Here is a 144,179-nt window from a genome sequence, read left to right as displayed (position 1 = left end):
GTTATTCGATGATACTGGTAGGAACTCAGTGAGAATGAGAGTCAAAAGCCAGAAGTACATGACTCATGCCCAGTGTTTTGCACAAAGCTTACAGAGCAGCATTTAAAGAACGGACACAACATCATCTAAACGCCCCCTCTTGTGTTTGTTCTGAAAACGGCACATTTATGCTCGGCAGTGGGAGAGGAGAAATCTGCTTTTTAGTTGACAAGTCCTTTACAGCAGCGCTTAATGACACTTTAAAGACTATATTGCATATCCCAACTTTGAATATAAAGACAAAGTCGAGTATCATGTAAAAATTTCTGCAAAAAATCAACTTTCAATGTGCAAAAATGTTTTGCTGTTACAAAATCACCTCGGTAGAGGGAATCCTGAAGTTCTGACAATGCTTTTCCTTACATAGAAATCTCAGTGCTGCTCTGGAGATACAAGACACTTGCATTTTCAAGTGTATTCTATATTTTACAATAAACTTATTGTAGGAGGGTAAAGGAGACAAATGTGAAAGGATATTTTGTTGGAGAGCAAGCATAGATTACAGAATTTTAAGGGTGGTGTTCATAGAAAATCATATGTGTTAGTGAAGTTTCAGTAAAGTAGTATATATAACAGGTTCTGTTGCTGTTTAAACCTCAGCCCAGAAATTTCACATCAATAATGTCAACTTCACATTTTGCCTAGAAATCTCTCAGATTTCCAGGCACCACTCAGATTCTGGACCACTCAGAAAGTGCAGTATATTTTGCTAAAGGTTTATTGCCTGTGGCTTGAAAGCATTAATATTAAGTACCAGAATTTTAAAGCAAAAGTAAGAGCTGCTTTGGCACATGTTTTTATAGCTCGCATACTTGAGGTTTATTTAAAATCTGATCCACAAACTACTCTGATGCAAACTTGCTCATTTAGATGTTGGTGGCACTCTTGGTCATGCACTCTTCTGATTTGACAAAGTAGGTGGGTGCAACTATTTTTTGCAATAAAATATTACCTTTGCAACATTTTCTGTCACAGAAGTTACAAAATCCTTTACTTCATCATGGAAGTACATGACAGAAATAGGAGGTTGGTTGGAATGAATAGGAGACAACCGCATGTTGGAAGACTCATAACTAGACAGACAAATCTAAAGTTAAAAGAAGAAACTGCTCCATGTTATCAGTTGCAAGATGTAATTTCATTTTTCAGCTTCTAACTATTTTAAGAATATCTGCTTGTGATGAAATTCTGAGAAAAGGCATACAAGGGCAGATATGTTTCAGACAATTCCATCAGACCTTGGCAATTTTTTAATTAATCCTCCATTCATTTCAATGATTATTTCAACTAACGACTAATAAGACACATCTCAGTCTTTTGTCAAGATTATCATACCTGCCTTAGTTCTTAGAAATCCTGACTCATATGAATTCCTCTGCAAGTGTGGTCTGTCCCACTGTATCAAAAAAAAAAAAAAAACCCAACCAAAAAAACCCAACGAAAAACCTACTCCTAATAGTGGAGTTTTGGAGGACTTGAACCTGAGTTTCCCTGTTGAGGCGTATGATCACTTATGTGATTCTTCTTATCCAAAAGGCTGGGAACAGTTATAATGCAATTGGAAAGCTCGGGCATCCTTTTGCTATTTATGCTGTTATGGAATGTTTCATGTTTTTTTTGTCACTAAATGACCCCTCTGTGTCTGTACATGCAATCCCCTTCCTGCATCATTCCTAAGCACTCATGGAAGATTTCAGCTCTGAATAGACAACCATTAGCCATTTTATTACTATCTTCCCCAAAACTTTCTTTAAGAATATTCTTTAAGAAGTTCCAGCAAGAGTGAAGGCAATCATTTCTCTGTGAATTCTTTCCAAAGCTAAAGATGGGAGAAATCACATGAAATTTCCTAGAATCTGTGTGCTATTATCCCTCAGCTCTGAAGACCCAAAAATGTCTTTGGCAGATTTTCTTCTATCTCTTGTAGCCAAATGCATATTTTTCCCTTTGATGGTGATTCATATTACGAGCAATTAGGTCTTACTCAATATTATATTATCTTTCCATGTTCTTCATTGGCCTGAGGATTGAAACTCCTAACGATGGCCATCCAAAATAAGCCTCGCTGGTCTGTCTTCCATCATCCTAACCACAACTCTGCCCACTCAGGTCACTGGGATTTCACTCCGTTCAATGCATTTGGCTCTTCATGGACCTCCCACAGCCCCTTGTTCAATAGTTCTCTCAACACATCTCTCTCTCTAACTGGTCCAAACATTTATCACAGGGCTTTTTTCTCAAAGATCTGTTGTAACTGTCCTTTTTTTCTTTTTTAGTAGACTGCCTTGTTTCCCGTCCACACCTCCCAGCAGTTCTGTGCGTTGGCAGCTTGGTCTTTCTCCGCAGTTGCCTCAAGCTAAACATTATCTTCAGGGAAAAGCAACTGTTCAACGCTGTACTAACTGAACATTTTCCATCACCAAAATGTTGTTGAGTATTTCTGGAATTCACAGGTGAAATACTTGATTTGGTAACTATCTTTAGAAATGATGAGTTCAGTGGTTTTGATCAAACTCCTATATTTATCAGATTTTACTTATATCTCATTAATATCTATCATGTTGTTTTTATGACTGTTTTATTTTTCTCTGTCACTTAAACAATAGTTTCAAAGCTAAAATGTAATTTCTGACTTTGTTCCAAGTATCTAGTATGAATTATGTATGCATTATCATGTGTACTTATCTTCCCACAGCTATTGTTGTTTTTCCTGTTGCTGACCACCAAGTTACACAATTCCAATATTGCCTATTTATTGCAGATTACCATGGAGGTTTCCCATACAAACAATAGTTTTATTACATTTTACCCATATTTACATTTTTTTAAAATCAAATCCTCTAGTATTTGATTCCATGGCAGAAAGGGAACATAATATGCTATAAAATTAGCCTTAAATCATGTAAATATCCCCTAATTCCTTTAGCTCCAGGCAAAAGATGGTATCTCTGAGAGAAGAGATTTTTAAAGCTTAAGGACTTCTATTTTGCATCCAAGCAATAAAAGCCACTGAAGTATTGCTGTTACCTTTGTATTACTATTTGTAAAGAACAAAGGCCTTTTTAAGCAGTGAAAAGCATATTGGTGCAATTGAAGTCTGCTAATAACAACCAAAATTATTTTCGTAAGTCAATGCAAACTGGGGTTTTAATCTTCAGTGAAAAGTTTAAATCAGGAATTTCTGTAACACTGTAATTACTGTAAAAACTGCCAACTGGTAAGGAGTTAGAAAGAGATTTTATCTTGTGTTCATCTGTCCATATTTTTTCCATTTTATATTGCCTTGTAAGCTCACTCTTTATCCATAGCTTTAATTTCATTTTCATACTGCTTCTAATCTTTGGCAGAACTCAGTATGATCACGACTTCTGTCAAGTTTTAAAACTAGTTGGTCTGTAAGAAAATGCTATTTGGAAGTGCACTGCATTTTAAATGAAAGTGCAAAATAAAAGCATTTACCAAGAAAGAAACAAAATGAGATACATAGAGCAAAGGAAGGCTGGGCATCACTTCAGTAGGGTTTGTGGAAGCTGGCTAGGGAGGAAGTTACGCTTTCTGCTATACATTTTGCCAACAGAACAGTCCCTGACATTTGAGAAACAAACAGCATACAATAATGCCATCAGACTCAGTTAAAATAATTTATAAATACTGGTATGTATTAAGGAATTGCTTTTCTATGCAGGTGTTTGAATAGCTGCACAGCCCTCATCTTGCAACTTGCTGGGTAGGTATCAGGCAGACTATTTTTTTCCTTTACACAGGCAGCCAGAGGCTTGCCCTCAGAAAGCTTTGCCTTGCAGAAGGCATTCCCTGTGCCATTTTGGCCTAGTTTAACATTGTTAACCTGCATTTCACACCAACAGGCATGTTGAATTCATACAGGCCCTTAAGCATAAGGAAACAGGGGAGGACTGGTGGCAGAGGAATTTTGGAGGCAGCTTCCTTGTGTGAAAGGTTGATGGGAATCCTCCCTTTACCCCGCATTTTTTCTGTTCTTCTGTGTAGAACATACAACCTTTAGACAAGTGAGTGTCTCTGCTCACAGGCCTAGTCTAGAGTCCCTGAAGCAAGCAGACACTCTTTGGTGACCCTCAATTCCCTGCATTCCCTGTGTGTCCATGTGCAATAACCCTCCCAGGTCAGGGAACACTGATGCTGCTTCCACTAGAGAGACGTTACCTGTCCCCCCGTCACGAAGGCTCAGTTACTGTGAACCCAAAGCAGAGAGTGGATTACCCAGCAAATCCACCCTGTACTTATAAAACAATTTTGGAGCACAGGGTCAGTCTTTTTAAATCTCCCGGTGAATACATTTTCTTAATTTGGGCATAATTTGTTTAAAACTGGTTGGTCCAACAAGAATTTAGCATTGGTGTCAGTGTTTTCTTTGAGTCTGGTTACACATAATGGTAATCCAAACACATTAAGATTAGGGCAGTCTGGCACCTTTAACTCTGCCTTTCCCTAATCCACAAGTAGCGAAAACATAAGATTGGAGAATCTCATGCTTCTAAAAATTAAATATCATCTAATGCAGGACCACAAATATAAAATGCTTTAATTATATTCAATTAATTATCACAGAGTTAAAGATGTGTGAAAGCCCTAATCTTTGTTGAGTACCTTAATGAGCGTGTCTTTTAAGTTTAATCATGTTTTCCAGCTTTGAATTTGATGTAATTGAAACAAATCTGAAAAATATTTTTCCTTGAATTAATTGTTTCCTTGGGTCTAACACCATCTTAATTTAGTTTTTTATGAGGGCATACCAAGTAATTGATTTCTAAAATTAGTAGCTATCAGCCTACATCAATGGAAGAACTCATTTTTCAAGAGATTTATACAGCATGTTAAAAATACTTTTCTTCAATTGAATTTAATACACTAGCAGTAGGATATACAAAGAAATTTATGAACAGTAGGCATATCTTCATATATAATATGAATATTGGCTTTCAAATAAAAATCTCTTAACAGTTTTTCATATTATTTCATTTTTGTACAGGTTTCCAAGTGTTACAATGTTATTGGAGTTTGATAACAGGGTGTATTTCACTAGGCACAGTTCTTAAAGCCGAACATAGAAGTGTTCTAGCAGAACACAAAAAGTAAGTTCTAGCAGGCCACACTGCAGTTTATGTAAGTCTTTATCTTGGAATTACCTTGTCTCTGGTCTAAATAGGCTAGTTTTCCATATGTTACTACAAATTGGTCAATCAATAAATTCCTTTGATCAATATCTAGGGAGAAGCACCACCCTTTGATTTGATATCTATTTCTTCAAGCTACTCAGTAGTAAAGGGTGATAAGAACAGAGACAAAAGGTAACCAACAGCCAGAGGTTTGGAATGTAGTTGAAAGCTAAGATACCCACAAATCAGTGCAGTGCTGTTTAAAGAATGGGATCATCGACAAGGAACACTAAGAGTGTGTGTTTTGCATGTTATAGCCATGTGTGCTATCCTTGCTTGTTATCAGTGTTGAATGACTAACAACCAAGCACTACACTTTGAAAAGGCAGAAATAAAAGGTGGAACTTTTAGGACAAATCAGTGAAAGATTTATGCATAAAACTGTCATAGATAAACTTTTCTTTTTGTACCAAAAGCTGGCAATCTAGACATGTAATATCCACACATGCTGGCTCGAAGAGAAGCCCGGAGGTCTAGCCACCGAGCCTCTGATTTAGGGCAGCACACACAAAAGCATCAGAGGGGAGGTGCTCCTCACCCCAGGGAGCCGTCCCTTGAGCGGAGTGTGAGAGCACGCAGGCAGAGGCAGAGAGAGGGGACTCTTCAAATAGGTTCCACACAGAAGGTTTATTCCTGTGAAACAATGAGGGGAGGAGACAGAGAGCCAAGGATCTGCACGTGTCCAGGAACTTTATAGTGGGGATAGGAAATGCGGGGATAAGGGATACAGCCAATGGAATACTTAACAGGAGGTGGGGTTTAGGCTGAGGGAACAAATGGAAATAACACCAAGGAGGGACTTGGGGAAGGAGACAATGGGGTGTTGAGTGCAACAGAACTTTCTAGAACTTACATGTATTAAATTAATGGAAATGAATATACATAGAATTATACATAAAATAGGCAGGGGAAAACATTCACCAACCATGCAAAAGTATGCAGATAACTGAACTGGGAGGTTATGGGCTCTCACCCTAACTAGAGTGAGGCATTAAACCTCGGGGCCTGACCACCACAGCTCGTTATCAGTGTTGTCCTCAAGCACCAGGGTGGGTGCAGCCACTTGCACTGCCACATAGATATGGTGTGCTGTAGCAATACCTGCGTTTGTGCAGTCACAGTCAACTGCAGGAAAGCATAAAAACGTAAGGTTTAACTCACCCAGTGCTCCCACATCTTGCTGCAGCCAAGAGGGCTGATTGCAGTCCTGCAGTCAGACATGTGGTGTGAGCTGTGGTAGTAGTTGATACAACAGAAGCTTGCCATTGAAGAAAATGAGGATGACAATGACAGCCATTAGCAAGAACATTTATATAGATTTCCTTTTTGCCATAATCTTTTTCAATGCAGTTGGCAATTCAGTATGGTCCAGTCTGTGCCACTAAGTGATAATGGTACCTTACTCTCTGTTCTCCCATTACTGGAAAGGAGAAATTCAACCTCAATCCACTGAAATTTGGACAAATGGCACCATCTACATCGTGATACGAAGTTGATTGTGATGCCTGCTTTAATGCTTTGCTGGCTGAGGACTAAACAAAAAAGAAAGCAAAGAGGTATCTCAACATTATAGGGGGGATGGGAAAAATCTGTCAAACTCTAAATAAGGAAATAGAATTCACTGCACTATATGGGAAATACCTAATTTTGGCAGAAGCATTTTACAAACAATTGCATAATATGAAGAGCAATGACTATATGAGTAATAATTTGCTCTGTTCATGACACTCATTTTCTGTTCCCTTCAGCACTTTATGACTTATCTAAAAAATATTTGAAACCCTTCTTTTTTGATTATGTAAAATGATAATCTTTTTTGATTATGTAAAATTTTTTTTGATTATTTGATTAGTATGCTCTAAGGATATCTACAGGATATCTACATTTAAACTAAAGTTTCTGCAAGTATTCCATGTTGTGTTTATTGCTTCCTCTGACAGGACACTGGGCATCAGTTTTTGGGATATTTTGTATTGAATGCTTGCAGAGGCACACAATATAGTTGAACAAGTGATTATACCCAAAACCTGAGCCTATTCAATACTCCATGCTGTAACAAAGCCCTGTCTGAGACCAAGATTGCCCCTGCCTTCTGGCAATTTCTAGTCCATTCAGGACAATTATTCAGGCATTCATAAAAGAGTATTAAAATTAATACTTTGTTTATAAATACATGTTTTCTATGAAGCTCACTATTATTTCTAGTCACTGGGAAAGCTCTCAGGGTAATAGTATAGCTTAAAATATATATCCCTAGAAGGCAAGAATATGAAGCAGACAGCAATATGATAATTTTTCTGAAGTGGTAACTGAGCTCATTTTACTTAGTAGCTACATAGTTATTAGCTATTTTACACATATAACTATCATTTAGTTACTATGCACTAAAGACCGCAGTAGTCACTGAATAATTGTGTTTGTTTTATTTAGTTGAAGCTCATGTACTCAGAAGGTTTTCTTCTCACTTCAGAAGGGCTATGAGTTTACCCCCTACTTAGCAACCTCACTCAGCTCCCTGGAGGAAGTCAGAAACTGCAGATGGGATTTATCTTACCTAAATATAGCAGCCTTAAGGTTAGGAGTCTAGTCTGCACCACTTAGCCAGACTTCCCGTATGGCCAGTGAAAAACGACAGTCATTTTATGCAATAAATTCCATCTACCTTGGATGCTTTATTACTGTTGCAGCTACACAGATATGAAGCTATAGCTGTGCTCTCCTAAAATACGGAGTGTGTGCTGTTTCTTCCAGCTTCTTTCAGCCCGCAGAACACTTCACTCCGAGATGCTCCTGCACCACTGCGTCTCTGAGGTTAGCTCTGCATGGCCTTTCCTACCTCGCTTTTATTTTCAACAAATGCTCCGACTTCAAAGAAACCCTGTTGATGTTCTTTGTTACCAGATACAGTCTACGAGATGATTAAGCTAGAGACACACACAGGTTGCTTGAGGGGGGCAAGGAAGGGCTGCAGTCAGAATGCTGATCTCATGAGGCTGTAGTGATTGCAGTGGCAGTGGAGCAGAGTCATGACCTAGGCATTTGGGAGCCGAGATTTTGTGTGGGATCAGGGGCTAAGACCTGACTGCTGAGAGGTCATACACAACAGTTTTCTACTCCATCTCTCCACTGTAGCTATGACTGTATGGATAATTATATTCTATTTCAAGTAACAAATGGGTAAGTTCAACACGTCCTCCTTAGCAGAGATTTCAACTAGCCTCCTGTTTGATTTTGCTTAAGCAGCCTTGTAGACACCACAGAGCATGCTAAATTTCTCAGCTGAGCACCTACTATCTGAAAATCAGTGTCTTTTAAACCATTTCTCATATGAAGCTTGTATTTTCAAAGCCAAGTCAAACCTGACAGATTAAATTACTTTTAGAACTTAAGGTAATATCAGGTTAAGCAACTACTTTAAGAAGCTGTTCCTTTCTGCTTTCAGCAGTGAATTACCACTTCTCAGCTCAAACTGGGCAATGGATGCATATGTATATGAAGACTTATTTGGTAAACACCAAATGGGAAAATCAATGTGACAGGTTAGCATAATTCAGTTTGGAGATTATAGTTGATTTTTCAATACTAGTTAAAATCTTTCTCTTTATAAAGACATTCTCCCTGATAGACTGAAGTTCTTCTGCAGAAGAATTCTTCCACAGAAGACTTTTTTTTGCCAAAGCATGCTATTTTCATCTGCTCCTCATAGATCAGTAAATGGTTTTGTAGTCTCTGCACCTTCTGTGATGAAGATTCACAGCTTTTGCAAACATGTTTTGAGAAGAAGAAAAGACTTGAAAGACTGTAGTCTTAAGGGACCATATAATCAGCTGGTTTATTCAATCTTATCTTCATGGTAAACTCCATAAACTGCCTACTTATGCAGCATCTAGCCTGTTTCCTTGATTGGAGTTTCCAGTTGCTGTTGTAAAGAAAAAAATCAGGAATTCTCAGTGTTAACAGCTCTCATATTTAACAGCAATTACTGCAATATAAACTTAAGGATGGCTGGTAGAATCATCAGGGATTCATTTGAATGTGTTCTACTATTTCAAAATTATCTAGAAGAAATAATTTAAGTAAGATGTTTGTCTAAATTGGCAGGAAGCAACTACATGGGGCTGAAATTAAATTACATGCACTTATTCACTGTGAGTTGAAAGAGTTTGATTATTCTAGTGTAGTTTGAAGTTACAGCTAATGTAATGAAATTGCACTTGCAACCTTCAAATGGGGTTGTTCTACTCTTGCAGTAGTTCTTTCATATGCTCCCTGCCATGACACTTGCTTGGACCTAACAACCAAGTGACCTAAGTGTGAGTAAGTAGAGTATTAGTTAATTTGCTGTTCCAGTGGAAAAGTAATCCACCAAAAGGAAAAAAAATAATTTTCTCTTGTGACAGTTCTCTGAACCAACTCTGTTAGAGCTGTCACAAAGAAGGCAAAAAAAGCAAATGTTCAGGGAAGGGAATGTTACCAGTCATTCCACAGGATGTCTGCAGAGCTTGGAGTACAACAAACCTCAGATCCCAGTCATACAAATGCTTTCATTTCATCTGAAAGGAGATGCTGCCAAAAAGCCCTATAGCAATGTCTGTGTTGCTGGTAATATGTTCTTACATCATCCCTCATGCTGACATTGCATAAGTGTACCTGGGCCAGGCACCTCATGTACAACAAAAGTGCTTTGCAGCATCAGCAAAACCAACCACTGGATTAAAAAAAAAAAAAAAAGCTTAAATTTTTTGAATTCTTATTGGTAAATTGAAATTCAGGTATGTCAGTTCCTTGGTCTAGATCATTGGGTAGTTATCTAATTGCTAGAGCTGGCACAGGAGGAAATGTCAAGTTATGAGCAGAAGAAGGTCCCTTTGGTAGTTCATTCCTAAATTGTCTCAAAGCAAACATGAGATGTGAGACTACACTCAGGCCACAACGGATATCAGGTGTAGATCTAAAACACAAAGGATGAAATGCCATCTGTTGTAATTTTGTTACACTTTGTTGTGCATGTTGCCTGTTTTATGCTTTTAAGGTTCATGTTCTCTGCAGAAATAACTGCAACAACTGGTGTGGATACCCCACCCCTGGAAGTGTTCAAGACCGGGTTGGATGGGGCTCTGGGCAACCTGCTCTAGTGGGAAGTCTCCCTGCCCATGATCTTACAGTCTCTTCCAATCCAAACTGGTTTATGATTCTAGGATTCTGTTCCGCTAAGATAATTTTCAGCAACTGCTTTCTTTTCTACTCTGCTATAATCATTATTCTGAATATCTATAAATATTACACACCATTCTGAATATGATTTCTGGTTTTGATCTGTTGATTCAAATAAAATGTGTCTTTAATTAACTTCTTAAAGGAAATATTATATATGTTGGGTTAAAAAAAGGCCATGTTTTACTAGCCTAGACAGACTCTGTTCTGCTAAAAGAAAATGCTGTGCATAAATCCACAATACAACATAAATACTTAAGGGACTCAGCTGTACTCAAAATGTGGATTAGAGGCCAACAGCTCCATTATATATTTTTGTATATATTTTGTATAATCAGTTTTTATACCATGTATTTCTTCCTTCTTTCCATTAAACATGAGGCATAGGTATGGGAGCCCCTTAGTGTAATAGCTTTATTTCTCTTATTTTGCACCTTCTTAGGACCTTCCTGCTAGTCATCTATGGTATATCTTGCAACTTCAACCTCTTCAGGAGACAGACAGATTTCACCTTCCACTCTGCTGCACCTCCTTCACTTCAGGTTGTTGTTTGCAGATGAAACAGGTCTCTAATTTTCAGCCAAATGTCTGCTTTCCAAAACCTGCAAATTAAGTCCATCTAGTAAATACAAAGATCATCCTCAGGCATTTTAAGAGAACTTGCATACAATTCTCTTAATGCTTCTTTGTTTTTGCTTCCGGTGACATGTTGTGAAAAATGGGCATGTGCCAGTACTGAAAAAACCCTGCTTTCTTAAAAAATATAAAAATGCTTTCCAAGGGTAATGATAACAAGTACAGTAGTTGTTTCATTATATAATTGTTCAGAAAATAGAGTAGGAAAACAGTAACTGTTGTGAACTAAAAAATAAGACATAGAAATGTCTTAGTGGAAAAAAATGTCTAAGATGAAATCCTGACTCTTAAAGCATGCCTTTCCCATTGATTCCTACAAGGCATGGATTTTATCAGTAGCATTTGTACTAATTATGCTTACTATTAACTCCTTCATCCTCCCCATGAGACAGGAAACTCTGATTTTCTTTTTTCTGCCCAGCAGGGGATGTGCAGCATTCACTCTCACAGGTTTCAGCTGACTCCGGGCCAGGGGTCAGCATCATGTGAGAAATGTGGTCACATTTTAAAAAATGCTTGATCCCAAGTTATTCTGTCTATTTTCTACAGCAACTGGAGAGCAGGGTAAAATATGGCACTTGGAGGTTACCTGCAGATTTTCTACTGCACAAGCCACAGAAAGCTACTTAATGCAATGAGCTACTTTTAGCTCTAAGTATCTGAGCTCCTTCCCATTTTTTACATATGAAACAATAATGTTGTGGGGCCTTTCATCTTCATGAGCTTTCATGGTTTTCATTGTGAAACAGTTCTTGGGAAAACATGGAGCTTGAAAGTGGTTAATGAGGTTGCCCTGCTGCCATTAATTTAACAGAGAAGCACAGAAGATGACTGTCCATAGTAACCACAGAAAAGATGTGAGACACTACCCAGCCTCTTTCATCTTCTGAGAACACACCCTAAAAAGGCTCAAAAATATGAAAAGTGGAGAAAAAGTAGGAGCAACTTGGGTATTCATACCTCTTCCTCTGCAGTGCAATGTAACACCCAGAGGCTTAACATTATATTTCTTAATTTTTAAATAGTTAAATTACTATTCTCAGTTGATTCTGCTGACTCCTCAGAGTACAGAGTATTGACAAATATTTGAGTATCCATTCTTTCTACAATGAAAACTACAGAATTATATCTGTGTTTGTGAACTAAACACAAGCCCAGGCTGCAGATATATATGATCAGCCATGATGTTAAATTTTTTGCATAATCCCTAGGACAATTTTAGTCTGTTCCAAAAACCCCTCTAGTCTCCCAAACTGCACCTGGGGCAATGACCATTATCAACACAGAGCCTGGATTTGGCTTCCTGATACCAAGAGAATTCAACCATAAAGATGTGAGCTGTGTCACAGCACTAAACCATGGGGCCTGTTTTATTTCTTGCTATAGATATACTCTAAGTGTGTCAAAGAAGAGGAACTGTATTTTCTGATGCAGCTTAAGGAACCAAGAAGACTGATACTAACACATTCTTACACATGACAGCTTCAATTACACACAATTCCATAAAAATTAAGTTGTATAAAAATACACTTTAATGTATTTTAATGTTATGTTTACATTTTTTATTATTTTTGTTGTTAAAATCTTATCAAAATATAATTGTTTTTTATAAAAATATATACTGGATGTTGTTTTAAGAGCTTAAAAAAAATCTATCTTCTGACTTGCATCGTAAATAGAATCTTGTCTAGTTTGTTCATCACACTCATCAAAAATTGAAACATAGGATTTTTAAAAATTATTGTAATCAGAAACGGTGAACTTTAAAACAGGTTCTTTATTTGTGTCCATGCATTTTTAATTGCATTCAGTTCCAGGTTAAAAAGAAAAACACAACAGAACTGAGTCAAAGGAAGCAAATTTTTGCTCTTGAGCATTGGCAGCATCCTACCTCAATGGGAAAAAGGAGTCTCTGTAGACGTTCAGAAAGAGAACAAACCAGAGGATGCTGGCAGTCACATCACTTGTCATTTGGTATGATGTAAAAGTTGCAGGTTATTCCAATCCCAAAGTGGGGAGAAAACAAATCAAAAGTTATAAATAAGCCAAGATTTAATAGGACTACAGAGAAATCAAAGCAATTACCAGACACCGTGTGTTTTACATGAATTCAAGCATGTTAAAACTAATGTAATTTGCTTTTGTAAATAAAGAATAACATCCAAGCATGCACATTTATCTCTTTTGAAAAGATTAGTGTTCCATCTGCCAGTGGTCTGTGCCTACAAGGTTGGGGTTTATCTTATTGTATATTTTCCATATCTAATGATCAACAGTGGTCTTTCCCATATGGAACTGCTTTGGCATTTGGATAGTTTTAATCTTATTTTCATTTAGCACTTTAACATATGATTCATAAAAGGCAAAATTAGGTTTCCAATGTCTGGGTCTTAACCGTAATTTTTGTTATGTCTTCTTGCCTGTTCTAATGGTTCATAAATCACTGGAATGTAATACCAGTGATTACCTGTGTGTTTCCATTTTCTTACCCTTCAACTCTTAAGATGGTGGAAATTATGCTGAATTCTGCATTGCAGAAGGTGAGAGAAATCTGGCAGTAAGTTTATGCACCTATAATGCTGCTCAAGCTGGAAGCATCAATGTATGATATGCATATGTGATAACTTTTCTGAGAAGAAATGTGATCAGACAAATCGTTATGCAAGTTGTGGTTTCATTTAACCTTTTTACTCCATGAACAGATTTGATGTTTTCTTAGAGCAAATTTAATAAATTCAAACATCCCTAGACTTCCTGGCCACCACTGTCCTTTGCTGGCATGTAGATCTCTGAAACTTGAATAGCTGGAGGTAACTTACACAGTCCGTTCATGCTACCTTTGCTACTTACACTTTAATCCGGTATAAAGCAAATAAACTTTCATCTTCTAAGCACTTAAGCTAATTACATTTAGCCAGAATCTCAAGTACTGGAATCAGTTCTATATACAGCCATTACAAAGACAAACATCATAAAATCCAGATGCAAAAACCATGGCAACTTAGTCTAACAAATTTTCTTTGGCGTGAAATATAAACAAAACTGTATCAACCACTGTGGCACTTCAGATGTCAAGCTGTTAATCAGTGTTTTCAAATAAAAACTTATTTTCCTATGATGGTAATACACATGTACATTACTAAAAAGTACTTTGATTCAAATACCAGTGGATGTTAGTCTAACTAGTAGAATCTTTGAAAGTATTTTTCCAGAATAGTAATCATGAGTTATAGAATCTATTTCATTTTAATTTGATACCGTTTATTATTTTTTCCATTTAAGGATTTTCTGTTTTTCATTTCTATGCCACAAGTATTGGGGCATTAAGGGTTTTTCAAAACCTCCTAGAGTTCGTAATTTTAAAGTCCTTTTCAAATCTATCCAAGTTTCAACACAAGTTAACCCTCCAAGCTTTGTAGTGCTTGATTGTTCTCCTACACTGCTAGTGTAAAACTGTTCCATCTTCAGTGTTCTGATTCCCAAACTCACACCCTAGTTCATATTGTTGCTCATCACCTTAGGTTCATACGGCTGTTTATGTAAAAGTAAGCCCTAATTATTCTATGGAATTTAGAGGATCTGTAGTGCACCGTTTGAGATAGCTTGGCAGTTCTATATCTTATTAATTAATAGAAACTTGTTTACCATTGGGTTAATTTAGTAGAAGGTACACTGAGAATGTGTGAAGTCCAGCTCCTTTTTTGTTGCAAAAGTAATTTGAAAAATGATCATCTGGCAACATCCTGAAGGCAGCCTATGAGCTAGTTTGCTTTTGAGTCATTATGAATCCTCAGTGCCTGTGAAGTAAATGTGACAACTCGAGTTCATCAGGGATTTCGTGTCATGTCATTTTCAATCAATGTCAATCAAAACCAAAACTTCTCAGTGGGATATTTGCACCAGTTCTAATGAAGGTGCAATTCTTGTCCACATTGAGGAGGAGAGTAACCCACATTAGATTAGTCAGTATCAGGGACATGAGAGAAAAAAGTTCAGAATTTATAGCTAGTAATTTTTAAAATTTTAATCAGCTCCTATAAAAAAGACTGAGAAGATCCACCCCAAAAGAAGCAGATGGAGCCATTCATGGGGGATTTAGAAGCCTGAGGCAGGCACAGTTACAGTAGAACATGCTAAAAACGTTACTATTCCTTTTTGGCTGCAGACCACTGCTCCAGAGCTCTGCTGGAGGAAAGAGTCATATTCATGCTGCCTCAGGAGTTAAGTTAAATTAAACTGTGAGTGTAGGTGTTTTGATATTGCTTGATATGGGCTATGACTGCTTTTGTTACTCTTCCTCAGTCTTGCTGCTGGCAAAGAGAGACAAGATAATGCACAGCAGGTGTTGCTTGAGCTGGAGGACACCATCTCCACTGCTTTAGATTCCAGTCCTTTGCTTCTCAAGCAGGGCATGATGTAGGTTTCCTCATAACACAAGTTTAGATCCTAACTACAGGTTGTCTCATTTTTTTCCACTGTGAGATAGGAAATGTCTTTCCTTATCACTCTTACTGGGAACCATTACATCCCAGAAACTGACAGTGAAAGCCTTGAAGCACAGCAAGGTGAGATATTCTAGGATTCAACCCTTCCCATGGCTGCTGCATTGAAAAATTCTTGTTAACATTTGACTAAAAGCTGCCTAAGTAAAACTTATAAGGGGATTCCGTGATTTCAGCACCAAACACCAAACTAAATGACAAGCCAAATCCAATCAATCCTCTAAGCTCAGTAAAGTTCTGAAGCTCATGAAACTAACTTTCACTGTAACACATTTCTTTACACCTTTAAAAAAGGACTGATCAGGCTTTGTCATTGTTGCTGTTGTTATATTACTGCTGGCATTCCCTGAAACACGATTATTTCAAGGACAAAATAAAGCCTAATTGCTTTAAAAAGAGAGCAATAACACTCTCATTTTGAAAGGAGCCAATGCTACACAGGTTACACTCCAACTTCTTCACAGGAGATTGCCAAATCTTTTTAGTGCTTAGGGCCACTCCTTCCTTCACCTAAATGAGCAATAAAGCTGCAAAACAATGTTTATAACACAGTTCTATCTAACAACTCGTGTTACTCCTTTTCCCCAGGAATGCTACAGGCCCTGACCTTCCTCACAACCTTCCTGTGACATTAAGTTCAGATATTTGGCATAGGGAAAAGCTAAATATGCTTTATTTACACTCTGCCTTGTTAGCACATCTCACATATTAGTATACATTAAATCTAAACATTCTGTTTTGACTCTCCTTATGCTCTAATTCATACACTGTGCCTCCACAGAGGTTATACTTACAGGAAAGGTGTACATGTTTTCTACATCAGAGCAAGCCTGACTTATAAGCTTCTCCAGATATACCACCCATATGTATCTGAGGAAATCTCAATTTAAGTGGATTTGAGTAAGGATAATGCCTTACCTATATCAGAAATCTACTAAATATATTTAAATTAATTACAATCTTTACAAATTTATGTAGTCGCATTGGTGCAAACTTTTACTAAAATAAGCTTATTTATCATAAACAATTTAGGAGAGTAGGTCTGACATTTCTCAGGCCAATACAGACTTTGACACAGTGAGGGTCAGAATTAGATGAAGTATGTAGGCCAGTCCCAGAGCAAACTTTTAATAACTGATGACATCACAGATTTTCAAAATGCGTGGGTAGCTCTGGATTACTTACCTTCCACCAAAAGCCAACAGCAGTTGGATGACTGGTTTCCATGGTGTTCCCTTCCTGTGCAATTTATTTCTCAGAGCCATTGGATTTCTAACTTACAATTACATTCTAAAGCAAAATAAAAGTCATTCTTCTTTCACACACTGCTCATAAACTTACACCTTGATTTCCCCCAGGGAGAAAGGTGGCCTGCAGGGAAAGATAAGGCCTGTGACCAGTGTGCAATCACTGTAGAATTAAGAGTCTGTTTTAATCTAAGTATTTGATCATATCAGAAGTGTGGTAAGTTTTTCAGTGCTTTTATACAAAATGCTGTTGGAGCTGCAATTTGATGTTAGCATGCATTTGCCAAAATGCTTCACTAGTGTTAAAATTCAGAGGTCTTATTCTCCTCTGAAGCTGGCTCCCTGATGTAGCGAAGTCACATCTGCTTTCTGGCTTGCTGCACAAGAGGGACTGCCTGACACAGGGCATTCAAGGACATTTATAATGGATGTTCAGCCAGTGAAGGAGTACCAGGCTTGAGTCACTCAAGCTACAATTCCCATGAGGCAGCGTGGCAGCTGAAGGATTCCTAGGGCAGCAGGCCAAGGCTGGGCATTTGGGCTTGTGTTTGTAAAAATGCCTATGCTTTAATTTTCTTGGCATTAGTAACATTGCATTCCAAAGGAAGACCTACTTCTTCAGATGTCTGCCCTAATAAATGAGTTCCTTGAAAATACATTTTCCAATACAAAGCTAAAGAGAGAAATCCTGAATGTACTGTTGAGCCAGCCATGTGCTTTTCTTCTTTAACCAGAATGACAGGAAAAGTAACTGTCAGCATTTTCTTAGACACTCACACATTCAGCTTTTCCAAATGACATGGATATCCCATTGCAGTATTTGAACTCTGTTGAGAACAGCAGTTTCTCCTAAGGATGGGGGTGAACTTTCCTAAGTACTTTTCCTTTTCTTTGTTTTTCCCAAAAATACATAGTTTTAGTGAGGGTCCAGTGGGCCGTTAAGGACTGTCTTTATTTTGGCTTTCCTTTTGACTGAGCTCTTTATAAGAGATGTTGTGTGGTTTCCCTTTAGAAGAAGAGTAGTTTTGTGTGTAGTTAAGGGCAAAAAATTGAATTTGTTAGTGGTGCATTCCACACTTTTATGACTAAGCCCATAGCACATGTCTATGTAACTGGTACATAACATGATACCAAATCAGCCTGCATAACTAAATTGCAACATACCATTGATTTTAGTCACTAATAAAACACATACATGTGTTTCAAGTGGTTTTAATTATCTGTTTATTATTAAAGCATGTTTTCTTTGCTGTGTTTCTATAAAGTTTTGATGTAAGAAAGAATTTTTCTTCCAAATTTAAGCTCGACTCTTTTACTTGATACATTTTTGGACCAGGCAAACAGTGTCAAATGGCCTTTTACCAAACTTTTGTTCTTTAACTTTGACCTCCTAAAGGTGGCACAGAAATCATGCCTGAGAGCTGGTGTTCAGGGAAAGATAATTAAAGGTCTGATGGATTGCACTGATAGGACTTTGTCATTAGCTTCACAGAAATGAACCGCTTCTTGAGCTGAGGCCAGAATAATCTGTAAGCCTGACTAGCAAACTCATAGCTCTCTGCCTCACAGTCTGTTGTTCCCTTCTCTCTCTGATCTGATAACTCCTGCCTCTTTTATTCCCTGTCTTCCACTCTTCATTTTGTTTTTATCCCTTCCCTGACAGCAGAACTCTAGCTGACTCCCACTGCTCCTTTCCTTTCTTCCTGATTTTGCACAGTACAGTGTGACTTGGGGGTTTGGAAGCCTTCCTGTATCATATATGTGTTTTCTCTTCCAGTTTTGCCATTTCCCTAAGTAACACCATTCAGAGCAAATCTACTTAATTCCAGTAACTTTTTCCACATCTCTGACTTACTCCTTAAGCTCCCCATCTTCCTGTATCCACTTATCTCTCTACTCAGATGGCAGCTCATTAAAATCTTTGGAGAGGAAATCAGCAAAGGCTTCGCTTCTGCTTTGTCTTGCTCTCTCTTCTCCCCAACTTTCTTTTACCTTTGAGGCAGAGATGCTGTAGTGGCTCTCTTCTCAGAGCTCTGCTTTCTTCAGCAGTCTCATCCCTTCATCTCCCTCTTCCATTTTATCCTTTACTCTTCCTATAGCTTTTGTCACTTTCCCCTTTCAGTACAATCCTGCTTCAGTTTATCCCACAGTTACCTGCCCTTGTCTCTCCAGCAAGTGCCCTATTTAATTCTTACTTTACAGATTCATGGAATGACAAATTGAAGTGCTCTCCTCTGGTTCCATCCAAGACCAAATTCTGCCGAAACAATGATTGCCAAGGTCTTTTTAAACCTTTAGATGATGTTTCCTTATCCTGTTTGGTATCTCTCCCTCAGTTTCCATTATTGGCTCACAGATACTAACAGAAACATAAAGGTGCTCTCAGCAGCTTATGCTCACGAATTCTAAACCAAGGATTTTCATTCCTCCTCCAGCCGTGTTCATTATGCTTGGGAGGAACTATTGACAAATATTGATGGGACATGGTTTCCTTACAGTCAGAATCCTCTTTCTCTGACATCTGTGGATGATAAAACAAATGCTAGATTACTGGCCTGCAGAGACCTTTGTCACTACTTTTGATAAATTAATTTGATATTGCCTAGTTTCCTTGTACTCATTTGTCTGCATCTGTTCCTTTGTCTTATCTTTAGATGATTTTTGAGGCAGGACTGTGGGGTTTATCCAAACTTCACAGAACTCTTCTCACAGTGGAGTCTCAGTCCATGACTAAGGCACACCACTTGATTTTGTTAATAACAGCCATACCTTAAAGACTTAACTGAATTTCAGCTGTACCTAAATGCACATAATTGTTAATAAACCAGCTCTTACTTTTATTGGAATTGTTTAAATTTAAGGCCTTTTTCAGTAATTTAGTCTTCTTTGTAATTAGCAATAGTGAGAAACATATGGTTCCTCTTTTTGATCTGAGCAGCTAACCATATTTTGAGATCTCATAGGTTATTCCCACTGGATGGAGAAATTGATGGGGTAAATATTCTTTGATGTTTATTTTTCTTTATTTCTGAAAAGGTTTATTTCCAAGAAAAAAATAACTTTTTTCATGAAAATATCAGGATTCAAGCAGCCAGAAATAATGCATCCTTAAGTCAGTACCCAAGCAATAATACACTCTGAGGGCTTTTCCCAAGGGATGTGTGAGCATTAGTTCTTTTTATGTCTTCAGTTATTACTGAGCTTTGCTCCCCTTCTGAATTTGAAGTGTCTTCTGCATACATATATCTCCATGTATGTGCAAGCTAAGCAAAACTGCTTCACTATTTTTATTTGGATTTCTGTTTTGAATCTGGAAACTCCTGCTTGCCTACATGGAGGGCTTGAATGACCTCTTACAAATATTGTAAATAAGCAGCAAGTTCATCTCTATCCAAATAATGGATCAATTAAATGGATGTTTCTTTCAATTATTGTATGCAGATGCATTTACTATGGATCTTGCTTCATAGTCTGTAAAATCCTAACAGATAATAAAACTGGTTCTGTATTTTGACTTTGTAAATCTCTGGAAAAACTGTTTCACTCAAAAAGATAAAGGATTTTTCACAGATGACTGGAAATGCAACATTTACATTGAGACATTGAGATATCTCCATTTTAAAGCCGTAAGAAAAATATTTTTAATGTGGTAAGGTGGACAATAGTTGAAGAAGTCCTTGAGTGTGCTCACTGTGCACTGTGTGCACTGTGCTCCACTTCAGAACCTGTCAGAAACCCAGCCAGAACCTTTGCATGTAGCTTTAGGCTTTGCTGTTTATGTGCATTTGGAAGACTCAGTTGTGGCTGTATGGTTATGTCATGTGATTTTGTGGCGTCATGAATAAAAGGCACACCACAGACTTTATTATAAACTGTAAGTAATGTAGTGCAGCCCTTGCTAAACCGTATGTAAGAGCTCTGTTAGTTCTACTCACACTTACACATTCCATAGCTAGTGTTTTGCTGTCACTTTTTATTAGCACATTTTAACTAAAAGCTATCTTGTAAAGTCTAATATATTGTGATATGTTAAAGAATGCATAATGTATTTCTGTCAGGAAAAATCCTTTTCAATTGCCTTAGTTTTTCCTCTGCATTTTCAATTCTAAATTTGTTTGTAAATTCTTCTGTACATACCCTGTGTGCAATTACTGTCTCTCAGTAGCTGTGGGGTAAAAAAGCTAATTTGGGATTTGTATCAATACTTTGTTGTCATTTCCTTGGATCTTAGTTCATGTTGAGACACCCTTTGCTGCATTAGTAATCCTACTGGAACATTATCATTTTGGCTTTTTCATTCATCTATAAGTTTTACACCTCTGCTAGTTCTGACAAATAAGGGTCAGTTCTACCAGTGCTGAGTTCCACTGGGCAAACGAAGGTATGAATATGCCTTCACAGACCCAAGAGACAGGAGTGAGCCCTGCCCTGCTTCTGGGATGGGCTCCTCCAGGCCTGCTCTAGTCAGAGAGCTGGTTTGTGACGGTGCAATGTGGTATCTCAGCAGTCACATTTGCTGAGAGGTGTAGAGTGTTTTGGGAGTGGGGCTCCCTAATGCAGTGGTGTGGCTCCTGGATTGTGCCCAGCAAGCTCATGACAGTTTGTCTAGGCAGAATCACGGTTAACATTTTGTGGTTTATATATTGTGTTCTTCACTTGACAGCATCACTGGGGCATTGTCTTCAACCAGCCTTACACAGGGGCAAATGCAGAAAGTTGAGTGACACCTGCTACAGCTCTATATATGCATCCTCGAGTGATGTGTGCATATTTCTGCAGCCCCTTGAAAAAAGTTCTTTTTCAGCCTCATTTATAGAATAACAAAGTAGTTGTTGTAAACTGTAACCTTTCAACACTGATCTTGATGAATATGCAACAAAAAGATAAGGGTTTTGAGAAAAGCAATTGCAAAGATCTAACTATAATAATACCTAGCTCTTGTACTGTCCTTTTCATCAACTGATCTCAGAGCACTTTAGAAAGGAGATCAGTATCATTATCCCCATTTTACTCATTGGCTTCATTTTCTTACAGTGCATTGTCCTGATTTGCAAAATGTATACAAAACTCTTTATATTCATCTTTCAGATCCAATGTGAAGTGGGAGTTATACTCACTCTGGCATGAGAGGGTGCTTTTTGCCTTTCACATCCTCCAACCCCTACGCACACAGACCCTTCTATTTTTTCCTGACTGAGTGGTTTTGCAGAGCAGAGATCAAAAGAAAATTTATCAGTATCTGTCTCCCTTCAGACCATTGAAGCCAGACTTCTGACAACTGTGTAGCAGCCTTAAAGCTGAAAGAAGCATCAAGAACAGGGAAAGAAAAGAAATAAAAAGTCCCATGGCTACACTGTCATAGTCAGATTATGGAGGAGGAAATTGCAGTGTGAGAGAACCACAGATGCTTTGAAGGTAGGGAGGCAGGGGATGGGGACTGTGGCCTCACTTGATTGTTGGTTTGTCCAACCCAAAAAACCCAGGGCCCCCAGTCCCCAAAGACTCTTGAGCTCTGAAGTTGAAACAGCATCCTTGTGTGTTATAGTTGTGGTTAAAGGTGACCTAAACTGATTGAAACACATAAAATTCATCAGAAAGTACCAAGTGTGTAATTTAAACATAGTCCTTCCTTCATCTGGCTACTAAAAAGGGGGCAATAGGGTTCAGAATTTCCTCTGCTAGAAAAACTCTTGTGTATAAATCCTGAAACCTGGAGTAAAGACTTACTAGTCTGAACTTTTCCAGACTCCAAGGGATTCAGGCTAGGGGATGTCTGAAGCTCCTTGCCTAAATACTCAGCCAAGACTGCTGTGATGATATTAGACAGCACAGACTGTTCAGCTAAACCAGAGGAAAAGTCAGTGGCTCCTTTCATGTCAGATGTGCTCAGTACCCCTTTAACAGTATCCTCTATCTCTGTATTCCAAGTGACTTCACTAAAGCACTGGGGAGAGTTCTGCTTCTGCATTGCTTGAAATAATCATGTTAGTTATGTGATTCAGTGATGAAAGAGGAGCAGATAAATCCCTGAGCTCTGAACTTGGAAAGCAGAAAGAAATGATGGATGAACCTTCTGCATTGGCAATTCAATTGGGTTCAGATAATGAATCAAATGTTTAGCTGCTTACGCAGACCGTATCCCCCCCAAAACTCTCCAAACAGTTCTCTCTGACACTGGGACTTCATCCAGCTCCCTTTGAAATCAATTAACAGACTTTCACTGACTTCAGCTGGGAGGCCATCAGGCCCTAGGGCTCAAACAGGTTTGTTCTCGCGTGACTTACAGATTGTTTGGCATTGTGGCTGAGATAGGGACAAGGTTGACAGAACACTAGTCAAAAGATTAATCTCCAGTCAGAGACAAATGGGACAAGTGAAAATTCAAAGGATTTTTAAAATCCTCTAAGAAAACCTCTGGTGGCACACCATTATCATGTATTTATTTTCTTTAGAAAATAGTTGATTCAGTTTGGCTTTGTGGAAAAAGAAAACCAAAACCAAACCCAGACATTCTTATTTGGACTATTCTGGTTCACCCACATCAGTAAAATGCATTACATTTTATTGTCAATAGATAATTATTTTGAACTTGATGGCTGAGAGATGCATTCTGTTAATGAGTAAAACCTGAAAGAACCTTTTAAAAAAATACTCAGATTTACCTTTGAATTAAATAATGGCAGCATATCTAGCAATTTCTGCACCCATGGTCAGGGAAGAGTTTAGAGGTTCCATATGGCAACTTGCACCAAACAAAGAGAAGCTGGTCAAAGAGGTAAATTAATTGGGACACATCGTCTCAAAGTTTTGCACAGTGTCCTTACTACCCAGAGATACTCAACAGGATGTGGTTACATTTCATCTTCTTGGCATTTCAGAAATGTGTCTGAGTCTGCATTGTTGAACCCTTTTCAGATTTAAGAGCTGTCAGTCCCAATATTTTTGTGTGACAGTGTAAATAAGAAAAGGATAAATGTTTATAAGGAGGTTTTCAACATAGTATTCATGTATTTACAGGGGAAAAAAATCTATACGCTACTAGCAACTAGCAACAATTTTTTTTTTCAGGAAATAACATTGGAGTCTAATTTTTTTCTTTCTAAAGAAGATGGAAAACATTTCTAATTAATCTAGAAAAACCTTTAAATCAACCATTTTCTCATTAAAAAATACCAGACTGATCAACAAAATGACACTTTCTGATAAGAATAAATTTTGTGGTAAGAAAATGAGCCAGTTCTATTAATAAATCCTTGTATCTTGATAACTACTTGACAGATATTTCTGGACTCCATCTTTTTCCTTCCAAATTAACCTTATTAATTTGAAGGGGAGAAAAGAACACAGATGTGTTTTGTCTCTGTGCAGCAGTTGGGTCACAGCTGCAGATCCTTTTTATTAATCTCTTTGTCTGTAGACACCCAAAAAAAGAGTTTGAAAGGCCTCAAAGAATTAAAGCTCCAGGTGCCAATGTGGTGGTGCCATTTTAGGCCACCTCTGTGAGAGCATTGAGCTCATTTGGTACAGAAGCAGCTGTAGGGACAACCATCTACCCAGTGTGGCCATGCGCAATAATAGGAAAAGATTCTAGTATAAAAGACTCTAATATAAAAAAAAACTACATAGAGCCGAGACAAACAAGACCATACACACCCTAAAGTGCATATTTCTGGCCCTAGTCTGCTGCCTGAGAATTGTTTCATGAGCTTCTGTAGGGTGACTGCAGTCTGAAGATTTTGGGGAAGGTACAATTTAGTATATGCCTGTACAAGGAGCCCCAGATGCCAGACAGAATTGAGTCCAAAACATTTTTTAATCCAATTTTCTTATTATTACCTTCCACTTGAGTTAAAGGCAAATGGAAAACAGAGAGATCCGTGTTACTTGTTTTTATAGCTGTTTTCTGGCTGCTTCACAGTCTGGTTCTCAGGCTCTCATAGAGGGTTAGCTGGGCTCACAACACACTCTCACAAAGAGAATGTTCAAATGCAAAACATTTCCCTTTATAATGAGCAGAGATCATGCCAATATTTCCATTCCTACTGTCTTTCGAAAACCAACTTCATGAAATGTAATTTGAGGCCTTAAACCATGTGACAGTCCTGCTAATGGTAAAAAAAATCTGAAACAAAATGCTATTTTGTCAATTAGTTATTATTTCTGAAAGTTATCACATATTTTTAATTTCCACTCAGTTGTGGATTTCCTTGAGGAAAAAGGCAGACCTTATATTGGTTCTGATAAGTTGGCTTCACTGCATCTGATGCAGGAAAAAAAAATAAATCAGGACTTGAAATATGTTTCTGTGACTCTTCCTCTGTCTTTTCTGAAAGTAATTTAATATTGGTCTTATCAGTAGCAGGTTACCTCTCATGTCTGGATCTATTACTTGTGGTACAATGTACACAGTGCTGTAGAAGACAAAGCATGCCTGATGTGTCACCTCAAAACCACAGGAATGTCATAAGGCTTTTTTCCTTAGTCTACCTTTGTCTGAAGGAATTGGCCACGAATCCCAGTGCCCTGAGTGTGCTCATCCAAACGGGATCACTGTGAGGTGCAGTTTGGCAGATACTGCATCACACTGGTGTCCAAAGTTTGTTCTGCAAACATCTCCCAAAAGTGGGCATAAAGATTAAATGGTTTCTTCAGAGAGCTGAACAATGGGAAACTGAGGAAAAGGAATCCTAATTCACAGGAAAGACTAAGAGGGTTGTTTGCACTCTCAGTAGTATAATAACATAAGGCAAAGATGATAGTCTGTTCAGAACAGTTTATTATGAATGTTCAGATTCTACAAAAATCACCAAAAAAAGTCTTCATTCTCTTCTGGTGTTTGGCACAACATAATGAAAATCTCTTTAAGACTGTTTTGGGCAACAGATGAAAAAAAAAACCCTTTGTGTTGTGGGTAACCTCACAATATATTCTTCCACTGAAAGTATTGGAAAAAGTATCTTTAGATACACATCATCATACTGGAGATCAGATACAGCTCATGGAGGGAAAATCTTGTCTGTTTGTGCAGGTTATTTGGGAAGACTGTGTTGACATTGTCGTTTCAAGCCTGAAGTCACCAATCCTCAGAAACTCTACTCTTATTTGTCTAATATGTGCATATGAACCAATGACAGTGCAATTTTGCTGATGGAAGATACCTTCTGAACTGCTCACACATGTGTTTCAGAAGAAATTCAAATGTAGCACAGAAACTCGATGTTCTTTAGAGTAATTAATTATTTATTAATTTAGAGTTATTAATTAGTTATAGAAGATGCTGTTTTATAAGACAGTAGCTACAACCACTGGGATATTTCCTTGTAATGAAATGTCTCAGGTGATATAATTCTTAACATTCAGGTCAAATCACACATTTTTAGGTCTAACTGCTCCCTGGAAAGGTATCCTAAGCACAACCATGACTGAACAGCAATTAAATTGAAAACTGGAAAAGCAAAATTGGATAGAAGAATGGCAAAATTATATATTAGGCCCTTTTATTTACTGAATTTAGAAGGCCATATGCTGACTCAATCCTTACTATCCTAGCTAAGCAAAAACACCATTCAAGTTAAAAAGTAATAATTAATGATAAACCAACAAAGAAGGTAGATTTGAGGATGGAGGCAATAAATAGTAAGATTGACATTTTCACTATTGTATGCATTAGAACAGCCACATTTTTTAGGGACATGATAAAGCAAACCAAATTTTCAGAAAACTGGAATCCACACAGGAAATGGTCTTTTCTCAGTTGGAAAAATGCCTTTTTTTTTTCTTATTCTGTCCAGAACTCTCTTGTCCTTTCTTCTTTGGCATTCTTTCCTTACTACTGTATTCATCATGATTGTGATGCATTTGAAGAAAGAGTATGTGTTGATAAACCTCCTCATTCATTATGGACCCAAAATACAATTAGAGCAATTACATATAATAGTGGCAATATATTTTTAAAAGCCTCAGTGAGACAGCTGCTTTGAAAAAATAATGAACACCTTTGGTTTAAATCACTTATGTCTGAGATTAGCTCTTTTGCCTCATTTCCTAGATACGTTATGGAAAGTATTTAAGACAGAATAGCACAGACTCGTCATTGAAGTTTTGTGGCAAAACATGCAAAAAGAAAACTTAAAAACAGAGATGACAGTCACCTACTGCATTGCTCTAATTTCTTAATTGCTTATTCCTACATGCAGTATTGAGGCTCTTAGGCAGTGTTTTAGGAAGACATGAACTCTTTCTGTACCAAGATAAGTGGTTGATCTTCAATACTTCAGCACCACTTGACAGAAGAAAATCCCCCCTATAAGCTCTACTCTGGGATCTGCTGTGTGCCAAGAACATTTGAAATGTAAGTCTCACTTACCTGGTGGGTAAACTTTCCTGTCTGGGTGGGTTCTGAGTTTATCTGAAACACTGGTTGTCTGATATTCTAGTGATGAACTCTAGAAAAATGAAAAACTTACAAATATCTGTTTCCTGTGGTTTAGACTACAAAATACTTTCAGGAAAAAATCCTGGTGTTTATCTCCTAAAAACACATTTGACTCTTACTTAAGCTAAAGCACTATCTGCCAACTCCTTATTAATGTCCATCACTCAAATATGTTTTCATCTTCATTTTAGGTCAGTCGATGGACATTTTATCAGACAGACTTTTCTGTAGAGAAGAAGCATACAATCAGCATATAGCCCCAGAATCTCTGCATTTCTCTGATCCCATATTGCCTGACTCACTATATTTTTAGTAATCATCATCTCATATTTTTAGAAATTTTATAATTAGCACTTTACAATGACTGGAGACTTCTGGAAGACTTGGATGATACTAAGCTATCACAGACTGACAAAGTTTGCACATCCTTTACTCTGCCCAACTCTATGTCATGGCAGGAGGCATGTGCTTTAGATATGTATTTATTTGTGCACAGTTACAATGACTGCAGTATATGCTGATGGTGAGGTTTTTTCCATAAATAGGGAAATTGACTCCTAAAGTGGCACTCAGGTAGAATTAGCAACTTTCTGTCTCACTCATTCTTAACTTGTGATCACCAGATAATAAACTGCCTCTTTCTTCCCCCCTCATTGCATTTTTTTCTTTTAAACCCCATTCTAAGTTATTTAACTTTTGCATTGCACTGGAAGCTTTGCAGTATTCAGTTCTCCAGGTTATTTCAGAAGACAGATGACAAAATGTGAGCTACAGCACTATTTAGCATTATAACTACACATCCTATGAGACACAGCTCCTAGAGTATGGTAGGTGAAGCTTTCATAGGAACAGCAGGTAAAGCAAGAGAAAAGAACAAGGTTGAACAGTAACATTTAAATAGCAAAATTTTAGTAATGAAAAATACATTAACACGTAACAGGTGATTCATATTCCCATGCAATTAAATGCATTTGGATGCAATGAGGAGAGCATTGGAGATCAGTTGGGGATCAGTATCTTGCAAGATTAGACTCATATGACGTTGTCCTTAGAATTACCTTTTTTACTCACCACTAATCACTTCTACTGCCTTTTCTTAGTCATTTTATTTGTTTCAAGGGAACTGATAAGGTCCTTAAGGTAGTCCCATAATGATACTAATTAATTAATAATTGGTAGCAATTTGGGTGTGTTGAAGAGCTGACCTCATATAATTCATGCATTCTGACATGCTGTACTTGACAGTGCCAGCAGCAGAAACAGCAGGAGTGCCATCCTCCAGCTGCCAGAACTAATTATAAGCAGTTTGTCTTTTCCCTCAGTGGCAGATTCTGTTTGTTTCACAACAGCCAATTTAAAAGTCACTTTTAATATCATCATCAACAAAAGGATACCTGGAAAAAAATATGTTCACTTTTGACCAAGAAACTGCAGAATGAGTTGGATTTCCGTGGTCACTTTTGCTAATTCAAACAGTGAACAGAAGGTAAAAAGCAGATGGAATGTTTCTCACAGGAAAACATAAAATCTGTTCTTGCTTTTACACAATTGATGTGGTGCTGATGCATTAGTTGATACAGCAATTTAAACAACATAAAGTCCCCTCCTGAAGCTCTTCTATTATGTGATCAAGTTTATGACAAAGGACCATAGGCTACATTTTCCATGAAAACTAATTCTGAGTCTTAGCAGGGATAAGGTGCTGAGAAAGTCATGTGGTCTTATAGAACTATCCCAGTGTTAGTTGCAGGTAATTCACTGTTATGAATTCTCATCCTTCCTATTACTTCGTATGCTCACACCATTAAAATCCCATCTTAAAATTTCATCCTTCTTCTATAGTAAGGTGAAAAGGTTAATTCCCAAGGGACTAATCCTGTGAGGTGCTGGGCTCTCTCAGCTCCCACTGACTTCAAAGCTAAATATTTGCTGCACATGAAAGCCTCTTTAATTCCCCATTACTGTAAGGTATACTTGTATACAACAGTGGGAGCAGTTGTCATTATAAATCAGACAGTTTATCAGGGGAGCTATTCTCCAGGGCAGAGCAGATTCTAACACACCAGACATACTTTATTTGTTAGCCTCAGTTCCACAGGAATTTTATTCAGGCAGACACCTCAAAGCATGCATCTTTTCAAAGTGTTTAGGCAGGAAGCGAAATTCAAATTAGATACACTTACGATGCAAATGCATTATTATTTAGCTCAGAACGACTGAGGCTCAGGGGTTGTAAATCCTGCCATAAAGAGATCTTTCAATTACCTTCTGTTCAGTGAATCAGAGAAGAGGAACCCTTTCCCTGGCTTTTTCATGCAGAACAAATTTGACTCCCAAACAAATATCAATCACCATAATACTCTATATTTTGGCCTCTATACAGACCTAACTCCAAGCTGTTTTATATGGGGTTTTCTTTTAAGATGATGTCAAACCAAAACCTTGTATCTTTAGTGTGACTGAATCTGAACCCGGTCTTAAATGGCTCCTCCCTTTGTAAGCTCAGCGAAACTCCAGAGTAGAGGATGTGTGAAACCTGGAGCCAGATGTAGATCAGATTTAGGAATTTTTTCTTTCCTTTGAAATTTCATTTCTTCCTCAGCTCATCCCCATCCTTCATTCCAAACCACAGATAAAATATATTACTGCTCTCCCTCTAATATTTCGACAGCATGACTTTTTCTGTTGGCTCAAATTTCCCTTCACCTCCTCACTTGATGTTTGACTTTTCTAACATTCAGTTGATTCTCCTCCTCCTTTCCTGTCCCCATCTGATACCACCTGCCTGTTTAAAGCATGGCTGTTATAGTCTTTACCTTCCATGGACTCCTCTTGTTAGTTTCTCTCATTCCACTGCACCAAATTCACACCTTATTCCCTCAGAATGCCTTGAACTTTTCCTTTTCCTTGCCTCTCTGTGTTTGTGTTATACTGATCAATTACACCCATCTGCTCCCCAGCAGCCAAATTTCACATTTCCATCCTTGAGTTTTGTGGCACTCATTGAGAAAGTTTTATGTTTGCTTCTGCTTTGATCTTCTGAAGCGGTAAAAGAGCAGACAAGCACAACATCACTTTTCATAGATCTTTAAAAAGCGTGTGAACACCTGTGTCCAGGGACAGTGCCTTGACTGGGACTGTTCCTTTGCAATCAGCATAAGGCTTCAATCAGTATTGTTCTTGGCATGTATATCTACTCTTTAGGTTGTCTGTAGGAAAATTCATCTTTCTATTGCACATTGATGATTGTGTAAGTGGTGGTTTAAAGCTTCTGACGCAAACTAAAGGAAAGAAACAATTCCTCAGATACACAAAGCCACCCCAACACAATTTTACAAAAAGCCTGTTTCTCTGACATGGAGAATCTGCAGGCTTAAGTTTTAAGTTGCTCATATTTAAAAAAAAAATCCTTAGATCCATATTCAAATATCATTTGAGGACATATTTATAACAATACATATATTCCAGTAACATTTTTGCAAATATATATTGTATGTATGTTAGAAAAACCCTCAAATATGTCTTCTTAGCAAAACTTGCTAATGAAGCTCATATTCATCAAATGAAATACTTGTTTCATTCATCAAATTAAATATTTAGCTATACTCTAACTGTATGCATGTATTTTCTCACAGAATAAATGAATTGTTACAGTTTTCAACGTATTTTAAATGAGACCATGCCTTCCCAAAACAATCATGTGTGACTGTAGTGCTAGTGAAAACTGCCAAACGTCTTCAGAGACTGCAGTTTCGTATGGGTTTCATCTAGAGACTATTACTTTACATCAACAGTTGTAGAAGGTACAGGTCCTGTGGTTAGGGAATAGAGGCTGTGTCAGCAGGTCAGGCTTGTGTTCTCCACCCTGCAGGACCTGCTGCTTCACCTCAGGCCACTCACCTGAGCACTCTGTAACTCAGTTTGCCCATCCATGAGGGGGGCTTAATCTTTCCTACCTACTCCACAGGAAAGTTATAAAGCTTATTTTGCTAATGTTTGCTAAGTGCTTTGAAATATTTGGCTCAAAAAGCAAAGCTTTTTTCTTACGGTGGTGTTTTTCGCCATAGAACTGGTACTACCTTTATAGTCATGGTACCAGCTCTCTAACACCACTAATAAAACTGAGTCCTAATGAGAAGAATGGCCCCCATACTGTAACTTTTTTTTCTTTTCTGTTTCCTCTTGTCCTGTCAGTTCAGGTGATGCTTTCTATGGGGTTTTTTTGTTTTGCTTTTTTCAGGCTAAAGCCACAAAGACTCGAAAGCAAATAATAAACCTTTCAGACACTCTCTCTCAACCAAAAGGGAAAAAAAAGTTTGGATTGTATACATTTAAAATTATTTTTTAATTAGCCTACATGAGTACCTATAGCAGGTAAATACAAGCACAGTGCCACAGCTTCGAAGATAGTATCACTGCTCCTTGAGTTTATGCAGGCCTGCTTAGGTCTTTATCTGTGATCCCACTATCTAAACAAAAGCTTAGCTTTCTTTTGCTGTCCTTATCTTGTTTGTCAGTTGATTGTTTGCTAAGTATCTCGGTGAACAAGAGCCAAATGAAAATGACTGTTCGTGTATCATTTGTTTGGATCAGATTAAATTGGAAAGAAGGTAAAAGTGAGAAAGTAGAATGCACTTACAAATGAGTAGTGAAGGTCAAAATGAGTTACCAAACATCGTGCATGAAGCTTTCTCTTCCTCTTGTCTGACTTTTCTGTGCACTTTGTGGAAAAGGGTAGCTATAACAGCATGTCCAAAGGAAATTCTTTAGATCATGTGAATTTGAAATGTCTCTTTATTGTAACATAAGAAAGTATCTTGGGAAGAATAAAATAATCTAACACAATTAAAGCTAACATAGTCAATTCCTTTCTCCCACTGTTGCCTGCTGACAATTCTTCCAGTGCCTATTACTTTGTTATGCTCTGCATTTCTCAGCTGATTAATTTTAATTGCTGTAGCAGTGCAAGTCTTTAAAATTGATCCAAATTTTTTGCAAGAAGACTCAGAAACCTGACTGGGATGTGATTTGGAAGTGAGACACTAACCATGTTAAAGTTCTCTGGTTTTGTTCTCTTTTTGTATTGCGATAAAACCTGTTTGTGAGAGTTCGATTGTTTTTTTCAGAAGCAGCACACTTATGACTTCATTTGAAGTAGATAAGATAATCAAAGGATGCCTGGGGAATTAAAATCCTTGCAAGACATCATGACTTGCCAAAGGCACAGCAGGCCAACAGCATCAGGGCCAGGATTCCAGAGATCTGTTGTGCTTCAGCAGAATCTGCAAGCTGCTATATACACATCTTTCCACTTCCCACTCTCCTCACCTCCTCCTTACTGCACTCTCTCATAGATATAAACGCAGAGGGAAAAATACAATTATCTAGTCAATGCCCCTTTATCCTACAAGCTGGATAATTCTGTAGTGGCATTCTTCTTCCATTCCCTCTGGCCTGTTTCTTAGTTATGACAGACTTGTTGATTTAAAACCCAAACCCAAGCCACAACACCCGTATGAAACCTTGCACTCTTGTGTAACATCTTTCAGTGGTACATTTTCTAAAATGTATGATTTTCTTTTTTCTGGATTTGCCACTTTCAGTTTCCAGATGTTGATTCTTGTTAAGTATTTGTCTGAGAGATTAAAATATCTCAACTAAATGGATGATTTTTGAATGGTCTTAGGCTTCTTTTAGACAAACAAGATTTTTATTCATTCACACATCTTTAGAGCTATTTTCCGTACTTCTACCTTGCCAGTATTTTCCTTTGGCAAAATGAGTATCCAAGCTTGGTACAATATTCTTCTGCAGCAGTTTCAGAAAGATCATGTACAGTTGCAATATTTTCCTTGTGTTTGTCTAGTCCTGTGCTGACACACCTAGAGATTTTCCAGCCATACTATATTCAGTTCATTTTTTACTATGATGACAAAAAGTAGATAACCTGTGTATGCCTCTGTCCATACAGATTTGCCGGTCTCCCACTGCCACAAGTTACTGATACTGCTTGAAGATTTGACCACCCTATTTAAATGAATCCTCCATCAAGTTACCTTCCCTCCCATGCCTAACCTCACAGCTCCCTATGTCATCCTAATTCTTTCCTTGCCTGAGCCTTCACTGAACCCCACAAACACCACAGATAATTTTTCTTCCCTGCTGTGAGCATGTCCAACAAGATGTGATCAGTGCTATCTGTAGGAAATCATTTACATCAGAGACAGCTCCAAATGAGAAGCCCTAGGCATCATTGCCATGTGTCCCCAAAGTCTTACTATATTAGAAAGGAAAAGGTCAATGGGAAGTCAATAGAAGATGAAAGAAAAATGTGTAGCAGTGTTCTTTCGACAAGCTACTTCGTCTGCATTTATATGCTGTATATCCATATACTTTTAAAAATTTGCAGGGCTGTTACATTTCCCTGTTTTGCCTATCTCATGGAGACATTCTCAGGCTTATTTAGTCTGACATGTACTTTGTGGTTCTCAGTTCACAAAAAACCCATAAAGCACTACTTATGCATTGACAATTTATACAAATTAAAACAGAAGTCCCCATACTCGCAGGGTGATGAAATCAAGAGCAATAACAAAAAGCCTTCAATCCAAAAAATTGCCACACTGAAGACTCTGAAAGGACCTACTCTGGCGTTTCCAACATCCTGATCATCTCATTAGGACTTCAATATCTACCACAGGGCTCGTTTCAGTAACTGAACTCCCTCTTGTGAACTTTAAGAGTCAGTAGCTCTCTACTTAACACCTCCAGGAGAAAAATGACAGAGCATATCCTTTTCCAAAATAGTATGGGTCAAACTCGAACATTAATTGGACATTTTCTTCCTTGTTAAACATGACCCTCAAGCAGAAGATTTCAAAATTTTGCCAGGTGGGTGACTCCTACATGGAATATTGCATCATGGGACAGTATTCATGGAGAATAGTTTATCACGTTGCTGCAGAGGACCAGTGAGTGAGACCCTAGATTGCCTTGGTGTTAATCAACAGAAGGCTTGTTCTGACAGAAGGTTTGTGTCACAGTGTAAACAGGAATGTTTATAACTGTGCTGGAAAAGTGAAAAGTTTGTTAGTGGGACAACATTACATGTGAATGCCAGCCAGGGTGGATCAAGCTTTGCCAATCCATTTCTTCACGCAGGCGAGGTTGTGGCCCTTTCGTGCCAGTCTGACTTTTCCAGCGGTGGTTTCGTAAATCTGATTTATGTCCCACAACCCTGGCAGCACTGAGCCCAGCTCCAGCCCCAGCCCCAGCTCCAGCTCCAGCCCCAGCTCCAGCCCAAGCCCCAGTTCCAGCCCAAGCCCCAGTTCCAGCCCAAGCCCCAGCTCCAAACCCAGCCCCAGCCCCAGCCCCAGCTCCAGCCCCAGCCCCAGCCCCAGCCCCAGCTCCAGCTCCAAACCCAGCTCCAGCTCCAAACCCAGCCCCAGCCCCAGCCCCAGCTCCAGCCCCAGCTCCAAACCCAGCCCCAGTTCCAGCCCCAGCCCCAGCTCCAGCCCCAGCCCCAGCTCCAGCTCCAAACCCAGCCCCAGCTCCAGCCCCAGCTCCAGCTCCAAACCCAGCTCTAGCCCCAGGCCCCAGCTCCAAACCCAGCCCCAGCCCCAGCCCCAGCTCCAAACCCAGCCCCAGCCCCAGCTCCAAACCCAGCCCCAGCCCCAGCTCCAAACCCAGTTCCAGCTCCAGCTCCAAACCCAGTTCCAGCCCCAGCCCCAGCTCCAGTCCCAGCCCCAGCTCCAGCCCCAGCCCCAGCTCCAAACCCAGCCCCAGCTCCAGCCCCAGCTCCAGCTCCAAACCCAGCTCCAAACCCAGTTCCAGCCCCAGCTCCAAACCCAGTTCCAGCCCCAGCCCCAGCTCCAGCCCCAGCCCCAGCTCCAAACTCAGTTCCAGCCCCAGCCCCAGCTCCAGCCCCAGCCCCAGCCCCAGCCCCAGCTCCAAACCCAGTTCCAGCTCCAAACCCAGTTCCAGCCCCAGATCCAGCTCCAAACCCCGTTCCAGCCTCGCGGACTTGTCCCGGCCCCGGGGATCTCGAGAACCGGGGCTACAAAACGACCAATTTTCCCCTGACCCCTAAACCGATCGTTATTCACTTGAAAGGCAGGCTTGCACAAACAAATATTTTGTGTAGCTGTTATGATTATTGTCAGTATCTGTCCCCATTGTTCAGGCGCAGGAATTCCTTTGGTCTCGTAAATACTGAGCCCGGCCCTCCCCTCCCCCCTTTAACTGTCAGATAATTACACAGTTGGCTTTAGAGTTTAACTTGTCAAAGGAGTTTCATTACTTTGTTCCTTTTGGGCAGCTTCCACTATTGTGCCTTCTGAACACTAAACAGAACCTATATTAACTGTCAGTTAATTACACACCGTTTTTCTTCAGTATTTACCAGTCAAAGGGGCAGGTAGGCTGCAATCCTATCATCTCAATCACTGTCTCTGCTCACAAAAGAATCAATAAAGATGAGTCACTTAGTGTCACCCAGTGTCTGATACTCAAAGCCACCCATTCCTAATTGCCTTTAGAGATGGATGATAATACAAACTTTGAAGTGATAATCAGCCTAATGAGTGGCCTTGCTGAGAGGGTAGATCATGTGTCAGAACAGTTTGCAGATGCTTACAGGCAAACAAAGCCAGCTTTCCTTTTAGACCCGAGAGGACCATGGCAAGTCTGGTACCCAGAGCCCCGCACAATGGCAGAGACTGGAGCACAGCAGGACGCTGTAGCCTGCTGATCACAACTGACTCCATCCATCTTGCTCTTTGCCTTTAATCAGCACAGTCAGAACAAGTCCTCCAGATCTCTGCATGTTTATGCTGGATGTTTAGGCAATAACTGTGTAAAAGATAAATTCTCTCATTCTGAGTCATTGGATTTAAATAATAGCGATTGGACTTGATAGGTAATGGCCGGGGATCCCGGCTAAAACTACTGAGTAAATGTAATTAAATACAATCGGGTGCAGTCAGCCAGGCAGAGCCAGAGACCATAAAAGGCTCATTCAGACAGCAATGAAAACAAACAACGTCAGCAACAAAAACAAAACCAGTGTTTGGTTTGCTAATAAGAGCATGATCTGAGGCCTGATCTACACTCAGTTTTTGCACCCAACTACTTGACCAAATCAATAATTTGTAAAAAGCCAGCAACAAACAAACAAACAAACAAAATGACAAATTAAAATGCTATAATCCCTTAATGTGGATGCAGTTATATCATCATAAAGACATTTCCTTTTTAAAATAGTTAAGCTGTCATGAATTCAGTCAAGTGTGAACAAATAGTTTATGATTATGTTTGTGCTAATATGGCTGTCTCAATGTAAAAGGATTGCTTTGATTTAACCATCCTTTACTAATTTAGCTGAATTTTGACACGAGCTGACCATGGATATTGCTTCAAAATCAACTCACAAAGACTGGGAAGCTGTAGGATTACACCAATTTGACTTCAAAGTATAAATGAAATATATGTCAAAACATATATATGAATGGGTTAGCATGTTTAACAATTTGGATGTAACAAAATGAAACTATTTTGGGGAAAAATCTGTATTCACGTTCTTGGTGAAAGGTGGTGAAAAAGCTGAACAAATGGGTTCAGGATTTACACTGTTTTAATTAGAAGCTGTCAAGTTTTAGTATTTTGTAGTCAACTACTTCACTTGTAAAACCTGTCATGCAAATCAGTAAGTAATGCAATAAACCAAATGAGAAACAGAAATTTTCATAAAAGCAAACCTACCCTTTGAAATTAAAAGCAAGATTATTGCTGCCTTTTCAAAAACTACAGAATGAGGCCTCTTTCAGATAAAACCAATCATATTTTCATATTTTTACTAGCTTTACATCTGCCTGGCTTCCTTTCTTCAAGTCAGTGAGAAAAATGCAGTCTTTTGGATCTGAAAGTACAGAAAAAATAGCCTTTCATTTTATACAGTTTGTGTATGAATATAACAGATGTGCTTGTGGGGAGGTTTTAGAGTTTTCTGGTTTGAAGTTTTGTTTCGAGACAGCATTCTCCAGTAAGTGATGTCTGGTAATACTTGCTGCATGCTGACATGAAAACCTATGCGTTCATGCTCTCTGCTATAACTAATATCAGCAATTAGCCCAACCTAACACTATTTGAAACTGAATTCACAAGAAGGAGTTAATTTCTAGAGAATATGAGAAAGAAAATACTTCACTGAATTAGTAAGTGGGCTTTAGAGGCACGTGTCCACCAGTGCTCATAAGTTGCCCGTGATCACACAGGTTATCTAAGGTTCCTGAATTCACAAGGCTGGAAAAACATCTGACTGACTGCCAGCACCCTGCTCTCACTCTGTGGCAGTCAAACTCAGCTCTGCTGAGCTCCCTCAGTGGCAGCTGTGAATAACACAAGGGTTTTCCATGCCTTGAAGCTGTGGGGTTGTTCCCTATAGACGGACAGCCCCTTCATCTCAGTGCACAAAGCACCCCAGAGAACCAGACTTCTCTAACAATGCTGCCAGAACTTTTGGGAAGCGGTTTTGAGCTATGGGGGAACCTCATGTTCCTTCTTACCTGGTGAATCAGCTGGGAAAGACCACCCTGCCCATAGTAAAGTAATAGCCTTCTCTAAGGCAGATTCTAATCCACACTTATATTTCTCCTACAGAAAATATTCCTTTAAAATTCTCTTAACTTACACATTTATAATTCATATGATTCAAGTTAATTGTTAAGCAATAAAGTTGCTGAACATGGTTTTTAAAGCCATTGTATAAGTCCACATACACCATAGTTTCATAGTAATTTAGCTCTACACAAATGTATTCACAAGCATGGAAGCCTAAAAATACCCTGTCGAGCACAAAATATTGCTATCATTACATATCTTATCACTTGTAATCATATTCAAAATCTCAATTTGAGCTCTAAAGCATGTTGGACAAAGGGAAAACTTACCTGTAGTCAGACCTATAGAACTGAAGCTGATAATTTGTGATTAGTTAATGGAAATGTGTTGACATATGAATTACAATTGCAAGTTTAAGCATGTATGTTGCAAGCAACTGTGATTTGGAAAGGAAAGAGGACAATGAATTGAATAAATGGGTTTGGTGATGCATGGTTGTTGATATCTGCTCAAGTAATCTCAATTCAAAGTTTGGATTATAGGCAGAGACGTTAAAATTCACATGGCATGATACACTGCAAGGAATTTTCTAACTTTTTTTTTTTTAAACAAAACAAATGGGACTTTTAATGTATCTTTGAAAACCACTCAGTTGATCCTAACCTTAGAATATGAATGTAGTGTTATTTTGTTTTCTCCTATTTGTATTATAACATCTCATAGTCATACAGAAGAGGATTTTGATGCTCAGCTAAGTACAACCAAATAATCCACGTCTGAAAGATTTCCCTAGACATAAAGCCCTAAGCAAAAGAATTATAGCTAAGATTTTCAGATTTTTTTTTTTTTTTTTTTTTTTTGGTGGGTATGTGAGCTAAATTTGAGAACCTTAAAGGTTTCTAAAAAGATCTTAAATTAGATACCCAGAAACAAGGGCAGCCATAATCACTAGCCACATTTAAAATCCACAGGTATGGTTTCTCTCTCAGTTCATGTCACTCTTGCATGGGATCGTTGCTGGAAAAGGGAGTCCTAACCTCTCAGTCGCCTCTGGCTATGCACTCTCATTGCATTCAATATGCTGGCACTCGTGCTCGAGAGCAAGCCAATCTGATGGAAACATAAGCCTACAGAAAACGCAAGGCGATCTGCTTGACTGGGCAGCCACACAAGTGGTAATGACAGCACATGGGCACAGGCTGCCAGGGCCGGCCACAGGCAGGACGGGTCTGTCAGCACCAGCCCGAACCTGCATTACCTTGAGAGACGAGGTAACTGCATCCCGAGGCTGCATGCATCTGCTTCTTGTACTGTGAAAGCAATCTGCTGGGGCTTTGCCAATAAGCAGGCAAAGAAATAGAAACAGCACGATGAATATTAACCAGGAAAAGTGGAAAAAGAAACTAAGTATGCTCTTGCTTTAATCTTTTGGGTTGCATATTGAGATTTCCAGTGATTATGAATTTAAACTAGTATCTCCAAGATCTTTTTCCAACAAGTGGCTCTAAGTGTTTCACAAATACCTACAGAATTCCATAAATCTTTCCATGAGGCAGCAAAACATAGCAGCAGCCAGAGGAAGGCAAGTACATCTTGAGGAAAATGCAGCAGGGGTAGTAAAATCTAGCACCACTATAAATAATGGAAACCACAGGAAGAAATGAAGGTAGTTAAATAGCTACTGGAGATGAAATTTAGCCAAGACCTGATGGTCTACAATCCTTTTCCCAGTCTCAATCCTGTTAAAAAGCGCCATGAAACTGGTAATGACAAAAAGGAAAGGGCGACTCCTTTTAGCTCATCTGAGATGTATCTCTGGAGTAAGAAATTTGCTTTTAAAATGGTTAGCTTTGTATTTATTCCCTCTGAGCCAGTGTAAACTTTACCCATTATTTTAATTGGACCAGATCCTTAGTGTGTTACTGAATAAATTACCAAACCCACTTCCTATTTTCTTGGAAATGTCTCCATACCCCATATTCATTCAGTTCAGCTCTTCCCTGAGCTGCAGCTCTGTCCAATCTTACAAACTACTAGGACAGGAAAGAACTGTAACTCTGGAACTCTGCACCACTTTTTGGACTTTTTTAAAACAAATCCTGCTGTATGACAGCAGGATTTTGAGCAGATAAACTCTATAGCAAAAGTCACACACAGAAAATCAAATGCAGCTTTTACAAAGTATTTTCTTATTTAAAAAAAAATCAAACCAGTATATGATCACTGTTATGCTAAAATGCAGCCTGATTCGGCACTGGGCTGTATTGCCTTCCCTCCCATTGACTTCAAAATGAATAAGCTCAGCCTGGGTATTTGAGAATTCATTGCTGTGAAGACATATTCTGGCAGGTCAACACAAGCATTATTCATAGGCCTCAATTCAGTCTGTCATCTGAAATGAAAGAGAGCCTTTCTTTAAAAAGCTAAAATCCATCTTTAATTTGTTATCCTAGTAACTGTATCAAAAACTGTTATAAAACAAATATTAAAAATGAGAGCAATCTGATGAGCAGTTGAAACAGAGTAAAATAGATTTGGAAGTACTGCAGAGCCACGAAATCCTTGCTCCAGCTATTGCAGACAACCAGTTCATATAACCGTTTTCATAAACATATCAAGATCTCTCTTAAAAGCAACTAGTTTTATTTCTTCATTTATTGCTATTGTACAGTTATTTGTATTTCTTCCAGTTTGAGTTATAGATTCATAGATTATATGCCAGAGTGAACCACTGTGATCATCATTTGACCTCCATAATCTGCAGGATTGCCTTGAATTCATTTAAGCAGCCAGTGATTTTGCAGCCATGAGTTTATTAGGGAAAGGGCACAAGACCCATGGTATCAGTGTTGAGTGATGGGATTAATCAGCTCATGTTAACACACTGATTATCATATAGTAAAGGGAAATGTTTCAAAAGAATACTCCAGTCTGAAACATAAAGTAAAATCATTTGGACTTCCAGAGAGGTCATGGTTGAAATATCACAAAACTCTTTTTACTCAAAGCAGATGTTTATTAAGATTAATTTAGTGTGAAAAATGAACCGGAATGCATATAAAAGACAATGCCTTCTCAATTATGTAATAGGACACCTCCTCATTATATTGTGTTCACTGAAGATGATGGTATTTTCCTAGGGGATGTATAACTACAGTTTGCCAAAGTCCCTCTCCCTCATTTTAGATTAAGTATCAGACTGCAGAGCATGAAGCCAAGTGAACAGAAACAAGAGAACTCAAATAAACATAATTTAAATGAAAAAGAAAAGGCCTGTTAAGCATGTTTTCTAAGTAAATGTGTTCAAAATAGAAAGTTACAACGATGCCAGGATACAAATACAGAGAAAAATCACCAGAATTTAATATAAGCAAAAAACCTTCTTTCCTACATTGTACACGTATCGAAATGAAATGCAATCTGTAAGTGTAAATATTCACAGAACTTTTCACAGAACTGAAACAACTTCTCTATCTTGCCACCTTTTCTCTTCTTTTCCTGTCTCTTTCTGTGAGCTCCCTCCAGTGTTCTCAAGGAAGTATTGAATCATTTCATTTTGGTATATCCCATTTTTATCACAGGAAGCACCAGGATAAGAAAGATTATATTAATCTAATCTCCAAGGATGCCCAGTCTGAGCTAAAGGTCTGAACTAAACCTGATTGCGAAAACAGGTGCTGCAAGAAGATGCCCCTCATCCACCACAGATGTCCCTTAGAATGAATGGCACATGTGCCAAAAGGGCTGCTGGCTGTAGAGGTGACTAGAAAATGAGCTGAGACTATGTACCAATTTTGAGATTATTTAGAGTTAAGGAGTATCAAATATTTCCCCCCAGGGATTAACAAGAAGGATTGCTACTCTAAACTGGAGGTTCATCAGTTGGAAAAGACAAAATGACCAGGAAAGCCAGGTCACTGACTCTCAGTCATCAACATGAAAAAAACAAGTTGGCTCTAAGACCCTGTCAGGTAAGGTACACTCCATATTGCAATAATAATGCCTTTGTACAAGTCTAAGCTGAAAAGGGATATGGTTACACTTTGGCAGAAACCATCCAGGGCACTGAATCCAGTATGCTGTGGACATGCCAGTCTGCTTGGAGCCAACTCAGGGATCTCTATACAGAGCTGCTATGCAGGCTACAAACCTGCCAAAAGTGCTCTAACACCTATTTACATCTAGCTCAACTCCTGCGTCTACCAAGATAAACAAAAATAGAGTCAAACACTGTATTTCTATGTCTCTTCCACTGGCTTTGTGGAATTACTAAACAAATGAGAATAAAATTATTCTCTGTAAGGCTACCCTGCCTGGTTTATTTCTGCTGGTTTGTGTTTTAGTATTTGTTCACTGACAGAATAAAACAATCTGAGCTGGGGCTCTTGCAGTATATTTCTATGCTTTCTTCCACAAGCTATTTGCTCCCATCCCTTCCCTTGTACCCACAGTAGTGCTTTGGGCAACTGAGCCATGGAAAGGGTTGGGGAGCTTAGTTGTAACAAAACTAGGCAAATATTGGCAGAACATACAGAAGCTTAAAGTCAGAAGTAATAGAACTAAAGATAACTTAATTTTGAGTACTGCAATGTCAATTAATTTGGTGTCTTTACTGGTACTTTAGTTACTGTAAAAGTGGCTGTGACAAGCCACTCTCCTGCTAATCTGCATTATATCCAGCAGATAGTGAGCCATTGCCTGACCTCAGAAATGTCCGAATGTAGCTATGGAGTTACTCCAGTCCTTTGTGGGTTTGGCAAAGACTTTGTAGGATTTCTAGTGACGTGTGCTGGGCCTGACTCAAATCCCAGCAGTGGAAATTTCTTTGATTTGGCTTATTGTTATTTCTGACCCTGTAAATGTGGGAAGCACTCAAGCATTCAGAAAGACATTGTTTCCCTGACATATCAGTTGGTCACTGCTGTTTACATCAATTGAAACAGAATTAAAATTCCACTTTGATTTTTCCTCTTTTACTTTCAAAGCACTTATAATAACATCAATTCAATGCCCGTCCAACCATCATGTTGGATGGTTTGTTATGTACACAGCAGGATTTGTGTTTCTTATGTGAAAACTGAAAAAAAAAATGGTCCGGATTTCACAACTCCCTTTCTTCTATCATTGTCTGTAAATAACTCCAGAGAAGCTCTTTCCATTTTCTCCCCTCTTCTCCTTTACAATAATTCTTTAATAGGTTCTTTCTACATTTTAATTTTTCTACCCTTTTTGCATTTTTATTCTACTCGTCCTCTTGTAAGGGTCACCCTACCATCACTTTTGCATGTTGTTAACATGGAATCAATGCAAGGTCACTTCTCAATACAGTTCCTTCCTAATACAAGACATTAGTATGCTCTGTGCTGTGTTCCTGACTGAAGTTCATATTAATATTTCGTAACAGATTTTTTAATCAACTTTTATTAAAGGGTTAGAATTATAGCGAGTAGTTAGTTCGTTTTCACTCTGAAACCCATGAATCTGCAGAATAATTTTCCAGTTATAATTTTCTCCAAAAATATCTATTTTTAGACATCATATATACAGACATGTTTTAAGGCAAAAATGTATTTTACAGAAAGAGCTTCTGTTTTTTAACTATTATTGGTATAAATGTTGTTGTGATGGTCTACTTCCAAGAGGAATAACAGAATCTTGATGTTACTGCCAATCAAACTGGTTTCTAGCAGTCAGTATTTGTGGCCACAGACAATACAAGTTGCAGTTCATATCCATTCTTTCCACAAAACTGTTTCAATGAAGTGACCATACTTCCTTTGCACAGGTTGTACTGTCTTCCAGCCCTTCTTTTAAACACCAAAGAAGATTGCCTTACACATCCCCAAAGTTTTATTTACTTTGAGTGTAAGCCAATAAGCATGCACAGTATTGGCTTTAAAGTTCAAACTGTCATCAGAGTTTCTCCCTTTTTGATTTGTCTTGGTTACAAATGTGCACTGTGAGCAAATTGCCTTCCTCTTGATATTCTGTTCAGTTTGCAACACTGCCATCACATAAAGAAAGTTGCTGGGTTTATGGCAGAAAAAATATAAAACGTATAAAATGGACCACATGTAGTTTTCTATTGCCTGTGCCACATTAGGACCTTTGTAACATTGGGAGGAAGTTCAGGAGCTTTATTCCTTTTGTTTATCTCTCACACCAAAGGAAATTACAATTTGAGGAGTTACCTCTCTCTGAGACAACCCCACCAGTCTCTCTTTAATGGGAACATTGATAATCACAGGGAAACATGAACTCCTTTTCACTGGCAGGTTTTCCCAGGACATTTTACTGGAAATGCCTGTTAAGCAGGTAGGTACACCAAGACTTGATGATCAGCTTGACATCCTCACACTGCACACAAAACTGTTGTAGTTTGCAATGCCTTGATTTCTTCTCTTCAGACATGCTTCTGCTGGGGCACAACAGAGTGCACAGTGCATGTGGTCTTACCAACTTACCTGCATAGCTTGTGGTGGGACTGTAGTCCTTTGTGTGTGATTTTGGAATTTTACTCCAACCTTAAAATCTTAAATTTCAAGGTTAGTGTTTTTAGCAATTACAGGAAGCTCCAGCATGTACTATTGAAACCTATCTGCTCCAAAGTAAATTCTAAGCTTTTAAAAGAAGGTGGCTGTGGAAGTGCAAATGGCTACTGAGGAGATGCAGTTACTGTGTACAGGAAGCTCGGATCAAGTTCAAATGAAAGCTCTGGGCACCAGTTCTTAGCAACTGATTTTAAAGCAGTTGTAATCTTCAAAGCTATCTATTTATCTCTACAGCAGAGGCCCTGGGTATTATATACCTAATGAGTTAGACCATTTGAGCCACCTTCTTTCATATTAAAAAGGTACTTTAACTTTTTCTTTTGCCAGATTAACTGTTCAGTCTATTTCTGACAGATGAGGTCAGCTATATGGAATTTTAATACTCTGTTTCTTCTAAAATGTGTCTCTGTTTATTTTCTTGGGCCGGAATGGATGTTTTAATACTGTTGAGGTTCAAAATTAGTTGTGTAATATTACTATAATTGTTTTGGGGTGTTTTTCAGTACTATTGGTCACATGCATAAACCAAAAGTAAGTAAGTAAAAGTAGAAATAAAGACATGATCTTGTTCCCAAAGAATTTCCAGCTAAGGTCCTGATCTAGTAAAAGAGTTACGTGCTTAACTGTGTGTGCCTTGTGAGGTTCCATTGACCTCGGTGGGACTATTCAAAGTAGTTTAATATATGTATAAATCTTTGCAAAATTAGGAGGTAAACTATAGTATGTCTGTTAAAATTTACTCTGCTTTAATGAACTGTGGATTCCTTTTTTTTTGGTCAAAGTAAGTATAGAGTATTCCAGTTACTTTAAAGAACCTGAATCTCATTAGAGAATAAACTATTACTTGACATAGGCACCAACACATCGTTTTTTTCTAAAAGCACAAAGGGAAGGGGAAGTTCAAAATTTCAAAATAGCTTTAGTATTTCTACAGTTTAAATGTAAAAAAACCAGCACTCTAATAGAAAAAACTCTGTAGATTCTTTTCCAATGGCCACTTAAACGAGAATATTTTAACAGAGTGTAAATGTTAGCTTTATTAAATATTGGAACAAACCATATAGTTGAATGTGCACAAAACCACAGGTTAATGCTATCACCTGCACTTTTAGGAGCATACTACCACAGGCCAAGATGTGGACTTCTGATTTCTACTAGCAAAAAGATGCCTGTGCAAGTACCTGTGAAAGAACGTGTATGTGGAATGAGTTATTAGTTAAGGATGGCAGAACCACAGCACACAAAGATTACCTGAACAGGTAGCATTCATTAACATGTCTCAGAAGTGTCTTCAAGGAGTTTAAGACTGAGGATGTCAGTGTGATCAAGTCATTCCTGGAAGTTTATTAAATGTGACTGCTCTGGTTTTGGTAATGCAAGGAAAAGAAAATCCATCAATATTAGGAAACATACCTGAAAGGATCTGATTTACTATACGTGTGTTTCACATAGCTTTATTAAACATGTCCTTTGCTGAAGTAGTATTATACTGAATTTCTTAATCTTGAAAGAGCAAAGCATTTGGCTCAGGGTTCAATCAAGTACTGCTGGCATTCCTGAAGTGACAACTTCAATCTCCTTCATTGTCCACTTATTTAATACCTTAAACATATTCTCATGGTAAATCCAGCACCGAGGACAGAGACTTAAAACAGCTTATTCCTTTAATTAGAAATACGTACCTGTATCACAATAAAAACATCATTTAAAATAGAACAATAATAACAAAGTATGAATGAAAGCTAATTACAATATAACTGTGAGGGATCCACTAATATAGAGCTATGGCTGAATTGATGGGAATTGAACTGAAAGCAGAGTAGTAATCAACATGAGAAGAAAGCCTGATACCCTGGAGTAGATAGGAAAAATATTTCTGGTTGATTAAGTTTCAGGACGCTTCGGTGAGGTAGGATTTTGAAATTGTGTTCTTTGGAGATTGTGTCAGGGAATGTGCTTCTGGTCAGTGAAAGGACAGATAAAAACTACATCGTGTCTGCTGGATCCCAGTGCATTGGATGGCACATATGTATGCATAAGCATATTTATATAAACACCACCACTAGTTATTTGGTCGAAAGATTTCCCCTCTCTGCCACACAATCTCACATAGCTAGGCTATTGCATGAAACATGATAATAAACTTGCCTTGATAACAAAGGTTATTTCACAAAGCTTATTTTGGAACGAGATTACAAACATTATGATACATCTTGCAGGTACTGATGTGACATGTCCCAGTGCAGGATTGCAGCAGATCGGGGGACCTAGGAGGTCAGCTTTCTCTTCTGGAGAAAAAACCATCACTGCATGCTCCAGGTGTAACAAGGTTGCTCCACCTACACAGGTCAGGCATATGTGATCATGGTACATACACAGAATCACAGAAACACAGAATATTCTGTGTTGGAAGGGACCCACGAGGATCATCGGGTCCAACTCCTGGTCCTGCACAGGACACTCACAAGAGTCACACCACGTGCTAAGAGCAGTGTCCAAACCTTCTTGAACTCTGTCAGACTTGGTGCTGTGACCACTTCCCTGGGGAGCCTGTTCCAGTGCCCAAACACCCTCTGGGTGAAGAACCTTTTTGTAATATTCAACCTAAACCTCCCGACACAACTCCAGGCCATGCCCTGGGGTCCTGTCCCTGTCACCACGGAGAAGAGATGAGCGCCTGATCACACGTGTGGACATTTCCCAGGGGAGCCTCACACCAGCGCCTACCCCAGATCGCAGTGCAGACCTGGTTCATATCTCTTAATAAACTCTAATTAACCTGCCTTGCAACAGCACCTGGCAGGACGCCCTGCCGGGGGGTCGTTACACCATGGATGTTCCATTTTCCGTACAGCGTTTCCGTAGCGCTGGCTACACGTGCAGGCTCTGCCGGGACACGGCTCCCAGCCCATGGCAGCGGTTCCCTCCGCAGGGCGCTGGCAGCCCTGGCGCGGGCACGCTCCGCTCCGCGCCGCCCCGCGGCCTCCCCGCCCCCTCCCGCCCCGCCGCGCAGGCGGAACGCGCCGCGCGGGGCCGCGTTGCGCGGGGAAGGGCGCGCGGCGGCACCGGCGGCCGCCATGGCGGTGGACATCACCCTGCTCTTCAAGGCCAGCGTGAAGACCGTGAAGACCCGCAACAAGGCGCTGGGGGTGGCGGCGGCGGGGGACAGCCCCAGGGACGAGCTGCTCAAGCGGGGCGCCGCCCGCTCCAAGAGCGACTTCACCAGCCGGGCGCGGGAGGTGGTGAGTGCGGCCCCGGGGGGGAGGGCGGGGGGCAGCCGGGTCCGCCGGCAGCGGCTCCGCCGGCAGCGGCTCCGCCCGGGCGGGCAGCCCGCCCCTCACCGCCGCCTCGGAGCGTCCAGCGCTCCCCGGGGAGAGCGAGCGGGCCCCGGAGTCGCCCGCAAAGAGCCCCGGGGCAGCGCTTTCCCACACGGGTGTGGGCTGGGAGCGCGGCGTGAGAGCCGGGGCCCGGCGCTGCCGTGGCGGCTGGGGCCGGCTCCGAGCCCGCCTGTCGCCCGCGTTCCCCGCGGCGCGGGTTCTCCTGGGAGGCTCTGCGGGCCGCGGCCCCTCCTGCCAGGACTGCGGTTGTGTCTGTGCGGATCCGCCGCCCCTGCGGCCCGTGCCTGCCTGCGCACGGGTGTTTCCTCCTGCCGGCTGCCACGTAACAGAACGCTGCCGTAGCACATGCGTTCGTCAGCGTTCGTAACGCTGCTCCCTGCATGCTGCCTTTGGCTTGGTTGCTTCTCCTGTCACACGTTGTGGCAGTAAAGCGCCAGCCCTAGGCAGATTACATGTACAAAGGTAATCGGAACGTTTTAAGATTTGAAAAGACAAGCACTGAAAAGTTAAGGAATTACAGAGGTGAAAGCTGATGAGCATTAACAACAGTCCTCAGTCCATAGTCGTTCTTTAAAAACAGGTTTTTTGCAGATTGTTTTCCTCCATCCTGAGTCAAAGGCAGGGTTTGAATAACATATCTTTAATAAGTCACTGGACTGTATTTTGAAAAACTAAGAGGTACTCTGAGGAGACAGACTTAGAGAATGGATATGCAAGTTTGGGACTAAATGAGGAATGCACAAGTGGTTTGTAGCAGCAGAGAAAGCACAAGGAAATCTGAGGGTTTTAGGTTCCATTCTAGGTACTCTTATAGCCACAGATTTGTTTCTTCCCTCTGAACAAGCTTTTTGACCCATTGCCTCCGGTATTATCTCTGTCTGCACTTTGATTCCTCCTTCTCAGTTTCCATGTCTGTATTTCAAATAATTTACAGTCTTAGACTAGGTTCATGCCAACTTCTTCCTCCCTCCTCGTCTCTGCTCCCCCTTACCTTCCTACTGCCCGGGCTCTTTTGCGTCCTCCCAGGTTTGATTTTCTTTTTTAAAGTTCTGTGCATACTCAAGCCTACCCTCACTTCCATCTTCTCCTTGCCCCACTGTAATCCTGTGCAGTGATGGTGTGCTATAGCCATGTACTTCCCTTCCTGCCCTAGTTCTTTGGCTTCCCCCTGTTCACACCTGATATTTTCTGAAGATCCTAGTTTTCTGTCTGAACTCTTCACCCTTTCTGAGTTTCCTCACTGTCCAGACAACAGAAAGAAGGGCAAAGGTGTGGAGAAAAGTGTCTTGTTTAATTTGTAAGAATGTCAGGTGAAGTAAACAGCTAATGCCAGTGTGGATGAGCTGAACCATCTGAGGGGGACAGTGGTTTTAAATAATGGTACTTATATAAACAACTACTTTGTAGAAGAAGCAAAAGCTGAAATGTGTTGTTGAAGCATGTGTGAACACATGGTAGCTGTTGACAGCGGATCAGTGAGGAGGAACGAGATGGACTGGCCTTGCTCCATAGCTCCTGTACCTTTGCAACAGTGAGCCAACAACCCACCAGACCACAGAATGTCATTTTAATGTGTGAATAAAACATTGAAACTGCAGCTAGAAGAAATAAGCTTTATAGTAAAATAAAACTATGATTTTAACTGTTTGTTTCAGCCAAATGCAGATCAGTTTGATTATGTATGTGTCAGACCCTCTTTCAAATACTGTATTGTAGGCTTTCGATTAAAAGTTTAACTGCTTCAGCCAAGACTATGCACCTTGGCAGGGAAATGTAATCTTTGACATATGCATTAATTCTTTAATGTATTGCTTTTCTAAAAGCTGTCCAAAAGCTAGTGAATTCTTGCTAATGTACAGGTTTTTTGTTTATTTTTTAATCTGAAGAAGGTATCAAATGGTTAGCTGGTGTTTGACATAAAACTTGTAATGAAAGACACTGGTCAGAATCTGTGTAGGATAACAGTGAAGACCCTGAATAAGCTACACTTAGCCACCACCTTCTTTATGCTTTACTTGGTTGCAGAATAGTTCAGTTGCAAGGGACCTACAGCCATCATCTGTTCCAGCTGCCTGACCCCTTCAGGGCTGAGGAGAGTTAAAAGCAAGTTATTAAGAGCATCGTCCAAATGCCTCTTGAACACTGACAGGCTTGGGGCATCAACCACCTCTCTGGGAAGCCTCTTCTGGCGTTTGACCACCTGCTCATTATAAAATGCTTCCTAATGTCCAGTTTAAGCCTCCCCTGGCACGGCTTTGAACCATTCCCAGTCATCCTGCCCCTGGATATCAGAGGGAAAACATTGACACTTCCTTCTTCATGTCCTCTCCTCAGGAAAGTTCAGAGCAGTGAGGTTGCCCCCGCAGCCCCCTTTTCTCCAATCTAAAGAAGCCCATAGTCCTTAGTACAAGTTCTCCATCTGACATGCAAGTATGGAAATACTGAAATAATAGTCTACACAGAGAGCTACTCCTTTCAACATTATATTCTGGGTGGGTTTGCATAGCATCTTGCAGGTAGGGCTGTGCTGGTGGTGCTGCTTGTGCTCCAAGCTCCAGAAGCAGCTGCTTCACAGTTGCTCACAGCTGCCACACAGCTGGAGTGTGGGACTGGGCAGGTGCTCCGCTGTAGGATCAGAGACATCTCTAGCTCATCCCACAGAGGTTTTGTATCACATAATTCATGTGTTTGAGCACTTTGCTGAACAGTATTAAGCGATGTAACTATCATACATTGTATGTTGTCTTTCTCCTTTCTGCCACTGAAGGACTATGAGTTTTGCTGTAGGTTCCAAGGACCGTGGAAACCTTTTTGGGGTTTGACTTCTTTGTATACAGTCTCTAAGTGATGTTTAAGAGGGAAGATTGAAGGTGCTTAGTGTTTGGAGAAGAAGCTGACAAAATTGTAACAAGCAATCCTACGCAGATTCTGTATTTATGGTAAAGGTTCATTGCACAGGGGAGATAAAGTTATAAATTCCTGTTTTACATTCTCAAACTTAACATGATTTTTTTAGGTGGATTGAATGAGGCACAGAGAATAGAATATAAGAGTTTTGACTTGAATCGATATTGTGTGGGATAGCTGGTTTAGAGACGTGCTTGGTGTTTTGTGTTAATCACAAGAAAATATTTCAACAATCTGTATTAATTTGTGGTTTTTTTGAAGCTGGCTGTTTTATGCTCAGATATACTGTGTTGCTGCAGTCTCAGGGGAGTTGATGAAGGTTTTTGTATTTGAGACAAAGTTGTTAACACAACTTAGTGTTATGAGGTCATCTATAACCATGGTAATGCTAGTTGCAGAGACTGGTGTTGTTGGTGATGTTATTAAACTGGGATAAAACTGTTCCATTCATATAAATTGAAGATGAATGTTATGGCTCTGAACTGTTGAAAGGATTTTCTTTGCCCTGGCATTGACCCATCACTGTTTATTTGGTTTGGGATTTTTTTTGGTCTGTCAGCTGCATTGTACAACCATTGGGTTGTCTGATATGTAATGTGACTTATGCTTTTTTATGGTGAATATTTTGGCATCTCTCCATCTCTTCACCAGTTGCATATTGACTAGGACCAGGTGAGAAATGATTGTTGAGGGATTTCCTACAGGAAAGTTACAGTAACAGTGACAGACTTTCCATTAATTGCAATTTTTAAAAGATGTAGAATCCATTATGTGTATGTCAGTGCTTTTTAGTGAATGAAAACAAAACATTTTCTTCCTCTTAGACTTTACAGTGACGTGGCTATTTAAAGTGCAGTATACAGGGATTCTAAAGTTTGCATTTCTTCATACTTTTACATAGGCTTATGTAGCTGTAGCAGTTTGATCCTGACTGGATGCCACATGCCCACCAAAACTGCTCTATTACTGTCCTCCTTGTCTGAGTAGGGGAGAGAAAATAGAGGGAAAGGCTCATGGGTCAAGATAAGGACAGGGAGAGATCTCTCAGCAATGGGGTTATGGGCAAAACCTACTTGAATTGAGGAAAATTAATTTATTACCGATCAAATCAGAGTAGGATAATGAGAAATAAACCAAAATCTTAGGAACATTTTTCCCCCACTCGTCCCATCTTCCCAGGCTGAACTTCACTCCCAGTTCTCTACCTCCTCCCCACCAGTGGCACAGGGGAACAGGTAGTGGAGGCTGTGGTCCTCACGTGTTGTCTCCGCTGCTCCTTCCTCCGCAGGGGAGGACTGCTCACACTGTTCCCCTGATCCAGAGTGGGGTCCCTTCCACAGGACACACTCCTCCATGAACTGCTCCAGTGTTAGTTTGTCCTGGGACCCTGCCAGCCAAACTGCTCCAGTGTGGGCTTCTGTCTCCACAGGTCCTGCCAGGAGACTGCGAACTTCCCTTGGAGTCCCAGCTGCCTGTGGGAGCACCTTCTGCCCCTCCTCCTGCACTGACCTTGGTGTCTGCAGGGCTGATCCTCTCACATATTCTCACTCCTCTCTCCTGCTGCAATTACTGCTGTGCAGTAACACTTTTTCACCCCCTTCTTAACTCTGTTATCCCAGAGGCACAACCACTGTTGCTGCTGAGCTCGCCCTTGGCCAGTGGCAGGTCTGTCCTGGAGCCAGCTGGCATTGGCTCTGTTGGACAAAAAAAAACCTTGCCACACAAATCCAATACATTTGTTCCTTGGTATGGTGTCAGGTTTGGGATTAAGCTAAATGATTGAAGAATTTTAAGGATTAGAGCAAAAGTATTCAAGTGAAAAAATGGACTTGTAATTAGTGCTCAGTGACAAACACAAGCAATTCAGAGCTCTAGTTTATGTGACAGTGGTTCAGAGCTTTACAGTGCCTTAAATCTGTTGTTTTGGATGTTTTAGAAGATTGTAAGTTTTGGCATTTGAGCTTCTGTTTTAGGACAGTATTAGGAAATCTGACTCTTTAAGCCTTCCCTTTTACTTTTTTATGGCAAGTGTGAGCAATTGGCAATATCGTCTGTCAAATATACTTCTTAGATATTTGAAAATATTGAAGGAACAAGAACTTTTTATGATTGCTGGCTGTTCAATATGTGTTGGAGAAATGGAATCAAGGCTGATATAGCCTATTAACAGAAATAAATATAAATTATTGGTCAAGCAGAATTTCATGGTGGATTTAATTGCAGTCATGAATAAAATGCTGTTTTGCTTTGGGAGATACTCTTCTTTAAGGTTTTGTGAAAAGCTAAAAAATGAAGACTTGGAGCATGAATTATTCAAAAACAATATCAGGCATATCTGAAGACATCCTTAAGAAAGGAAAATTTGAAGGTTAAATGTTTCTGAGTCTTTAAATGCAAAATTTCAGAATGATCAAATGTCCATGTTTGAAGCTGTTGAACATGTAAGGTTGCCAGATTCATGAGGCTGCAACATCTGTTATTCATATAAATTCTGCATATGGATTCTGTAGGATGATTAACTGATTCTTCAAAAAAAAATTGGTACAATAGGCCAATATTCACACAAAAAATATGTTCAGCTGCTCTGTACAAATGTGTAATGAGGAGGAAAAATCCCCACATAAAACTTGTCTCCAAAACTAGTTCTTGTGAAAGCCAGAACAAATGACATTGCATATAAATTTTAAGCAAACCTTTTAATTACAAGGCCACCTGAGTTTTGTAGTACATTGCTTTGGCTACACATAGGGTAGTGGTGACCTTATAATTTTATTTTCTTTTTTAATTTTACATACTCTATGTAAAACAGCTTTTCATGTGTACCTGTGAAAGTCCAACTTATTTCATTGTTTGGAATGCAGCCTATAGGATAATTTAAAATAGCAGTGCTATTAGAAGAGATGGAGAGCTGGTGTTTTGTCTTTGGTGCCAGATTTGAGATATTCCTGCACATCTTAGTACAGTGTGGTATTTAGAGCATTCCCTTAGGAGAGAAAAAGGATTGGAGTGTTTATATGTGGTGTTATAGCTTATTCATTGCCACTGTCACTGCATTAAGTAAGGCCTGAAAAAGGCATGGGGAATGCCCAAACTGACTATAGAGGATCACCTTGAATACCATGATGTAATTGTTGACATAGCACAACTAAAACGGCGTGTTTTTAAACATACATACTTTCTGATCCCTTTCAGAGTATTCAGGATTCTTTGAAAAGGTACTAAGAAAAAGAACTCAGCCACTGAAATTGTGTACTGTACACAGTGCTAATAGAGAAAGAGAAGAAAGAAAAGACCCTCACTGGAAAGTTTTTAGGTGTTTACAAATAAAAAGTTTGAAAAATATTAGTAGATGAAATCAGAGGATTTCAAACAGAGGATTCCTCATGCTTAATACAATTCTAATATGGTAAGAAAAGAGTTGACTTGCAGACTGGGGGGTCCACAGGCTTTTCCACTGCCTACTGGTTTCAGATATATCACAACTTCAGTGATTGGCAGGTACCAATGTGCTGGTGCTGGGAGTAAGACTATCCCTGTTCTAAAAGTAGAAGGTACAGAAAAATAAAAATGCCCAATATTAAATGTTTTATTGGTATATACAATAATTATTATGATGCTGGTTCTGGGTGAAGTTCAGTTTGGTGACTCCAGAACGAGTCGGATTATATACGAGCTTTTTGAAAGACTGAATAATATCCAAAATAATGAAATTGTCAGTTTGCTGTATTAACTTTTATGGAATGGGACATGTATTTGCCAGGTCTAAGACAGAACTGAAAGGGCCTTAATCCTTAAAAGTTCCATATCCAAGGGTGGTACCATTAAAGTCTGTGGCAGAACACAGGCAGAGCATCAAAGACTGCATGGTCATGTAGGAAACTGCTTCTGTTGTAATTGAATAGTTGATACTTACCAGTGCTATGAGGAAAATGGCTAAAATTGTGTGCTTTAATGGTTTGGTTTTATACTCCAACTAAAAAATTATAACCTGATTTAATAAAGTTATTTAATACAATTTTTTGGCTCTACTGATTACATAAGAATAACTCCCATGAGAGAATATTTGAATGCAGGGGAAATATATCCTGCTTGTGGTGTAGCCAGTTAGAGTCTTTATTAGATGTGAATGACTGTGCCAAATTTTGGACAGTGAGTAGTATTTCAGTTCGCTTCTTAACTTTTAATGAGAGGTAAGTTCTATTCAATTGAGCCCATTGCTGAGGTCATTAGGATTAATTCTGACTTCTCCCATGAGCAGTTATGAACAGTCACTCTTTCCCCCAAAGTTCACTTATGATGCTGCATTTTGTCATTTACATGCACATAGGTTTCCCTCCCCCATGTTGTAGGCAGAAAATATAATTGTACTTAAATTGTACTTTATCAAATAGAGAGTTACAGTGTACTGCTGTCTAATATCTCAGATTTATCTCTTCCCCTATGCAAATTACAGTCAATATTAGTTTTTTATTATGAGCATTTATTGGTTTTGCTTCTCATTTTCTTCATCCTTGTTAGAGAAGTTTAGTCTGAGAGATGGAAGGGAAAGAAGATAATTTTAATTAGTAGATGAGAAACATGTAAAAAGCTGGTTAAGGAAATAGCAGAGTATAGATTTAGGAAAAAAAAAAAACAACAGAAACTTTTGGAGAATAATGAAATGATGACCTTGTTCAGTACATTAGGACTAAATGCCAAATCGCTAATGTTCCCCATGTGATACTTCTGGTTTTAGCAAAAATCACTTCAGAAGCGGTGGGGAGGGTATTGGTTGGCCTTGGGGAAAAGTTACAAACTCCTGCATTTTGGGAAATGTCTGTGCAAATGTCTGTCATTGTTTCCCCCTGCTTTGTTTGTTTGTTTTAAACTACATTCTCAACTCCATGGGAATTATTTTCTGAGTTTCACAGAACAGCAGGATTGAAAGTTGGCTTGGGAGACAACTTTCCTTAGTTGCCTGTTAATTTTGTTTTGACTAACTGGACCTCATGTGGTGCTGAGGAGTCCAAAAGTATCTAACACTGCAGTTCCCGTTTTGAGGATGTTGTCTTCGTCCTCACCTCACCTCCTTCCAGGCTGGTTGTGGGAGGCTCTTTCCTGGCTTGGAGCTGCAGGAATTGTTATATCCTGCAGCTGGTAACTATGAACTCTTTCCTGACTGTGGTGTTCCATTAAGCTGACACCTTTTGCAAGTTCTTGCTTTGTGATCCTGCCACAAATAAGGATAACATTTGTGGAAGTTTGTAGTGCATGTGGAAGAAAACAGAGGTTTATTATAGGTATCATTCTTAAACATAGTTTACATTAGCATGACCTCTGAGTGAGGGAGATGAGCTGGGGCAAGGTGGTGGGCCTTGAGGTGTCTGAAAAGCTGGAGGGATACAGTGGAAAAGATAGACAATAGAAAGTGAGCAGGCATAGCTGGAAGAAAATTGAATGATATGGGTTGGAGAAGAGACAGTCTAGCATTAGAGATAGAAATAAGAGTAAAAAAAAGAAAAAGAAAGAATATCGGGAAATGGTATGAGGTTATGATACAGTTCATCTAAATAGGAAAGAAAGGAAGGGAAATGGAAGAAGGGAGAACAAAGCTGGAAGTTGATATTTTCAGGTTAGTGAGTTAATTTATGCATTTATGCTTTTTGCTGTTTCTCTGAGTTCTTTATCAAAGATTTTGGAGCAACAGCAGCTTACTATTTTGAGTACTTTGATACACTGCCATTGCTACAAGCTTTGGGCTCTATATTTATGTATTTTGAAATATAATCTCTTGTTTGGGACAGAAATGAACATAAAAATAAGCAGACTCAAAAGAGTATCAGTGTGGTTTGTTAAGAGATGTAACTGTTGGGGTTTATTTTTCCAGATATTAATAGTGAGGCCAAAATAAAGCTAATTTTCCTGGAAGTTGGTGACTTTAAGGTGTCTGATTATTCTTCTCCTCCACTTTTTTGAAAATAGAACAAGTTTGGTGGATAGCAACCCAGAGAAGGTCTTAGGTGTGAGTCTTCCCAGCATCCTGCAGTTCTCTTTCTGTGTGCATGGTGTATCCTGCTTCTTCAGTTAGGTAGAGAGGGATGTTCTTGGATGTTGGAAAAGTAACTTCTTTTGTTATCTTCCACTAAATCAAGACTGGGCTAAGGAGTTTTCTCCTCTGTGACAATTATCAAACAGAATTTCTCAGTCATCACATATGTTAATTGGTTTGAACTCTGAAGTGTATTGAAATATTAATAAAATGGGGAGATACTGTTATTTAGGATGCAAATTGTGCTTCACCAAAAAAAAGTTTAATTCTAATCTCAGGGAACAGCTATTTCAAAACATAAGGGGTTTGCAACTTCTCACAAAAATTGGTTACATATCATTGCTTTCAATGAGTAGTACACTTGTGTTTTTGCTAATTGAAACTCATTTTGGTCATCAGGTTTAGTTACTGCTGTAATGCTGAGTTAATAGCTTGTGATTTTTTGGTAATGAGTCGATTAAGTTTTTGTGTGTTTCACCATAGACGAAAGGATACAATTTTTCAGTGAAAGATTATGTAATTATATGCTCTGTCTTTGAAACTTCAGTCCACTATACTCGAAAATATTTTTCAGACTGGCAGATATTAAAACCTGGCATGATAGCTTCAGCAGTGAGAACAATTAAAGGGTGAAAATTGGAGGTATGAATCATTTCCAGCAATTTAAGGAAAATGTTCTTTAGTGTTGAAAATATTACACTGTGGTATAATTGCATAGAATGTTAAATGATGGATACTTTCTTGAAAATGTGAGTTTCTTGACTTCAGGGTGGTGTGTCAAAACTTTCTGTCTGGCAAAAAATTACATTTTATAGTGATCAGGTGTTTGTTGTCCCTTTTTACCCTTTCATTCTGACTCTGCCTTCCCTTTTGATGGAGGCTGGTGAGACCTGTAGAAAAATGCATATGCTGCATTGACTCGAATTTGATCTATTCCATTTTTGTAGGTATTGTCCAGCATTTGAAAAACAAAACAAAAAACAGATACAATTAAATGTAATCCAGCTTCCTTTCAGTCTTTGATTTCCACTATTAATGGATTGCTTGTCATTTCCCACTGGGTATTTCCTTTTGTTTTTTGTGGTCTTTTAAACAGTTTTTAATATGGATGTAAACTTACTGATTCTAAATTGAATATTTCACAACTGACTGGTGTTTCCCACCTCTCCAGTTTTTCAGCTGGATAGGAAGTGTGAAGTGGGCTTCAGGGGAATGTTGGTGGACATTCTGTGGGGATATCCATAAGCTCTCAAATGTTATGTTGGTTAATGGTTGAAAATAAGAGAAGGGGTCTTGGTTTTACTCCTAAATTTATTTGACCTCTAATATGGAGTATTAATCTGATATTCTAACTAGAATTTTGATATGGTCATTCAGTGAATTTTTTATTTTTCTTATGGTAAAAAAACCTAAGGCCTCCGATGTTTAGTTGAGATGAAAACAAAATCTCACTATATGCAGAAGACCAGTAATAATCTTGCTGCTGGGCTTGTGGGAATTCCTGGAATGAAATGCACACCTGAGATGTGTCAGGCGAAAGAAGAGGTGAGAAGGGAGCATCAGGATGTATGGGAACCCACCATGAGTGTGCTGGGACTCCTCACTGGCTCTATGGCAGCAGCATGCCTGTGAGTGCAGAGCAGCCTGAGTCATCAGCCTCCAGAAAAGGGTAGGAAAACAGAGGAGTTCATCAGTAATGGGTTGAAACCAAGGTGTGTGGCATTTTGGGGAGGAAAACAGATTCTTGGAATTCTGAGTTGTTATAAAAGTGTTGTGTCATCTGCTGGTTTTCAGACTGATGTGTAAAATCCAGATGTAATTGCATGATGGACTTTTTTTCCTTGACTATTTTCAGGTCATTTGGATGTTTTTAAAAACAAATTTGAATTCCCAGGACTTTTGAGATTGCTCTCTCTTAAAAATTTCCAGTCTTCCTTTGAGACTTTTTGGCTGAGCTAATGGTCTCACTTTTCTCTTATCTCCAATTTAACAAGTTTGGGGGTTTTTTTCCTGCTTTTACTCTAGTTCTTTCCTGGAAAAGAAGGAAAACATTGCGTGAGCTGTAGAAGAACATACTGCTTACTCTTAGGACACTTTATGTGTAACATACGGCACATTAGACATTGTATCTGCCTTTTTTATGACTAGTTCCCTTACATTAAAATAAACACTGATAGCAAACAGGCATGAGAGACAAACATATAGTGGTGATGAAAACCATTTAATGATTAGTAGAGAAACATATTTTTTGGAAATAAAAACCATGTCTAAAGGCTCTAATGGTGACTTCTCGAAACACTGCCATGATGTGGTATTTGCAGTGCTGTATGTCCTGTACAGTAGATATTGTTTAAAATTGCTTGGGAACTGGAGCTTGCAGTTGTGAGCTTGGAATGTCCTGCAGATAATTAAGTTGTGGTCAGGCCTTACAAAAATAAAAAGTTCTCGAACTATGATTTTATAAACATGCTACAATAACATTTCTTTATATTTAACAGTTTCTTCTAGAAAGCTGATACTCTCACAAGGCATTGACTAAAGGTAAAACATCAAGAAAGAAAAAGTATTAAATTAAAACTTCACTTAGGATGTTGACAGTTGGCTTGTAATATTAAACAGATGTGTGTGTTCTTGGGATGTTCTTCTTTCAGAACCTTGTTGCATAGTAGTTTTCAAGTGACAGCTACAAATTTTTGATTAATTTAAAATTCTGCTTTCTTCAGTTGTCTTTGTTATATCTTATTTTCTTTGGGTCTATTCAGCTGGACAGTGTGATGCCAGCTGTAGTTTCTGCTGTGAGATTCAAGGGAAAGTGTTCCTTTGTGTAGGCTTAAATTGAGGCATTCCTCATTCAACTATATAGAAAAAATATTTCATATATGCAAAGATTCTTGGGCATGATATTAGCTTTGCATGTGTAAGCATGGCATTTATTGGTTCTGGTTGTGGGTGTGGTAGGGCATAATTTGGCCTTTTTGGCTCCTAGTAAATATTGCACATAGAAGCCAATACCAAAATTAATGGAACTTAACTTTTTATAAGATGTAAGTTTAATGAAACAGAGGAAATTATCAATTAAAGGGAAAGTGTATAGCACGATTAAAATGAGAAAATGTTGTGTCCAGTGCTGATGTCAACCTTTTTCAGAAGTGTGGTAGTGGTGGGATGTTGCTTTGTTGGGTTTTGGTTTGGTTTAGTTTGGTTTTTTTTAATAGAGCTACAAAAATGATCTAAAGTCTGAAAAATATACCTTGTAGTGAGAAATCCTTTAACCTTGTTAGTTACAACACATGATCACAAGAAAAAAAGTTTTTGATTTCTTCATGGATCCTATGAAGAAGCAAAATAAGATACAGTGCTGCAAGTAGTACACATTATTTGAGGTATGACTCAGCTGATCCTTGATTGGGTAGATTCTGCATCACTTGAAATCTCTTAAGTCAAGTGCATGTATTTCAAAATACGTACGGTACTCAACAGGTGATGCAGCGGTAAATGCACAGAGATGGCTCTGGAATTCCTTTTTACATACGGGACACTGCTTCATACCAGAGCAAGGAATTGGGTACTGGTTTTCCAGATCCCAGACTACTGCTTCAGTGACCTGTGACTGTGATCAGTCTGACCTCAGACTATGCAAATGTATGAATGTTCTCTCTTCATTTTTAATAATAAATTAACTTATAGGAAACAAATCATGCTAGAGTATTTCTAAAATAAAATACCTGTGTTAGACTTCACAGGGTGCTTAATCTACCCCAGAAGTTTGTTGCTGTGAAGTAAGCAACCACTTTTAATGTTTTTTTTTTTTTAATTGTCAGATTTCTTCCTCACAGATTTGAGGGCTTGAACGATGTACAAATATCGTTAATTATATATTTTCTTTTTTTTCTTTTTTTTCTTTTTTTAGGACTGAAGGAATAACTAACCAGTGTGAGGTGATTGTTGATTAAATAGTGCCACATTGTTGTAGTCTGCATATTGACTCAGTTTAATAGACATGAATTGGATATCTTTATTTTTTGTTTAAAGATTGTGTAAAGACACAATGATACAAACATAATGTGAGTGAGACTAGCTTGTAAGAATACACTTTATTTTTCTTGATGATGTTGTTTTCGGTTCTCAAAATTTTTAACTTATTGTGGAATCCATTAAAGTATAGATGGGAAATATTTATGAGAGCTCAGATACTGTTTCTTACGGGTTTGAATATCATGTAAAGGACTGTACAGCAAATACAGGAAAATACTTATTACAGATAGTGAAAATGTGAAGGAGAAGGAAAAAATATCAAAGAGCTAATTAGTTGGTCTAAGATGTGACCTAGTGTAACTTCTTATATTGCATTTATTTTCTGCCATGTTACAGCATACAGAATGTGTGGTGCTATGGTCTGGCTGTTTCGCTACTTGACCATTTCTTCACAATTTATTGTCTAAAAAAATTACAGTAGTTTGAGGAATAGTTTGTGGGTTCCCACAATACACTTGAAGTACTTCCTATAGTTTTATTTTGTAGGGAGAACAAGGCATGTGTATTTTTTGAAGGAAACTTTTTTTGTTGCTTGCAATGAAGGAGAAACCTTTTCTATATAGCTCTTAAGTAAAGACTGAGACTTTACTGAACTAAGCTTGTGAACCTCATGCAAATTCTATATACGAGTATTATTTCAATTTTAAAGAAATACGTTTAAAAGCATCCATTAGAGATCTGGGGGAGGAAGATAATGCAAATATTAATGGATTTTTATCTTTTGAGTAAAATTGCATGCTTGTTTCAAAGACCACTTTTATTTGCTTATACGTGGTTGCTACTGATGCTCTTACATTTAAAAAAGAGCTACTGTTTCAGAAACCCATCGTCTGCTTGCAGGCATTTTATGGACTAAACTGTTTTGAACAAACTGATTTGTATCAATCAGTTCCTAAAATGCAGCAGCAGAAGTTCCTTCTTTTGGTGAGACTTGTAAGTTGTGGTGGGAATTCCGCGCAGCCTGATGATGATGGGCAGGATCTTCTGTCTGAGCAGGCATACAAATAATGAATGTGTCTTTCTGCTGGGGCTTTGTGGTGGTTGGTTCTGCCTTCAGGTTTTGTCCCTTTTGTGGAGGACTTTGAAATAATATGAATAAAATATTAATCATGGAAATTACGTGAGATAACATGCTTTTTCATTAGCCCACTTGGAGACAGAGGGAGATTATATTAACATAGTTCCAATTATCCTTATTACCGGTGCTTGAATACTAAGGCTCTGGCAGAACAACTCTATAGATATCTAGATATAGATCCTACAAAGATAACTTGTTTGACTGAGACTTTTGCCAATGAGATGTTGTTGTTGATTAAACACAAATGTATGTTTTAACAAAAAAATATTTTCCTATTGGAATTTTATTAGCAAGAGGATTGTTGTAATACAAAGAAACTGAAATAGTAAGTTGAATATTAAGTTGTTTGGAATTAAGTTTCCTATCTTCTAAGACTATGAACTGAACTATTATATTGCCTTCTGATTGCATGGTGTGTTTTCTGCTTTAAATTACTATTACGGTAGCTCTCAGAATCCCTAACTGAGAGCAGAACTAGATTCCCTTTGCAGAGCATTTGAACTGTTAACTAAGCAAGACATTGAACAATGCAAGATGATATCCTGGCTGTACTGAAACAGGCAGTGGAGTTATGGTTGATTTAATTGAAGAAAGTACTCTGCAAAAAATTCTTAACAGAGTGAAAGTTTAATGCTTGCTCATTGTTTGTTCCACATTTTATCTTGAGTGAGAGTGAGGATGAAGGCTCAAATAAGAGATTATGAAAAAATAAGTCTTCTGAAGTGTTCTTTAGGATTTTTTATTAAGATTTTTTTTTTTTTCTACTTTGCAAGAAATTAACTGATTTAGTTGAGACTATTCAAATATTATTCACTTGGGTCCGAAGAGAGCATTCCCCAAATGGGAAGGCATTATGAGTAAGGACATTTCTAATTTGTGTTACTTATTTGTATTTCCAAAGATATGCTATATCCTAAAACAAAATAATTCTGAAAATATTTATGCATAACAGTTGTTGGGTAAAACTAGCAATTTTCTGAAAAAATGTAGTTTTGAAACTCTCTCTGAGTTGTAGCAATTAACCTACATGCACATTTATAATTCTAGAAAATGGACAGCATATTACATTCAAAGACTGGATCTGATAGACTCAAATTGCTTAAAACATCAGTTATTGGAGATGTCCCCCTGGGACTTTGAGAAACTATTTAACAGATGAAAGTACATTTTGAAAAGTCTGACCTTACAGGCAATCATAAAATGAATCAAAACAGTTCTTTCCTCCCCTGAAATGTACAGAGCCCATCTGTATCTAATCCAGTAATTATAGACTGAGTTCAATTACCTTTTCAAACTTGGAGCAGACTGGAGACTAGGCAGTGAACAAACATAGGGTTTTGTCTAGACCTCAATTGACCACAGTCTAAGACATGAATTTATATCTAATTTTATTTTTAGCGTCGTTTGATAGTTTTTAAAGGATTTATTTTGCTACCCAGTTGCTAGATCATGAAGGTTTTTATTTGCTGACTTAGTGTTTATGGTGACATTTTTTATTCCAGTGAAGTTAATAACATGGCACCAAGTTCTAAGAGTTTACTGTATAAATAATTTTAAATTTTTAAAAAGGGGATTAAACAGCTCTTTTGAATCTTTAATATTTAATATTGCCACAATGAAATAATTAATCTGAACAAAATTATGTAATTTAATGTCTGTGCTCATACGCGTATGTTTAATATTCAGATTAAAACACCCACCTTTGATGTTTTTTGCTCTTTTAGAAAAATGAACCCCGGATTACCTGACTGCATTATTCCTTGACTCAGTAGTTGACACAGATTAGAAACTATGCTGAAAATAGATTCTCAACTATTTTATTAATTTATTTCACTTAAGGCAAGTGAACTATCCATTCAGCCACACAGTGTTAGAGAATACATATACAGCTGCAAGTTGTAGCACTTAAAGTAAGTTATCACTTTGACCACTAAGTTGAAGCCCAGGCATCCTTTGGTATTACCCTACAAGCAGAACAGCCCACATAATATACGTCTTGCTAAGAGGAATCTTGTGCTGCGTTCACTGTTGGACATAATGTTTCCAACACGGTGGGGTTCCTCCTTACAGGACAGCAGTGAGCAGCCTTCTCTTGACAGGCGTTCTTTGCAACAAAGCTGTGTAGTTTGCAGAAGCCAGCGCAGTGTGCAGGACTGGGGTTGTTACAGCACTACGTTTCCTATCTCTTGGGTAGCAGTGAAGGAGTAATGGTTAAGGACAGAATAAACACTTTATTTTTAACTTTTAATTGTGCAGTGTGCTTTCGATAGAATGGCGTTTCTTGGCAAGTGGAGGCTATGATAGTTAGTGCACTTAGTTTAACTTACTTGTTCTTAATAGTAATCAGTATTTTGTAGCAGTTGCTGTAATTAGTTAAGAATGTGGTTCATGATGATTTCCAAGTCAACACGTATTTGATGAATAAGGCACAGTGTTCCAATAAGTAGTAAATTTGACATGACAAGTAGGAGTCTTTTGATGTTTAATTGGCTTTCCTTGTAACACTTGAGGAAAAAAATGATCTAATGAATGTTGTGTTGACTGTAAAGCTGAAGCCCAAGAGATTGCATGGACTGTACTTTTTTGTCTCCATATTTTGTAAGCATGGGAAAAACTCTTTCAGTATTTGTCTTTTGGTGGATTTTTTTTTTGGGTGGGGGGTGGTTGGTTGGTTGGTTTGTTTGGTTTGGTTTTTCAGTGTATAGTAATTTTCTGAATGAGTGATACTGTGCCGAAGAGGTAATGTGGAAAAGTATAAAATTGTTTTCATAATCATAATTTTAAAGCAAAATTTGTAATAGTATATTATCAGGAAATGTAGTAGTATATAACATCAGTCTGGTTTGTTGGTTTGGTTTTTTTCCTCTCAAAAAGGAAGGGCTGTCATAGACTCAGAATTCGGGAAATCCAATTTTCAATTTCAGTCCTTCATCAAATTCCTATTTGCAAAAGCATTTGGAAGTTCTTTTTTTCTCCCTGCCTTAACTCCACATCAGGAGCCAAGAAGACCTTTCAGCTGTTGCTAATAGCAAATGTCATCATCTGTTGTACAATTGTATTTGTATTAGTAGAATTATCATAGAGGTTATGACTGTACTCTGCTTCCAGTAAGCCCCCTAGCACTTTTTTTTCTTCCTCCTTACCATAATGACCATATGAAATAAAATTCGCCTCGAAATTCTATTAAAGTTTATGCTGCCATAGAACGTACCACCAGACTTTGCAATGGAAAGTAGGGATGGTTGATGTAAACTCCTGGATTTTTAATAATTCTATGTTACAGCTTCATAGGAAAAAGCTGCTACAACCAGGATGTGGAATCTATTTATTGTGCTCCATTTCATTTTACAGGGCTTCAGTATTGCACAGAACTTCAGAAATGAAAGCATTTAAGACAAACAGCTGAAATTAGTATGTTCCAAGAGTAAACTAAGGCAGTACCTGTAGTCTGCAGGTTACCGTAAATGAGAAGTCTAGTTGTAGCTCTGTGTTTATTCTGATCTGGGTAATTTTAATTCTAAGGGGTAGTGACACTGCTGACTCCAAATTCTAAGGCTACGAACAGTAACTTAAGAATAATGCTGGCTGCAATAGACAGAAGCTGTGTTACAGGAAAAAAGACTTTTCGTAGTCTCTGGCAAGATTTTTCATGACCACATCAAGTGTTTTTCCCAGGTGAAGGTTGCTTGGTTCAGTTCCATCTCCTTTGCTCATTAGAAAAACGACTTTGTTTTGTGGCTGTTGCAAGAAACTACTGCTAATTTTCAGTTGCTTTCTGACACTGCCTAACAGATTTTCTCCTGTGTGCACTGCATACACTATAATTGTAGTGTAAGATAAAAACAGTCAGTATTAAAAAAACAACTGTGTTTTCAGTTTAATGGAAAGAGAAATTTTAAAAGTGAAAGTGTTTGTCCTTCGTGCTTCAATGGATATTTGTGTGTTGGCTGTTTTCGAACCAGATCACTTGAGTCAGTTCCTATAATTGTACATGTCCACTGCCTCGGAGCAGGGCTCCAAACCCGGCGGAGAGAATGCATCTTTTAGCTGCCTCTGTTCAAGGAAATGCATTTAATTTCCCTTGTAAGATCATTTTTAAATCTAAAGGGAATATTAAGTATATTATAATCCCTGGTACTGATTTTGGAAAAAAATTGATGTCCTTCAGGAGTCACCCCATTTTCTCCTGTTCCACTTATTTAAAAGAAGTAACTTTCTTTTGCCTTCATTTTTCTTTCCATCTCTTATGTTTCTGACATGTGCTTTTCTTTCTGGTTCTGTGTATTGTATTTTGTCATAGGTTTTTGTTGAAAGCTGTCACAATTTTAGGGTCACTGATTTCTTATTGTTGGTGTTTTTCTTCCTCATTTGCTCTCCATTTGTTTCCTTTGTTGCGATATTTATTTCCTGATTTTTGGCTGACTTTCTATACATTACAAAATTAGTAGGCTCTCACTTACTTAAGTGGCAAGAAAATGTTAACTATAAGAAGGATAATTTGGTTGCCCACAAATACCTAGTCAGCTGTTTTACTTTCTGCAGCAGAAGGGAGGCTTGTTCCTCTTGTTGCTGTCTGATTTGTTGTATAAGACAAAGGAATTCAAAGTGCAGTCTGTGTGAACCCTTTTTTTTCCTGTCTTGTCCAGCTCTTGCTTTTTGGACTTCTTCCTTTTCTTGACTCCATTTGTGACATTAATTAGTATTAATAATGGCTACTAACTAAGCAATAAAAAAATGGTTGCAGTCATTAATGCTATGCTTTTTAAAAATTTTCTGAAGTGCAAATTCCTCAAATCATTTTAAATAATAGAAAAATCATGTTGAGTTACTTAAGCTACATAAGAAGTCACAGTACAGCTAATTTGATACAGTGCAACAAGATAGAGCTAAACAAAGTTATGTGAGCAAAACCTTCTATTTAGACAATGGGGTTTATTTTCCTTCTCCTTGTTTTTCTATCCTTACTCATTTTTGTCTCTTCCATGCTTATTGATGCTGTAGTCAGACAGACACTTGAGTTGCTTATGCAGGAATAGCATTTGAATTGCGCTGTAGGAGACTGAATAACATTCAGGACAAAAAAGATAAAATATCTTCAAACTGGTTTAGATATCCTGACTTTAAGGATGCACCACTGCTATTCACTGTGTTCAACAACATGCTTTTCCATTGGTATGACATTAGAGCTACAGGCTTTTGAAATTGTTGTGTGTTTCTGTGGGGAAAAATTGTAATTTTGGAATGCTCTGGTTCTAATGCTGATGTGCCAAAGAGTAGAACATGCTGTTAAAACATAAGGTCAGGTTAACCCTCTCCTTGCTAGCATATATATAGCTTACAGTGTTTTGTTTAGGCTATTTTAAGCACTTTCAAGGAGAATATTTTACATCCAAAGAGATTTAATAATTGGTTTGAGGGTTTGTTTCATTCCTCATTAAATGTGGGGTTTGGGGGTTTTTTGGGTTTGTTTTGGTTTATTAAAACATTCTTCCAGTACATGCTAGGCTCTTGTGTCTCTATATCCGTCTCTTATTTGCACTGAAACTAAAATTACTGCTTTAGGTTGGGTGTACCTTACTTCTCATGTTTTTTCACTCTTTACCTCAGACCATGCCTTTCTGCTTCTGTTTCTATTCCCCCTTCCATCTTCAATTCTTCCCTTCCTTCACTTTTCAATGTTTCTCTTATTTTTTCACCCTTGTACTGCAGTGAGCTTTACCAGCTCCTGTTCCATTTATTCATACAGTCAGATATCTGCTTGACATTTACCACTTCATCTTGACCAGTCTCTGTATGGTAAATTCTCTTGCTAGTGTGAAGTTTTCATGTTCTAGTTGTGATGCACAGCCTTAACATTTTCATCTTAAAGTTGCTAGTGAGATAGCTCCTCAGCAGGGACGTACTTCATGTTTACCTTTCTCTCTTCCTAAGCTCATGCCAGTGCATGAGCAGAATACTGAAAAACTGATGAAATGTGTTTCAGTAATACTGACTTGACTGTAATGCAGAGCAGAGCTGTGGAGCAGTCATGTGACATTTGTTAAATCAGGTGTTTGTAACCCAAATAGAAACTGGAAAATGTAGTATCACTTCTGTCCTTGACATGGAGACTGTTCTTTAATTCTTGTGAGAGCTGTGAAACATTGTGGCAAATTGCAGTAGCATTTCCCTCTAGCCTTAAGTGAAAATTGTGCACAAACCAGTATCCATCTTACAAGAGATACTGCAATTTCTCTGTATGCTTGTCTGCTGAAACACAAGTACTTTTCATCCAATTGTTCTGTTATTTCTGCACAATGCAGTAGTATTTAGCTACTGCAACCCAGTCTGGGCAATCTAGTTGTTATGGCAGAAGACAGAGGTAACATTGATTTTTTTTTTTTTCACTGTGTATGGGTTGGTGAGATACAGTGAAACTGCTTGATAGACACTGAGTATTAACATCTTAGTAACTCCTACAGCTTAATCTGTAAGATCCTGGGCAGTTTGTGTTTACTTGTTGACATGGTGGTGTTTTAGTTACTTGGTGGTTCCTTCTTGCCCTACATGCCACAGCAATGGCCACATGTCTATCAGCAGAAAGTTGTGAAAGGAAGATCTCTATGAAAACGGTGGCATATCTGAAATGCATATGACGCAAACTATTGAGAAACTGTGACGTTGCCTATAAAATAAAAAGGTGTATGAAGGAAAGTAGTCCCTGCTTTATTCTCTCTGTTAACAGAGTGTTTCGAGTAAAATAAGAACTCAAGTTCATTTTCCAAAATAAGTGTTTTGATAGATTTTTGTCTTCTAAAGGTCTTCTGATTCATGAGAGTTTATAGAGTAAGCACAATCTTTTTCATTGCACTGGTGGTTTCTGTGATCTTATCTCAGTGTACTTAGGTGCTGGATAGCTGATGCGGCTCCCACTGCAAAGTGCTTGTGAACAGGAATCTATCAATAAATATAATATGTCAGTGTCTGTTCCACCATCTTGTTTCCTAAGATTGTCTCACAGCTGGCTGGGCACTTAGTAATTTCAGAATGGAGGCTGTGATCCTTTCCTAAGCAGCCGTGAGGATAGTGCTGTAGTTTACAGCCCTCTCTTCTTGGAAGCCCTTTGGAGTTGACTGCTGACTGGAACCTCAGACTTAATACAGTAGTATACAGTGGTGGTATGTCTTAGTGCGGATGCTGTTTCATTTTATTTCAGCTAACTCTTTTGTTTCCTTTTCTTGTGTGTCTTGCTTTTGCCTTAGTTTTTTTTGTTTTTTGTTTTTTGTTTTTGTTTTGTTTTGTTTTGTTTCTATTTCTCTCCCTATTTATGCACTGTGTTTTCTTTTCTGTGGATGTGCGCCTTCAAAAAGCCACCTACTGTGTGAAGTTGTGGGTTCCTGTGAATTTGACTTTCTAGAGACAGATAAAATGCTTTCAGAAATTAGTAATATGTTGCAGGGAATGGGAGCCAATTACAGGATACAGGTCAGTTAACTAGGAGACAGCAACAGACTTGTATTTTGAGGTGTCTTGCATGGTCTTGCAAAGTTCACTTCAGTGAGTCTCTTCTTTGGTATTTGGATTACAAGCCAAGCTTTGTTATCTCCATGTGAGTCTTGGTTCGGCTGAGTCTCCTAGATCATTCTTTCCTGCAGACTGAGTTTAGCGGAGGAGACCAGAAGCTCTTATCTCTTGAGGCTTTCAGAGTTTGTACTCTGGCTTATGAACAGTTAATGTCTTACTAGAAACTTTCGGCTTTTAAGCAGATTAATTTTCTTTCTTTCTCTTGTTTGGTAATGTATTTGTAATTGTATAATAGATAGAATAATTGAGTTCACAGTGCAGTTGTAAATAAGGCTGAACTTTATTATGTATTTTTATTACTTTTCTGATATGGTTTGATTATTTCCTATTGTTATGGTCAAGGAAGGCTTACATGGTGGCTTATGTACAGGTAATGTAACCACAAAAAGTGCCACAGAATAGTGTATTATAATGTATACGTGAATTAGAGATATCATCTGTTAAACTGTATTTTTTGATTAAGTTTCCTTCTACTGTATACTTCAGTATTTTTCACAACTTCTGTAAAATTTATGTGGCTATTGCAGATGTTCCCACAGGAAACTTTTCCAGTTTATTGTGATGTGATATTTTTTCTAGGTTTTGGGCAATGTGTTTTGTTTTGATGTTACATTGTGAAGCATATCAGTGTTTCCTCATGTGAACTTCAAGTTCTTTTCCTTGCTTTTTGAAAAAGCAACAAATGCTGTTGCTCTTTTAACTCTTACTTAACTGACCTATAAATACTTAATTAGTTTAACCTTGAAGATCTTTATGTTGTATGATTGTTGTTGAGGGTCAGAATGCTGAAATGTTGCAGGCAAACTTGTAAATACTTAGTCTATAGGAACCACTATTTCTGAACATTTTTTTTAGCTGTGGTGACATATAAAATGCCTTCCAGTTTGTACACTTTTATTTTTCTCTGCTATTCCCAAACTTTTTATATGAGAAACTCATAAAAATTTTGGTGTTGTGTTCCTGTTGGCCTCGCAATGTCAAAGCAGTTTCTCATGATTGCTTTTATCATTGAAAATGTTTCATACATTTAATTTTAGCTTTTTAAATCTGAAAATCCTTAACTTCTTTTTTTTTTAGTGATTGGCATTTATATCAAGTAAAATTAAAACTCAGAAATCTGAATGCTTTGTTCAAATTGGTTAAATGAGTATGATTAAGTTGTAAGAAGTAGCCCATCAAGTAAAATCTTACAATTGCATACAAAACTGTCTGTTGGATTAAAAAAACAGAAACCCAACTTTCATTTCCAATAGCACCGTTCTGATTTTCATTAAATAAATGATGTTTTACTCTATTTTGTTTAAACTCTAGATTAATTTCTATGGTTACAGCGGATATAAATCTCTAGATTGCCTTTAAAAGGGATTGTTTATTCAAAACAGGACTGACAGTCTCTCCTCAAGAGAAGCTATAACTTAATTTTATTTTTCTAAGTTTAAAGGCTTAAAAAATATTTGTAATGATACCCCAAAGGCATCATAAAAATGTAAAAATAATTATACTCTAAAATTACCAAAATTACAGGAAGTGGACATTTAAAAAATCTTACTGAGATTCATGGCTGGGAAAAAGTGAGAAAGGAAAAGTGCCTTACTTCACAACTTGAAATCTTGTCAGGGATTTCTGCTTTCAGTGATTAAAAATATACTTTTGAATTGTCAGTACTACTCAGACGTGAGAGAATAGCATTGATTTCCCTTTTAATTACAGCTAAAACTTCTTCCTCACAAATTCTGCAAGCACTTTCTAGAGAGAAATTTTTATGTGACTATTTTTTCAGGTAGAAATTATTCTCCTCATGGTGGAGGCATCTATTTCATAGGAAAAACAGCTGGCAAATACCCCTAGGTAGATGAAAATGAGCATGAATAGCATTTTGTGATGAGCAAATCCTGGCGTCCAGAGATACTTTTTTGGACACTTCATACATTACCTTGGGAATGTAATGGTCATTTGGTAGTTAACTTAATGGAAATATGTAAGGGCAGTGTGCTCTAAAGGAAGAGATTCTTCTCTTGGACTTTGGCCATGTCGGAAGATTCTCGAGTGGAGACAAAATAAGCTGTCTTTGTTCTGTGATGCTTTTAGTCCCAGTTGTGCTCTGATAAACTTGTAGCCCTTGCTGTAGTTGAGAACCTGTCATGGTTTGCCTTGATAACCATTTTATAAGATACTCATATTTCTCAGAAAGGGACAGGATGAAAGAAATTGGATAATATTTGGATTTCAGACTGACAGTATTTCTGTCTGGTCCAAGAGTTATTAAAAGGATTATCCTTTTTTTGCTACTATATTTTTCCTCACCTCAGTTTGCTGTTACAAGGACTAGTGGAGAAGAGTTATTTTGCCCAAGGATGGAGGAGGTATTTTTTGGTATGGACTATTTCCTAGGTGCTCTAACAAAGGAGAAGTGGCTTGCTCAAAAAGGCAGTGAAGCAGAGCATTTGAGATGGGGCCGAGGAGGAGATGTGTGTGCCTGATGGAGAAGCTCTGTCTGGCTTTCCTGAGGATGTGAATAGCCTCTCTAAGTGCGTCACTCTGCATCAGCCATGCAAGGACTTAACGGTTGCCAGGGCCCAGGAAGTTCCTACAATTTAGAGGATCCAGCTCTTGGGGTTTCCTGTTACATGGGAAGAGGGAGCAGAAAGGGCCCTTTGTCTTAATATTTATGCTGATACCATAAAGTACTTGGATTAAAATCTCAATGTGTAAAGAATTATCTTATTTCCAGTATCTGTATTTATTGCTGTTGTGCCTGATCTAGACATGTTCTTTAGAAAAGGATTCATAAACATCTCATTTCTGACTGGGTGTTTTTCTTGTTGTTTTAATGGAGGAGAAGTTTGCTTGGTATAAGTGCTAGGGCAACCACTAAAGTGGTTCAGTCTGTATAATACAAATTAAGGTGTTGAAACATAGTAGAAGTATTTTTGCAGTAAAAACATTATTGTACCAGTGATGAAAATCCAGGAAGATACTTGTCCCTTTGAATAGTATTTGACAAGAGTTGTAGGATTTTGAGACACAGTAGGTGTTGTGTCAGTTCATGCTCTATATGAGTGTATGGGTGTATGAATATAAATACACCGAAAATGTAGAACTCTGAGCGGGAAGGGCCTGGCAGAGGGACTGCGGAGCGTGAGCGAGGCTCAGCTCTGGCCGCGGCTTCAGGGAGCACGGCGGCGGCTCAGCCCCTGCCCCGGGCGCAGCCCCTGCCCCGGGCGCAGCCCCTGCCCCGGGCGCAGCTCCTACGGTGCCATGCAATGGCTTACGCTGAAGCAGATTCAGCTTGGTCCCAAAGGGAAGCACGGGCACATGGAACTCTCTGAATTGCACTGCAAAAACTTCTCAGAAAATCAAAAGATTTCATAATAATGGTCAGAAAGAGTAACCATTTGTTGCTGAGTATATGTTAAAGGAGACTGGAAATCTCTCTTTATATCATAAAACATTTTTGAGTCAAGAAAATGTAGTACTAAAATGAGCTCAGACTGAGAGCAAGGGACAAGGAAAATATCTCTTACAGAAAGACGCAAGCAACGTTGAACGCAATTACTGAAAGGTTCTAAATGGAGCATTTTCAACAGCAATGGTAAAGGCCAATTATTGCAAGTATGCATTTTGACCAATTTCCTTGTATCTCTCAACCAAAACATTCCCCGCAATTGTTGTGGGGTATATATTTTAGTCAATGAGGTTTTGGATGATTGTGTAAAAATACAAATGTTAAAGAAAGTTATGATTAGAGTTTGACAATAAACAAGAAAAAGGAAAATAGTAAGTTTTATTAAAATCAGATGCTGTGCTCTTTCTTTTTTTTAATTGAAAGTTGTTGCCACTGAGAATAAATGAAAACTAGTTACTAAAACCCTTTAGCATGATGTTACATTGTGGGAAGCCTACTGTTAATTTTTTCAGGTCATCTCATGTTCCTATTGACTCTCTACAGACCATTTTCAGAATATCTAGATGTGCTTCTGTATGTGATGGTATCAAACCAGTGTGTTCACACAAGACCTAAGGAAACAGTGACAAAATGAACCCAGACCTCTATCTTAAAGTCTGTGTATATTGCATTTTTCTGGTTCAGAGTTGAAATTCAGTATTTGTAAGTAATTATCCTAAAAAGTCAGACTTTTTTCCCCCCTCTGTTTACAAATATCTGAAGTACAAGCATTTAAAACAGTTTTAAGATATACAATATATTTTAGGATAATTTCTTAAAAAGAAATCAGTGACTTCAAAGTAATTTTTCTATACAGTTGGGCTTTGCTGTCAGTACCATACACATCAACCTTATCCCCAAATAACATTCCAGTAAAACCTTCATCCAGTGATAATACAGGGTGCTTTCAGTCTTTATTGTGGTCAGTGGGGAACTTGAGTTTTTGAGCTCTTGGATCTTAGTTTTTTTTGCTACACTCTTACTAGAAGAGTCTTGAACAGAAAATGTTTGCAGTTGTATCACAAAATTGCAGGAATAATTTTTTCTTTATATATTTGACTGAATCTTACACTGAGTTTGGATTATTTTTATGGAAAGCATAGTAAGATGAAATATGAGGCTTTTAGGCTGATAGTGAGTTATTTACTGCCAAATTTTCCATTTTGTATAATTAACAATGAATAAAAAATAAAAATAACCAAATGCAGATCTAAAATGCACTTTAGAGGCAAAGTATTTCAGTGTAAGCTGACAGTAGCATAAATCAATGAGTCAATTTTTGAACCACAAGCAGTATATATAAAAATATGTTAAGTAAAGCAAGAACAAAAAAAAAAAAACCCAACACAAAACCAAGAAAGGTTTAGAGCCAAGTGGGTTTTTTTAGTTTTAATGTACAAGATAGTGCTTTTTTACTTCTTCCTTTTTGACGGTTTGATAGTAAGCAAAATGAAGTGTTTTCTACTCCAGACCAGGTGTCAGGAAATTTGCTTTGCTTCTTAGTGCAGTTTAAGAAACCTTTAGATTTCTTAATTGGTTTGTTAATGTGCATCAAATAATGCCTGTGGTATTCTGCAAACACAATATTCTGCAATCTCTAATGTAATTTTCTGAGATGATTCCTTAAAATTTTGCCTCCATTTTATATTTTTTAAAAATTGTGTTATTTTAAATTAGACAAATACTGATAATATTAAACTTTAAAAAAAAAAAAAAATTAAAACTTTGTACCATCTTTACCTTGAAGTTTCAAGTAGCCTCACTCTTCCTTTTCATGGCTTTTAATTCAATTAATTCAGTTTTGAATGTTCTTATTCCATGTACCACACATTTTAGTAACATGACCCCCCCCCCCCCATTTTTGGTTAATTCCTTTGCTCCAAATGCAAGGCTTCTAATAAAATGCAGTAAGAAGTGTTTCCCTGCCCGTTGCTGCTGCTGTAACATATATGCTGATGTAAAGCAGAAACTGAACAAAGTCACAATTTTCCTAGATTAGAGGTAGCCAGGCTGGCTGTCTCCTCGCCTCCTGCTCCCCACTTCCAGCTCCGGGCCACCCCCACGCCACAGTTTAGATATTATTTGCTCTTTCGGGTCTCAGATTACGAGAGCAATTGATCTGCGTGACCTATTTTAGAAACTTTCACATTTGCTGGGGAAACCTAAACCAAATGTATCCCCTCAAGAGACAAATCAGTTGCAAACTGGCCGGTTGACGTGTGGAGGCAGCCAGTGTGTCCCTGCCATCAATCCTGGGGGCACAGCTCCACCTCATGGCGTGCTGGGAACTCACCAGCAAATCTTTAAAGAACAGTCTTCACACGTTTCAATTCAAGAGTTTCGGCTCCTGATTCAAACTTTGGTTTAATTTAATTGGTTTAATCTCTGTTGGATGTCACTGTACCAGCGAATTACATAATTTCACCTTTTTAAGGTTCCAGTGTCTGAAATGTAGAATCCAAGTAGCAGTACTTTAAAATCAAAACTCTTGTCAGTTCTTAGCAAGATCCAGCAAGAGCCTGAGTTGATTCAATGGGCTGACAGTGCTTAAAATATTACCTAGATAAAATATAACCAATCTGGGACCTGGCCTTTCCCGTGTTGTGTTTTTTAAAAGTTCATATATCTAAGCAAAGGTAGTTTGTACTGGAAAAGTTCTCTATAGGAGTTCATTTCTGCATCAAAACCTTTCTACCTAGTTTTCAACTGTAATAGTTTAGGTAAGAGCCAAAGCTCTTAGTTGAAAAATTTATTTAATATAAATTGTGCTTCCATTTATAGTATCTATTCTGTTTGGGTTTTATTCCAGATAACTGAAAACACTTACCTTTGTTATATGCACTAAGTGTGGAAAATTTCCTTTTTTTTTTTCTTTTAAAATTTTTTTTAAATTATTTTTTCTAAATATGATTTAGACATTGGAAAAACAAGTTTATCTTCTTACACTAATTACTGTATCTCCTCCTAGTACTGAGACTGAACAGAAACATCCAGTTTCTGTTCTTCAGCTGATGTCTTACTGAAATTCAGAATTTCTCTTGAAATAGATAATGGCTATGTTTGGCTTGACTGTATGTTTGAAATTGAAAACTTGATAGGTGTCTAGATACTAATATTATAACAATCTTAAATTCTCTGCTTTTTGCAAAGGGGCTTGTAGAATATAGTCACCTTTTCGTGAATCTGTAGATGAAATCTATTTAGATAAGACACTAGAGGTAATGTTTTTCAAACATATTGAAAAATTAAATGTAACATTTTGTTTAGTTTGGTTTTTTTCCCCCTGTTTTTAGGGTTAATAAGGCACTATAGTCAGTAGTGCTTGTTAGTGCTGCTGAATCAACAGTAAATACCATGTCTCTCACAACTTTTACAAAAGCCTTTCTATTATGTGTTGGTTTTAAGTAATTTTTAAAGTTTCTTTTAACAAAGTACACCTTTCAAAAATTCAGAGTGGCAATACAGCGCGAAGTGTAACAGTCAATTTTATATGGTAGGAAATAGTTGTGCATTGTTCTGATGGAAGAGTAAATTTGATAAAACGCTGTATTTGTTCAATGAAAATGACTATTCAGCACGGTTGAATTCTCTCCACAATATGTCACGGGAACCTAGTCCAATCATTTTAATCGTAAACAATGCTGCTGCTTCTTGCAGTGGGTTAAATGCATGCAAATTGGAACCTACTGTTTCATGAGTGATCAATTCTTTGTTGGGAGTGGAAAGAAATGCTGTATGTATTGCTAAGAGACTGAAGGAAGCGTAGTCAGCGTCTTCGTTCTAAAGTCTGTGTGTCTCATCAAGATGCTGCTTTGGAGGCAATGCTTTCCTGTTTCTCATCTTTATAAATAACTTAGGCTGCTCTGAAATCATTAGAAAAATCTCTAAACGGGAACATCTACCATTTCCAGTGCAGGCCCCAAGTATAAATAGAGCTGTGCATGCCACCTGTGGTAGCAGATGGCAGCCATTCACAGCTTTCTTTTGTGTCAGACCTGCATTAGATGCAGTAATTGCTTTTATGTTTTAGTGTAAGAGTTGTTTAAAAAATCTATAGTGGCAACAAACCACAGATATATGTATTACAGATAGTTTACAGTGAGGATCAAGTGCAAACTGGAACCTAAAGTCACTTCTAAAATGTTACGTTACAAGCTTTAATGTGAATTTATAGTGTTTTTCACTTGCACGACGGTCATGCTTTTGTTTGTCACACAGCGGCAAACTGGTGCTGCTTCACTGTAAACCAGTTGGGTTTTCTTGATCAGAACTACACTTGGGAGTTCTTAAATTATACCTGGAGTCTCCAGATTCAGTACCTGAGCTTAGGAGGTTATCATGTTGAATTTCTTAGGTTGTAATTAAATATACCTTATTGATTCATGGCAGATGCATCCTGTAGGAAGTTCCCTACTGGTGCTGTTCAGTTCCTGCCCTCCCTTGTGCTGTTACAGGTATTTGTGGAGCTGAAATGAAAGAAACCAATTCTTTCCAGAAGAGTAATTAAAAAAAAAAAAAAAAAAAGTAATTTCAGTGTTTTGGGGTGTGGTATTGATCCTCAAGGGAGTGTCAGTGGGAATGAGAAGAGAGGAGGGAGAGCCTGGTCCTAAGTGGTCTTCACTGTTAGAAGGAAGATAACCCACTGTATTCTGGTAGTGAACAGAAGCTCAAGAAGATGCTGTTGCTATAATGATATAACTGGTGCTCACAATATTGTGAGGGAAGGTATTTTATTCCACTGATTCTCCTAGAAATGTCAGTTACCTGGAAATTCAGCAGTGTTCTTCCCTGTGAGGTAAGTGTAGGCTTTATGTAGTGCAAGAATGCTGCAGCTACAAAGGGCCTTTCGCTGAGCCCTCCTATCCTGGGGGGGGAGGGGAGGGGAGGGGAAGGAAATAATTTCTTTATTTCAGAGTTGATGGAAAGGCTTATTTCTCTGCTCCAGACTTTCAGAAAGAAAGCCAGTTTCCAGATGCAAAGAATGAGAACCATGGCGAGAGGCCAATAGTCAGATGTGTTTGTGCTTCTTCAAATTGCTTTCATCTATCCTTTTGACACCTGTGGCAACTGGTGGTATAAATGTTTTGAAAACAGGCATGTAGAGCAAATTGGAAGTTGCAGTTATGATGGATGGGTAAATGGAGTGGAAAAATGGATGTGCTGAAATGCAAGTGGGATTTAAAATTCTACTAGATCTACTTGAAAGATTAGTTGGAGAAGATACAAAAATTTATCCCAGAAGCAGTGGAAACCAGGATGAGGAAGACAAACTGGCCAAGAAAACTGTTGCAGAAGGGAAGACATTTTACAGAAATAAAGTTAGGTTTGACCAAATTCACGATGAGTTGCTAATGATACTAAAACCCTCCTAAAGTTAATATATTCCTTAGCTATTTTAATAAAATGAGCAAAAAATGTGGATTTGTCATGCAACTGGAGAATAGATGGGGAATAGTTTAGTCATGGACTCTAGAATAAATTAATAAGGAAAAAGCCATGGACCAGTGGGGTAAAAGCAAGATACATACTTGGAACTAGAAAAATAGTAGGAAAAAAAGGTGTTTCCAGCAGAAATAGTTACAAAGTAACCAACACCAGTGAATGCCTTTCTAGTGATCTGCATTGGAAATGGATGGATACAAACTGGAACAAATGCAGAGGAAAGCTCTGGGTTCAGCAACTTCAGAACTGTTGTGAGAAGGAACTAAAAGCTTGGGGTCATTTGTCTGGGCTACAAAAGATAGATACATAGATACAATTACTGACAGTAAAATCAAAAACACAGGCAGGGAAGTAGACCTTTAAGGGAAAGGTCCATTTTGAAGCAAGAACAGATGGATAGAAGTTGGTAATCAGTAAACCTGGAAATTAGCCAAGTTCTTATTTTTAATAAGAACAATAGGATTAGAATAAAACCTCTCAGTTGTAATAGGGAGAAGCTTTATTACCTTTAGGCTGGAACTTGATGACTTTCCAAAGAGTGTATGGTGGGCCTCTGATAACCTCAGAATAACTGCAAGTTGCTGACCCTGGAGATATCTTCAAGATTTATGTTTGTATGATCAGGGATATTTTGTGTCTACAGAAAATCAAGCATCATACAAAAATACCAATGAATTTTTAGAAATAAAATTAATATTCTCACCCTTTAATACTAGTGAGACCTTCTTTTTAATAAAAAGTGTTAATTTTGTTCATACGGTTGTGACAAATTGAATTCAAAGCTATGCCAGTAGTACATGGTAACAAAAGGCAAAAGAAATATCAGCAGTGCAGAATTGCAGAAGATGCTGTTAGAATTTGAGGGAAACTAGAACAAGAAGTCTCACTTCTGATGCAAATCTTGGGAACTAAGAGCTTGATGTGAGTATGGGCATAATGGTGTCATTCTAAATTCATGAAAATAGCTTTACAAATGAAGGAGAGGCAAAGTGGGGTCAGTGCAATTCAAACACATGATGACAATTTTAGCCTAAATAGAATGCTCTTTGTGACTAGATGAATTAATTACTGTAAGACAGTGTTCTTGCTTGTCATTCTGATTCTTTCTGCTTGTTAATCACTCCTAAATTGTAGCTATTGCAGCAATATTAAAATTTATTGCTTACAAAATTTTGCTTATCTGTTTTCTAGTTCAGTGTTTTCTCATACTTTAATGTAAATGTTTTGAAATGTTTCTTATTTTACATTTGTTTTGTCCTCTGTAGTACTTTCTGCCTATTAAGTATTATTGTTCCATTGGAACACTGTATAGCTGTTTTAAATGTTTTACTTTCATAGACAAGCTTGATTTACCTGTTCAGCAAATTTGATGACATACCAAGTCTGAGCTGAGAAAGAGGTTACTGTGCAAATAATAAGTTAACATGGCAATGAGAAGGAACAACTGTAGAATGGTTTAGCTTACTCTTTGGGCCTCATTGGTCTTGTAGGAATTGCCATATTTCCCTTCTTACTCTGTATAATGGTGCTAACACACTTTAGGAAACTCCTGAAGGTACTGACAGAACTCAGTTTGCTATGAATTGGATGAAATTTCCTGTGTTAATCACACAAAAAACTTGAAACATGAAAACAGGGAAAATCCTTATCCAATATGATGAATTGTAGTAAAACTGAAACAGAGCAAATAATAATAGGGAAATGGAGGCTTATTTATTTGCACAAGGAAACACCTTGAGTTGTAAAAATTACTGTGGTTTTACTAAGTACATTTTTTTCCTTGCACTTTTTTTAAAAGACCTGCTTTTGAAAAAAAATAATTGGGGGAATTAATCTTCTATTTATCCAAACTATTCCGTGTTCTTTCTCTGTGGTTTTTTTTTTTTGTTGTTTGTATAATTACAAAGATCATTTGCATGAAAATAGGATTTTAAGACTTGAACAGTTTCTGATGCTTTTTCCCAGATACATGGAGTAAACCGTATTTATTGTAAACTAAAACAACTATTGTTTTGTAAAATTCCTTGCATGCTTTTTTTACAGTGAATTATTAATTAATATTTGAGAATATAGTTTAAAAAGTTTCCTCTGCATACCTTGGACAATATATACTGCTAATGTATAGAATTATCTTCCCCCTTCCCATCATGTCTTCTCATTTCTCTGGCAAATTAAGCTACACTTGTAGTTCCTCCATTCTCTAAAATAAGCAGCATCTTATGCTACACCAAATCTTTCAAATCAGACTGAAGTTTGCAAAAGTTGTTTCAGATTTTTTTTCTTTTTTTGGCTTCCCAAAAGATCTTTGTAAAGATTTCTTAAAAAAGAAAATAAAGTGATTTATAGTAGAAGTTATCCAGAGTAAGGTGGAAATTCAGAAATGGAAATTTGATTGGGATGTATGGTCTGGCAAAACTTACTAATGATTATCAGATGGAGGAGATACTACTTTAGTTGGGCACAAACTGGTTGCTGTGTTATGGCAAAAGTAGAAGGGAGAGGGTCAGTACTTTGCCATACAAGTTTTGATGGCTGAACTGGAATATGTGTGTCTTATCAGTAAAGAGTTTAAAAATTTCTTGTGTGGTCTTCCAAAATGAATTTATTTCCAAAGTGTACATTAAATTCTGGAGTCACTAAATTCTGGATTGACAATTTAGATAATGTTTTGTGTCACCTTGTTTAATATTTTTAATGTTTAATATTATAGTTATATTTACTTTTTAGTTTATGCTTTTTGGGAAGAAAAGCTGGACCTTCATACAACAGATCTTTTTTAGATTATTTTTATGTATTGACTGCTTGGAAAATGTGAAAATTCTAGTATAAAAGAGTAAATTTTATTATTCTATTTAATTATAGAATAAAAATTTTATGAATTCACATTTGAAATGTGGAATACTGAACTTTAAATAAAATAATCAGTTATCTGAAAACTAATTATGATTTCAATTCATTTAGATTTCTCATATTGGAAAGCTGAAAGATTTTCTTCTACAACACCGAAAGGATTACATTAATGCTTACAGGTAAGTGTGTACTGTTTAAATGGATTTATATATTTATTTATTTATCTTAATGCTTATAAAGTGAACAGCTTAAAAACCTATAGGCATAATGACTGAAATCAAAACAGAGATTGTTATTAATTGGCTTACTGTAAACCACTATAAGATGAAGAATAGTGCTGTCACAAGAAAATGGTGCACCTGAATAAAATGAGACTCAGAATTTGAAAATGATCTCTGGCTCTTAGGGGTGAGTTCTGACAGAAAATAACCTGGCAGTCAAAGTCCCACACCTTTTAAGGACCTGCAGAGTAAGTTTATGAAGGGGTTCCTGAGACAGCAGGATGATCCAGATTTTCCTTTTACTCTGTCATACTAAACCTACCTGTCATCCCAAAGTATACAGTCAGTAGCATCAGCAGATCCTGGAGGGCAATGATGCAAACTCCTCAGACTCTGGAATGTGAATTCCAGATGAAGGACACCAGTGAGGAGATGGTGTCAGGGGGCAGCAGCACAAGATTAGTTTTTCTGAAACAAAAACCGTAGGCTTCAGCTCTGGTAGTTACTGTGTGAAGAAAGTTTTGATTCTCTTCAGCTACTAGGAAGCATTCAAAAGTACTGTATCTGCCTACTTGTTGGTAACTTTAATAGTAGGATTTTTAGAAGATTAATATACAAATTTACAAGGTGGTGTTTGTAGGAAAAAAATAGTATTTTTTTATTTATTCTGGTCTGCAGGTACTAAATCAAGTTATCCTTAGATCTAAATGTTACTGCAGCTTGTATTTTGGTGAACTGTGTACAAATAATTGTGGAATCTGAGAAATGTAAAACTTGGTTTTTATAGAAGTTCTGTTACATGCAAACTGAGTGAGTCACCCCTGTCTGCATTCCAGTTCTGCCACCAGCCCTAAAGCTGAGCTGTTGCTTCAATCAAGGTAGATAAAATGCAGCCTAAAATCATTTTGGGTTAAAAGCTTCATAGATACCACTTTACAGTTCTATCCAGACAGGTTTCCTTTCCCTTTTTCCTTATGGAAAAGACCAAAAGAATAGATGAGCCATCTGCTATTCCTTAGGGTCAGTCCATATTGGAGGAGCTATTTTTCTGAAAAACAACTTCTAGGCCTGAAAGGGTCTGTCACAGTAACAGCAATACTGCCTCATCAGTGGAATTGAAGTGCATTCTGTGTAAGTTACCAGAGGACTTCTGGCACTCTTTCTTGTCCCCACAAGAGTTTAAAAGGTGTATTTTGTTGTTTTGAAAATGAAACTGATGCCTTTGGTTTTAACTTGAGTATTTTTCAAATCCTGTACTGCCTAGTGTGTAACTCTGAAGTTTCTTGTAGCCTGTTAACTTCTGCTCTCTCGTGCTAGGTAGTCATAACAAAGCCTCTCCAGGCCTGCTCTTCAAGGACACCCAGACCATCCTAGGCCCAAAATGTAAACCAAAGCCTCTAAAGGGAGGGGGGCAAGTTTGGGGAAACTACATCATTAACTGAAGCTTTAATTGGAGAATTAACCCTGATATACAAATAAACCAAACTTATAAAAGTGTGAAGAACTTGTGACCTGTTGTCCATCTTGGAAGTAGCCTCTGGCTCCCCAGGGGGTACCTTTGAATGCCCTTCTAATAAATACCTACCTTTATTCCCTTTTTCTTGTCTAGTGTCTGGTTTTAGGTGGCCTCTCAAGGCATCAAAATGAAAAAAGGAAGATGGCTTATTTTATAAGTGAGAGGCCGTATTCATGGTCAGTGGTGGTGAAAATGCTGCTTGGGGTGTGCACAGTTCTGTGTGAGGTGGATGGGAGATGCTTTTCCAAGGAGCAAGCAGAAGTAGTGCACAGCTCCGTGTGATGACTGGCTCTCTGCTTTCCAATGCCTGTTGGCACTGGGCATGAACAACACTAGGTGGAGCCAGCAGTTTAATACTGGCATAACTGAGTGTACTGTGTGAAAACTTCGTATACATGCAGAGGTGGAGAAACTGCAAATAATTCCAGTAAGAGCAGTCAGTGGTGGTTAAATTTTGGGTAGTGTTTGTATTTTATTAACAGTAATGTACATAAAATGGAAGTGGTTAGATTAAAAATGTGTCCTGGTTATTTTGATTTCTAGAAGTTTTTAATGTTCTTTTTGTAAACGCTGTTGCAATGAGTTATGGTAATTCCCAGTGCTTTCCACCTTCCTCTCCCGCCACCCAGGTCTTCATTAAGGAGAGGAAAGAAGTGTCATTTCCTTTATTAAACCATAAAATAATCCTGCAGATCTCATCTGAGATTGCAGTTGATTCTGTCTTTAATAGTCAAACTTAAATTGTTTATGTTTATTTTGACATAAAAATGTCAAATTCCATATAGATTACCTGTGCTGTTCTACTTCATGGATGCAAAGAGCATCATAGCATCCATGCTGTCAGTCTTACAGTCTTAGCAAATGCCTCACTCACTCAAGACAGCAGTTTTAATAACTCTTTAATACTCAAGTAATGGGGACAGTTTTTGAACAATTTAATACTAAAAGGCTGTTCTGAAATTTATGTAGGAGATGTCAAATTTCGTGAACAAAATTACTACTGTGTATTTTGTCAGTCCTGCTGTTGGTTTTCCCAAGTATAGCACAATGTGTTGGTGAAATTGAGCTTTTGAGTTAACCAGTCGTATTATTGTATGCCTTTTAAAATTTCTTCATCATGCACTGCATCCAGGTTCTTGATTGCTTCTTTGACCTTACCTTTGAAGACTATGAATTCTTTAATAATGGAGTTTTTATTTTTGGCATACATGAAATATCCTGCTACAGAGGGTATGTCTTTAATTCATTTTTAGAGGAAAATTTTTAGCAATGAGAAAGTCAGTTGAAATAAGGGTTTTTTGAAACCAAGGCCCTGACGTATTTTATCAAACGTTAGCTATTTAACTGAAATACCTAAATTGAATTAGTAATTGCTTATTCACCTTCTTTCTTCTTGATTATGACTATTACCTACAAAATATGAAAGTGGCAAAACACATGACATTCTTGGTGTAGTGATCTAAGCTTGCTGGCTTACAGGCCACTGCACCTTTATCCTCTCCTCTTTATTAGGATTTATTTCCTTTCTCTTACATGTAGGGTTTTTGCCTATTGTGATAAGGAATTTTTGGTCATGGTTTAACCCCAGCTGGCAGCTCAGGCCTACAGAGCTCTCACTCACTGTGGGATGGGGGAGAGAATCAGAAGAGTAAAAGTGGGAAAACTCATGGTTTGAGATAAAGGCAGTTTAATAGGGAAAGAAAAAGCCACGTGCTCAAGCAAAGCAAAGCAAGGAATTCATTCACCATGGGTGGGCAGGTGTTCAGCCATCCCCAGGAAAGCAGGGCTCCATCACATGTAACAGTGAATTGGAAAGACAAATGCCAAATATTTCCACCCTTCCTCTTTTCTTCCCCCAGCTGTATATGCTGAGCATGATGCCATATGATCTGGGATATCTCTGTGGTCAGCTGTCCTGGATGTGTCCCCTCCCAATTCCTTGTGCACCCCCAGCCTCCTCACTGGTGGGGTGGGATGCAGAGCAGGAAAGGCATTGGCTCTGTGTAAGCACTGCCCAGCAATAACAAAAACATCCCTGAGTTACCAGCATTGTTTCCAACACAAAACAAAAACACAACCCTGTACTTGATGCTGTGAAGAAAATTAACCCTATCCCAAGCGAAACCAGTGCACACAAGTTGATCACTGTTTCTGGAAAGGAGAGGGCAGGGACTTGAGTCCTGAAATTGTTAACAAGATGTGGGTACTTTTTAATTTTTTCTTATTAAACAATAACTGCTTTTGGATGAGGATTTCAGATGAGGTCCCATTTTTAGTGAATTGGCTGCTATACATTCTGTATTCTTCCTCTCAGTCCATTTGCTGTAATGTGTTGCTGTGCTGCTTTTTACACTGCTAGGAGAGATCCTGTCTTCAGTCTTTGGTAACTTGTCTGATGTCTCATCTGTGAACAACTTGCACCTTTGCTTTTCATCATCAGCTCCTTCATGCTTTTGATCACTGAGCCATCAAGACAGTTCATATGTTTGTGTGAAGTATAGTTAAAGGAACTAGCTGTAGTACCCTAACACTTGGGAATTTGAAATGATCCTCTTGGGATTCTTTCACTGCCATCAGTTTCTCTGAAGGCTCTTTCAAGGTTTAAGCAGTTTAAAGACCAGTCATTATTCCTACTGTTTTAATGAGACATTGGAAATGAATTGAGAGAGTTCTAGATTCTGATCACAGAACACCTCATACTTAAAAGAAAAATATTTGAGAGGAGAGCTTTCCATCTAGGAATATTAGACATCTAGTTAAGTGTGTTTTGCAACTGCAGTGGTACTTGTGCAGTTGATCAGTGTAGTTTAGGTGACTTCTGAATAGAAATGTCACTTTTTCCACCAGAAAGCTGCATGGGTAGCTTTTGATGTATCTTCGTTACATGCTTCTGTGGTCCTTCTGTGCAATTAAGTGTTTGAACATTTGTTGTTAATTGCAAATTAATATACCTTGAAAAAATTATTTACAAATTATCTTTCTGTCTTAAAAAATAATGTTGGAGCCCAGTAATTATGCCTCCTGCCCTAGCATTTATCTATCATAAGCATTTCTCTATCTCAAGGCAATAAATCAGTTACATCATTTGCCACTTAACAGAAAATCATTGAATGTTTACACAGCATTTTGTGGAGAGTGTTTCCTTGTATTTAACAATAAAAGAAGTAGCCGTTAAAGAACTCTAAAAATAGTGTTTTACTGACTCCCATACAATGCCAGGCTGCATTCTTGTCTTGACTCACATTTTTACAGGAAGCAAGGCTTGCTTTTTTATATTGAGGTTGTAAAACATGTAGATGATCTGTAAAGACTTTCTTCCTGGAGGAGTGTATTTTTGTGTTCTTCAGGGAATTATTTTCAAATTATTTATCTTCTTCTTTTGCACTGAATTCATATATCACATTTCAGAAATAGTAATTTTTCATAGTAGCACTCTGAAATTTCTGAGCAATATTAAAAAAACCTGAGAATACCAATTTAGGTATGCTTGTATTGCCTATTCTAATACCTGAAGCTTCCACACAGAATTAAAACAACTGTGTAAAAATTGTGGAATGTTTTGTCATTTGAGTGACAATCTTTTAGCTTGAATTTATGTCAGACAGCATTTGGATGGAAGAAGGCAGTTAGTGAAAATGCACAAAACTTTGTTAAGTAAGAAATCAATCAATTTACAATATACTAGATGCCCAAAGGGAAGAATGTGACTCCTGTATTTGCCACCAAGGTTATACATACACATATGTGAACTTAACACATGGGGAGTGTTTCTGTGTGGGTTTGCAAGGCAGTATGTGCAGGTGGTAAGTTGGGCAAATCTCTATCATTTTACAACTCATTTATTTCTGCTTATTGCTTCTCTCTCTTTTGTAATACACTGCTGGAGGAAAATGAAATTTTTCTTCGTGATTTGTAATCTTTATTGGATTAGTATGCAGAAGATATTTTATGCACCAGTAGAATTACTAATTCTAAAAGCTGATTTAACATCAGCTTTGTTTCCTTGCACCTTGCCAGCAAAATAGGATCATAGAAAGGTTAGGCTGGAAGGAGCATGGCTGAAACACCCGAAAAGAGAATGATTAGTGTTTTGCTTGCTTTTAAATATTTCTTTCAGTGGAGATTTCGTATTCTCACTCTGCTTTTTCCTGTTTCCTTATCCATGTTACTAGAATAATGAATCTCATTGTAATGATGACTTTTTATGCAACAACATGTTGTTGTGTTTGGTTTATGATCCAGTATGATCCCAAATGACTTTCTGAAGAACTGTTGCCTAGTCAGTTGTTCCCCATTCTCTGTGGGTTCAGATAATTGTTCTTGCCGCAGCAAAGAGCTTCTGACCATTCCTTATTAAAATTCTTCATGTCATTTCTCCAGGCAGTGTTGTTTTGAATTGAAGTCTTGTTCTCCTGATACAGTTTTAATTTGCTTAACTTTATGCCTCTGAAAGTTTAGCAAGTATATTGTTGGGGAAGATGAAACAGGAAAGCCTTATAAATATGATTGCCTGACAAAAGATTTTGGGAATAAGAAAACTACAGGCGACATCGAAATGAAAGCCACCTTTGAGATACCAAATCTTAGTTACTGAACAACTGGAAAACAATGGTATGGCCGACTGAAGGTAATCCCCTCTTGATTGAACAATACCCTCTGCTTGCAGGCAGGTCCAAGGGTCAGAGCAGACCCTACTAGCTCAGCAGAAGGGGTCCAAAGAGTAGAAGTTAAGATGTAACACTCTATGGTAATATAAGAACTCTTATAGGCTGTGTGTAAATGCTATAGGATTTGTATCTTGTATTAGATTGGTTAGTGACAATTAGAATATTCAGTACAGAAGATGATTTATTATATTGTAACCAGGACTTCAGACACTTACTATTCTCTCATCACTCTTACTATACTCTACACACATTCTCTCTCACTACTTCTTCACCCTCATTCCTCTCACTCTCTCTCTCTCTTTACTTACCCGCTTACTCTCTTGCTCTCTTGGGCCTGCTCAGAGCTGCCAGCTGCAGCTCTAAGCAGTGCCCCTGTACCCACGCCCTTTGCAATAAACCGCATGTTCCAACATCTGACTACAGAGATCTCGCGTCTCCACCCGTCACCGTATCCGTCCATCTCCGTCTCCGTCCGAGCACCCCTCTAGCTCCCACATATATACTCCATTCTGCTGAGTTGTTAATGAAAGTATTAAATGGCATCAGATTCGGGACAAAATCCTGTGGAGCACAACTCAGTGTTTCCTTCTGTTTTGGTGTATAACTACCCCCAAGTTCAACTTTGCTTTTTCACATTCATATTTCTTCTAACTCATCTATTCACTGGTAGCTTGTGAGAATGTTACATGAGATGGTAAGAAAAGTCACGCTAAAATATAGCTGTGATTGCTTGTCATCCATCCATAAGACCTGTTACTGCATCCCAGCAGTAAATTACACTGCCTATGACATACTACTGGTACATCTTGGCTACTGGTAATCTTTTTGGTCTTTCCTAAGTGCTTAAATATTACTTATTTATTTCTGTATTTTTCTAGGCTGAGTGGTCTACAAGTCCTCTGCTTCTTTTTTGTCCCTTTAACCCTATTTTCAAAGATAGTCTTTTTATCAATCTGTCATTTGCTTATTCTCTCCTTGTTCTTGGCAGTGAGGATACATCCTGTCATTTGATGCATTTCCCATTTTATTTCAGGGCTTGGTCTCCTGTCTCTGCACACTGTATGAATGTGCATGCGCCCTGGGCTTTTTTGGAAGTTGGTTAGTTCTGTTCAAGAGCACAGCTTTGTTACACAGATAGGAGGGGTATATACTTCATCAGATTTACCTTCAGCTTTGTCCCAGGAGCCACTGCACCTTCAGGTACACTTGTGCTATGACCTGGGTCACATAGCTCTCTCCCTCATACCCTATTCACTCAGCGGCCTGTTAACTAATACATTAGCTGACACTTGCTATTGTTGATGATAATATCAACAAAGAATTATGATCTTTTTAAAATGTCAGAGGTATTAAATGTGACCCAGATGATTTAGAAGCAGTAAGCTAAAAGGAATAGTAACTGCAGCTTTTAAGTGACGTTAATGATGAAAGTTAGTGCAAAAAAGACCAAAACAAAGTAATAAACATCTAGAATTAATTCATACTCTGCATATAATTTTACTTCTCTGCTGAGTAACAAGCCAAGACCACATTCTTTGTTGTTTCTTATAGTAATGTTTGCAGAGCAATCTCTTGTTGTCACTGGCATCCCTTCCCAGTTGTCTCACCCTGCAGTTGACCCTTTTCTGAGTGTGTCCCTGCATGCTGTATTCCTTTAGACTTGTCAGTAGAAACCAGAACTAATTTGCACTTTCTATTCTGATCTTTCTGTTTGAGCTCAACAATGATCAGTTGATCTCTCACTGTATTGCCTACTCTTCCTTTTCATCAAGGGCAGAGTTGCAAATTAACATAATGTAATTTCTATGTGAAAACTACTAGTTCATCCAAATTATTTTCTGTTTCTTTTTAGGTTTGCATTTTCTCTGCAATTTAACCTACTTATTTTTCTAGACTAATAAAGTCTGCCTACTTGATGGTCACTGTCTTCATTGTACTCTTCACCCGCTGTTAAAAATCACAGATAAACCAAGTTGCCTTCCAGCCCAAGTTTCTTATGAAGTTTTCTCATATTGACAAGGATGAAAATCCAGAGGAATTTCTTTTCCTTCTTTCTTCCTTCTTTATCTGTGCATGTCTTGGCTACTTATTCTGATTGCTTCTGAAAAACCTGATTTGCTTGGCTTTTCTTGATCTAGTGGTGGATCAGTCCACTGCTGTGATACTGCCATTGCACTTCTGAGCATGCATCTGTATCTCTGACATACAAGACACAGCTGGATTTTTTTTCTGTTCTGTTGGTTTTTGTTTGATGTTTTTATGTGGTTTTGGTTTTCTTTGGCCTGTTTTATTTTAATGAACGGTTCCTCTTCTGGTAGAGGATGGTGATTAAATGGATTTTCAGTATAATCTCCATGTGCAGATTTACTGGGGAGTGCAGTGGGGACTTCAGTACCCTGTTAGTACTAGTGGATGCCATATGTGTTTTGACATAATGGGATGTGATTGTATGACTCCATTCTTGCCTTCCCAAGGAGTTTGGGTTTCAGGTATCCTTCCCTCTGAGTGGCTCGACCAGCTCATGTTCAAAAGCACTGATACCAGACTCTATTTAAGCTGTAAGCAGTTACAAAAGGAAAAGTATTCTATTTCTTGTTTACTGGATTAAGCTGTGTTTTACTAGCTTTGAAGCTGTGAAACTCCTATTTAAGAATTTGATCTACCCTGTTTTTCTATAAGCAACTAGGAAAAGTAACTGAACAACTTGTTTCCCAGTGTTAAGAAGCTGTTGCAATTATCCTCACTGTATCACTACACTGCCACTAGTTAAACTGTTAGTAAAAAGTGAAGTGTGCCTGAGGCAAGTTTTTCATATTTATTTCTAAGTCTGATTGAAAAGAAAATTCTGGTTTGCATTTTGTAATCTTTATTTTACCCTCTTATGTTGAAAAGTGCATGGAAAGTGTAGAACTCTGCAAATACCACAAAGCCGGGAAGATTACAAGAACCTAGACATATAAAGACAAGAACTTTATATCCTGTTCAGTAGCAGACCAGCCAGAATTTATTATCGTAATCTGAAATAGAAGAGTGGAGTTTTTTCTTCGTCAAGGAGCCATCATGCAGCTGTGACTCCACTCTTACTTCCCACCTGAATCTGTGTGTCCCAACATACTCAAGTAACTCTCTAGGCTGAGCTCACTGAAGGATATTATGAATTACGCCATACCAGACGATCTTAATGGTCCCCTTCTGTCTTGGCCTGTGTGGAGATGGATGTAGGAATGCATTTCCTGGCTTGAACTTGCTTATCTGACAGACTAGCAACAAAAATACTTATACAAGCTGTGCAGAGGGAGTAGTGGAGAGGTCTGCCCCAATGTATTTAACAGTATGAATTATCTTGTGTTGCATTTGTAACTGACAATATGTCATCTCAGCCAAGTTGGGGAAATCCTCTCTTATCAGGTATTTCTAAAATCAGGCAATTTCAAATCTTTCATCATTCAGAAGCTACTTTCTCAGAAAATGTGATTTAGAGTTACAGCTTAGAAAAACACTGATTACAGCTGGGATAGGGATTTTGCCACAAATTTATGAAACCGGTCTGTCCTGAACAAAGGAGAACAATTCAGGTACTCAAAGATAAATGGAAACACTACATATGGCTGGTTTTCTGTAAGGAATAAAAAATAATTTTATGACATTTAGAATAGTTTTAACCAGAGGGAGAAAAAAGACTTGATATTTAGATGTCAAATACATGGCAGTTTTGGAAACAAACATGTAAAACACAGAGTATTACTTCTAATTAGTTTGTCTTACTGTTTGCTTGCTAATCTGTGCTTGTGTACTAGCTGACCAATAAGCAGAGACTAATTTTCAAGCCAGATGAACCATGTGCTGATTTTTTATGTAAAACCAGTAATATGGGATGGGAGTGAAGAGATTTTGATATAATACTCAAGGACTTTAGAGTATTATATCTTAAAGCTTTGTGGAGGAGATCTGGACCCATGCTTCCAGTACAATGATGATGCAGGGTTTGTATAGGATGAGCTGATGAGATGGGGTTGTGTGAATTGGTGGGCATTCCTGTGGCTGGGTTTGCTGCAGACACAGGGGAGCTTTGGCATTATTGCAATGAAGTGTGTAAGAGATCTCTAAGGATATCAGGCTAAATATTGAAGATACTCTCTTTTTACTTGTATTACTGCATTTTGTAGTTGCATTACACATGAGGGAATTTTCACATATAAAAATAATAATTTCAAATGTAGGTATGAAGTAAGGTTTTCTTTCCTTTTTTAAAAAGCAGATATAATAGGCTGTGATCACTGCATCATCAGGAAACCCAAGATGATGAGGGTTTTTTGCCTTTTTTTTTTTTTTTTTTCCCCCTGTAGCAGAGTTTTATCATCCTGTCACCTCTGGCTGTGGAAACACTGTTAAACACATTTATACAGTATGCTTCTGGTGGTTACCTACAGTGAGTTAATATTTTAAGGACAGGCTTTCATTTTTATTGATTTAGCAACGAAAAGATACATTAATAACATTAGAAAATACTAAATGCATAATGTATAATTTAAAATAAACAATGGGAACAGGTTTTAATAAATATTGCAGTCAATTTGATATTAAAATTGTGCGTTATTTTCCAGTATTCTTCCTCTAGTTTAAATTCACAGATTTCATAGTACAGCTACTTTAAAAATGAAACACTGTCTTCAGGATAATGAAAACATATTTAAGTAAAATAAGTTCCCTTTTTTTTGTACTTCTTCCTGTATTTGAGCTATTCCTTTATCTTAATTGGTTTTGCGTTTTTAGGACACTTCATTGCAATAAGTACCGAGGGCAATGATATATTTTCTGATTTCTGCTTATCTGTTCCATATTAGATTATGTTCAAGATGATAGGAGATACTGCTTTTTTTTTACATACTTTACTAGTAAAAGTGTTCTAAAAAAAAGCCTCCCAGCTTTATAGGAGTGGCATTTTTATCAGTGGTAGTTACTGTACATTTTATTACTTTTTCTGTGAAAATGAGTGTTGCAGAAAAGTTTTTGCAAAGATGGTGAGTCAGAAGAAGGTCTGAGGTGTGTACTTGTGGATTTTATACTGGGGATTTAAGTGACAAATTTGTCTTGTTTCTCAGCCATATTATGTCTGAGTATGTGAGGATGACGGATACAGAGCGTGACCAGATAGATCAAGATGCCCAGGTGTTTATGAGAACGTGTGCTGATGCCATTCATCAGCTCAGAACAGAAGGTAAACTAAGCAGCTCTTACATGTTTTTTCTTAGTTCTTGATAAAGGCTAAGGTAATGCTGAGTATTACATGGTGAATCTGAAATGCTCTAGGAAAGATATTGGTGAAGTCTTACTGCCTTTTTGTTTGCATGTGTAATCCCGTTGGCTGATTAGTACTGTAATTCATTTTCTTTAATGATAGTGGAAAGAGAAGCCAGAGCATAGAATTTTATTTATTTGTTCAAATATACCAGTTAACAAGTGAAAAAAAAGTCTTTACTGCTTGAGTAGTAATATTTACTGCTTGAGTAAATATTTACTGCTTGAGTAGTAATTCAGCACTGTGGCACAGAGGCCTAAACCAAAGCTTTCTAAATTTGGTGATTGTCATTTTCTAGCTTGTCTACCTGTAAGGTATTACAGGTGTAATACTTTCAAGTTTGAGATAATTAAATAACTTTAACAGTGTCCTGGTAAATTAAAAGCTTTTTTGGCAGCTTGAATATAGGTTCACAGCTTTGCTACACTATCTTGTGAAAGTCATAGAGAGAGAATTTCTGAATTGCCATTTTCAAGTTGACTTGCTGCATCTCTGTATTTAATCAATACACGAAAGATTTTCATCAGCTTTGAAATGCCATCTAAACATAGTTGTAGCATTATTCAGAATCACTGAACATCAGTCATGCATGAGAACTACATCGTATAAAAATGAGAAATATCAAGATATTTAATTAAAAGGATGCTTGACACAATAAATCCCAAATATATCCACATAGTCTATATACCAGAGAATTTGAAAAAGTTCAATAATTTAAGCTAGTTAAATCTCTAGATCTGTTTTGCTGTGCTTAGCTAGGTGACACCTATTCCTGTTTAGAATTTAATTGACATAGTAGAACTCTCTGGCATATATAAAAATACTATAGGATACTAGTTATTTTCAGGTTTTGGTTTCTTGTAATGACTTGCTGTTTTAGAGAATCTAATTTAAATATAGCTATGTTTGAAAGAAATACTAATATGTAACGTGTATAAAATGTGAGTAGGCTTTTGGATATAACTTGCATATCAACTGAAAGTGCAAACAGCTGTGGAATTCAGTAAAAAGTTAAAAGATTGTCTTGTATCTTTCTCTTGTATTTCAGCACACAAGGGTGTCCAGTCTGCTCAGGTAAAGGAGCACAGAACAGCTGTCTTGGACTTCATTGAAGATTACTTAAAAAGTACTTAGTATTTATTGAATAGTTAAAATCAGATTATTGCATTTTCCAAGAAAGGAATCTTTCTCTTCTAACCTGAAATTTTGTTTACTGCTGTCTTGAACAGGAGTGTGCAAGCTGTATTCTGAACAAAGAGCCATCCGAGTTAAGCGAGTGATAGATAAGAAGAGATTGTGAGTAGTGTCAAAAAATAGTTAAAATGTGCCTTTTACTTGTAGGACATACAGCAAAACTATTGTCCATGTTTAGATTCTAAGGAGATTGTTTTAATAGAAATTTGTGATTGGATGAGCAACTTCTGCTGTCAGCAGGTGCATTACAGGGTTCCTTACACTTTGGGCATGTAAAGTTAAATCTGAAAATGGCTGCAATTAGTGTTGTACTTCTCATTTAGGTATAAAAGCACCAAATCAGTAAAATGTGGGTTAATAAACCTATTTGACTTCTACAAATTCACCAAAAAAATTTTTTTTGCCTTTTTTTTAAAGGTCCTATCTTTCTGCTAAAGCAAGTGACTGTGTTGTTAATAAATACTACTTGAGATGGCAGGTGTTCATGGCAAGCAGAAACATGATGAAAATAAAAAACTAGAATGTAACTTCTGAACTGAAACAAGAGCTTCCACTTCTTATAGTGGCATTTGTTAAGGCTGCTAATGTAGAGCTGAAAATGTCTTGGAGACATTAAAGGTGATGTGCTTGATGCCTTTTTGGTCTGGTGGGATTTCTTTTTCAGTCAAGTTTCAAACCCTGTATTTCTTCATTTTCTTTTCCTGCATACTCCCAATTAGGAGATAGGGAAAATGAGCAGGTTTGCAATTTATTTAATACTTGGCTTTCCATGTCTTCTCACTCTGCATTATTTGAATAGCAACCTCAAGGTCCATTATCTATATTTTAATATAAAAATATATAGTTCTTGAACATGCACATAAATAAATTCTTGAGCACTTTTCCAAGACTTGATGCTGGTTTATCAGTTTGTTGTTTGGCTTGACCAGCTACAGTTACATTGAACCTGGAGAGATGTTTTCAAAAATACATAAGTATATGTTATTCAGAATCATTCAGCATGATTAAGCACAATTAGATTCACTCACATATATCCTCATGAGACATAAATAGTAGTACAAGCCGAAACCAAGAAAACAAAATACCCCAAACCACTTCTGAAATTTGGTGAGAAGCAATGAGTGAAAAGTAAGGCGTTGGTGTTTTTGTAGCTCCTATAACTTTTCAGAAAAAAACCATACAGAAATAAATGGTGTGGTATTTTTCATGTATAGAAATACAGAACCTTATCGGTATTCTTAATGTGAAAGAGCTTCAAAGAAAGATAGCATTGTTCCTGCAGTCATAGCAGTGGCTAATGAATACTAGCTCTTCTGTTGTACTCTTATGTTACTGTTTCCATGTGAAATCCCACATTCAGAAAAAGTCTCAATTTGATGCATTATTTCAGAAGTTAGAGTACCACTTAACTAAAGAGCAGTAAGGCATTAAGAATTAACCTGGAAGATACATTCTTTTTATGCAATATTGGAGGGTCCCTCTATGCCTCTATGGATGTAAGAACTAGAAAACAGATGTTAACCAGGTGGAGTCTGTTTGCATTGCAGATGTGATGTAATGGCTAAATAGTCATTTAAATTCAAATTCAATTTAAGTAAATCACAGGACATAACCCAATCTTTATTATGACTTAAAGAAAAATAGTATAGTTGATTTGTAATTTCCCCGAGGATTTCAGCAGGTGCTTTATGTGATAAGAACGTGTTCCTTCTCTTAAAAGAACTAGGCATTCTTTAAACAATGCATCCCAGACACTTTGTTCATTTTAAATTGAAAGTTTCCTGTATTCCCATACTGTGCAAAGTAAGGACAACAAACAATAAAGGAATATGTTTCTTTAGAAATAAATTAATCGTAGTGCAGCTCTTCTTTCCTGCAGTTTAGTCAATTTAAAATATATGCATGTCAGACAATACTGAAAAGTTTGCCATAGAAATGTTTCCTTTTATATCAATAACTACCCTAAGCTCTTCAACAAATTGCCTGAGTGTTACAATTTTCTTACAGAAGTTGCCTTTATGTATTCACTCACATTTTTTGATTAAAAAGTTCTGGGAGGACTAGTTTCGCAGAAAGAAAAGCTGAGAAATAGAAACACAAGCATTTTTTTCTGTAAAGGTACTTGGTTATGATTTTCAATTTTAATGTTTATTGGTATTCAAGATTATATTTAATTTCAGTTTTAAACTTCTTTTTCCATTAGAAGTTTTTGTGAATTATATATGCAATCATTCAAATCAAGCTGATATTTTTGTTACCTGGGGAATTGGTGTTTTATTAGTATTAAAACTATTATTTGAGCTGCACAGGTATGTAGATAAGTATTTTTTTCTTATTATTAGGCAAATTTGAGAGAAAGGAGAGGAGAGAAGAAGTTCTTCTCTGTAAAATTACCAAAAGCCCAGCACTTGTAGAGGTTTTATAACTAAAAAAAGTTCCCTGCTACTGTTTTTTCTTGTTAAATAGCAATCACTCAGAGATGACACTTGCATTACATTCTATTTTTCACAGAATTTCCTAATTATGGCTTAGAATTTAGACACAATGCAAAGAAGGAACACAAAAAGCAACACCTTCTGTTAGGCACAGGGGAGAGTTGCAAATCATAATGAGATTAACTCTTGATTATATTTGAGAGGGTAGGAAGTGATAAAGGTGGCACAGCAGGTGATGCCACCTATTGCTTTTTGATTTTTTGGTTCTTTAGTTTCTCCAAAAGCATTGCTAAAATTTAACTGCTTGCTATGTAGCAGTTACAGAATTCATTGTAGACAAAAATAAACCACAGAAATTTACAGGAAAAAAATACATTGCCACTAATTTTCAACATTTTTAATGCCACACTGAAACATACTTGACAAGTACTTAATATATAATCACTAAATAAGCTTCTCATGTTTTGCATTGCCATTGTATTAAAATTATGTAATAGGGACTTAGAAGTAGTATAAAAAAGCTAATTCTATTGTATTTCCTTTGTGATAAATGAAAATATAAAAGTAAAATTATCATAATTATTTGAAAAAAATAAAGAAATAGTGCTTGGCCATTGCTACTAAAAATTTTTCAGTATGACCAAAATGTTGGCTTTTTTAAAAAATAAAATTTAATACACTGGATTTTTGAAAGAAAGTTTAATAAAGTATTTTTATGCTGTAGCATGAAAATAGGCTATAGCCTTCAATATTCTCCTCAACTCTGAGCATGTGGTGCATTTTGTCCAGGAATACGATTCCTGCTTCTTTGCCTCTGTAACAATATTTGAGTGACAGTTGCTAAGTACATTTTGTATCTTTACTGGAAAATCTTTAATGTGAAGTTTGCAAGAGTTAAAGTACTGAATTTCGTAATCTGTGATTGTTCTCATTTTAGAGAAATACATCTATGTAGTATCAGTTAAATCACAGGCTCTTGTACTTCTAGGTCCAAACTTGAACCTGAGCAGAGCAATGTGTCCAGATCACCTCTTTCCCCTGAAAAATCTTCACAGAGTCCTTTAGATGATTCTGAAGAAAAACTTTCTGTTGAGGAAAGCAAAGGTAAGAATAAAACGTAGTTAATTTAAGTGGCAAGACCTGTCCAGTCAATAGTACTTCCTTCACTTTAGAAGGGCCAGTTGCTGTGACTGGCACGTTTTCCATTTTCATCTTCCTTGAGCTGATCAGGCTTCTGTGAAGCATATTGTGAGACTGAGGAAGCAATGTCTTAAATTTTTGACATGTCAGATAAACAAGTATTATGCTTTGTTGAATTCCTCATCTTCTTGATAAACTCTACATGAACTCTTTCCTTTTTACTTATTTTTATCAATGTCATATTTTCTGAAATTTGTCTGATTTTCCCATATTGCTTTAACTGAATGAAAAGAATGAGAAAGTAGGTCAACGACTCTTGGGAACATTCTGTAGTTTTTAAGCACAGAGACCTTGAGTTGGACACTTCTACAGTAGGAACTCAAAGGTAGAATAGCCTCACAGAGAGGAGGTTATTGGCTTGCCAGATCCAGTAGTTTTGGGGCTTTCTTCCTGAGGGCATTGAGTTTCCCTGCTGGGAGGGTTGCATCTCATCTTTCAGTGGGCAGGAGATAGCCAGAAGTCCAAAGCAGAATATCTGACCCTCGGGTCATTTCAGATGGTGCAGATCTTGACAGGATTTGTGAACATTGGTTGTCATTGCTTGGTTGCCTGCTTCTCAGGCTGAGGGATAGAAACCATTTCAATTCTCTTCGCAATTTCAGCCTGTCCTGGGATGTGTATGCTGGCAGAGCTTTGGAGCAGAGTGCCTTTTGGAGTACCACCACAATGCAGAGAATTTCAGGTTTCATACCTAAAGAGAAATCTTGTTTCTGTGATTCTGGAGTTGCTTTCTCTGGTTTGAGTTCTCCCACTTGTGCTGTCTAGAAGAGACCAAGGTACCCTGTGATTTACAGCAGGAATTTTTTTCCTTCTAATTACATTATATTGGGATAATACTTCATCAGGATAGAACAAATGTAGTGGTTGGCTATATTATTCTGATAAACAGTTGTTGTTTCTTTAGTGATTTTTATTAAAAGAGTGAAGTTCCTCTGTTTGGTGATGCCAGGGCCATATGGAGGGTGGATTCATATGAAGTGGGTGCTCCACTTTTGGATGGAGCCTCAAATACTGAATTACCTCACAGTGTGTGAACAGCTTCATTTTCTGATAATGGCTTTGCTTATCTTCCTAACCAGTTTGTACTTCTGCAGCCCTATCAGTGTGCCTTTTTTTTCCCCTAACACTGAATTTATTGTAAGAAGTACAGGTTTTGATTATGTGCCGTTTCTAGTGCTTACTACCTTTTTATAGTGTGTCATAAGTGATGCAGCAGACAGGCACATAGAATGAGTTTCACCTTAACCTGTTATCACTGTTTTGCAGCTGTGAGCTGGTGTCACTGGAGAAGCAGCAGCATAGTAGCATCTTCATTGCCCTGTGCTCTTTCCTTGTTACCAAATGTCCCTGCAATCTCTGGAAGCGTGCACTACCACCACATAGTGTCATTACAATTTTTAGCTCCAAATATCTGTGCCACACCATGGAAAATACTGTTCTTTGGTTGCCTTGGACACAGCAAACCACTGCAGTAAATAGAAATACAGCTAATTTGTTGCATGTTAATTTTGATTACTCCAGTTTTCACTTTTATGAGTTTTTGCTTTAATTTTTATGAGAAAGTAGGGGTCCTGCCACACAAGTGGTGCTACTGCAGTACTTACAGAGGGGTTAGCTGACTAGACTTTGAGAAAACTATGGAACTTGTATATCATAAATAAATCTGTCTGGAACAGTATGCAAATGCACACAGCCTGCAATTCCTCACATAAGGATAAGTGCTGGTTGCTGCTGCTTATAGGAATCAGCCTTGTGACTTTGCTGGTAGGTGGTTGTTGAAGTGTGAAAATAGCATGAACAAGATGACTAGGAAACAAGAAGCTCAGTTTTAAGTCTTACAGCCTTTGATTTATATTTTTTTTCCAAGTAACTTTTCAAATTTTTAAGAAACGGGAGAAATGTTTTTGAAATAAGCTGTTTTATCCTCAGGATGTTGGTGGTTTAGAGAATGGTGATAATTTGTTTTTATGAATTAGCCATCAGCAGCATGCCTGAGTCCCTTGGGTTAAATCTCATCTGTAAAGATAGTTTTGAGAGCAGCTTGTGGTGTTGTCCTTAATTTGAACATTATGATGAACAGCTGAATGTGCTACTAAATGTGCTGAAGCACAACTTGGGTTTTGTCTGTTTTTTTGGCAGAAACCAAAGCAAAAGGATATTACTTTTGTTTTGAGGCAAAGCACCTGTTTACATTAGAATCATAGTGGACATATCTCATGGTAGGAAAATAGCCTCTCTGGAGAGTGCTTTTATATACTGGCAGTATTTATTTGCATATTACAAATTTGACATTTAGTTTATGGAAATAAATGTAAATAATGAGTAGCTTTTGAACTGGTCCACAAGCTTAGCAGCTGTCTCCTTTCAGCATGGAAAAAGGTTCAGAGGATTTGGTCATTATTTTGTATCTCTCTCATGAGTTAACTACTTCTCTTTCTGAGATAGAAATGTAGTTTGGCTTTTGCTGGCTGAATTGCAGAAAAGCATTAATGTCAGCTCCCTGAAAGCTGCAGAAAGCCCAGAACGTACCACAGTGACAGGAGGAACCCTGGGGAGATACGTATTTCTTGCTTACCTCTTATCCTAAGTATATTTGCTTATTAGCAATCACACTGGATGCAGATGCTGTTTTTTTAACAGTGCTGGCAGGGCCTGAAACTAATTGGTTCCTCTGGGATAAAATAGGATATTTTTTCTTTTTTTTTTTTCTCCATAAATGAATTATCTTATTTTGTTTGAATACGGTAAACTGTTTATTATAATTTTGATATAATGTAAATACATTGTTTATTTTAAAAAGTTAAGTTTTGTGTTTCTGTAGAATAGACTTGAAATATTGATAATACCCCATGAAAAAAATAGTTGTATGCCTTCTAAACAATCTTTGAAGATATTCTTGGGTTTATATTTTATTACTCATAAGAAAGAACTGATCTATCTTGAGGTTTGGGGGTTTTTTTAAATTTATTATATTCCTTATCCACATCCCTCATTTGTAACACTGTCACTGTTTACGCATTCTGGTTTGGTTGTTGGGAAGCCAAAAAAAAACATTTATAAAGGAGACCTACACAATACTCTTTCACAATATTAATGTTTTCAAGAGTTTGCGCAAATACTATCATGAAGGATAAAAGGGAAAACTTCTCCTTATATCTCTTTCCATAAATGTGTTTATAAATAGGACTACTCCTTTCAGAGGCTTCCCAAGATAAGTCAGTCTCTGAATGATGATGCATCACTGCTGCTTAAGCAGTTGAAAAAAAAATATGTCTAGGAAGTTATAACAAAAGAAATTAAAATACACATAAATGGCTAAAAAATTTGACTGGGATAAATAGGAAGCCTGAAATGTATGAAAAAGTAAAAACTAAATCTTTCTGTGTTTTAATTTGCAGCCTGCATCTGATACATCAAAGAGGTTGAGTGTTGATCCATTGTGGGGTGGTACAAATCTCTCTTGGGTTTTGTAAGAATGTTACAGCCAGTGGGGAGAAGAGGCTCTCTCAAGGCTGCAGTCTTAGAAGGTTTTTAAACACTCATGCTTCAGAAACAGTAGATTCCTGTAGAACAGATTATTTTCTTCCCCATTCTAACTTCTTCCTCTATAATCAGAAGTATATAATTAAGCCTAAAATTAAATCTTCTAGAAAGGAATATCCCAGAAATAGCCCTTCAAGATCTTTTATGCCCAACTCATACAAAGATTTATGCAGATGAGTAGCTTTAATCAAAGGGAAAATACTACTGAAATGAATGAAGCAGCTTTGATGTGTTATGATTAATTTGTGGGGTTGGAGCTGATTCCTGTTATATGCAGGAAGACCCCTTCCACAGTGTGATGTGGGATTTGCACTGTAATAGGAAGTTTGAACAGCATGACAAAAGCAAATTTGTCTGTGAGCTTTGCTCAAAACATCTTTGAGATTTGTTTTTAGTTTTTGAAAGGAGGAGCTGGTGTCTCAGTGGAAGATAATACTTTGCATATAGACTGTCATTTTGAAAATTGTGTGTTTTCATCTGTTAAAAGACAACTACTACAGCATTTTGTGCCCAAACAGTTTGTTAGTGCATTATGAGTTGTTTTACATCCTTGTCTGTCAGTATGTTAATGCAACTCCCTTTAGTTCACAAAATTAAACCTACACGTAGACTTTTGGCCCAGTTTGGACTTAAAAGTTACTGGTGTAATTTTGTGCTGTAAATACAGGGTGAATCTCAGTAATTGACCAAGGAGATAGAACGATTTCACCAGCAGTCTAACATGGATGAAAAATTATCTTGACTTTACTATTCAGTGCTCTGTACTATTCCATGTCTCAAGTGTTTGGTGGCTCTTTTACAGACAGGAATCTGCCTGATGCCCAAGGTAACCTTGGATTGTGGGGGGACGGCAAAGGTGAAGATGAGCTGTCGCCTGAAGAAATACAAATGGTATGTTTATCTTGTGCCTAATTGGCCATTTTATTGTATTTTCTGCTGTAGTCATGTGTGGTAAAAAAAATAGAGATTCACCTAAATTAATTTTAAACATTTTATGCAGAATAATGCCATAAGAAGATACCCCTTTTGCTTGTGACTTCCTGGTTCTTCTCATAGCAGCTAATATTTAAACATATTACAAAATGTTTACATGGAGACATGAAATTAATAAAAACTATTTTTCAACAATTGAAATTAAAATTGTTTTTTAACACTACAATTACTGATTGCTTTGTTTAGTCAGGAAACAATAGAAGTCAAGGCAATATCCAAAGAATCATTATGAAACTTCTGAAAATAAATTGTTTGCCCTTTTTTCTTGGGCAGTTTCTAGAACACAAATAGTAGTAGTATTTAACTATTACTGTGAAGTTATACTTCATATTTTTTATTTTTTTATTATCAAGATCAGATTGGTTTCCTAGAAGGAATAGCTACAAGCTGTCTATCACAACAGAATTTAATGAATTTTAACACTTTTGCATTTACCTGCTATCAGCATGTTTAGAGATTGTTTGATCCAATTCTGCTTACAGTTGAACAGATAAAATAGAACATTTTTGATATAGGTATGATTGCTGACAGCTTGTCAGATTTTTTGAAATTCCTAAAATTCATCATTTTGACCACAGCTCAAAAGTCTTAGAAAATCTCTCTACATTAGCACCCACTACCTTGGGTTTATATAGAGAAAGAAAAACTGATTTCAATCAGTTGCTGTGCAGATTTCAGAACAGTGAGCTTTATTGAGGCAAAGGGCTGCAGCAATATGAGTTTGTGAAGCTTCCTTGGCAGTGATTCGAGGTGTTCCCAGACACAGCACACATCATTCTTCCAGTCACAGATGAGTAAGTTGCACATAATTATGGTATGACTTGCTAAAGAGAAAATGTTCTTCAGAGGCTGCTCTGTATGCTCTCATATTGTTCTTCAATGCCAGTCTAAAATCTAGAGGCTTACTCCTGCTTTCTGTTTGCTTTTAAAAGAGAATTCTTTACATATTTTCATTCTCCTCCCTTTAGGCACAATACTGTTAGGCCCCTTGCTGTCAGCTTCCAGAGAAATGGGGAAACAAGAGTTGGAGATTATGGCTTTGACAGGGCCTTCTGACTGAAAGCTAAATGCAGGTTGTGTTTTGTAGGCCTAGGATCATAGGAAAAATCTCCTCTCCAAAAGGGTTGTCAAGCTTTGGAACAGACTGCTCATGGCAGTGGGGGAGTCACCATCCCTGGTGGTATTTAAAAGACATGTAGACATGGCACTTAGGGACATGGTTTAGTGCTGGCCTTGGGTTAATGGTTATCTTGATGTGTAATGTCTTTTCCATCCTAAGCAATTCTATGAAAAGGGTAGACTGCAGTCTGTAAACTGCTGTGTTGGTTTTAAATTGGGATGGTTTGTGTCAAATCATACTTAACAAATCTCAATCATGTTTTCATGATCCTTCATGTAGATAAAATAATGAATTAAAGCCCTATCATTGCTACAGCAGCAATTCCTATCAGTATTTTACCTTCAGGAGAGAGCTTGATGTTGTTCAAATGTTTGCAGGCTATTGCATGATATGCACAATAGATTTCAGTTTATAACTCTGAATACAGGTATATTAACAGTTTTTACAGTTACTGATGATGAGCAGATGTCTTGTGGTTGCATTGAGTGGGAAAAATCTGACTCTGCCGTTTGGAGTCATGAAAATACCTACTTTTCTCTGACTTTATCTTTTTTTGGTTGGCTGGTCTTGTCTTAAATTCAGGAACAGCACATCTAATGACTTCTCTCATGGGATAACAAAAAGGAGTGGTGATTATTTCTTTTATGCATTGGATTTTATATATTAAGCAGTTTGTCACTTTATGCCATGCTTTGGTAACAGAATATTTCACTGTCATAAAAGAGGCTACTTCAATAAGCCAGAAATCGCTGAGCTGTACTGATCACTAGAGCTTTGTTTTATGTTCCCATCATGTAAATCCCTTTGTGGCACACTGGTATATGATGTCTTCAGTGCCCAAACCCTTTGTTCAATTGACTGTTTTAGCATATCTTAGCTGCTGTCTGTGCAAGTGCTCCATCAGCCATGATTTCAAGTTGCAAAGATCATTTAGCAGTTTAAAAGGCAATCTGTGCCAGTGGAAGCTTTTAAATATCAAAGGGGCTTTTAAAAGAATACTTTCTCAAGTGGATTTGTGCTATTTGTAAAGGATTAAAGTAATTCACTGTTTCTTTACTGAAAATTTGTCTTCTCAATTAGTTACCATCTCAGTCTTACTAAGGCAGCAAATTTGGGAATTTCTAATGTTGAATATTTGTACAGACATACTTATCCTTACAGAAGTCAGAAAAAACAATTGCTGCTTGGTGGCCCCACATAGTCACTCAAGGACCAACCAGTGATCCCAGTGCTAGATCTCATGGCTCTATTTCATTGCTCTGTTTCTTGGCTTTGTTGTGAGGTGGCTCCACCAGAACCAGACATAAAATGGTCATGAATGTAAAGCAGTGCAGTGATGAAGCACCTTTAGCCATCTGCTGCTGTGAAGTAAATATCATGGTATTTTAGGCAATTATATTTTCAAAAATGGTCTGTTCTGTGGGTGGTGTTGCTACAGACAGCAGTGACAATGACACTTGAATGTATTACAACACTGGTATTACTTTATTTGACAAAACCATTGGATCTTTAGAGTGGAAATCAATGGGACCTCATGGAAACTGTGCAGTGTGTTGCTCTCTGTTCCCCTTCAATTCACGGGGCTGGGCACCTTTCCTGAGACCTCTGCCCCACAGTGAAGGTGACAGTGCCCTGTAACCCCCCTCTTAGTGAAATCCTTTAACCCAGGAGAGGAGGCTGTTCTTACCAGTAGACAGTGAGCCTCTAGTACAAAAAGAAATCTGGATGCTAAAAGAAATAAAACATTTTTCTTCATTCTTTATGACAGAAATTGCCCATACCAGAAGACTAAACCTTTTTCTGTGAGATTCACTGTTACCCTTCTTCAAACACATACCTGTCATTTCCGATTTACTTCTATGAAATTGAACCTAAATATTTCATGTGTCATTTCCTTCTTCCCTTTTTCCAGTTTGAACAGGAGAACCAGAGACTTATTGGTGAAATGAACAATCTCTTCGATGAAGTCAGGTACAATTTTCTGTTACTTGACAAACAGTGGCCCATGCCAGTCCCATGCCCCAGTCAGCACCTGTGTGCAGGGCATTGGCTGCAGGACACCTGCCCACACCCACTGTAGTGGTGTGGGAGGAGCTGGGACAAAACACGAGCGCCCAGGAAAGGAACTGCGTGCTGTCCCACCTTGTAAAGAATGGTTCTGAGGGACACAAACTATCCGGAATAGCACTGGTTAAGTCTGGAAGGTTTATATCCTCCCTTTTCCAAGTTTTAAAATACTAAATTTTCCATTTTATCCTGTTGTCCACTGGATATCCAGATGGCAGTAGGGGAGGTGCCACTGCTGACCCCATGCAGACAGGCAGTGGTGCAACTCACTCTCCCCAGCTGTGCAGAACACCTGAAGAACACTACTCAAGCTAGAAACTGACTTCTGTATTTCAATCCTAGGCAAGGTGAACTGCACAGGCCAGAGTAGCATATAAAAAGGGTGTGTCAAAATCAACTGCTTAGGGCCCACCATGGATTTTGTTATATGAAATGAAAGAAGGGAGACAGGTGGAACCCTGGCAGTGAGAGCTGCTCACTGAGCACTTCTGGGGGTGCCTTTCCCAGGGCTTCACTGTGGGCTGGTTGTCTTCCAACCAGGAACTGTCTGAGCCCTAGTCCCAGGCTATTGCTGCCTCACAGACAACTGACAAAACAGTGGCCTCCTGAGCAGCCACTTACTGGCTGAGAGTCTGAATGTGCAGCAGCAAGACATGTTTGCAGTAGTTTTTAATGGAGTATTTCTGTTCTTTGCCAAGACAAATTGAAGGAAAAGTGGTGGAAATCTCCAGATTACAAGAGATATTCACTGAGAAAGTCTTGCAACAGGTTAGTATAACTTAATACTACAGCAGCAAATACAGCTTGAGGATTTTCATGGGGGTAGTTTGGTCTTGGTTGCCAACTTTTGAACATAAGATTAATGAATCTGATCCAAATGTGAAGGAAAATATTTTTGTTTTTCAAATTCAAAATCAAGGTATTCACCGTTGTTACTTACTAGCATGTAGCAGGAATAGAAAATGAGCCATATGTGTTAGAATCCTCCCTCTGCCTCAGAACTGGTGTGCTGTTAAATGTGTTAAATTTAACAGGATCCTTTCTGAAAATGGTGGCACCTCTTCCAAAAGAGCTGGGAAAAATCAGACAGGTTAGATTTGACTCTAGATAAATGGGAGGCTTCCTACTGATCTTGGTGGTCTCCATTCAGATTTGTAAAACCACAGATAAAGAAATTACAACTTAATTGTATTACTCTATGCCTTTGTATTACTCTATGCCTTTGTATCAATGATACAAAGATGTAATACCAGATTTTATTTTACTTTTGAGTCTGCTTGTTCCCCAAGTCTATGGAAGAGTTTATTTCCTAACATTCATTACTATTTCTCAATTTTATTTCTTTTTTAAACAGGAAACTGATATTGACAATATCCATCAATTAGTTGTGGGTGCTACAGAGAATATAAAAGAAGGCAATGAAGACATAAGAGAGGTAATATCTTGAAGTTGTGTTTTAAACTCACTTGTTTCTCTTAACTTTCAGTTTTTTCCAGGTATGGCTTTAAACAGCATGTGTGAGCTCACCCATGGGGCCAGTACAGTGGGCACTGGGGTGTCAGGACAGGGCTTTGGGAAAACTGTACAAGGTAGCTGAGCTTCTCAATAGTTCACACTTGCTAACCATGACCTGAATAGCTACACAGGGCTGCACAAATCTACCTGGCCTCGGCAGTCTTTTAAACATAAAGGTCACCTGGCTGGCATTTAAGCACCTGTGAAGTTTTTTCAAAAAAAAGAAGGGTGGGGGGTGGCAGAAATTGCAGACTACCAATAAAAGAGAGTGCTGAAATGGTTGAAACTGGAGTTAGATGCCAAGTGTTAGCAGAAGAGACTCTTTACCACTCTGAACACTTCTTGCATGCTCTTAGTAAACAAACCTCTTCCACTTTTTTACTAATTAGAAGGAAAGGATGTTTTCTTTTGAGAACTGAGATTTCAATAAAAACTAAGTTCTAAATTAGGCTACTGAGTAAATGGCTCACTTCTTTCTCCCTTGTGAAAGCACACAGAAAAGGTATCTCAAGGATGAGTTATCCACTGCTCTGCTCTCCTGAAAAGTGCACCAAACATGGCAAGAACTGAAGCTGTATTTTGCATCACTTCTCACATTTGTAGGTAGAATGAACTTTCCTAAACCATCCTGAGAAACAGTAGCAAATGGTGCTAAAATAAAAAGCTTTGTTACTCACATTAATACTTGTATCACATAAGAAAAAAACCTTCCATATGTAAGTCTGAAAAATGAGATCAAAAAACAGGTCCCTTGCTGGTCTCAGGTTTGGAAAGGAAAATCCAAGAAAAATACTTGCTGTGAGACTGAAAGAAGTGACTGAGTCATCTCCAGAGTTGTCAGGAATTTGTTTGTTTGCTTTTGTTGTTTTTTCATTTGCTTAAGTCAGATCTTTATTAGAAAGATGGAGGCCTGATTACTTTTAATCATGGAATTTCACTTTTGGAATTTAAAACTAACTTTGAAGCATGTACTTTCTGATATAATGCCTAATGTTTGATTGCATGGGATCTTGGGATTTTAATGGTTTTTATTTTTTTCCAAATGTCCAATTTTAAGATTTTGAGTGTGACTTCAGTGTGATAAATCTAAAGAGGTACAGCCAACCTGACCTGTAGTCACCTGAAATTAAGGGGAAATTCTGTTGTTTCTCTTGTGGGAGGGAAGGGTGATGCCACTAACAGGCATTCTGGATTGCCCTTGCTGAAATTGTGTGTTTACTGGTGATGGTAACAGGGATAACCTTTTCCTCACAGGCCATCAAAAACAATGCTGGATTTAGAGTATGGATCCTGTTCTTCCTTGTGATGTGTTCATTCTCCTTGCTTTTCCTGGACTGGTATGATAATTAACTAAACATACTATTGTCTCCATGCACTGATTGTAAATGTAATCCTTTTTTCAATGGAGGGGGGTATATAGCATACCTATGTATTTTATGCATTTTTTCATACCTCTGTGATGGAAATATTTTGCAATAAATACATGTGTGCACATATCCAATAGTACATTCATTTAAAATCCCTTTATCAAACATAAAACCACACTTAATCCTCTGGAGAACATGAAACTCTTTGAAAGAGCTGTGAAGAAAGCTACAAGCTGGAGCAGAGCTACCAGGAGAAAAAACAACACTACTGGTTTGTCACAGCCACCCACCTGCGATGTGGAAAGTCCAGCTCCCATCCCAGATCAAGAGAAAACTGTTACTGTGCAAAAGCATCTACACTGTCTCAGGCGTTTATTTCATCACACCACTTCAGTACACAGTGATCACTTTGCACATAAATGACCTCTACTTCTAATCCTTTGAAAGTACTTGACTCAGAAATCAGCTTGATCTAATGGTAGTAATAATGATAAGGAGTCAACTAAAGAGCTTTACTTGTAAGTGAAAAGAGAGAATACAACATAAAGAGATTGTGCAATGAAACAGATGTTCTGGGATGCTGGAACAAAGCCAAAGGATAGACAATATTAAAGTCAAACTCTTCAAAGTACTAAAACTGGGAGCAATTTCTTAACTAAAAAAATTTTCAAAACCAAGTGTAGATAATAAAACTCCCTCCTATTAAATCAGAGGAAAAATGGTTTTGACTTCAAGAAGCACAAACAATCTGTTTCTGCTAGATCGTAAGGCTTACTAATTTTTATTGTTTATTGTTACGAGGAGAAAAATAACTTGTTTCTCATCAGTACTTGCTTGTGTATTAAAGTTTTTATTGTCCTAAATTTAAGGGGAGGAGATGTGAATCATTTCGATTTAGGACAGTCTTGGGAAACAGATCTTTCCATCCTGCAAAATCTGAATGTCCTCTACAAATAATGTTGATATGAAATGTGTGTTTTCCTATCTCTCTTCTGAAATGTATATTTCTATACATTTTATGCAACAAGCAGCATCATTCTTATTCCTTACTCTGCACAGAGTGAAAATGTCAAAAGTTACATGTGAATTAATTATATTCAATAAAGCAGTTGCCTGTTAGAAAATGAAAACATGCTATGTTTTAAAGACCTTAACATAAGCTTGATATTTTTAAATGCAAAGAAAAACTTGGCACATAGTTTATTGCTTCTCAGGCATTCCACATACCATGATGACTTAATAAAAAGCCTTTTACAGCTGCACTGTGCAATGTACATTTCCTAGCAAATCTAGAACATTGAGTCATAATGGTTATTTTTACTGTATTGGGATAACAGGCTTCTGTTGGAGAAAAACAGCAGTAGAGCTGACCATGTTTGTTCTACGACAGAACTTGAGAAACAGCCTATACTGCTCTTCTCCCTTAATTTTTGTACAGACTCTACCAAAAAAAAAAAAAAAAGGAACTTTTGACATGTCCACTCTCCCATGTCCCATTCAAGTTACATGAATAAAAAGGCAACTGGCTTGCCCAGATGCTTCACCCTCTTATTTTGTATGTTAAATTAATAAAATGTCTTTTAATAATGTATATTTAAGATTTGTAATAAAAATGAAAACATGATTTCACACAAAGAATAGGTAAGTTTGTAAGTACAATGGAACTTTAACGTGCATCCACAATACTATGTTCTTCTACGTCTTTTCCCCTCCCAAGCCATACACAAACAGTTCTACTCTTCACTCTGTTTCACATGGAGCTTCAACAGCCAGCTGTGGTATCTAGTATGCTACTGTTTCACTTGTGATGCTCTTCTGTGTTTTAAAAAGTATCGAACTGCAAACCATACATAAACAGAAAGCTCTTTCTAACTAATAAAAAGGGAAAATGTGAATGTAATACAAGAGAAAATTTAGACATTTTACTCCTTCAGCTGTATCCAACAAATGACACAGTGGACTACATGTGAATAGGCTTTCTGCCTCTTAAGAATGATCAAAAGATGTCATTTCTCAATAGAACATCCTGAACTGTATATTTTTTACACTATCCTTAACACCCACCACTTAAACTGCCTGTGTTTTTCCATAATGTCTATCTAGTTTGTGTTTCAGTGCACATCCTTACCAAGATGCTAAAGCCACAGTGGAAATGCAGTTAAATCTGCTGACAGCAATAAGAAAACATTGAGCATGCCTTGTTGCAGAGAACTTCATTATCACTTACAAAAAACAGTAAAGGAAATGTAAGGAAAAATGCAACCTGACAGTTTCTTTCTCCATACAAGTATTACATTATGCCCTGATGTCAGTGCTGACTGCCATTCTTGCTTGAGCCCAAACTAAAGATTACTTACAGCTTTCAGCTAAACAAGAGATCACTCTAGTTATGGCTGGGGTGTTTCGGTTTGCAAAATGACAAAGAATTCAAAAACTTAATAAATTAAGTATCTGTTCAGACAACAGAACACATGATTTATCTAAGGTCCAAGCCCTGAAAATCCAGTGACAAAATCCATCAGTATCCAATAAACTGCAAGAACATATCTAACATTGGGGGTTTTTTTTTTAACATTGAAAATGGTGTCAAAGCTCTACAGCAATGCTGATATGCACCTGGGGTTATGCCCATGAATGTTCTGCAGCAAGATTTGTTTTCGTTTTTTTCTCTTTTTTTTTGCAAAGCAGTATCAGCAAACAGAAGCAATTGCACCATAAACATGAGTAACCTCTAAATTATCCATAATTATATTAATGAAAAGTTCCTTGAAGTCCCTTAGTTACCTTCAAATGACATAGTTTTAATAATTAGCTTATCATACTAAGCTGATTTCTCAGCAGCTTCAGTCTCCTGTTCAGACAATTTCTCTTCTGACAGTACTGTCATCCAGGGGGACACGGAGCGTGTGATGGTTTGTTTGGCCAGGTTGTAGTGATTTATGACTGTGTAAAATTTCCCTCGAGCGCTGGAGTCTTGTTCAGAGTAGTAGTTTTCCAACCCAGCTGGAATGCACTGATTATTCTGAAAAGAAAATCCATTGCTTAGATTTCAGATACAGCCCCCCCAAACACATGAAGCAGGTTAGGGTTTTTTTCTCCTTTTCCTTTTAGCCTAAGCCAACAGTCACTTTGTATGAGTCAAGATGCAACATACAGCAATTAACTACCATGTGTTGTCCTGCTGTGTTCAAAATGTTCTTCCCTGCAATCCTCAAACTACTCATGCATTTGCCAGGAAGAACAATCTGAGTTTATATGCCAGAATTATTAACATACAAGATATGTGCTTGCCTAAAATTATTTTTAAAAGTATTCAGTCTTCAGTTCTAGCCACATTTTGCTGTTTATTCCTGCCCGCCAAATTCCAACTGTTTGGTTTACAACAACAGCTGTCTGTATCCTACTGTTAGATTAACTTCAGGCAATTTACCCTGGTGTTTGCAGTCTGAGGGGCAGAAATTAATACAGATATATTTGTGCCAAGGTATGAACAGTTTTACAGCCCAGTAGCTAACACATAGAGGCAAAACACTGTGGGTAGCCAAGTGTATGTGCAAGTGTGTACACACATGCAAAATACTTCACTCCTGATTGTCAGAAAGATATAGCCAACAGCAGGCTTTTAAAAAGCTCTCTGGAGCTGTGAGGCTACATTATTTCATTTCCCAGGAGTTTAAGAACACTAAATAGAACCTGCTAGATGCTTAGAGCTTTGGAAAGTGAAATAGGTAATTTAGAGAGTAAAATACAAAGTAGGATCCAAATTTTGCTGTCATCTTAAAAGCCAAACTAAATGTGTGTGTGCAGTGTGTTTGTCTCAAGTATCATCCAGCAACTGTTCCAGTGATGGTGCAGGAAGAGCCTATGGAGCAGCTCATTGCACCAAAGGAAAAAATGATTTGGACATGTACTGGGACCCCCCCCCCAGGTTTTGCCCCAGAAGGTTTTGGGGTCTCTATGCAGGTCCTCCTGCCACACTGGCCAGTCCAGGCAGTCTTGCCTTATACTTCAATGTGTTAGGGCAGTCACCTGAGCAATTGAATTGACTCTTTGTGAGCTAGAAGTAGCTGGAGCTTGAGGAAAAATATGTTCAGTCATTTCTACTCTGGCTATTTTAAAAAGAAATAGGATATTCAGTCTTCCTGCTTCCAGCACCAGAGGACTGAAATTTATAATACTACAGCACAGCAGCTTTGAACTGCTGGTGTTCTCCTACTCAGCAAACAAAATTTTATATTGGGAATTTCTCAGCAGAAAAACACATGCAGAAATTCCATGGGGTTTAGGACCAGATGCTGCCTTAAAAGTGCCCACATTTAATTCTGAGTTGACTTTTGTCTATGTGGAAAGAAAAAAAAAAAAAAAAAAGGCATAAATAAGCACCAGTAACAACAGTTTCAAATGGGTTTAAGTCATAAAGCAAAAGATGGGTGAAGACCCAGCAGACAGTCTTGGCTTAATACAAATTCTGCTTCCTAAAAAGGCTAGCATGAAAAAAATCATCAAAAGATATGAATGAAGAAAGGAATACTTGCAAAAACAAGAGGCCCACAGCTAGTCTTAGAACCTGCCTGCCCCTGATGAAGTCAATCATGTGGCACATGTGATAGCGCAAAGATGCCTCGCTGTCACAAAACCAACAGCCCTCCCACAGAGTCAGCACCTCACTGGCTCAAACCCACAGGTGTGACAGAAACCTCAAAGTGTGTCAGACTTACACAAGTGCCCAGAGTTACCACAGCCACCCTGGTTCCCTTTATTGGTGATGTTTTGTCAAGGCAGCAGCTGGGGCAAGTCTCCCTCACAGTTTTGTTGAAGTAGCAGCACAAAGCAGACAGGATTTAACCCTGGCTAAACAGCACCGGTGTCCGTTCAGCACTGTAAGTCAACAGAGGCTTTCCCATGCTCATAATGAATTTATTTGCCAGCTGCAAGACTGGGACCTAGATTTATAAAAGCATAATCCAGGAACATGGAATGGAGCTATTTCATATGCATATTCGTATACTTTTTCTGGAAGTATTATCCATGTTTTATCTGGGATAACTGACACTACTTCTGATGTGATAAAATGACTAAGAAGTACATAGACAGACATATTTGTAGTGATTATTTCACCCAGTCACAGGATGTAATCACAATTCTAAATATTTAAGATGGGGAAAGGAACACAATCCATTGAGCTAATGAAATCTGCCAAGGAAACTCAAGCAAATATAATTATTAGAGCTGAAGACAAGCCAAGATTACTGACAGTCTGAAAAAAAGCCACAGAATCTTGTGTTGCCTTCAGAAGCAACTTGCTTTGTAGCAGGCAAAAATGACTCAGTAACATTGGGGGAGGGGGGTTTTGGGGGGTCGAGGGTGCTTGTAGTCACAAACATGCAAAATATCTGACAGAAGAGGCTAAAGAAACACATCAGTTTCCCTCTTGACTGTGTTTTTGCTCCCAGGATTTCATCCTTCTAAAAGAGATGGGAAAACCTCTCTTTTTAGTCCTTCCCCCTTGTGTGCTGCCCAAGGACAGCCCCTTGGCTTAGTTCCAGTCAAGGCAAGCCATGCAGCACTCGGTGACTGAGTGATGGGAACTGCTGCTGAGTCTTACCCTGCCACTTGCCTGAGACTTTCAGCTATATAGAACATTTATTTCCATCCTTTTTATTTGTTTCCGTGGTTCCCATGTGAGAGAAGTAAGGAAGGCCATGAGGAGAAACTGGGATGCTCTGGAGTGACCTGCCAGTATTTTCTTTTTTACACAATCCTTCTATTTTGGAAATTAGTTACAGGTTATGGCCTTGGATACCAGAGAAAACCGTGGTTGCCAGCCTATATCTGGCTGAATTAAGATGATTCCTTTTGTTCTTTGACATGAAGACCCCAGTGGTATTCACTTATAAATAGTATCTTCTGTCACGTTAACTTTGCTGGGTCAGTAATTCCCAATTTAACATTTAATTGATGGTGCGGTCTTCAGTGCACTGCAATGACTTTGGTGTACTGTCCACAAGTCTGACAGAACACAGGTGCTTTGGCAACAAAAGCTAAAGGGTAACAGATAGGGTACAGAACATACTGAAGCCCTGGGGAAATTGCTCAGGATGTAAGTGCACTCAGGTTTTTGCAGTGAGTCTCACCAATAGGTTCTGATGAGTGCTCCAGAGAGCCAATCTGCACAGAAATAAGACTGCTGTACAAAGGAAAATGAGCACCTTTTTAAGCACACCTTCATGCCCTGGAGGCGTAGTACAGCAGAAACCTTTGGAACTGCTCCATGTATGAGAGCATCAAAGCAGAGAAGAGCGAGTCTGACTCAGAGCTGTGGTTAGCTCAGCCTTTATGCAGAGATTCCTGCAGTACCAGGCTTCCTGAGGCAGGGACACCTTTGGCCTTAAGCAGGAAATCACCTCAGCATCTGAAACCTGGGAACATCCAGGCCAGAGAATGTTGTTCAGTCCACCTGAAGCATGAAGCCAGTCCACAGAGATACTGGTCACAAGGTGACAGACTTCATGTTTCCTAGGACATCTGTGGAAAGCTATGCCATCACCTATCATGGACTCTCCCCAAGAGAGATGCAAAGTCATCTTAACAGTGGTAGTTTTCAGGCCTTGTGTCATTTGCCAACATCCTTATCCTGTAGAACTCTTTTAAAAAAGAGTTACATGATCAAAGATGCTGTGTCTCCTGGCATTATGCCATGAAGCAGCTGGAAACAAAACATCATCTCCAAGAAAACCACCAGGAGAGTAACCATGATGCAGCCCTGTGTATGTGCTGCACCTTAAAAACAGAGCATGAGCTATGGGACATTCTGCCAAACTTCTGTCCCGAACACACAACCTGAAAGAGGGAAACAACCAGACCCTGTTCACAGGGCAACTGAGTTATAGTGTTCTTTCCTTAAATACTTGTGACACTGGCAAGAAAAGCCAAAAGAAGCCAGAAAGCTTCAACTCAGAGGAGAGAACATCATGGTGTGAAAGAAGGCAGAAGCAGGAGACTTGCTAGACTTGCACAGGAACACGTAACTGGCTGTTCCTGTCAAGTCAGGATCACATCAAGACAGGCTTGAAAGGAACATACAGTCCACATTCCAAACTGCTCAATGCCAGGAGAAAGCTTAGGGGGAAAAAAAATGCCTGTTGTCCCCTGAGACATGAACACAGAGGGGTTTCAGTGCCTGAGACAACACAAAAAGCCAACAGCAGAACCAAAACTGGATCTTCTAAGTTACAGCCAAGTATTCTAACCACAGCATCTTTTGCCCTTGAACAAATGGAAAGGAGTAACCAACTGAATGCTTGAACCTAAATTAATCCAGAAGGGCTTCACTGATTATAATTTTGGACTAGATTCTTGTAAGATATTTATGTGCCTGAAGTGACAGATAAAATCCTGAACAGCATTGTTGAGGAGTCCTGAGGCAGCCATCCCTTCTTAAGTCCTTTTGAAGTTCATACTGGGTACCCATTCAATTCATTATATGACTAAATATTATTAAAAAATTAAAGAGAAGAATGCCATTATCACTGCTACTTTTCTTACCTAATTACAGCCAAGTTCAACTCTGCTAAATTTACAACTGGGAAATCAATGCTACTTTTCTGACTTTCAGCCCAGGCCATAGCAAAGGAGCCAGCACTACCATCTCACACAAATAAAGTGAGCCCAGCCTCCCTTTTGGTTAAAACCAGTATTTTTTCCAATAAATGTGTTTTCCCTTTTTTGGCATCACTTTTGGCAGTAGAGCTTGGAGGTCACTGTTCTAGAACAAGAAGTTCTTCCTACAAAAATAACCCTGAAGTAACTCTACTACTCTTAATGAGAACATCACTCTACTGTTTCTTTGACACATATTCCAGATTTTTTTTTCTCCACATTTTATCAGTTTCTTATTTTCTAAGACACAGTAATTTGGAGGAACATGCAACATTAAACCATATGACCCATAAATGAGGGCTTTGTCCAGACAACTGCAGGTGAAGTAAGTCTGAAACACACCAGTGTTTGGACTTTTGCTGTATTTTCCATGTTTAGAACATTAGCAAATAGCACTATTAATATTGTGCAATGGTACAACCTCAATTATAAATTACCAAGAAAGAGTATAGCAGGAAGCACACTAACCTATGAAAAGAAACACCCAATCTGTGCAACACAGCATGACGTAATCAAGGTTATGCCTAAAACAACACAGAATATTACATACTCTACTGTTTTTCTAGAATGGGTATGCAATTTACCTTGAAAACAAATCCTTCTGGACAGGTATGATCATACTTGTAAACCTTGTAGACTACCAGAAATACAACACATGTTAAGAATGCAAGGGCAAAAAGGACCAGCACAGTTACCTGTAAAGAAAAATAAAACATGCTTATGTTAGTAACACAGTGCTTATTCTATTGCTGCTTGTTACTGCAGGCAGCAGAAGTCAGCTGGGAATGCACTTTTACAGTAAAATCAAGGAAAGGATAAAACCAGCTGCTTAATTATTGAGGGAGAACAGGGAAGCAGCACATAAGCACTTCTACCCTGCCCTTCTCAGAGAAGAAAGAGGATCATCTGGTCAGTGACCCGTTGCCTCTGTACTGCAAGGCTTTTTTTGACTGCATTTCTGTTTAAGGCCCACAAAGCCAGGACACACCAAGGTAGCTTGTGTCTGCTGTTTTTTCAGCATGTGGATGATGTAAGTCTAAGTCTAGTTAATGTCAGCTGATCAGCATGTTTGTTTTCCCTGTGCCTGTCCAAGAATGCAGTCAGGTGATAGTAACTTAGCACAGGTGTCATCCAGAGGTGCCTCTTGCACAGCATGGAGAAAGTAATGTCTGCCCTCTCTTGTTAGGATCTGAGTTTGTTGCACCTGCTCTGAACTTAGGGATAGTTACACCAGCATTCTGCATTCTTGCTTGCTCAATGCTCCTTAATTTATAGGTTGACACAGTACTGCTTCATCACACAGAGACTGCACAGGAGTAGCTCACTGCCAGATCTGTAAGGGATACACCATGTTCAACACTGGGCTGGCCCTCAGGAGCTGTGTGGCACCTCTTTCCACAGTGCTCACAGAGAAGCCATTGCAGACAGCCTTGCCTGGCTTTTCACCATGTCCTTCAGTACCTCTCTGCCCCTGAACTTGGGCTGTGGAGAAGTCCAAGACACACCTTAAGACAAATCTGAAATCAGTGTCAGTATCAAGCTAACCTTTCCCCCAGGTACAAACTCTGAGCAGCTGGAGACCAGCAGCCTTCTGGTGTGACACAAGACAGAATTACCTTTAGAATTACGTCACCCACTGATGAGAGGAAGCACAAAATTCTGTCCAGCAGTTACAGTGCAAACCTCTCTAATTCACACCCATTTTTGTGGAAGGTATGAGCTGAGCAAATAGCATTCATTATCTGGGAGAGTATCCCAGATGTGTTTGTATTATCCTAAAACTTCTACTGATAGACAAATAAGTAGGTCATGGAGATAACACAGTAAGAGTGATTGAGATGAATTTTCTTTTTGGTAAGTTAGAAAGAAGCAGGCATGTCCTATAGCATAAGAAACAGTAATAAACAGAAACAAGATTATATGATTCATTTTTTAAAACAAAGCATAATATGATCTAAATTTTAAAGTAAGATGAGTAAACCAGCTACATACACCTCCTGAAAAGAGAACTAAGGCATAACGGGGTCAATTAATTGAAACAAGAATAATCTGGTATTTGAAAAAGCAAAAACAACAGAAAATTGTAGCTTTGCCTATTGGTAAAAACAACTACCACATATCCCCTTTATGATAAACCTCTGAACTAACAGAGTTTGCAACACTGCAAACTGTGTGTGGCAGTGGTATTAGGACATTTCAGGACTACAATAAACTTAAGAGACTTCTCATCCTGTGAAAGCAAATTTCATCATGGGCAGACAACAGCAAGTGCTATATTTCCTGGCTGAAACAAGGTTTAGGAGTATTGGGTGTTGCTGAAACCAAGGATTTGCTAAGGATTTTTGACAGAAAGAAAATAAGCAAAAAAAAGGAAGGCTGGAGTAGAGGCAAGGAGAACTGCAGATCAAAAAGTAATTTAGCAGGAGAAATGGAGATATTAATGTAACAATTCCAGTTGAAATGAGACTTGGAGCAAAGGACCTTTCTGGTTAATAGCAACACTTTCAGTTTCTCAACAGTCTCTGGATTACAAAAGAAAAAGGAATCATATTCTTAATTACCCTCTGAAAACTTCAAATTGACAAGAATTTTCGTATCTAATTAGCCTTTCTCCAAGTTTGTTACTTGTTTGCATACACAAAAGCTAACATGGATAGCTCACTCTGTCTTGCCAACCTTGTATGCTTACATCTCCCATGCCCACTATGTCCTGCATGAATCCAAGAGACAAAGTACATTTTCACCTTCCTTTCTGGTCATTCCCTGTGGCCCAGTTTAATAACAACCAACATAACACACACACACATATCCCCATTCCTGGTGCAGCTATGCCCTAGCTCAGCCCTTCTGATAGGTTTATAATCAGGCTTCTGGCTCCACACAGCCTTCAGCAAAGGCTGCTCTCTTTAGGTGCACAGGCCTGTGACATGGAGCACAGACATCAGGCAGAGCAATTGCTACGGCACAGATCAACCCAGATCATATTTGTCTCCACCACAGATAGGAGCTAAGAGTTTAAAATGTTTTGAAAAATATTCTCAAGTCTCATAGTATTTTAACCATATTTCCTGGTCCTTCTACTACCAGCCAGTAGTAGAATTGTAACATTATTTCCCAGCTGTAACCATTCTGACATATAGATGAGGTCTCAGGAATATACTGAGACAACATACTAACAAGCTATTCTGTAACTGAGACTAAATACTAAGACATTAAGGAAAAACTGTATTTCCACAATCACTGAAGGAACACTTTTCAAAGCTTCAAAACTGTTCTGAGAAGTAACTGTTTTTTAAGAGAAGATAAAAAGCCCCGTGTTGTGTTGGTTGCTGGAGCCTGGCAGGTTGCAGAGCCACAGCCTCAGGGGTGACTTGCTGAGACCTGTTTTCAGTGACAGTGTGGAGCTGTGACTTCTCACTGCTTGTACAAGTTCCTCCATTGCCATACAGGAAGCCATGGGAAGCATTCTCAGGGGTCCTGCTTCAAAAATCTCACAGAATTTTTCTCTCTCACTTACTGTATTTCCTAATGTTACTAATTTTGGTATTACCATGTAAATTTTTACTCTCATTATCTCCAGTGATTTGCAATCACGCTCCAGTTGCAAATCCCTAATCAAGTAAGATCTTGTCTCCTTCCTATTAGGAGAGAAGCTCCCTTCTTTACCATCCTTCAGGATAGAAGTAACTTCTATTTAAAGACAGTTGCAGATGCAAACGGCACAGATGGAATCTAGTGATGGATTTCTTTCCAAGGTGATTGCCATCACCAGTTAATCCAGCCCACGTCGCCCTTTTAAGTTGAAAATCCTTCCCTTTTTACTAATAGCCATTTTTCTTCACTCTCATACTAACCCACCACTGATGGTCCACAATGGCCATATCCCCGTGTTCACTTCTGAACCCGAGGCAGTCAGCTTCTCTCCCCGGCCACTAACACAGTGCAGCCTCTGTGCTTCACCTTCTGAGCCCTGTCCTCCCAGATGCTTTTCAGAAATAAAAGGATAGGAGGCAACAAGCTGCTCTTCAGACCACAGGCAACCCTAAAGCTGCCATTTTATTGCTTTCTTCCACAGCAACTTTGCACATTTGCTAGAAACTAAAGTTATTCTCTTCCTCCTACCAACACACTACTCAGAATTTGCCCTATTCCTCAGGCAGGAGTGGATGCAGTGCGTGCATGAGCACCACTTCCCTTCTTCTGGAAGGAAATCTTGAATCTCTTTTTTGTGGTAGCCAGCTGGCAATGCAGGACCCCACACAGTACAAGCAGAAGTCTTGTGAATTACTGTGGTCATTCACTGCCATGTACATCCTGCAGAACTCCAAGGTGACTGTCACACCTCAAGAGCAATGGGCTTTTAAAATACTTTTCTTGAAATAACTATATGATAGGACAAACAACCATTTCTTTTACCTAGGAATTCAAAGTGTGATTTTGCTTTCGTCTTGAGTGTGACATTTAAAGTTAGTTTTAAGGGGATCTGGCAGCAAAACGAAGTGAACAGAGAAGATGACAAGATATTATGTATGTGGCAGATTTTTGAATAGATTGTAAGTGAAGAGCAGAAGAAGGACAACATCTAGCCAGAAGCCATTAGAGTAATCAAAATGAGAAATGACTAATGAATGAACTAAGCATACCCACAGCAAAAAACCTGTGTTCAGACTCTGTAAGCAGTTAGCTGAACAAATGAAACTCACCATATCTGACAACTACACAAGCATGTAAACAGCTTGTGATAAGGCCTTTGCCATAAGATCTAGCAGATCCTCCCCATCAGTCCATGCTACTTTGCCTCAGCTGCGAAACACTGCAAGCTGTATTTTCTCTGCCTGGCTTTATTTGGACTACCTTTTTCATCCAGCTGGGTAATACTAGAGCAAAATTCATCAATTGCACCAACAGTGCCTGCTTCCTTCACACCCTTTCCTGGCCATGTTTCAAGGCATGCACAAGTCTACCCTTTTTGCTCCTCTCAGCTCCATCCACTTTGCTATTTTATCCTACTGTCCCACTAAAGCCTGGGTATCATCCATTTCTCCTCCTTCACCTCTACTTGTCTAATGCCTCCTCTTGCCTGAAGTTCTTTCATTAAGTCACTCATACTGTGCTGCTTTGCACCACGCCTTCCTTCATGCTTTTCCTTCCATCAGCACACAAACCCCTATAGAAGCATTCCTCTTATTAGAAGTGGAACTAAAGTGGAACTAACAAGATATGTGATGATTTTCACTGCTCAGTCACTGGCACTTGGTCACATCTCATCTCTGCTCTACATCTATGCATTATCTATTTCACCTGCAGCTTCTTGGGTCACAACTTTCATTTCTGATCTCTCTGTAAAGTGCGAGGCACAGACTTGCTGCCAGCACTGAACAAGAAGAGTGGAAACACACTTCTAGAGCACCTTTCATATGAAGTGATTTATAGCCAATTAATGCTTTGCTCACCAGTAAAATGCAGAGACCTCTGGGGTGAAATACAGCAACTCTGTGCAACCACTTAGGACAGGAAACTAAGATTATTGGTATCCAATTTAAACTACAAGAGAATTTTAGGCAGACGGCCTGTAATTACAATAGATTGTGTCTGGCTACATCCCACAGACAAAAATTCGTAGAACATTGCATTGACTTTCCTGCTAATGGCCATGACCTCCATTTCACCTCTCTCCACTAAAATTTTGCATCTCTAGCTACACAATGCCCTCTACTAGCACATTAGAGAGCACAAAAATCAGCTTTGCACTTATCACTGCTTTTGCAAAATTATGTCCTTGTTTGCTATTACCTCCGCCTGTCCCTGGAAGTTTAAATGAAAAACATGTCTAAAACAACACACTAAAGGATTAAGGAAAGTTCACCTTGTGGGAAATGGCAATGTGAAAGAAAAAAGGAACATTTACATCTATACATGCAATATTTGACTTGTATTCATTTACAGAGCAATGCAAATCACACAGAACACCCTGGTACAATGTCCTATACTTGCTGTGGGAATATACAGGATGACCAGTGACTCCAGAAGACAAGCAGATGCCTTGTTTCAGAAGAGTATTTCTAACATTACATGTCATGTTTAGCTGTATGACTGGTATCTATCTATTAAATTTTATTTCTTCACCACAACAATCCCATCAAAACTTTGTGCTCAAAGAGGATGATAGTTTCAGGGCAGCTTATACAGAAAAAGCAGGAGAAATCCAAACACTGTCCTTCTCAAATAGAAATGACAAAGAGGAGGAGAGAACTGCTTTGGATGCTTACCTGGAGATGACTGGGAGTAGCAGCAAAAAAGGCAGGCAGATTCATGAGGACAGTAACAGAAAAGAAGCTACAGAACCAGAGCTTATTAACAGTGACAATGCAAGACAACAGGACCAGTCTGCAAGGGAATTGATTAATGAAACCTGAGGGACACAGTGTTAGACAAAACAGGTTAACAAGGCACTGGCCTTGAGATCCTAGAACTGCAGCTTAACTCGGCTGTTCCTGACAATATTCCTGTCATCTTCCATCACAAGACACCATATATTGTGTTTCTTAACAACAGGGATCTGAGGAAGCAGTTCAAGAAACCCTGTGGCACCAAGATAAGAACCGTACTACCTTCCCATACAAACCCAGAAGATATTACTGAGGCCAGGAAAAAGGCTGCGTAATGTTATTACAGAAGAGGAAAGGTTATTTAAGTGATACATCTGGAGAGATCCAAAACATCTTCTCTGTCACCAGTGTGACTGGTTCTGTTCCAGTAAAAGGATTTCTAATGGAGACAGTGGCAGAGGACACCTGACTTATAGCAGGGGAACTGTGTTAAGCATCCACTTTACTTAAATCTTCCAGCTCTGACTATAAAATTCCTTTCAATCCAAAATTTAGCAGGAGGATTGTCAATGTCACATCAGAGAATGTCAAACATAAAAAAAAAGGAAAAATGACAGTTGCCATGCAGTGCCTTTACTTACATCAATTATTTTAAAGTAATAGTTACATTGAAAGAACCACCTCCTTTTTCTTATTTGAAGTAGTAATGAAAAAATTCAAAGCCTGCCAAAGACTTATACTTGTGAGCAACTTTAATCTTGTGAGTGGTTCCACTGGAGGAACAGAACTACTAATGACAGTAAGTACCTGTCACTCTTCAGCACTAAGTGACAGACACAGAATATACTCAAGGAAGTGGTACCTGTACAGGAATCAGTTGACATCTCAGGCTCTTAAGAGACTTTTAAAGTGGGAGCAAAGAGCTACTCAACACACAAAGTAATCACACAGCAACAAAGAGAGAACTGATTTCCTTGTTTCTGATTATTTTTGCAGCAATAATAATCACTGGCATTTACTAAGAAGAGGTACAAAAGTATTGAGGCAGAAGCATGTTTGAAGGATGCTCCTTTTAAGATGGAAAAACCCCTGAACAGTTAGATGTATGTTGTGTACATTTTTGCAGTCTTAAAGTGACCAGGAAAAACTGCGAGAACTGATCCTGAAGTTCCAATTCCTCTCCCATAACCTCGTGCAGACATTTCAACAGCTGCTTGCTACTTGACAGTACACGGTTTGCACGGTCTCAGCACAGAGATAAGCTTGAGGCTTTGGCTCTGCAGTTAGATGGATGTAGAGATGTCAAGGATAAAGTCAAAAGAACTGCTTTTGAACAGAAAGAAAAGGCTGAAGGCATATCACAGCTTGGGTTGATTTAAGGGCTTGAAATTTATTATGAAAAATCAGTGTTTGCTTTCAAAACACCTCTAAATGTTCTTTATTGAGGTTTTCTCAAAGACAGAAAAAAATGCTTTGATACAACAGATTTTTTTAAATGGGTGTGGTTGTACACAACTGCCAGCTGTAGGCCAATCAATGGGTGCCGGAGTAGACATCCCACTACAAAATCCAACTGGATGTCATAAAAACACTGCTCTGTCAATGGGGGAGGCAAAGGTGTGGCCTTGGGTAATTCATACCATCAATTTTCTTCTGCCCTAACTTCCTTCTATGTCCTGAATCACAAGGCTCCTTTGAAGTTACATTTCCAGCCTTGTGTTACTCTGTACAGTGGACAATTTACAAGAGAGAAAAATCTGCCTTGTTCAAAGTTGCTTTCCAGATGTGAAGAACCAACTCCCCACATCAGCCTACACTGTTAAAAGAACAAAAACAAGACTTCTGTTTCTATATGGGAAATAATCTCCAGTGAAAAATCACGTCTTCCTTGGTGTGGTTAGTGCCCTAAAAATAAATTAAGACAACAGGGTTCTCAGAATTAGGAAATCTTCACATTCTTCTGAGAGATTCTGATTTGAACTCAGAATGCGGTTTCACAGAGGAAAATTATACTTGCAGTTTTCTTTGTAAACATTCTCAGCTCTGTTATAATAACTGTGGTAATGTGAATTGAATGCAGAAAAATACATTTTATAATTTGTTATTCACCAGGTGCTAAAACACCAAATGATCTACATGACATAGGCCCATGCTGGAGCAACTTCATTTGTTATAATGTGTAACTTCTCAAGAAGAACAGCTTTAGATGATCTGCACTGCTGAATCCGAAAAATGCAATCTGCTTCGTCATTATTTAAGAAGTACATCCTAGAATACACATGTGAATTATTTGTAAATATGACTGACTGACTTGCGTTATTTTTAGCACAACATTTGGGCTGTGTCTTGTGGCAAGCTTGTGCATCAGTGATGTACAACACTGAAGTCATTAAAACAGCATCTGAAAGTTATTTCATGAACACAAGCCAAAGTCAATATCTCACCAGTTAAATAATGCGTTTCATAATTATAGCAAATATTTAATTTTCAAACAAATATCTTTTTGCTCTCTCAGAATCAACAGCAGAAGTTAACATGATGGCTCACAATTAATAAGGACCCAGGAGAAAACCTCACACAATCAGTACTTTTCATCTACAAATTTATGAAATGTTATAAATTATTCATGTCATATTTACTACTGGGAGTGGTGAATGTGACAATCATCCCTGCTGGAGAACTAGTCAGTTTTCTTTAAAGTGCTGCAAGCAGCATAATTCAATTCTAAAATTGTTATACAGAGATTAAGGGACACTTTTAGGACCTGAATGTTCTGCATGCACATTGTTTTCAATTAAGTGAACCACAATTTTCCTAACTGATCAATCCCCACACTCTTCTTTAGAAACCTAGACTTACAGCCACAATGTGAATCACCCTGCAATTCCCAAGAGATACTAATACAGAAAACTCTCTCTGATGCAGTAGTTACCTAGCAGCAAAACCTAGCAACCCTGTAGTATGAGATTAATCCCAGAGCGATCATCATACAGTAATATCTAAAAGATATTTTACTTAAGTATGCCATCCAAAGGTATATAAAAATGCAATGCAAAAATCCTCAGGCTTTTAACTGTTCCGCTATACAAATTAGAAAAGACTACCCACCGGCATGACAAGCTATTTATTTGTTTTCAGCAGGGTCTCATTTGCTCAGCTCTCCCAACAAAGACAGAAAAAAACCCCCAGATTTACAAAAGGATGCACAAACCTTTTAGATGTGACCAAGATATTCAAAACCTTTCCTTAGCTACAATTTAATGTTCCAGCAATGAAATCCATTAGGCCCTACTGCTAAACCATAAGTGCAAAATTCTTCAGATATAGGCTCTGCTCAGCTGCTTGGAACCAAAGTCCTAGCAGGGCACTCAAACTAAAAACTGCCTCTCCTTTCTCTTCTACAACACAGTAAGCATTTTCCAATCACCTTCGTGTGACCAGGACTGCACAAAGACAGCCAGGCATAAGCTCTCCTTGTTCTAAGCTGTCCATTTGCATTTACCAAAGCCTCACCTGAGAGGAAGGGGATTACTCTCAAGCACTGGTACTATGGAGCCAAGAGGATAGAGAATGTTAGTCAGAATGTACCATTTTCCCTCAGGGATGGGACATCCTTGCCCCAAATCAAGAATAGGAAAACCTGGAACTAGGTTTCCTACCTCCTTAGTAAAACTCAACCACACCCCATAACATCTCTTCTTGGCTGTCTGGGGTGGTTCCCCACACAGCTGACTGGGAACCTATGTGCTTCACTGGATGGCTGAAGGCTCCACCAGGTGAATGGCACTTAAAACGTTTGTCACAGCAACACTCTGCAAAGTTCCTTTCCAAACATAATCTAATCCCTCCTTGAGCCTTCACTTTGTTTCTTTAGCATGCTCTGATTCCACTGTGAGCTGCATATACACTTCTGAAGGTCAGCTTGGGCCTGGGGAGCTTTTAGAGCACTGCTCAGGCACAACAGTACCAAAATCTCTGGGTGTGCCCTAAAACTTCTATCATGCAGACAGAGTTTAGAACTGTGCAACAGAATCAACACCTTAACTGAAGCTCTGTATTTTTCCCTTATACTAAATGTTAGGCTTTGCAAAGGTATTTGCACTTGTACATTAAAGAGTGTGGTTGCCTACTGCTTAAAAATGCTTTGGCATCCTTGGGTAAGATGCCAAATTAAAAGCACCTAAAAGCTGCAGCCTTCCTTTGTTAAAAGAGCAGAGGAGCATGAGCTGAAGTACCAACTTTCCTGGTTTGCTTTAATTACACAGAACAAGAAAAACTATTCTCCAGTGGGAAGGGGGAAAGGTAATTCAAGCCTTGCACCAGTTAAGCTCTCAGGTTTCCTATGGGACTAATGAAGGGATTAATAAGGGTGTGGATACTAAAGAATAAATCTGAGTCAGCTTCTTGCTGAACTGCCATGTGACAGTAACAGTTGTCACCAAACCGTAAGATTAAATTGGACCAGGAAAACTGATAGGAAAGAGCTCTGGTATTTATCCCTGGGCTGCCAAGTCATATATTTAACTATAAAAAATACATAATGGACTATGACAGTGCTTTTAAGAGAATGGTTTGGCCACAGAGATAAATAAGAAGCCAAAAAGAAAATAAATATGTGTTCTGGTGGTTCTTGTCCTTCAACACAAACAGGAGCTTTATCCACGCCATGAGCCCTCCCTGTGTGCAGCCCACACACACCCTGGCAAGCCACATTCTGAAACCCACACGCTGACAGAAACGCCTTCAGAATTCATCTGCCAGTGAGGGATTACAACCAATAATGCTACAAGATTTGATTTTGCTTCTAATTGTTAAATACAGGACTATTATAACATTGAATTTATTTTTCTCATGTCCAGCTATACCCACAACAGGCACCCTGTTATAGCCAGTTCTGACTACAATCAGCAATTGATTTTAAGCACTTCTGCAAACACAAATGAGTCATTAACATCTTCAGATAGCACTGCTTACCTTAAATCTTTCTGAAACCCCTTCAGTGATGCTGATTGTGAATTCAGCTATTTTTGGAGTACGGAACTTTCCCTTCTTGCGATCAGGTTCATATTCTGTTTTTGTTTTGACCACAACCTTTAAGAAAAAGAATCAATCACAAAACTATCAACTAAAGCTGGCCACAAAACTCTTAATTATTCTTTAACTCTTCTTTTATCTGCTTACGAGCACATCTAGCACATTTATTTTCCTGTCCCCATTTTGTGTAATTCTTCTTTGAAAGCTCTAAATTATTACTTATTTTTTCCAGCATATCAAACATCAACTAACTTACCTCTCAAAGTGGTTTTGATGGACCTACAGGAAGACTCATTATTCACCAGTCTCACAAAGGTTCAATTTTTTCATCTGTGGCAATACTGTGCTGTTATACTAGGCAAGGATAGATCAAATCCAAATCATGGACCTTTCCACTTTGTAGAGTGAAAATAGCCACCTCCATTTGCTTCAGGAAATTCCATTAAAGGGATTTCAAACTGGAGACCAACAGAAGACTATTGAAGAGTACCCAGAAAATTCTTGCAGCTGAAGATGCCGTGTTCTTTGATGGCAGGATTTGGAGTTTAAAAAAAACAAACTGAAATAACCAATTTACTCTAGTTGCTATTCACCATGTGATAGACTATGGCCCTTGGCACTCTTATTTTTAACATCTAATTTCTGAATTATCAGCTGCAAGCAGCAAGATGCACACGAACCCTTGTGTTAATGAGATTTCTTCAAACACCCAAGGCTCTTCAGTTTTTTCCTTGCTATGAACTACTGCCCCAAGCTGCACTATTTAGCACCTTACCTGCATTCCCAAAATATTCATTACGTCAGTTTTATCTCTAGTGTTCTTCTAGGCATTCTAATCATACAAAATTTTCACATCCCTAACCTATTTGCCTCATTTTTGTCTTCTGCATTTTTCAGAATCTTTTTCCAAGTATTGTTTTCAAGATAGGGTGCAGTTTATTGTACTGATGGTACTATTACAGTTTACTCAATTTCCTCTGTTTTTCCAAGGAATAAATATCTACTCTTTTAGAATTTTGAGAATCAAATTCTATCTTTAGCACAGCCTGCGGTATTAATAACAAATACATGATCACAGAAAGACCTGGGTTGGAAGGGACCTTAAAGATTATCTTGTTCCAACCCCATGACATGGGTAGGGACCCCTTCCACTAGACCAGGCTGATCAGAGCTCTGTCCAGCCTGGTCTTGAACACTTCCAGGGATGGGGCATCCTCAGCTTCTCTGGGCAACCTGTGCCAGGGCCTCCCCACCCTCACACTAAAGCTACTCTCAGTTTAAAGCCATTCCCCCTTGTCCTGTCACTACATGCCCTTGTAAATAGTCTCTCTCCATCTTTCTGCAATCAAGACTGTAACACTTCAGGTAACCAGACTCTGAAATTACAAGCTTTGGGTTCTCTTCTTCTCACTTCCCTGAAAGGTACCTTGAATGTGTAACTGTACCTAGACTCAGTACCATAAAGTTTATTAAACACTTTGACAGTATATTTCTTTAGGACAGAAGTTTAAAAACTACTTACCTATTTTCAGCTATAATTAGTAAGACAGTAGTTATTACCTATTTAACTTTATAGCTGCCCAACAGCATTATGGAAGTTAACTGCCTGACGATTTCTGGAATGCTTTTTAACATTTTAGCTCCCTTCCTCCCCCCTTTATGTTGCATAATCTCAGGCAACTCAAATCACATTCAGCTGACACTGAATGTACAGTTCTAACTGCTTGGTTATGTAATGTCTTCTTTTGTTTAACATATCTAAATATGAATTTAAATCACTTCATCCCTCTAATTTAGAAACTGTCAAAATCATCAAATCCTTAGCACTGTAGTCACTACTGTTCAAGAAGTTATGCTTCACTGCCATGCTGGAGCCTTCCAAGTGAATAATAACCAGAGATACATGAAGTATGTACTTCTATTCATTATACATGAGCGTCTGCATACTTCAGAATTTTATCAGTGTGTCAATCTTTTCTTAATACTGTTTCTTTTCTTTTTATCAGTTGCTCTGCTCCTGCCTTTGAGTCTGTAGCAACCAGTAAAGAGACACTGACATGACTAACCAGTTACAGGACACCAACAGGACCAATAAATTCATGTATTTAATTTTCCTCCTCTATGTTTGCAAAAGGAAAAGAAAGCTAATATACAATTGGAGAGTGGAGAGTAGAAGAACCAATCAAATACTCATTTATTTAAGCTTCTAGCTTAGCTGGACATTTGCTTTCATTCAAGGCAAATGCCATCCAGGTGGGAGGAGTTCTGTCCCATTCTAGTAGGAGCAACGGGGCTGGCACAGAAACCCCTGGACTCACTAGAGAGGCTGTGCTCAGCTTAAACCTATTATCATGCAGATCCCTCGTTCAGACTTCTGCTTAGCAGTGCAGGAACAGAACAAATTCCTTTGGTCATTGGTCCTTGGTAATCGGTTATATCCAGTCACCAGTTGGCAGATGTATCAGACACGGTAAGACTTAACTTGTTCTAAAGCCTTAGGGTGTGATTTTGCCCTCAGTTACAAGATTTACACCCATGTAACTGAGGGCATAAAATGGACCCTCAGGCTCCTGAACAGCTGTTATGGCTTATTGCATGTATGCCAGCCAACTGGTCACCACAAACAACACAGAACAGTGTTGATGGCAATTAAAATGGAGGTCACACATTTATTTGTACTGCCTACAAGCAACACTCTACTGAGGAAAATTTTACAAGTTAAAATTCTTTAAGGTAAGATTATTTGATTTTTTTTTTTTTTTGAGGTTTGAGGAATGTATAGCTATCACTTTAACCAGAAGTAGAATTCAGCTTGTGGAAGACACAAGGCCAAAAATAAAAACTGTATGAAGACCACAAAGCTTTTTATTACCAGATGCATGTGGGAAAGGTGCAGGTAAGAATCCTATTAAAACAGGACACTGAAAACCCTGAAAAAATCCTACTCTTGTGGGCCTCATGTGTAGTAGCACTTACTGAATTCTTTATATGTGAGGACAATAAGCATATTTAAAGGCTATCACATCACCTTTCCAAATCTTTAAAATTAAATCCCTAATAAACAAGGCATGTAATGAGGAATGCAGGAAGCACATTTCCCTTCCAACCTGTAAGCAGCTCACTGGACTGTCCCCTTGCAGCTACAGAGGATATCTGAATCACCTATCTGGAGGTTTTCGAACAAAATAAATTGCCAAGGAGAAAACTCAATGGCCTGTTCTCATCTCATTATTTCAGCTTGTCTGGGGTTAGCATTAGTTTCTTACTGAAGCACAGAAGGAAAATGGAAGTGCTCTCTGTTGCCAGTATACCCATGCCCATCTTGCAGAGAAATAAGGCAGGGGTCTATTCCCCCATCAGGGGGGCATTTTTTTTGACAGATAAAACTTGTATTATTCACAGAAAATACACAATACCTTCCAGATACAAGAAAGAAAGATACTGAATAGGAAGGGATGTGACAATACAGCATAGAGAAGCTTGCACTTATATAGTATACGTTTCATACAGCAGCACATAAATGTCTATATGCTTATTGCTAACATTTCACCCTGATTTTTAATGCAAATCACCATTACTGGATTTTCATGAGCTTAGCTGTTCGGGTTTTTTCCCCAGAGGGATCTAGCATGCCTTGAAACACCCCATATTTCTTGCCGTTTCTAAGCTGCTCGTTACCCATAACCTATTCTTTTGTTGTTTGCCCGAGATTTGGGTGTGATTCTCCAGGGTGGAAACTAAAGCCTACTGTACCTTATCAGGAGGTGGGAACTGGAGCTGATTGACATCCAGGGGTGTGATCAGGGGGATGGTGTCAAATCCATCCTCCAAAAGGGGCTGCTTTGTGCTCTTCTCGCTGAAATTATTCCCCAGTTTCACCATTCTTCCAGGATAGAGGGATTTTCTGCTGGCACACACAGGCACACACGCACAGAAATGCAAAATATCAGAAACCAGACCTTTTCCCAGCCCTCGGGGGACCCGAAATACCTTCTGGAAAAAAGAGTAAAAAATTTAAAAAAATAGAATACGCGTTGGTCGCTATGACTCGGTTAGGTACCGGCGTTCTAGGAAGTACGAACGATGACCAGAGCTTCTACTATCAAAGTTTAAAAAACCCCAAACCACCACGCACACAAAACAGCACCCCAAATCCCCGACACGTCAGTGTGCCCGCCGGCGGGGCCCGGTGCGGCATCGCCCGCAGCCCGCGGGATGCGGAGGGCTCGGGAGCCCCGTGCCCGGCGCCGCCGCTGCCCTCGCCCCCTGCCCTGCCCCCCTCCCGGGCTCCCCTGGCGGGGCAGGGGCCGCGCTCCGCCGCTCACCGCCGCAGCTGCCGGCCCTGGCTCGGGGCGCGTCGTTCCGCCGCGGCCGCGCAGCGATGGCGGAGCGGGGGGCGAGGCGGCGGCTCTCCCTCCGCGGGTGGCTCTGGGCGGCCGCAGCGCCGGGGCCGTGACGCAGCCGCCGCCTGGCTGAGGCAGCTCTGGAGCAGCAGCACAAAGGGGCCCCGCGGGGACGAGCGGGCGGCGGCTCCCCCCAGCCGGCGATGGCGCAGCGGCAGCAGGTGGAGGGGGCGGCGGCCGCGGGGCCCGGGCGGGACGCGCCGCCCCCCGCGCCCCTCCCCGGGCGGGGCCGCGCCGTGCCCTGCGCTAACGGGGCCGGAGCCGCCCTCGCCCGCTCGGCGTTGCTTGTGCCCGGCACGGCGAGCCCCGACAGCCCCGGCGAGGGCAGCGGCGGTGGCTCGAGCGGAGAAACTGCGCTAAACGAGGAGGCGGCGGGGGGCCCGGCCTCGCCTTCCCCGCCGCCGGCCGCCTGAGTCGGGGCGAGCTCGCCGGCTCTGCTCCCTCCGGTCGTTCCTGCGGGGAAGGGACGAGTGTGCGGTCAGCACGGTGAGAGCCGGGCCCAGTGTCCGCTCTGCGAAGCCGGGGGGATGAGAACATTGGGGCCGGCACTCGCGTCACTCCAGGGCAAAGGCGTATTGCGGAGCCTTGCAGCCGAGAGAGAGAGGACATCTTACAGCTCAGCTGGCTCGGGGCGGAAAAAACCCAGAGTGATTCATATTCACTGCGCTGTCTCCTATAACCCAAGGCAACCAGCATGCTCATCTGTAGTCTTGCAGGTGCATTGCTCCCCAGCCAGTGGAGGGAAAAGCGCTATGGGCGATGCAACAAGTGACTGGGATGGTAGGCAGCTCTGAGAGAGAAGAGGCAGACAGGTGCTCAGCCTAGAGCCAGTTCCACGCTTCAAAATCAACCAACGTCTTCTCACAGATGCCAGCATGAGCAGCCTCTCTGCGTGGTTTGTTCCAGTTGCAATCCAACGTGCGTTGTTTTCCTGAGGTCAATGGTCTGTAATGCTAGAGGCCCTTTTTGGCTGTGGCACAAAGCAAGTCGTGTCTCCAGTTATGGATCATCCTGTCTATCTCATTTATTTCTCCCATCAGTGTTCTGTCCTGAGTAAATAAAGTGTAAAATAAGCTTGTCTTACCTGAGTAACATTTCATAAATCATGCTTGCGCGTGTTAAATAGAAGAAAAAGTGTTTCATTTTATGCAGAAAATTGCACCTGTGACTAGAAATGAAGGGGTTTCTCAGAAAACAAGAAACACTTGAAATATTTAATTTTGGCAAAGCCCTTGTCTTACAAGTGTTCTTGAACAGAACAGATGAATAACCCACAGATGGATGAGTGTAATCCATTCATTTGTGTGTGAAGCCAAAGTCATACAGAATCCAAATGACATCAAAAGTCCAAGTGATGATCAGAAGTGTATTTGACAGTATACTACAGGGAGCCAAAATAACACAGCAAATGGTTTAACAAATTGACTGACTAGGTCCTTTTATCTCCAGCTTTTGTGATTTTATATTTGAGCCCTTTTGGCTGAAGATGGTCAAAAGCTTTGGGCAATGTATATTAAGTGTGCGCCTGAGGAAGTATCAGTATTGGATTAAGATGAATGGATGTAAATTTCCCAGCTGGCTAGTGAGGTTTTATTTTACAGTTATGTGAGCATGTGCACAGGTTACTCCATTTTAGTGTCTGTTGTAGAGAAAAGGAGAAATTTGAACAGCCTGTTTACAGAGTGAGTTATTTTCTTTGCCACTGTGGATTTCTCTACTGGTATCTGCCTTTTAGGAACTTATGCTACCTAGTCTTACCTGGTTCTCTAGTCACACAGAAAAAATCTTTTTGTTAAGTGACTGGACACTACAGTTGTTGCCACTCAGTACTTACACTCAGTGGCCTACATCTTTTTCATTTTAAGTGCATTTCACCCCATGTACTGTGATGTAAAAGAAAAAAAGCTCTGTGTTTGTGTGTGCATGTACATGGACACACACAAATATCTGTGACTAATAAGTGTCTTTATTTGCCAGCTATGTAAAATAAGCACTTAAGAGGCTTTAGTTTCTGGTATCAAATAGCCAACTACAGTTTGCTACTGATGGTTTTAGAAGAAGGAAATCAAGTAACTTAGTAACAAAACTGGTATGCTTCCTGGTCAGAAGTTCCTGCCTTAACAAGGCAAAAAGGTGTATATTAACATAGACATTATTTGAAAATAAATTGATTCTTCAAAACTAGCACACCTCTTTTCTCCAGGGCTCCTGCTGTAGGTCATTTTGCTATGGTTATTCAGGGGGTTTTAAATTCGGGGAAGAAACCGTCCTCTATCGTCTACAAAGTAATTCGAGTTCCAGGTGCTTAATAAATAAGACACATCCTTGCTGCCACTGAAGTATCATGGCCAGCAATCTTTATCTCATGTTAGTTATCTCTGAGGAAACAGATAGCTCCTTGTGGGTATGTGGGCAACAGGAAAAGCAGCCAAGGCACAGAATTGATAACCTAGTGGCTACTCTCATTAAGTCAGATTGTACCCTGATTTACTTACTCTGAAACCTTAATGGTCTCAGTGAGGTTAGAATTCACTGTGCGTACCATCAGCCTGACTATGAAAGCAGAAAATTTGCACTTTGCCGTCAAGCAGGTGTAGTACTTCCTAATGAAGTAACTGATGGAAAAAAAAAAGAAAAAAGAAGTTATGTGAAGCTTGTGTTTGCTGGCACTTGGTCTAGGAAATGATACAGAAGTCCTTTTAAAATAACAGCAGGCTCATGTCTCACAAAAGCTGGAGAAAGACCAATTGCATGGGACAGCCTACATTTTCACCTAAACCAAGAACACTTGCCAAGCCCTCATTTTGAAGCAGAAACATGAAGAATAAAGTCACAGAGTCTCTACATATGGAAATTAAGGAAATGTTGTAAACTGGTAAGTTCCATAGGGCTGGGCTTCTGATTCATCACAGGCAAAACATCTAGAAATTACAGGATTTTTTTCCTGTAGAATAGTTTTTCTTAAAATGAGGCTGAAATTGTGACAATTAATCTATTATTTGTGATTTGATGATGCTTTATTCAGGTTGGCCACATGTCTTTTTCTTTCTGGGTTGTAGTTTATTGACACAATCAACTGAAATGGCTCTTCTGGAGCCATTACAATTTGTTGTGTTAGTGCAGCTGAAAACACTTCAACATGCCATGTGTCACGCTTTGTCAAGTTAATAGTTGATGTTTCCAAATCAGGATTAGGAACAGTGCTGATGCAGTGCAATGCTGCAATTGCTTGTGCAACATAAGCATTTGTGAAAGGGAACAAACTCTGCTGAAGGAAAGCAGTGCTACCTATTGTTGTTTGTCAGCTGTCCCAGCAGTTTATTTACCTTAAAGCATCCAGTCCCTTTGGTATCTGAGGTTACTTACAAATACCAAAGAAGAAGAGCATTCTCACCAATCCTTTTTAGGAAGCCAATAATCTTCAGAAATTATATTAAACTCTTAGTCAGCAATAAGGAAACTTGGATTAAGTGAGGTGCTAAAGGAGGTGCAGGAAATGCCTGGTGAAGCCAGCCAGGTAGAGCCAGCTGCATGGCTACTGGCACATGACACAACCAGGAGTTCACCTCACCAGGCTAAATTTATACAGCTCCTTTAGTCCTTCTCTCTGCCCAGCAAATCCAGACTGGGAAAGCAGTGAAGCTAAAACTTAACTTTTTCTTTAGGATTTTATTCCTGGATTTCTGTATGTGAGAGGCTTATGTGTGAACAACTCTAGAATTGTGACATTCATACTGAAATGGGTAATGGATAAATAAATTGTGAAGCTGTGCATGAACAAAAGTGATACCTTGATGACAGAAAATAGCGATATGAAAAAATAGTGATTTTCATTTACTGTCACATTTGAAGAACTGTCAAATAAAAATAAAGGTATTGATACTGAAGAAGGCACATCTGTTATTTCCAAAATTACTGAAAAGGATGAGGTTGAATTCCTCTTTGGGGAAAATTGAGAAATGGTCACTGGAAAGCTGTGAAAGTTTTCAAAACATTGAACCATTTTTCAAGTCTGGCATCCTTAGTTAATCATCCTGAATTCATTAACAGACATCTAAATAAGGTTTTTCAGAAAGAATGTAGTCCACACATTGGAATAATGCTGAGACAGAAGACGTTCTAACCACTCAGATTCTCGAGAGCAGCATTTCTCAAATGCTGACAAAACCATCAGTGATACACCCACATAAAATACAGGGCAGTAAAAGCCAGAAGGATTGCTCTGAGAATCAGTGCTCTGAGCTTGCAGGTGCAGCAGAAAGGATAAATTGTGCTGCAAGGCAGATTATGTCCTGTGCCTCCTCACACCATCTGTAGGCCTGCAGGTTCACCTCTCGGTGAAGAGAAGGTGACAAAATACAGCAGGGAGATGAATGGTCTGGGTCTGGGGGAGAAAGGGAGTGGAGAATCAGTGCAAACAGATGAATTGTTCTCCAGGCCTATCAGACCCACCACTTTGCTAAGCTGGGGCAGAAAAGTGACAGTCCTGTGACGAGGAGGCAGAGCTCTGTCTGGCAGAGGGATTTGGGGAGACAGCAGTGATGGGATATACTTAAAGGCAAGGAAGCACAGCTTTAGGGGTAAACTGAGGTTGATCTTTTACTGATCTCTTGCCAGGTTAATCCTGCTTATGATTTAAACAGTCATTTAAATGGCTAAAGTTACCTGATTTAGAGAAACACAAGAATGTTTTGGCTCTTATACAAATGGATTTCAAACAGCATCCAAGTAACATAAGGTCATGTAGCTATCCAAAAAGATCCTCTATTAATTTAGAGTATTAAATTAATTTAAAGGATAAGATCAATTTCAACAGAAGCTGGACTTAACCACTAAACCACTTTTTTTTTTGAAGAAGTGCATAAACAAATCTTTCACCAGGAATGCTAGAATGTGATCCTAGACTTCTCTTTGGCCTTGAACCACTTCAAATTAATTGGTCTTCAGCCACAGGAGGTGCATAATATAACATCACAATTTATATTTAGGAAACCTCATTAGAAATGAAAAAGTTATGTAACTCCTCAGAGAAAGCAAAAGAAATATAGGACAAATTATACTCAAACACTGCAGTTAAATTATTTTAACAGCAGAGTAGCTTTTAAAAAAAAAACTTGTTAGGACAAAATCCTACATAGCATGAGAAAAAAAGCTCTTATGTCTTACTGTAATTAGAAACTCATCAGGTTAATGGGACAATTTTTCAAAAGCTGCCATTTAAGTTTTTGCACATGGCATTGATTGTGCTTTATTTCAGCTTGCAAATAGAACTTGGCCAGAGGACAAAAGAAAAGCAATCAGACATTTTCTAATGTACACGTAAATTCACAGCTCTGTATCTTTTGTGTCTGTGCTCTTTCATTCAATTTGTACTTGTGATGGAGTTCTAAGAAGATGTCACTTTCACTTCAATATTCACTGACTGAAATTGCCCAAAGCACCAAGTGATTTTGGAGTATCTCAGTCTTTAGCAGAGAATCTCACAGGCTTCAAGGGAAGGAAGCCAGCTTGTCAAGATTCACTTTTTATTGGGCACTTATATTGTGAGGCATAGGAAATTAAAGATCACTTTTGATAATTAAGGTCAGCATCTTAAAAAGATGTTTGATATTTAAAGATATGATAAGAAGAAATGCTGAAAAGAATGGAAAGTGGTGTAGCATTATGGGAGAAGTTTTCGAAAACAGCCAAATGACAGAGGAGCCTAAATCAATAGACAATTCTGTTATTGACTATGGCGGGTTTTTGGTGACTCCTAAATATGCTTATTTACACAGATATCTTAATGTCAAAAGACAAAAGAGGGGGATGTACAAAACATCTGCTCACTCCAGATGACTTAACAAGTGAAAAATAAGAGGGAGCCTGCAAAGCAACTCATGAATGAGCCAGCCACCTTTACTGAAATGATGAATTATTCCTTTTAGAAAGTAATGAATTATTCCTTTTAGAAAGTAATGAATTATTAGACTTAGGTGTCTAGACTGCAGCAGCTGTCCACCAAAGTATTTTTTTTTTAAAGCTTTCAATATAGTACATTGAAAAACAAAACAGCAAACAGAGGTGTTACTAAAAAACAACGTACTGTGCTTACTGAAATACTCTTATTTTTCAGGGTGGGCAGAGCAAGGTAATTATGGCAATGGAATAATGGTTTAGAATAAAACAGACTATTTCAACTGGAATGGACCTACACTGATCTTCTAGTTCAACTGCCTGACCTATTCAGGGCTGAGCAGAAGCTAAAGCAAGTTATTAAGGGCAGTGTCCAAATGCCTCTTGAACACTGACAGGCTCGGGGCATTGTCGGGGTTTGACGCTGCCCAAGCTCCAGGCACCCACGGAAAAAAACTATTCACTTATTTTTCTCTGCTATAGCTGAGCAGAGGAGGGGGAATTAAAACAAAAAGTTAATGAGTTAAGGATTAGGGGAAAAACACTTTAAGGCAAAACAGGTTCAAAACTTAAACAGTATAAAGAAAAACAGAACTAAAAGTAAAAAGGGTAATAAGAACTAAAATAAACTTTTAGAACACCTTTCCTTCCCAGTCCCTCTCTCCTTCCACCGACTGTACAAGGAAACAAAACATGGGGTGGTTTTGGTCAGTCTTTCACTTCTTAAAAGTCTTTCTTCAGTACACTTAAGGAAAAGTTTCTTTCTTCTGCTGTGCCATGGGATCCTTCCCACAGGAGACAGTTCTCTGTGAATTTCTCTAGTGTGGTTCTAACTTTCACAAACAGCAGCGTGCCCAAACCTGCTGCAATGTGAACTCCTTCCCACGGGTCAAGCAGTCTTCCCACAACTGCCCAGTGTGGGTCATTTTAGTTCATGGGGTTTAGCCTTTTAAGGATGAGCTGTTCTACTTTGGAAGCAAGGGTTTTCTTTCTCTGTCTCTGGAAACAAAGGTCCTCTCTCTCTGTTCGAGTTCCTTACCAGATTACAGCTTTTCAGCATCCCCTCGCTCCAGCATGGACACTCTTTCTCATGGGCTGCACGTGGATCTCTGCACCCCCCCCATGCACTTATGAATTACAGGGAAACAGCCCTGTTGTACCATAGTCCTCACCACGGCTTCTAGAAAAAATCTCAGCTCCGGTGCCTGGAGCACCTCCTCCCTCTCCTTCTTTTCCCTGACCTCGGTGCTGCCATGTTGGTTCTCTTCATGTGTCCTCACTTTTCCCTTTTCTCTGACTCGGGAGAAAGTTGGTGTCTGTAGGTTCTCAAGTTCCACCAGTTGAAAAGTTCTTCTAGAGCTTCACTGCACTGAAAAGGTTGATGTTGTCTGGGCTCCATACTGGGGAATTGTTTGCCGTGTTTTGTCGCTGGCCACACGGTCTCTGCCGGCACCTCACGGGCGGCCCCGGCAGTTCCGGCCTCGGGAGGGCTCCGGCTGCCCCTGGTGGGATGGATCCCAGCCCCCGCCTCACCACTCCTCAGGAGAGGAAAAGAGAGCTTCCCACCCTTTTTCCTTTCTTAAATATGTCATCACAGAGGCGGTACCAACTTATCTAATTGGGCTCCCCATCGTCAGAGCCTTCAGCGATTGGCTCTGTGCCAGACATAGACGTTTCAAGCAACTTTTCTCCCACCCCCACCAAAAACCAGGCTGTGTTAAACCATCACAGGCATGAACCACCTCTCTGGGACGCTTCTTCTGGTGTTTGACCACCCTCTTGGCGGAGAAATGCCTCCTAATGTCCAGTTGGAACCTCTCCTGGTTCAGCTTTGGACTATTCCCGTGTGAAATAAAGTAACTCAATGAATGAAGTAGAACTGTGTAGCTAATTAACTAATATCAGAAGGGTACACTTGGATTAAAAATGTATTGATATTTACATATAATATCATTAGTTTTATATTCTGGATGGAAAGGGTTTTACACTTGCCTGTTATTAAGAACTGTAAAAGCAAAAAGCTGTGATACGTAGTGCAGCTTATTTGCACTGCATATCACACTCATCTGTAAGATTAGAGCTTTAAAACAGCAGAGTTTTTCCTATCCTGGTAACCCATTTTGCATTCCTTTAAACTGACAATCCATGCAACAGGAGACACTTTGAAAAACGACGACAAAAGGATGTAGCAAGCAATTTCAGTAGTAACTTGAAAGAAATAGTGTTAACCCTGAAGGATCTGGTTGCCACAGGAATAATTCTTTCCCTGCTAGCTGAAAAAATTGAACCCAAGACCAACTACATCCAGACAGCACAGATGTTGACTACCACAGGATTACTGGTACTTCTCAGCAAGAGATCTAAGAACTTAAACCCCCGTACTTGTATTCTGTAAAATCTGCAGCACTGTCTCCGCTGTATTTGAATTGCTTATGTTACTTTAGGAAACTGCAACTAAGGGCATTAAGCACCCTACATGCTAAGAAATCTAAATCCAGTACTTACGAATTTTAAATCAATCAAATCTCTAAACATGGTGCACTTTTGAAAAAGAATTAGTCAAAATGAAAACATAGTGAAAAATAGAAAATAAGAATGACAAATGAGGAATAATTCCAGAAAGACAAGGTTCCCACTGAATGTTAAAATACATCAACTGAAGAAATCTACCAAACACATTCAAGACTCTCCAAAAACTCAGTTCTTGAATCAGTGTCTTCAATCAGAACTGGCAGTAAAGACATCCAGTTGTCTTCTGGGGACAGAAGGAAAGAAGAGATCTCCTTCAATACTCCACTAAGGGTTGTGGGGAGCAAATGTTGTATTGGTTTCCCTGAGGGCAGTTGTACCTAGCAGCTTCCAAAAATATTTTACATCTTCAAAGCACTGGACAAAGATGAACTAACAATTCCCTATTCCATTTCCCATTGCAGACAAAGATGAATTCCAAAAGAAAAGCAAATCAGGCCCCAGGCTTGAGAGATGGAAAAGGACAATTCCTCAAGAGTGTTGGGACGGCTGAGCTAATTAATAGTAGTAGTTTAGTGAGAATCTCCAGGTTTTCCTACAGAAAAGTCCAAAGTGGTATATTCTAACACATTCCCAGCTGCCTCACTACATTTTGCTCAGCTGAACTCAATCCAACTGGCTCATGCCATCAAAAGAATTTGCAGGCAGTCATAGGGTCATAAAGCGACAGCTCAACGGACATAGAGAGGAGCCGGTGGATGTTTTTGTTATTTCCCAGTAGTTTGTTCTTGTTTTCATCTGTCTCCAATTATCATATGTACATGTTGACTATTAGAAAATCAAAAAGAAGTGTAAGGAAATATTTGGCAGTGACAAGGAAGAATCTATCACTTCTACTAAAGGAGGACATCAGCCATTCAAGAACTATCCTGTCTGTTCTGCCAGTCTAGTCCTACTGGGCAGCTCAGGATATTAGAGAACATTCTAGAAGTAGCAGCAGCAGCAAGGACTAGTTGCCTTCTCTTCACTGCAGGGGAAGAACTTTTAATCCATACAGACATTTTTTTCTTAAACTAGATCATATTGAGCTTCAGTAAGCCTAAGTCTCTAACGTTTTCTTTTGGCGAAAGCTTGTGATCTTAATGTGTGCAACTACTGTCTTACTCAAGACATTTTTCTGGAGGAGGAAAACTCATTGAATTTCAGATAAATTTAAGCCTGTTCAAAACATGATTTTTGCTTAGGCTAAAACTATGTGAGTTTGGGACATGGTTTAGTTTTTCTAAAAAAACTCCAAACAGTGTCATCATGCTTACAGAACACATCATACAGTGGCAGTTCTGTTTCTGCAAAGACATTTCATCCTCATCAAGCTTGTATTTACTGTCTTTTGGGAAAAAATAGGTTTATGTCAAGCATAAATAACTACAAGAAACAGTGTCTACATATAGACAGCAAATATGGACCATACATTCCTTCAGTAGTGTAACTAACCCAACATGCATTGTAAACTCCAAAGAAAACCAGTGACCAGCTTTGCTGGAAACTCAAAGTCAACTTTTAGAGACATTTTTACATATTTCTATGGTTATAGGTAGGTACAGAAGGTGTCTTTTTGAGATACCTCAGTGCTTTCATAAGTCTAACAAAGAGCCTGAATATCCTTTACATCCAGTGTACATAACTCATTTAGATTACTTAAAGAAAACCCAGTTAACAAGAAACTACTATTGCCAAAATATTAAAAATATTTGGAAAGTAATTGTTTTCTAGAAAATAATTGGCTCAAGTTGTTTTAGAATGGTTTTGTGGAATAGTATTTGAACAGACCTTTATTACAAAACTGCCTTCTAATAAAGCAATTGACAGTTCTGGTAGAGCTGAATGCTTAAAATGCGATAAACAAGCATAACTTGTGGTTATCACAGCACTTGCTGTGCACTCTGAAAACTTTTGGAAGTTGTTACTCTGTGAAAGCACAGTGCTTTCAAAGAGTAATAACATGTGAATAAATACAGTGACATTTACTTAAGATTCCCTTGGAAAAATACAACTGAACACAGCTGAAAATGTTACAGCAGTCAAATCCCTGTTGGAGCAAGAGGGAGGGGCACATCCCATATCACTTTAGGCAGTCTGCTGTTTGGCCTGGCACAGGTACTAACAACGGGGCAATTCCAGTTACAGTGATAACAGCACTCACCACAAGTGGTACAGCAATGAAATGTCAATGGGTTGTAAAGCTGTAGTATCGACAAAGTCATTCTGTTTGACTCATAACACCTTATACCTTTGTTGCTGCCAGGTGTGTAAGTAGGTTTAAAACTAATGGTAGTGTTTGATCTGTATCTATTACCAAGCTGTGCAGCCACAATCACAAAGCCAAATATTGAAACTCCATATCGGGACATCCCTGGAAATTATATGTAGGGACCAAAATCCAAACTTTTCACTTTACTATTTGGGGTTTAGTTTTTGTAAATTTTTAAAGAGACTATCTGCTTACTCTTACAGGAAATACTTTCAGATTTCAAAAAAAATTATTATTTTTGACCTATTCTCCTCCTGTTCTGGAGAAGGCACTGCTGAACAAATTCAGTCTTGCATTTCCCACTCATACTGTAATTACTCTGATCACAGGCAGCTTCTCGCTGTTCATGCTTTGTCTGGGTTCCGTGATCCCTGCTCTTTCAGCCTGAACACATGCAGTTGTGCAATACTTTCAGATCCTTGCCAGAAGTAGAAGGCGAAACACTTGTTCTGCAGGGAGAGTTAGTGGGGAATGACTTCCTAAGTTGGCAGGTGGGCATCGTACAGTCGAAGAATGGCAGAAGGTGGCTGCCGGTAAGATCAAATTAGACCTGTGTTAAAAATCCTTGTTGTGCTGAGCATTTTCACTTCATGTGAAGGAAATGGTTAAGGGTTTGTTTAAAAAATAGTATCAGGAAATGTAAGAAGTCCCAAGAGCCCACAGAGCTTTGCCAGGGGGCCAGAGTGTTTCCCAAGGGACCTCTGCAGGAGTGCCAAGGAACTGGGTTACTTTGCGTGACAACCTGCAGCAAGAGAAATAGCTGGGAAGAGCTAAGGCATAAGGGGGGAGCACACGGTCACGAAGCACCGTGATAAAACACGAGATAAAACACATCACAGAACTAATGGTGTTTATGTCACACATCACAATATCCACGTTCTGGCTGTCGCTGGCAGTGTAATCTCCATCTCTGCTCGGCAGGTATGCCCAAAGGCAAGAAATTATGTCCTTGCAGTTTATTAAAGATGCGGATAACAAACCAGTTAGCACATTATCGCTTCCTAACATAACGGAATGAGGTTTATCACTGCTGATAAAGCCGCAGCCTGGTTGCCGCGGATGTGCGGGAGGAAAGTACGACTCCGGAGGGCCGCAGCGGAGCGGCTTAGCCCAGCCCAGCCCAGCCCAGCCCAGCCCCTTTGTAGCTCGGGCTTTCACTGCCACCCGGCGGGCAAACGGGCTCTGAACCCTCTGCCTGGGAGTGGTGCATCAGGTGCATCGGCGCTGGGGATTCACGGGGGGAAATAAACCGCTCAGCTTGCATTCATGGAGGAACAAGGGACCGGTAAAGGAATCTATTATTTGATATGAACCACACATTCAAAAATCATGTGGATATAGCCTAAAGCATCGTGAATGTGACCTACAGATGGCCACAGATATTTTGAAATGCTTTTTGTCTTCTAATTTCTAGGCACTTACAGTATGTTAGGCTTTTGTTGCAATGACAAGGGCTAACCCCTTCCAATGGTAGGTTTTATTTAATCCTCTTTTCAGAGGGAAGGATTTTTGAGAACAGCAGGTAGCACAAATCATATCATTAAACTTCTGAATAGTGGTGATGTGATTACTGGTGGCTGACAAAGCGTTCCTGTTTAAAACAAAGCTTTTCAATGTGATAAAGCTATGATGATTCCTCTGCAGCCAGGCTACTCAGAAAGATGAAATGATACACCCAGGACAGTCAGAGCACTCAAGGTGCTCATTCATATCGCTGTCCACATATGACAGCACTCCTTATCAGAAGTACATGAGATGGCTTCCAGACTTCGAGTATTATTTAGTGTTTTGTCACAGAAGGGTTCTTCTAAGCACTTAAA

At 38.7% G+C, this 144,179-nt stretch overlaps 2 protein-coding genes across 3 annotated transcripts; one reads left to right on the top strand and one right to left on the bottom strand.

The window, feature by feature from the left end:
- Positions 1 to 47,498: 47,498 nt before the first annotated feature.
- On the top strand, positions 47,499 to 108,388 carry STX18 (syntaxin 18). Its single transcript, XM_082281705.1, has 11 exons — positions 47,499 to 47,678; positions 81,234 to 81,301; positions 92,629 to 92,744; positions 93,874 to 93,951; positions 94,055 to 94,121; positions 97,443 to 97,558; positions 102,000 to 102,088; positions 105,223 to 105,281; positions 106,076 to 106,145; positions 106,732 to 106,812; positions 108,147 to 108,388. The coding sequence occupies exons 1-11, from the start codon at positions 47,514 to 47,516 to the stop codon at positions 108,240 to 108,242; spliced, it is 1,005 nt and encodes a 334-aa protein (XP_082137831.1). The 5' UTR covers positions 47,499 to 47,513; the 3' UTR covers positions 108,243 to 108,388.
- A 2,502-nt stretch (positions 108,389 to 110,890) lies between these two features.
- NSG1 (neuronal vesicle trafficking associated 1) lies at positions 110,891 to 131,741 on the bottom strand. Of its 2 annotated transcripts, XM_082281642.1 has the most exons (5): positions 131,607 to 131,741; positions 131,035 to 131,185; positions 127,222 to 127,338; positions 116,503 to 116,613; positions 110,891 to 111,281 (listed from the first exon to the last, which is right to left on the bottom strand). In XM_082281642.1, exons 2-5 carry the CDS (start codon positions 131,161 to 131,163, stop codon positions 111,081 to 111,083), a joined length of 558 nt encoding a protein of 185 aa, XP_082137768.1. In that variant the 5' UTR covers positions 131,164 to 131,185; positions 131,607 to 131,741; the 3' UTR covers positions 110,891 to 111,080. The 2 variants fall into 2 exon arrangements, with proteins under 2 accessions (XP_082137768.1, XP_082137769.1); XM_082281643.1 differs by lacking the exon at positions 116,503 to 116,613.
- Between the last annotated feature and the right edge of the window lie 12,438 nt (positions 131,742 to 144,179).

Source organism: Coloeus monedula, assembly GCF_965178545.1.
Source record: "Coloeus monedula genome assembly, chromosome: 5".
NCBI lineage: Eukaryota > Metazoa > Chordata > Aves > Passeriformes > Corvidae > Coloeus > Coloeus monedula.
The sequence above is the reverse complement of the archived record's forward strand: the minus strand, read 5'-3'. Positions and strand labels throughout refer to the sequence as shown.

Excerpts from the sequence above, each read along its gene's own strand:
- STX18 (XM_082281705.1), top strand. The coding sequence starts at position 47,514 with ATGGCGGTGGACATCACCCTGCTCTTCAAGGCCAGCGTGAAGACCGTG. Across the intron at positions 47,679-81,233 it reads CCAGCCGGGCGCGGGAGGTG|ATTTCTCATATTGGAAAGCT; the intron begins GTGAGTGCGGCC and ends CAATTCATTTAG. Across the intron at positions 93,952-94,054 it reads CATTGAAGATTACTTAAAAA|GAGTGTGCAAGCTGTATTCT; the intron begins GTACTTAGTATT and ends TGTCTTGAACAG.
- NSG1 (XM_082281642.1), bottom strand. The coding sequence starts at position 131,163 with ATGGTGAAACTGGGGAATAATTTCAGCGAGAAGAGCACAAAGCAGCCC. Across the intron at positions 127,339-131,034 it reads AGTTCCCACCTCCTGATAAG|GTTGTGGTCAAAACAAAAAC; the intron begins GTACAGTAGGCT and ends TTTTTCTTAAAG. Across the intron at positions 116,614-127,221 it reads GGGTTTCAGAAAGATTTAAG|GTAACTGTGCTGGTCCTTTT; the intron begins GTAAGCAGTGCT and ends TTTTCTTTACAG.